Source organism: Mya arenaria, chromosome 4 (genome assembly GCF_026914265.1).
Source record: "Mya arenaria isolate MELC-2E11 chromosome 4, ASM2691426v1".
In the NCBI taxonomy this organism is placed as follows: domain Eukaryota; kingdom Metazoa; phylum Mollusca; class Bivalvia; order Myida; family Myidae; genus Mya; species Mya arenaria.
Window position 1 is genome coordinate 69,285,800 of NC_069125.1, and position 144,179 is coordinate 69,429,978.

The following is a 144,179-nucleotide window of genomic DNA, read 5'->3' on the forward strand; positions in this document are numbered from 1 at the left end:
ACCATGCAAGAAATTCTTATCTTGCCCACGGGCGAAGATAAAACGCCCGTATGGAACTCCTTTTTCATAGTCACCACATTGTAATTACCTCCCTTGATAAAGACTTACGCCTATAGCATCATGGAAACCTTGTCTTGTGGCAATATTTAGAACGCAAATTAATTATTTCTCGCTTCAAATGTCACCATAAATCAGTTTTCACGCACCTTTCAAGAAATAATGCTTCACTTTCTTTAGAACTATTTAAAGACAGATTTGCCTATTAACATAAATCTGAATCACTGCGCGCATATGCATGACAATCACGAATTATCGCATATCCATACGCAATTATTTCCACTAAACACAAAAGAGTTCCAGCAAAAATACATTTTTACTTAATATTGTTTAACTGAGGTGGGAGAAAAAGTATCTACCATAGCCGCTCGTGTAAGATAGGTTCATCCCGGCCCTCGCGCAGGGTGTTACGATCTTACACTCTCGCCCATGGAGTTGTCTTGAAACGAGCCAATTTTTCAAAAATCCATGGAAACCAGTTACATAAGACTGCTGACAAAAAATAAGATCGCAGAATTTTCTATTGAAAATAAAACAATTGATGTTTTATGCATTTTAGTAACGGTTTAAGCCATAAAACATGAATTTCCGAAAGGAGAAATAATAATCTGCGATCTGATTTTTTGTCAGTAATCTTTTATCATTGGTTTGCAGATATTTACGCAAAAATTTGCTCTTTCCAAGACAAAAAATAAAAAAGTTGTAAAAATGGTATATCTGTGAGAGTGTAGCTTTAAGGAGTTCTTATCAGTTTTGTTGTGTTCCGGCATAGATACTATACATAACAGTTATGTTTGCATGCGTGAGAATGTTCTTACGGGGTGTGTAAGCACCGAAATGTACTTGCTATGCAATCAGATCTCAAAATATGCACAAGTCCGATTCGGGAGAAAAGCTCCTGACACCACAGTTTGCAAAATATTGAAACGTAATAGTAACCAGCCTGCAGTAGAAGTGTTCTTACACGGTACAACATTCTCCGATTTTCGAAATATGTTTGTTAAATGAAATTATCAAATAAAATATAAATCATACTCACGTTTGTTCATGTAAACATAGGGCACAGCTCCACCACGGAAGTGTCGACAGCTCTTTTTCTTTGCACCACCTTAAAGTGGTGGAGCTGGCGTTTAGAGGCCGTGGTATAGTGATGAGACTAAATATGTAGCAAGCTCACTTACGGATCCACCTCTTTCCCTTTAATCTTATATTAGATGTGGGATTAACTCGCAGGTTTAGTAACTAAAATAAATTATTTTATATAATATTAAAAAACGATTTCCGTTCAAGAACTTTTGTAACAAGTGACCTTTTAGGGAAGGTACTCGAGTTCACTGTTACTTAAGTAGAACAATAGAACAATGGTTAAACCTTAGTTAGGAATTACGTCAGATGATGAAACTTGACATGTATCAAGCTTGTTTGAAGACGTAACTTGTGATAACATTTGTGGTTTGAAAAACTCTTGTTGAGATCTGGTTTCATCGGATTTCGGCATATCTAGTTTTGTATACTATAACATATCTGAATGATCACTTTCTTTAGTCAGAACAAAGTGATCGATGCATTGAATGTAATAAAATCTTGCTATTTATTTCCCCCACTTATCAAAAAGGACTTTCAATCGATTTTTCAAAAATATTTATTCGCTCTCTATAATAAACGAGACCCAGTATGACAAATTTCAGAATTATTCGTGATGTGTTTGTCCCCGAAACCTACAATATGTTACTAATAGGACAATATATAAATAAATACACATATAGGCTACCGTTATACTTGAATTACAACGACCGTTTTAAAAAGAAAGAGAACTTGATAACATACTTATTGCATGTGTACACAGGGCATGTATTTTCATCATAGTATAATTTGAGAACGGAAAAACATATGCAATATATAATGTTGTTATTGTTCAATGAGTGTTATGTTTAAAAACTTAAAATGCAACTGTAATGTTTAAATTCAAAATGTTTCTTTTACTCGAATGACGGAAATTTCGTTGTAAGAGTTTGGGAAATATAGAACTTGCATATCAGCGATAACGAACTGGTGGTTTGACATAGATCCGAATGATGTATGGAGCCCATGTTGTGAACTCTTCCGCAGAGAAAGACTCATGGAAAGGACAGCAAAATGTCATTGCAATCAATATCACAAAATCACACATCTATTGTTTCTTAGAGCGTCTTGAACTCGTAATGATGTAGGTTTATGTCCGTAGTCAATGTAATCGATTGTTTTCATAAGTTCCTTGAATAGCAAGATGACGTGCCAATTATATTTGGCTGAGCATTCAATATATCCACATTTCCAATGTTTCTTAACCAAGCTCGCGACTTCTCGACGCGAAATGCCCCTGTCTTCGGACAAATCATATTTATTGCCCACCACAAATAGAGGTATATCGTGCATATCCCTACTTTCAAGAATCTGGTCCCGAAGATTTTTGATATAATGGAAGCTCTCTTCGGCCGTTATGTCATAAACAAGTATGTATGCAGATGCATTTCGCAGGCCATAACCGCGATAGTCTGTCCACTCATACAGGGAGTTCACAGGGAAATACGGAATGTATGGACAGTCGATGATCTTCAGCTCATAAAGGTGGTCATTGATGATGACAGATGGATAATAGATCTGTTTTTCGTCTGTCGGGTGGTATTCCTCCTCAAATGCATTGGAAACAAACTGACGGACGATGGATGATTTTCCAACACCAGGAGCCCCTAAAACGACCAAATTCACTCTTTGATAGTCCGAGTCCACTGTTAGGTGACTTGTCGTCATTTTCATGTACGCATTCATCTTGACACTGCAAGATGAATCAACTGTTCGGTGCTTATATCATATATGGTCGAAATCCTGATGAACTAATTCAGTGCCACTGCGTGCTCGACACCAATCTGGGATACATTGCACAAATCACAAAGATCTTATTGCATATAAAACGTTTTATTGGATCCGATAGACACTTCTTTCAATTTTCCCATATAGCATCCCCATGATCTGTATTCCCGTGTATATCGACAGTTTTTATTCGATTTGCAATCATTTTGTCAATATGTCACTCTCCCCTCCATTTTAATAAAGTCACTAAGTCGTGCCCACAAGGACCAATATTATCGCTCCGCTATATCCGAAGATCTCTAGTGGCACTTGTGAAAGTATCGAGCAGTTCTACCGGGGCGCTCCTTTTAATTTTCATATCGAATTCCCATTGGAGTTCCTAGATGGTGCGCACTTATATGAACATCACAAATACATCGGCTGCACACGTTATAATTATATACAACTCGAGAGAACCTATTACGGTTGGAACATAAGAAACACTATCTGGACGCGATGCTATATGAAAACGCCTTTATTCCGCTAATTCACAATTTATTACCTTGTGAAATATGGGTCCATTTTGAAAATAACTGTTATTTATATGAATCTCCCTCTTTCATTCTTGTCTACCGATTTGTTTTTATCTCGATAAACAGCTATAATTCGACAAAAGGGATGACATCAGGGTTAATTAGCTTACATCACAGATAGTATTCGCATATATTTCTGACAGCTTGATTTATCTTTCCAATACAAGACCAGCAAGTCCTTCGCTTGCATTTTGCGATATGGAATAAATCACGCTAGTTTGCAATGTTTCCTAGAATAAGTTAGGGCAGAGAAGTACATTAGGAGATGCAACGTTCGTCTTAATGTATTTGTGCTCCGTGTCACGGTGATCCAGAAATGCATCTCTTGTAATTCTCATTGGAGAAATTGGTGCAGACTTCCCTGAAAAGTAGAACATCTATATTGTATCTTTTTTGCGCATATTCAACGTTATATTCATATTTAAAATTATTCTTTGTTCTTCATTTTTCTCTGTACTTATCGCATAATTTTGTTACCGTTTACTTCTGAAAATAAACCTTATTAAAACACATATAAAGTTAAAACATCCGCAATGATTTTAATCCTGCCCTGAAATCTGAATACTAATATTATTGGTCTTTTTTGTACATCTTAATATATTGTTCAGCTGCCAAAACTTTATATGGAAGCTTCTCACTAAAAACATCTAGTTTCAACTGTTTATAAACTCTTGAGAAAGCCATGCAATAATATATATTTATGTATATTCTGTGTTTATCGAGTTATGTGGCTCTTGTAAGTTGTTTGTTTCATGTTTTCGTTGGTTGTGTCACTGTTAATTAAATAGAGAAAAAATATCAATCACAGGAGCCAACAATTAAACAAACACCCTGCTTGATGGCACATGGCTAAGGCCTAACAACATCCTGTTTGTTGGCACATGGCTAAGGCCTTACAACACCCTGCTTGATGGCACATGGCTAAGGCCTAACAAACTCTGCTTGATGGCACATAGCTAAGGCTTACAACACCCTGTTTGATGGCACATGGCTAAGGCGTACAAAAACCTGCTTGATGGCACATGGCTAAGGCCTTACAAAACTCTACTTGATGGCACATGACTAAGGCGTACAACACCCTGCTTGATGGCATATGGCTAGGACATACAACACCCTGCTTAATGGCACATGTTTAAGGCCTTACAACACTCTGCTTGATGCCACATGGCTAAGGCCGAACGAACACCCTTTTTGATGACACATGGCTAAGGCATACAACACCCTGCTTGATGACACATGGCTAAGGCATACAACACCCTGCTTAATGGCACGTGGTTAAGGCCTTACAACACTCTGCTTGATGGCACATGGCTATGGCCTTACAATACCCTGTTTGATGACACATGGCTTAGGCCAAACGAACACCCTGTTTGATGACACATGGCTAATGCCTTCCAACACCCTGTTTGATTGCACATGGCTTAGGCCAAACGAACACCCTGTTTGATGACACATGGCTAAGGCCTTACTACACCCTGTTTGATGACACATGGCTAATGCCTTACAACACCCTGTTTGATGGCATATGGCTTAGGCCTAACGAACACCCTGTTTGATGACATATTGCTAAGGCCTAACAAGCACCCTGTTTGATGGCACATGGCTTAGGCCTAACGAACACCCTGTTTGATGACACATGGCTAAGGCCTAACGAACACCCTGTTTGAAGACACATGGCTAATGCCTAACGAACACCCTGTTTGATGGCGCAGGGCTAAGGCCTAACGAACACCCTGTTTGATGGCGCATGGCTAAGGCCTAACGAACACCCTGTTTGAAGACACATGGCTAAGGCCTAATAAACACCCTGTTTGATGGCGCATGGCTAAGGCCTAACAAACACCCTGTTTGAAGACACATGGCTAAGGCCTAACGAACACCCTGTTTGATGGCGCATGGCTAAGGCCTAACGAACACCCTGTTTGATGACACATGGCTAAGGCCTAATAAACACCCTGTTTGATGGCGCATGACTAAGGCCTAACGAACACCCTGTTTGAAGACACATGGCTAAGGCCTCACAAACACCCTGTTTGATGGCGCATGGCTAAGGCTTAACGAACACCCTGTTTGAAAACACGTGGCTAAGGCCTAACGAACACCCTGTTTGAAGACACATGGCTAAGGCCTAACGAACACCCTGTTTGATGGCGCATGGCTAAGGCCTAACGAACACCCTGTTTGATGGCGCATGGCTAAGGCCTAACGAACACCCTGTTTGAAGACACATGGCTAAGGCCTAACGAACACCCTGTATGAAGACACATGGCTAAGGCCTAGCGAACACCCTGTTTGATGGCACATGGCTTAGGCCAAACGCCCACCCTGTTAGATGATTCATGGCTAAAGCTTACACACACCCTGTTGGATGACACATGGCTTAGGCCAAACGAGCACCCTGTTGGATGACACATGGCTAAGGCCTAACGAGCACCCTGTTTGATGACACATGGCTAAGGCCTAACGAACACCCTGTTTGATGGCACATGGCTTAGGCCAAACGAACACCCTGTTAGATGATACATGGCTAAGGCCTACAAACACCCTGTTGGATGACACATGACAAAGGCTTAACAAGCATCCTGTTTGATGGCACATGGCTAAGGCCTAACAATCCCCTGTTTGCATAAGTTAAACGCCCTACTTGATTGCACATGCCTTAGGCCTAAGTTAAACGCCCTACTTGATTGCAGATGGCTAAGGCCTAGCAAATGCAAAAATGCAGCATGACACAACAGGGTCATAGAGGACGCAAATGCAGCACGACACAACGGGGTCATAGAGGACGCAAATGCAGCACGACACAACGGGGTCATAGAGGACGCAAATGCAGCACGACACAACTGGGTCATAGAGGACGCAAATGCAGCACGACACAACGGGGTCATAGAGGATGCAAATGCAGCACGACACAACGGGGTCATAGAGGATGCAAATGCAGCACGACACAACTGGGTCATAGAGGACGCAAATGCAGCACGACACAACGGGGTCATAGAGGATGCAAATGGTGCATAGAGGACGCAAATGCTACACGACAACGAAAATGCAACACGACATACGGGTCATAAAGGTCGCGCTTGCAGCACGACATAATGGGGTTATAGAGGACGCAGATACAGCACGAAGAAACGGGGTCATAGGAGAAAAATGCAGCAATTGATATTTTGCTACCTCCATTGCACGATCACACAACATATTTTGAGATGAGGATGCCGGTAACATCATCATCAGCCAATCTTCATTTAAACCCTTAGAGAACCAAATATTAGTTTTGGGATTATTATTCGATACAACATATAAAATGGCATCTAGGCATTCAGTACTTTATGTCTTCATATAACGGTAATCTTGTCCTTTCAATATCAGCGGTTTCCACATCATGGTGTGTTGATTTAGACAAACGATCATGCTAATGGAGATAAAGCGAAGTTCACGAGGAAATAGGAAGCCTATAATTGGCGAACAAAGTGGAGTCGTGGGATGATGTAGATGACATATATAAGTAGGTAATTAATTTAACGACCTTTTTGAGTTATATGCTGTTTTCCATTACTGCTAATATTCATTCCATATATGCCATACAATTTTAGCAAGTCACTTAATTACTTGAATTGTTATATAACTTTACAAAGATAATATAAGGAACATCCTGGACACTTGTGAATATATTAGTTCGAAATGGAATTCAAAATACCCATATGAGCTTAACAACAACATCAGACGGTTACTTTATTAAGAAATGTATAGAAATAACATAATGAACTCAGTATGTCAGTGCCATGTTTATCCTCACCCCGTTTTTAAGGTCTTCCTCAGACCATTGTCATGGTCTCTTTCATTCCTATTGCCATGGTAATATTCATCACAATGGTCATGGTCATAATCATCCCGTTGCCACGGTCGCCCTCATCCCATTGTCACGGTCGTCATCATCCCATTGTCATGATTGTCCTCATCCCCTAGTCACGGTCGTCCTCAACTCATTGTCACCGTCATCATGCTATTGCCACGGTCATCCTCCCATTGTCACGGTCGTCATCATTCCATTGTCACGATCGTCCTCATCCCATTGTCACGGTCGTAGTCATCCCATTGTCACCGTCAACATCCCATTTTCATGGTCGTCCTCATCCCATTGTCACGATCATCCTCATCCCATTGCCACAGTCATCATCCCATTGTCACCGTCATCATCCCATTATCACCGTCATCATCCCATTGTCACGATCGTCCTCATCCCATTGTCACGGTCGTCCTTAACCCATTGTCACGGTCGTCGTCATCACATTTTTACGGTCGTCATCCAATTGTCACCTTCATCATCATTTCATTGTGACCGTCATCATCCCACTGTCACCGTCGTCATCCAACTGTCACCGTCATCATCCCACTGTCACCGTCGTCATCCCATTGCCACCGTCATCATCCCATTGTCACCTTCATCATCCCATTGTCACGTTCGTCTTTATCCTATTGGCACGGTCGTCCTCACCCTATTGCCGCCGTCATCATCATCCCCACTGTCAAGGTCGTCCTTATCATATTGCCACCGACATCATCATCCCCATTGTCAAGGTCGTCCTCATCCTATTTTCACGGTTGTTCTCATCCCATTGTCATCGTCCTCATCCCATTGTCACTGTCGTCATCCCAGTGTCATCGTCGTTATTCCATTCTCACTGTCGTCATCCCAATGTCATCGTCGTTATTCCATTCTCACGATCGTTATCCCAGTGTCATCGTCGTAATTCAATTGTCACGGTCGTTATCCCATTGTCACCGTCGTCCTCATCCCATTGTCACGGTTGTCCTCATCCCTTTGTCACCGTCCTCATCCAATTGTCACCGTCGTAATTCCATTGTCACCGTTGTTAATCCATTGTCACGGTCGTCCTAATCCCATTGTCACCGTCGTAATTCCATTGTCACGGTCGTCCTCATCCCATTGTCACAGTCGTCGTCATCCCATTGTCACGGCCGTTATCCCTTTATCACGGTTGACCTCATCCCTTTGTCACCGTCCCCATCCCATTGTCACGGTCGTCCTCATCCCATTGTCACGGTTGTCCTCATCCCTTTGTCACCGTCCCCATCCAATTGTCACCGTCGTAATTCCATTGTCACGGTCGTTATCCCATTGTCACGGTTGTCCTCATCCCATTGTCACGGTCGTTATCCTTTTGTCACGGATGTCCTCATCCCTTTGTCACCGTCCCCATCCCATTGTCACGGTCGTTATCCCATTGTCACGGTCGTTATCCCATTGTCACGATCATCATCCCATTGTCACGATCATCATCCCATTGTCACGGTCATCATCATCATCATCCCATTGTCATGGTCGTCCTCATCCCCTAGTCACGGTCGTCCTCATCCCCTAGTCACGGTCGTCCTCATCCCCATTGTCATGGTCGTCCTCATCCCCTAGTCACGGTCATCCTCATCCCCTAGTCACGGTCGTCCTCATCCCCTAGTCACGGTCGTCCTTATCCTCATTGTCATGGTCGTCCTCATCCCAATTGTCACGGTCGTCCTCATCCCCTAGTCACGGTCGTCATCATCCCATTGTCATGGTCGTCCTCATCCCCTAGTCACGGTCGTCCTCATCCCATTGTCATGGTCGTCCTCATCCCCTAGTCATGGTCGTCCTCATCCCCTAGTCACGGTCGTCCTCATCCCCATTGCCACGGTCGTCCTCATCCCATTGTCACCGTCATCATCCCATTGTCACGGTCGTCCTCATCCCATTGTCACGGTCGTCCTCATCCCATTGTCTAGGTCATCCTCATCCCATTGTCACGGTCGTCCTCATCCCATTGTCATGGTCGTCCTCATCCCATTGTCACGATCGTCCTCATCCCATTGTCACGGTCATCATCATCCCATGGTCACGGTCGTCCTCATCCCCTAGTCACGGTCGTCCTCATCCCATTGTCTAGGTCATCCTCATCCCATTGCCACGGTCGTCCTCATCCCATTGTCACGGTCGTCCTCATCCCATTGTCATGGTCGTCCTCATCCCATTGTCACGGTCGTCCTCATCCCATTGTCACGGTCATCATCATCCCATTGTCACCGTCATCATCCCATTATCACCGTCATCATCCCATTATCACCGTCATCATCCCATTGTCACCGTCATCATCCCATTGTCACCGTCCTCATCCCCAAGTCACGGTCGTCCTCGTCCCCTAGTCACGGTCATCCTCATCCCATTGTCACGGTCGTCATCATCCCATTGTCACGGTCGTCCTCATTCCCTAGTCACGGTCGTTCTCATCCCCATTGTCACCGTCATCATCCCATTGTCACGGTCGTCCTCATCCCCATTGTCTAGGTCATCCTCATCCCATTGTCACGGTCGTCCTCATCCCATTGTCACGGTCGTCCTCATCCCATTGTCACGGTCATCCTCATCCCATTGTCACGGTCGTTCTGATCCTATTGTCACGGTCGTTCTGATCCTATTGTCACGGTTGTCATTCCATTGTCACGGTCGTCATTCCATTGTCACGGTCGTCATTCTATTGTCAAGGTCATCCTCATCCCATTGTCACGGTCGTCCTTATCCCATTGTCACGGTCATCCTCATCCCATTGTCACGGTCGTTCTGATCCCATTGGCACGGTCGTCCTGATCCTATTGTCACGGTCGTCATTCCATTGTCACGGTCGTCCTCATCCCATTGGCACGGTCGTCCTGATCATATTGTCACGGTCGTCATTCTATTGTCACGGTCGTCCTCATCCCATTGGCATGGTGGTCCTGATCCCATTGTCACGGTCGTCCTGATCATATTGTCACGGTCGTCATTCCATTGTCACGTTCGTCCTCATCCTATTGTCACGGTCGTCCTCATCCTATTGCCACCGTCATCAGCATCCCCATTGTCACGATCATCTGATTGTCATCGTCGTCCTCATGACATTGTCGTGTTCATTCTCATCCCATTGTAGCCTTTATCTTTATCCCCATCGCCATTTTTATCCTCATTCCAAACCAGTTTGTATCACACTGCGTATCCTCTTGGGAACGTTTCAGTGAAGATCGTAAGGCTTAAGTTAGTGAATTTCCAGACGTCACCTCGTGTTTGGCGTAATGTGCGTTTCAATGAAAATATCGTTAATACATTTATCATATAGATTCTGCCACTCTTAAGCAACGTTAGGTTTACGACTAAGATATCCCATTAAAACTCTGAATGCTAAGTCAATGTACACTTTTCTAACCCTGTGAACATATTCGGAGTTTTTTAAGCTGTTCATAAGCATTTTAAAAAAGTGTTGAAAAATAAAGTATTACCCTTTTCAACAATATTTGTCATTGAGATTTATCATCATTTGCGTTTAGCTGCCTGCTCAAACATAAAATTATGTCGTATATGAAACATTCCCCGTAACATAGCAACGCCCTATTTTAAGTTTATTCCTGTATACATTTTCAAGAAATTATTGTTCAAAACAAATTAGGTTTACAGCTGAAATATCGTATTTCAAAAACGATACAATAAATGTCTGCACTTAATGAGGCCTGTGTGAAATTTGATTTATTGCTCTCCGTCATGAATTTGCCAGATCACAGCCACTTCAGCACTACTTTAGATGAAGAGGACGTTGGTCCCTGTTTGAATGTACAACTATTTAGATTTTATCTCGATGTAAATGAAATGCTCATTTCGAAGAAATTCCTGTGTAAATGTTGCCCATAATAGAAGGTCACCCAGTTACCCAACTCGGATCATCTTATATAAAATCTAGACACTGGTCCCAGGAGACCGGGTCCATTTTATCGATGAACATACTAGTATATGGTATTCTTTTTCACACAACTATTCAAATATTGGAAATATGAGGTTAAACATGATCAAATATGCGCAGCTATAAGGCGTAATTATGATATGTGTATATTTTACATATATCCGTGGACAAATTCAGAAAAAATACCGCTATGACTATGCGGCAATTTGGCAATAGTTTCACACATACGAACATTTTCATATGTACAAAGGGGGGGGGGAGGGGGTTAACGAATGGAATTGCCATACAGCAGTAGTTTCACACCCACGAACATTTTCGCATATACCAACAGCGTGACCGAGTCGGCTTAGAGATATTTAATTAAATAAGCACAGCGAATGACTTATAAGGCTTTACCAGAATCAACACCAACATCGTCCACAGGCATAGTTGTACAGCGCGTTTCAGATACTCTGGTGATCAGGTAAAACATGGCATAAAATACTCTCACACCTGACCGATATAAGTTGTAATCAATAAACTGATAGTGTAACATCAGCGATGTACCCTTTATCCCATAAATATGGGTAAAGCAGTCATTGTTTTTAATCATTGGAAAACATGCATTTTTATTTGTTTGCAAATGAATAACAAATATAAATCGTTTATTCGCAATTCAGCGAGGACGATGTCAACCTCATGGCTCTTGATCTAGACAAACGATCAGTCTAACGAAGACGAATGTTGCAGACGTACTTAAGACATTACTGATATCAGTTTAGTGCGGCTGAAAGTACAGTAAATGGTCGTTTGCGATCTGAACTCTGTAGCCTTGTTTGGCCTTAAAACAAATAAAACAATGGGAACTATAGGGGCGGCCCTAGGAGTCGAACAATTAACTGTGACTTGTGTACAGGTCCAGGTCAAACTGACCAACAACAACACCAGATGACTTACTCAAATATCAATCATATTTAAATATCGCGATAAATACATGTTGAAGTTACTTGAAACGGCCAGTGGAAACATAAAGTTCACTTGGGGCTGAATGAAACCATCTTCAAACTTATTTCAACTTTATCAACTGTTTGAACACTTGTTACATATCAAGCCACAACAAGAGAACATGTCTTAAAATATTAAAGGATTTATGGATACAGGATGAAACCAGGCCCCAATATCACACAAATATTCAAGTCAAATCTCATAGTCAGACTCAACTGTAGTTACTCTTTTTGTATAAGGCAATATACCTAGTTTGTCTTGATAACATGCGTATTAATATCAGTGTCAACATACTAAGCATACTAAATGGCCTAGGTTAATTTACAAATCAAGCATTTCTGTTCAGAAATTCTAAAAACATAGCATCGTTTAGATTTTTCAAGCATTATGACATTTGTAAATAGCCTTCCACAACAGTTCATGTCTCTATTACTTATATGCTTATATTACAGTTTGATTTCGATATATATCTCTTTTGCTTTCGTTTTTTTGATATCTTCTTGTATGTTCTTTAATTTAACTTACTTAATCCTTTCCCTTTTCCTTGAATTCATGCAATGCATCGTTGTAACGATACTGAATATATTGATATATGCTTAAAATATTTTGTGAAGAAACACTTTTATAACATGTTAATGACAATAAACATTTCTGTCTGTCTGTCAACTCTTTATAATACACACGTTACGAAACAATGCCAGTAGCTACATGTAACGTTAATAGTAAAGTTTAAACGTTGTTGGCTCGCTGATACTCTCATAAATCACTTTCCTTGTAAATCTTAGCGTGTACAATGTAAACATAAGTACTTGGATGACGTTCTGTACAAAAAGTAGCCCTCACTTACATGTACCCGTACAAGGGGTGTTTCGCAACGTGTCGAATATCTCGATATTGGCGTGTGTATCTTTGTTTGTTGTTTGGCACTTTTTAATTATCAAAAGGATTACTGCATAACTAATTGTTGTCGCCGCATGCATATTATTCACCGTTCAGTGACAGGTCATGTTTAATTATGTGCGAACAATCCGATAAAGGTTTGAAGGTCAAACGGTTGACGTCCTGTAAAACCCTACGTCTAATCTGAAATTCTGCTGTACAAAAATGTGTGATGAACTTGTTAGTTGTGAATAGTTCATGTATAAATTGTACTGTTTTCGAAAATACGGTAATATTAAATTATGACATGGCCGTTGTTGTCAATATTTATATACACTGTAATTTACTGTGAACGAAACTATTCTCAACCATTGTGTTTACAGGAATAGAAGTATCTTAAATAGATTCAAACACAAACGTAGTTATCTAGTAAATGGACGGTGAAAAAGATTAATTGTTTCACACCTTTTTTTAAATAGTTTCCATAAGTGTTTATCAGTCAACTGTTGTCATTCTTCAAATAAAAAAAATCAAATTATTGTGCAGAAAAATAAACATCAATCATTCATCGACAACGTTTATATTGCAGGACCTTTGATGTCGTTTAGTATTACCCTTGGGATGGGCTTCATTCGTTCAACCTGCTTTATCAGGTAATGCAGTTGTGCTCGTATTATGAGGCAGGTTTTGATAGATTCGCTATCTGACCAAACATTATTTGCTATAATAGTACTCTGGGTGGCGTAGGGTTCTCCTTTAGGCGGTTTTATTCACCCATATATAATTTCTCGGTTTAAAACTACACAAAACATATATAATATCTTAATAACATTTTTTTTATATGGCATTTTCAATAAATGCTCTTTTATCATTCAATCTATGCTTTTGTACTTTTACCGTCATCCACACAAGTTCGCCTTGTTCAACCCTATAAAATAGCATATGGATAGATGCACATACTAACAAAAATAAACACCTATTCACATCGGGTTTACGATTTGTTGTAAACGAATGCATGCATTTATAGATCATAAATATACACGTTTTAAATATTATTATCTAACAATTAAGTCAATAACATCGACATAGGAGCTGAAATTCTTAACAACGGTAACTATGGAAATGCTAGTACTTCATTTTGATGTTGTCACTTAAATAATTACAAAATAAAACTATTATTCAGAACATCGCTGTTCGCATCAATAGAAGTTAACATAAGACATAAATTCGAACAACAACGTCGTTATCTGGTAAATGAAAGGTTGAGTGATGAATTGCTTGCCATGGTTTCACATTTCCGTTAATCGTTATGTGTTATCTCTTTAAAGCAATGGTACTTTGTAAACGTCTATGGTTGATATATTATTATGTTTGTATACAGATGCATTACGTATGGCCTTTGGTGTGTATATTTAAGAAATAAATTATGAAGCTATGAAACTATGTACAGAGTAGTTCCTTTTCCCTTTCAGATACAAACACATCGATTGTCAGGACATTCAACGTTATATCTACTTAGATAGAATAAGCCATCAAAGTTGATTAAAGTGAGCACCGGTTAATTATATTACCTATCACCTCTATTTATTCCACTCACTGTAGAGGATCAATGTTGGTGATATTATTAACAAATTAATCCAAATTCTTTATAACCAAGTTAAAAAACTTGCATAAACTAGCTACATGTATTAAGCATATGAGGACAGCTAACGGGTTCATTTTGGATAGTTTGAAAAATGAAATATTTAAGAAAGGACATTCGAAACATGAATTGTTCTCACATAATAAAACAATGAATTTTATGTTAAAAATGCTCACAACTGTAAGTGCACGAGTACTTATGAAAATAATATCCTTTCTATTAGCAAACCTAAACCTAAAATGTACAAGACATGGAGTTAGCATTAAAGTCACCTGAGGTATTCTAAGCACAAGTATGACACATTATTATTTTGGAATCATTGTAAAGAGCTTGATATGTAGAGAAAGAATATGCAAAACAATATAAATAAAACAAACGTAAATAAGTCTAATCCTTTTTCTCGAAGGAAAGCTTTAAAGGTCAATACACGTCATATCTTAGTTCAAATTAAGAGCAGAAACACAAAAAGCAGGTCAATGTTAGTACTTATGTACCAGTCAATTGTACCCACGGCCCCTAGGTCCGAGGAATAGCGGGCACTTTCATTTCGATCCAGCCAAGCCCGGGTAAAATCCCCGTCCTGCGTGGACGAACTGCTGGTAAAATCCCCGCCAAATATCCCCGCACCCCAGGGACCCTAAGTTAGGCCCATTCCACGCGATTTTTGGCGCGAAGACAAAACCACCGCGTTCACCCGGAAGGTAAAAAACGGCCTACCCCCGGACCCGAGGGGGGGGGCGTGGTTACAAATGACTGGTGCATTAATGCAGGTCATTTATTTTACACTTAAGTAGTCAACAAGCAATACCCTTTCAATTGTTACAAAAAGAAATTATTGGGAAATTATTAGGTATCAACATTTAACTTTAAAACATATTGAATACCTTAGAATATTCGTTCCTCAGAAAAACACACACGGAAGCAAAACCGTCGCATCTGTCGCAACTTTGTTGACATAGACCTGATCGAGTCAATTTAACCATATTGCAAAGTTTTCATGCAGTCAATGACGACAGCAAACACATAGCATTTACATTCAACAATGACTTTGTAACAAGCAGATTTTACATACGATATCGAGTTGCCGTACGCCAATTGAGTCTTTGCCAAATGCATTTCACAACAGCCTTAAGGTTTATAATCTTTAAGATCTACTTTGCATGAAGTCAATATGTTTGGCAATTGATAAATGTATCCAGAGTGTGTTCTCAACGTCCATGCAATATATTTAGCAAAGCTTAAATATTTTTTGAAATCGCTGGCAGTGCTAATGTGCAACACTTAAAGCCTTACAAAATATTATGATCATTTGAAAGAGATCATTACACATCTGCGTCATGACTAGCCAAAATGATTTCTGTCTTAAAATTTATGTGAACAGCAAACAACCTTAATAACCATTTAATGAAATAAAGAACGATGGTGTTTTTTTTTAATTTTTAAATAAATTCATCAACGAAGTTCAAACAAGAAGAAGTCTAAACCTTGACCTAGGTAGAGACCGGGAAACCAACAATCAACCTACATTTTGCTCCATTAAATCGGACGAGCTCGATGAGGAGTTTATTCATATGCAAATACAAGACCAGACCCATAACTTAAACGTATTAAGAACTTTGACACTGGTAGCATTTTGCGAAATTTAGGACAACCTTACTTTAAACACATATGCATCGATGAGTATAAAAGTGGATACGAAAATACGAAAAATACTTTTACCGCGGCCTTGGTTATCAATCTTTCTTGCAGACCTTTGTCAGTGCTCAAGTCATTAATTGACATTTTCAGTTGTAAGTAACATATTTTCTAAAACGAATGATCTTCAGTTATAAGATATTAGACTTGGTTCAACTCCGATGAAATAAAGTAATGAAATAACCACTAATTGCATCCAAAACATATTGGCATTGCCGATAGTCAAATTACCACAAAAAGGGTTCTTTTTTTGTCTTGCTAGACTCTCCGATATAACGATCGTTTTTACACAAAGGTCAGCTGCGCATGATTGATGGATGCGAAAAATGTCATTGTACATTGACCATTTTTGTAATGTAACTATAGCTTGATTCTTTCATCAGCATGTTTTGGGTGCTTAAAATTATCTACTAAGTTTAATATATTTTGATACTTTACAACTATTTTTCTCCTGAGAATTGATTTTGTATTATTTTAGCTATACAACTTTTATAAAGTGTCATGTTGTTAACTCGTAAACCGGCCTTTTACCTACCATACATTACCATTCGAAACATGTACATATTGCATTGCATCATCAATTTCTGCTTATTGTTTGTGTGGTTGTCCATTATCTGTAATAATATGTTTGTTTGGCTGTCCCTTTCCTGTAGCAATACGTTTTGTTTGGTTGTCTCTTTTCTGTAGCAATACGTTTTGTTTGGTTGTCTATTTTCTGTAGCAAAATGTTTTGTTTGGTTGTCTCTTTTCTGTAGCAATACGTTTTGTTTGGTTGTCTCTTTTCTGTAGCAAAATGTTTTGTTTGGTTGTCTCTTTTCTGTAGCAATACGTTTTGTTTGGTTGTCTATTTTCTGTAGCAAAATGTTTTGTTTGGTTGTCTCTTTTCTGTAGCAATACGTTTTGTTTGGTTGTCTCTTTTCTGTAGCAAAATGTTTTGTTTGGTTGTCTCTTTTCTGTAGCAATACGTTTTGTTTGGTTGTCTCTTTTCTGTAGCAATACGTTTTGTTTGGTTGTCTCTTTTCTGTAGCAAAATGTTTTGTTTGATTGGCCCTTTCCAGTAGCGATATGTTTTGTTTGGTTGTCCCTTTTCTGTAATAATGTGGTTGTTTGATTGACTCCCTTTTCTGTAATAATTTATTTTGAATTATTGTACCGTTCATTTAGCAACGTCAGCCTGGATAAATTATGTATTTGTATATGTATTTTTAAAAACAGCTATACGGTTGTACTAAATGATGCCCATAAAGTCATTCTTTTTTCATGTAGAACTTTTATCATAAAACAAGTCTTTTATCCACAGATATCAGAGTTCGACCCTACTTTAAATTATATAAAAACTTTCCTTGTTTCATCAACAAAACATGTTGGAAATGACTCGTGTAACAATCACGCATAATGCAGTTATTATTTCACGTATTATTGATTGTTATCTTTTTTGCTTTTCAGTGAAATATTAAGTTATTTCCACCGATATTATTTCACTACAGGGAAAATATTTGATATGCGGCTGATTATATAGTTGTATAGACTACTTGGCTCCCATATGTGGAGACGTACAAAGTAGGCCACACTTATATGTATCTGTACAAGTGGTATTTAGCAACCTGTCAAATTTCTTGAATATCTTGGTCCTTATTGATGCAATACCCCTTATTTGTATTGATAAAGTGTGTATTAATGTCAATGTCAACTCTATAATAAAACGTTACGAAACACTTTCTGTTGCTACCCGTATTTTGCAGCATGTCAATTTTCTCGCGTCAGGCACGTTATAATTGTCCAAGGATTATTGCATGTCTAAGTGTTGCCTCAGACAATGATTTAACGTACAGTGACAGGTCATGTTGGATAATGTGAGAATGGTTCGTTTAAGGTCACAGTGTTGACGTCCTGTAAAGGTGTACGCATAAACTGCATTTCTTCTGTAAAATGTTTATAATGAACACTAAGTAGCCAGTGACCGTTTATCATCAAATCTATCAACCAAACAAAACAGGGTTTTCAATTTGCAAATTGTGGAAATTACATTGTCAATGATTATTTACGGTGAACGAGCTCTTCTCAACCACTGTGTTAACATAAATAGAAGTACCAGAAGCAGATCCAAACAGAAAAGTAGTTATCCAGTAAATGGATCGGGAAAAAAACAACTGACTTTTACCTTTTTATAAGAGTTTCGATAATTGTTTATCTGTAAACCGTTGTCATTCTTCAAATAAAAAGTAATCAATTTATTGTGCAGAAAAGAACATCAATCATTCTTCGCCAACGTTTTATCTTAGAACCTTTGACCGCAAGAGCTTTTTTACTAATCACATCAATGTCATTCAGGATAACCACTGGGATATGCTTCATTCTTTCAGCCTGCCTTTTATCCGCAGATAATGCAGTTATGCTTGCATTATCTGACAGGTCTTGGTTAATGCGCGCCAATGATCTTACAAGGGTTACACGCAAGACAGACCCCAGTCACATAATTAACTTAGAATAAACCAAGTTTCCTACAAAAATTAACAACCCGTAATGTATTTAGTCAGTTTGAAAATCTGATATGGTTCCCCGTCAAACTCTATTTGGTAGAATAGCCAATGGACAGATGTACATACATACTTACAATGCAATAAGATCCTATTTTCCTCGGGTTTTCGATTGATTTGAAATGTGTACACATACTATAAATACATACAAACAATCATTAAATCAATAATATCGACATATGAACTGATAATGATAACAAAAAATCGGTAACTAGGGCATTGCTATTACTTTATTTCGATGCTGCCCGTCAATTATGACAACGTAATTGGCGTTTATTCATTAGAAATAAACTGTGAAGATATTAACCGAGGAGTTCCTTTGCTAAAAGGCCGCTTAATTCACAGACCCAATTCCTTTTCTAGGCCGCTAGGCCGCTTTCTTCAAAGACATAATTCCTTCTCTAGGCCTCTAGGCCGTTTACTTCATAGACTCAATTCCCTTTCTATGCCTCTAGGCCGCTTACTTCACAGACTCAATTCCATTTCTATGCCGCTAAGCCGCTTACTTCACAGACTCAATTCCCTTTCTATGCCGCTAGGCCGCTTACTTCACAGACTCAGTTCCCTTTCTATGCCTCTAGGCCGTTTACTTCACAGACTCAATTCCCTTTCTATGCCGCTAGGCCGCTTACTTCACAGACCCAATTCCTTTTCTATGCCTCTAGGCCATTAACTTCACAGACTCAATTCCCTTTCTATGCCGCTAGGCCACTTACTTCACAGACTCAATTCCCTTTCTATGCCGCTAGGCCGCTTAATTCACAGACTCAATTGCCTTTCTATGCCTCTAGGCCGCTTACTTCACAGACTCAATTTCCTTTCTATGCCTCTAAGCCGCTTACTTCACAGACTCAATTCCCTTTCTATACCGCTAGGCCGCTTACTTCACAGAGTCAATTCCCTTTCTATGCCTCTAGGCCGCTTACTTCACAGACTCAATTCCCTTTCTATGCCGCTAGGCCGCTTACTTCACAGACTCAGTTCCCTTTCTATGCCTCTAGGCCGTTTACTTCACAGACTCAATTCCCTTTCTATGCCTCTAGGCCGCTTACTTCACAGACTCAATTCCCTTTCTGTGCCTCTAGGCCGCTTACTTCACAGACCCAATTCCCTTTCTATGCCTCTAGGCCGCTTACTTCACAGACCCAACTCCCTTTCTATGCCTCTAGGCCGCTTACTTCACAGACTCAATTCCCTTTCTATGCCGCTAGGCCGCTTACTTCACAGACTCAGTTCCCTTTCTATGCCTCTAGGCCGTTTACTTCACAGACTCAATTCCCTTTCTATGCCGCTAGGCCGCTTACTTCACAGACTCAATTCCCTTTCTGTGCCTCTATGCCGCTAACTTCACAGACCCAATTCCCTTTCTATGCCTCTAGGACGCTTACTTCACAGACTGAATTCCCTTTCTATGCCGCTAGGCCGCTTACTTCACAGACTCATTTCCCTTTCTATGCCTCTAGGCCGTTTACTTCACAGACTCATTTCCCTTTCTTTGCCTCTAGGCCGCTTACTTCACAGACTCAATTCCCTTTCTATGCCTCTAGGCCGCTTACTTCACAGACTCAATTCCCTTTCTATGCCGCTAGGCCACTTACTTCACAGACCCAATTCCTTTATACACCGTTAAGCCGCTTACTTCACAGACCCAATTCCCTTTTATAGACCGTTACGCCGCTTACTTCACAGACCCGATTCCTTTTCTAGACCTTTAAGCCGCTTTCTTCACAGACCCTATTCCTTTTCTAGGCCGTAAGGCCGCTTACTTTACAGACCCAATTCCTTTTCTGGACCGTTATGCCGCTTACTTCACAGACCCAATTCCTTTTTCTAGACCATTAAGCCGCTTACTTCACAGACCCAATTTCTTTTCTAGGCCGCTTACTCCACAGACCCAATTCCTTTTCTTGGCCGCTAGGCCGCTTACTTCTCAGACCCAATTCTTTTTTATAGACCGTTAAGCCGCTTACTTCACAGACTCAATACCTTTTCTAGGCCGTTAAGCCGCTAACTTCACAGACCCAGTTCTTTTTCTACACCGTTAAGCCACTAACTTCACAGACCCAATTCCTTTTCTACACCGTTAAGCCGCTAACTTCACAGACCCAGTTCTTTTTCTACACCGTTAAGCCACTAACTTCACAGACCCAATTCCTTTTCAAGACCGTTAAGCCGCTTTCTTCACAGACCCAATTCCTTTTCCCGTTCAGATACAAACACATCGATTGATAAGACTTACAATGTGATATCTACTTAGATTGAAGTCATCAAAATCGATTAAAGCTAGCACCGATTAACTATAATACTTTTTGCTACTGAAATAGCTTATCTCATTTGACAAACCATGTTTAAAATGATAACATATGCTTTAAGTTCACGAATTATAATATCAATATTATTTATAAGATATAAATACCATATGTTTAGAATGCTCACATATGTTTCAAGTGCGCGTTTTAATAAAATACATCCTTTTAAAAACATAAAATGAGCATTGTCTTGAACCAGAGTTCAGCAATGGAAGCTGTTGAGGTATCCACTGTTGAATTTTGATGTCTGGTGACACCTTAATAGATTTGGTATTATTGAAAAGGGTTTGATGTGTTCAGAAAGAATATATAAAAATGTATATAAACCATTTGCTTTTAATTTAAATTTAAAAGAATGTTCAAACACAAGTACCTTATAAAAGAACAATATAATAGTCATATGCTTTTCACATTTGACAAACCATTGTGTCATATGTTTAAAATGCTCACATATGTTTAAGTGCTTGTAAAATAAATCTTCTTAATAACAAAAAATGAACAGTGTCTTGAGAACCAGAGTTCAGCAATAGAAGCTGTTGAGGTATCCACTGTTGAATTGGTGACACCTTCGTATATTCAGTATTATTGAAGTGTTTGATGTGTTTAGAAAGAAAATGTGATATATATAATTTATTATAGAAAAACATTTGATTTTTTTAAAAAGAAATTGTTTTACAAATTTGAAAGTATGTTCAAACACAAGAACATATAAACCTCCTTCCTCAAGGTAGAAGCCGCGAGGTACAACCATCAACTTAACCTTTGCTCCATTAAACCGGACAAACTAGATAAGGAGTGTATTCCTGTGCAAATTTACAAGAACAAGGCAAGAGCTCCAAAGTAACAATTACCACTAGGAGTATATTGCGAGATTGCGACGAAGTCGACAAATCGCAATATCCTTATTCTAATTTCTAGATTTCTCGGATTAAAACTACACATTAATTGTATAATAGTTTGAAAACACTTTCATGGCATTTTGAATAAATGCCCTTTTTCATTCAATCCATGTGTTTTCATTTTTCCCTTCGTCCTTGGGCTAATTTCTTCGTTCAGACCTATCTTTGGTCAATTGAAAATTGCAAATGGATAGATGGATAGATACTAACAATACCCCCCCCCCCACACACACACACCATTCACTAGGGGTTTAAGATTTGTTGGAAACGAATGCATTCATTTATAGATCATAAATATACACGTATTAAGTATTATTATCTAGCAATTAAGTCAATAACATCGACATAGGAGCAGAAATTCATAACAACGGTAACTATGGAAATGCTAGTACTTTATTTTGATGTTGTCACTTAAATAATTACAAAATAACACTATTCAGAACATCGCTGTTCGCATCAATAGAAGTAAACATGAGACATAAATTCGAACAACAACGTAGTTATCTGGTATATGAAAGGTTGAATGATGAATTGCTTGCCATGGTTTCACATTTCCGTTAATCGTTATGTGTTATCTCTTTAAAGCAATGGTATTTGTAAACGTCTATGGTTGATATATTATAATGTTAAACTTTGTATATAGATGTATTTTATATGGTGTACGACGTGTGCGCATAAAAATAAATCATGAAGCTATGAAACTATGTACAAATTAGTTCCTTTTCCTTTTGAGATAAAACGTATCGATTGTTATAACGTCCAACGCTATATCTACTAAGATAGAAAACGTCAGCAAAGTCAAATAAAGTTCGCACCGGCTTATTACAAATGTATATGTTATTTTTATGTAATTCACACTCTGCGGCGGATCAATGTGATATCATTAAACAATGATACAAATTCTATATATAAAAGTTAAATGCTTTAAATGGAATGACGTCTGTAAGCGATATAGAAGAAGAAGAAATGTTATTCAAAAGCAACATACAACACACTACATATTTGAAATAGGCCAATATACGTTTTAGCCAAATGCATTTCTCAACCGTTTTTAGGCTTATAATATTTAAGATCTACTTCGCATGAAGTCTATCTGTTTGGCAATTGATATATTTATGCAGAGCGTGTCCTCACCGCCCATGCAAAATAGTTAGCAAACCTTAAAAAAATTGAAATCACTTGGAGTGCTTATGTGCAACTCTTGATTCCATGCAACATTACCCAATTGGTTTGTATTTTGATCCTAGACTAAGTCATATATGATCATTTGAACGAGATCATTAAACATTCGTTTCATGACTAGCCAAAATGATTTCTGTCTTAAAAATTGCATGTGGTATTCATTTCATTTTACAAAAAGCAAACAACCTTAATAACCATTTAATGCAGTAAAGAACGATGTTTTTAACCATTTAAATAATTTCATAAACAAAGAGCAAACAAGAAGAAGTCTAAACCTTGACCTAGGTAGAGACCTTAAACCAACAATCAACCTATCTTTAGCTCCATTAAACCGGAAATACTCGATGAGGAGTTTAATCATACTAAACTTGAAACTTGAAACTTGTTTATTTGCTTAAACGCCTATTTCTACATATAAATACATATTCAATGGTATTGTCAATAATGAATTATAAGATAATAAAAGGAATACAGCAATACAGACACAAGATTAAATAACCAGTAATCCGGACAGTCTTACTTAGAACTACACATATGCGGCCTTACTCATCAAACTTTCTTGAAAACCTTGTTTCGTGTGCAACTCATTGACTGACATTTTTTTTAATCTGCAAGAAGTAACATATTTTCTAAAAAGTAAATGATTTTCCGTAACAACAGATTATACTTGATCTACTCCGATGAAATGAAGTAATGAAATAACCACCAATTGCATTCCCATCTTGTCATGTCAGATAGTCAAATTACCGCAAAAAGGCATCTTTTTTGTCTTTTCCAACTCTCCGATGTAACGAAGGTTTTTACACAGAGGCCAGCTGTGTCTGATTGATGGATTCGAACAATGTCGTTGTACATTAACAATTTTTTTATGTAACTATAGCTTGAAATTTTTCATCAGTATGTTTTGTTTGATTGCCTCGTTTCTGTACCAGTGTATTTTGTTTGAATGTATATTTACTATATGAATATACTATATTTTTGGGTTTCCCTTTTCAATAGCAACATGTTTTGGTAGGTTGACCCTTTACTGTAATAATTTGCTTTGTTTGATTGTACCTTTCCTGTAGCAATATGTGTTTTTGTTATGTAGCTACAGGTTTTGTTCGATTGTACCTTTCCTGTAGCAATATGTTTTGTTTGGTTCTCCCTTTTATGTAATAATATATTTTGTTTGGTTGTACCTTTAGTCGTTATATGTTTTGTTTGATTGTACATTTCCTGTGGCAATACATTTTGTTTGATTATACCTTTCCTGTAGCAATATGTTTTGTTGGATTGTACCCTTCCTGTAGTAATATGTTTTGTTTGTTTTTCCCTTTTCTGTAATAATATGTTTTGTTTGGTTGTACCTTTACTAGTAATATGTTCTGTTTGGTTGTCCCTTTTCTGTAATAAAATGTTTTGTTTGATTGTCTTTTTTATGTAACAATATTTGTTGAGTGATTGTCCCTTTCCTCTAGCAATATGCTTTTAGTAACGTCAGTCTGGATAAATTATGTCTTTGTACATGTATTTTTAACAACCAATACTGTAAAGATGTACTAAATGACAGCTAATTTCTCGAAAACAACGTGTGTATCTTTGTCCTAATTGATGCAATACCCCTTATTTGTATTGATAAAGTGTGTTTTAATGTCAACTCTATAATAAAGACGTTACGAAACACTATTTATTTCTACCCGTATTTCGCAGTCGTCATTTTCTCGTGAGGCACGTTTTAATTGTCAAAGGATTATTGCATGTTTAAGTGTTGTTGCCGCAGACAGGGCATGTTCAATAATGTGCGAACGATCCGTTTAAGGTCACAACTTTGATGTCCTGTAAACTTGTACGCCTTAACTGCATTTCTGCTGTAAAAAGTTGATAATGAACACTTAGTAGCCAATGACTATTTATAACCTACAAATATAAATCACTCAACAAATCCACCAAGCAAACAAAAAGGGTTTTCAATTTGCAAATTGTGAAAATAACATGTTCAAGTTGCACTGTTTTCGAAAATAGTATAATATATTCTGACATACCCTTGTCAATGATTATTTTCTGTGAACGAAACTCTTCTCAACCTCTGTGTTTATAAATAGAAGTACCAGAAACAGAACCCAACACAGTTATCTAGTGAATGGAAGGTGGAAATGATTAGCTGACTTTTACATTTTTATAAGAGTTTGTTTACCTGTAAATTGACCACACTCTCGCGCAACATCGTGCCAACAAGAGTGATTAATATAAGTTGCAATTGCTTGTTTCACAATCATTGTAAAATTAAATAAGTTTAAACTAAACTAAACTAAATTGTTGCCATTCTTCAAATAAAAAAGTAATTAATTTATTGTGCAGAAAAAAGACATCAATCATTCTTCGCCAACGTTTATTTTAGAACCTTTGACCGCAAAAGCTTTTCCACTAATCACATCAATGTCATTTAGGATAACCACTTGGATATGCTTCATTCTTTCAGCCTGCATTTTATCCGCAGCTAATGCAGTTATGCTTGCATTATGTGACAGGTATTGGTTAATGCGCGCCAATGATCTTACAAGGGTTACACGCAAGACAGACCCAAGTCACCTAATTAACTTTGAATAGGCCACGTTTCCAAGATATTTACAATTATATTTGGTAATACATACATACAATTATAAAGTATTATTAAATCAATAACATCGACATAGCAGCTGAAAATGATAAAAAAAAACGGTAACGATAACATCTGCTAGTACTTTATTTCGATGCTGCCCCTCAATTATGACAACGTAAGATAAAACGTAATATATATATATATATATATATATATATATATATATATATATATATATATATATATATATATATATATATATATATATATAATTATATATATATATATATATATATATATATATATATATATATATATATTGAAAAAAGAAAATCGGATTTTTTTTCTGCGCACATGAAATGATGTAAAACCTGTTGCATGTTCCTTTGCAACATAAGGATGCAGTTTTAAAAATTGTTTTCAAAACGGCAGCCTCAATTGAGCTGAGATCATACAAAAAATTAATTCTCAATTTAAACATACCATCTGCATTTAAACGATTTTGTTGGTAATAACTTACTACTCATCTGTAAGCGATGTAACTGCATCAGCATCAGGTGAAGCAAAATATCACACTATTTTTAACTTTAAAGAATGCATTACTGAATATAAAATAATTTTTATTATTTACATTTCCTAATATTCCGTTTAAAAATAATTAAGTCAGTAAAATTTGCTACAGTTTGCTTTTTCTGTTGAGAAGAAGTAGTTCCCAGCAATGAGGAGACACAGGCATATTCATTGTAAGACCATTATGTGGAAATAGTGTTGCAAATATGAAAACTCTTGCAGTCAGGATGTGCTTCAAAAAACATCAATAAAAAGTGACCCTAAAACTGAACGTTTGTAATAATATTGACATTGTTTTAAGGTGGAAGTGTATAAAATGCTTATATCATGATTACATTAATTTAAATTTGAAATTGGTAGGAGAGAACATTGGACTGTAAAGCCAAACATACTGGGTGTGTGTATGAAAAAGTGAGCATTTGAACATATCGTTATTTAGTATAATATTGAGGCATTGCAGACATTGTGTTGCATAGAAATCAAAACATACATAAGCATTTCAAATGTCATTCATATGTATCTATGTACATGTCTGTCCTGTTTGTTGATATTTTGGTTTTGGGTTTCGCCACAAATGTTATGAATAATACATGTATTGTAAAAAAATTAGTAACTTACAAGTCTGAAATCCTTTTTTTTTCGCACCACCCGTCCAACATTTTTTCAAAAAAATTCCGTTAACCAATTAATAAAAAATGGCCTAACTGACGTTTATGCATTAGAAATAAACTATGAAGCTATGTAGAGAGAAGTTCCTTTTCTAGGTTGCTTACCTCATAGACCCAATTCCTTTTCCCGTTCAGATACAAACACGTCGAGTATTAAGAAGTACAACATATCTACTTAAATAGAAAATGTCATCCAAGTCGATTTAAGCTAGCACCGGTTAATTAGATAACATTTTTATGTATTAATCAAACTGTAAAGGATCAATGTATGTGAAACAATTTAAATATAATTCCAAATTGTATAAGAAAAAAGCTCAAATGCACGAAATTTTACCTCGCTGTGTTTGCCAAACAGAGCTAGCAAAATTCCCATCCAACTCAAGTCCTTTTTTGAATTGTTTGAGAAATGAAATATTTAAAAAAGAACAATTCAATATCACGATGCTTTTCTCATTTGTCAAACCATTGTACCACATGTTTAGAATACTCAGATATGTTTTAAGTGCACGAATTAATAAAATAATCCTTTTAATAACAAAAAATGAGCATTTTCTTGAGAACCAGAGTTCAGCAATGGAAGCTGTTGAGGTATCAACTGTTGAATTATGTTGTCTGGTGACACGTCAATATATTTAGTATGATTGAAAAGGATTTGATGTGTTCAGAAAGAATGTTAAAATATATAAAAAAAAGCATTTGCTTTTTTTAAATATATTTACAAATTTGAAAGAATGTGCAAACACTAGAAAATATAATCCTCCTTCCTCATCCTTTTCAGATTTGAGTTCTCCTTTTCATTAGCAATATGTGTTGTTTGAGTGCCCCTTTTCAGTAACAAAATGTTTTAGTCGAGTGCCCCTTTTCAGTAACAAAATGTTTTGTTCGAGTGCCCCTTTTCAGAAGCAATATGTTTTGTTCGAGTGCCCCTTTTCAGTAACAAAATGTTTTGTCGCGAGTGCCCCTTTTCAGTAACAAAATGTTTTGTTCGAGTGCCCCTTCTCAGTAGCAATATGTTTTGCTTGAGTGCCCCTTTTAAGTAACAAAATGTTTTGTTCGAGTGCCCCTTTTCAGTAACAAAATGTTTTGTTCGAGTGCCCCTTCTCAGTAGCAATATGTTTTGCTTGAGTGCCCCTTTTAAGTAACAAAATGTTTTGTTCGAGTGCCCCTTTTCAGTAACAAAATGTTTTCTTTGAATGTTCCTTTGCAAAAGCAATTTGTTGGTTTAAGTGCCCCTTTTCAGTAACAAAAGGTTTTGTTCGAGTGCCCCTTTTCAGTAACAAAATGTTTTGTTCGAGTGCCCCTTTTCAGTAGCAGTATGTTTTGCTTGAGTGCCCCTTTTCAGTAGCAAAATGTTTTCTTTGAATGTCCCTTTGCAGAAGCAATATGTTTTGTTTGAGTGCCCCTTTTCAATAACAAAATGTTTTGTTCGAGTGCCCCTTTTCAGTAGCAATATGCTTTGCTTGAGTGTCCCTTTTCAGTAACAAAATGTTTTGTTTGACTGCCCCTTTTCAGTAGCAATACGTTTTGTTTGAGTGCCCCTTTTCAGTAACAAAATGTTTTGTTCGAGTGCCCCTTTTTAGTAGCAATGCGTTTTGTTTGAGTGCCCCTTTTCAGTAACAATATGTTTTGTTTTAGTGCCCCTTTTCTGTAACAATATGGGCTCTTTGATTGCCCCTTTTCAGTAGTAATATGTTATGTTTGAGTACCCCTTTTCAGTAACAATATGTTTTCTTTGATTGCCCTTTTCAGTAGTAATATGTTTTGTTCGAGTGCCCCTTTTCAGTAGCAATACGTTTGGTTTAAGTGCCCCTCTTCAGTAACAATATTTTTTGTTTGAGTGCCCCTTTTCAGTAAAAATATGTTTTATTTTGAGTGCCCCTTTTCAGTAGCAATATGTATTGTTTGAGTACCCTTTTCAGTAACAATATGTTTTCTTTGATTGCCCCTTTTCAGTAGTAATATGTTTTGTTTGAGTGCCCCTTTTCAGTAACAATATGCTATTATTGTCGTTAATCTGGACAATTTATGTCCTTATGTTTTTGATAACAGCAGTTTGAGTTGTTAGCACAACAGAGACTTGGTAAGAAAGCTTGTATCTTGCCGCAATGTTGAGGTAAGTAAGTGCCAATGTCACTGCAGTAATACGCCCAATGGTATAGAACATAGACAATTTGGTTCCCGTATGTCTTCATAAAATTGAGTTTTATAAGTGAAATAACAACAGTGAAAATATCAAATTGTTATTTCATTGCAAAATAATGAGTTAAAATATTGACTTTGAGAACTACTTTTATAATCAATTGGAGTTACATCCTCTTGATAAAAATAGAGCACTTCACTTTGTACCAGAAAATGATGGCAAAAAACATATTTAAAATGTAAAGAAATGTTAATAAGTTTAAATAAAGATATATTTGGAAATTAACAACTTACCGTTTATTAGAAAAAAGGTTATCTTGATATTGAAGCTGAATGTTCGAACATTTGCTTTCATTACAAACAAAAAACAGAGGTGAACAACTGCTTGAACATGAATAGAATGTTATATCATCGTTCAAATTTAATGTATTTTGAACTGTTTGTCGTTGTGATACGTTATACGAACTTCCCGCCGGAAAATTCACACAACAATTTACAGATTTACTGATTTTTTGACCCCAACTACGCCTGAAATTTTGCGTGAGGAGCTTCGCCACTCGTGAAAATATGTTTTTTCTATGACACTCGTGAAATAAAATACCATCTTACACAGAACTAAACGAATATCCTCGTTATTTCATTGAACATAATAGATGTTACTGCGTTAAAACATCAAAATATATGTCACCCGTGATGAAAGAAAAAGTCATTTCCATTTATATTTGTATAGTTGTGCAACTTGTGCACAGTTTGCTTTACGTGATCACTCGCTTAAATCCTTATCGATTTACATCGAAGTTCACCATCTTTCCCTTTTATTATGCTAAAATGATATCAATTATTAATTTTAATTAACAGGCGTTTTGTATAAATAGTAACCTGTTTACAACTGCGTTGCAGATATGATTTCGCTTGAAGGCAAGAGTATAATTATATTTTCTGATACCACATATGACACGGCACGTTATATGAAGCAAATTTGTATTTTCAATTATATTTGACAAAATGACAAGATTCTTCATTTCTCTTTAGAACTGTTGCCGTAAGTTTATAAAATTAGTTTATGTTATGAAAAATATTTTGTTTGCATTGATTTTGATACCATTTGATCTCGAAAAGTCTGAATAGTAGAGATTTCTACCAGAGTAAAGAGGTATTTGCTCGGTGATGAACATAACATTTTCTACCTTTCAACTTTGATGAGTATGAGTTTAATTGTTTGAGAGCCAATATCCAATGTGTTTACTCTTATATTTTTGATTGCATAAGAAATGTTACAAAGGAGTGTTTGGGTAAATGAACATCACCCACTTTAGTGTAACCAAGTAGTACCCAACCTCAAATTTCAAAGTGTTTCACTAACCGTTGACAAGCGGTAATCACAACAATTGTCGATGAAGATATCATAATATGTGTGATGTGTCTGTGTTGGTTTTGTTCGTTGTTGTCTATCGTTTAGTGTCTGTTCGGCTACAGCCTTATGCATTCCAAGGGATTCGTGAAATAAATGGCTACTGGGCTTTACTCTTGTGTCTTTAGACAAATTATTCGTGAACTAAAGTGCTACTGTGCTTCAGTCTTTAAACAGGGTATTCTTGGAATAATTGGCTACGGGACTTCAGTTCTGTGCCTTCTAAACAAGGTATTCGTAAAAAATAACTAACTCCTGGGCTTCTCCCTGTAATTTCCATTGTATTACTTAACAAGAGTAAAAAAATACAAAAAATAACAGAACAAGTAGAACTTAAAATGTTTAACAACAATTTAAATGTAGTTTGAACTCAATTCAAGCTTTAATAGTGATTATACAATGGAAACTATTCGGACAGCAGCCATACATTTGACTTTGATCTTGTTTCACGCACAAAACTCAAAGCTGTCTTTAAATACGTTAAATACTGTAAGAAAGAGTATAAGAGCACACTTACCAGCTAGTTTTAGATCTGTATTGGCCTCAGATCAATGTCACCTTCCCCATCACTGACATTAAACCGTCCGCTTGTTAACGAGTTCTCCGAACCGCACTTCCGGTCAGTATAGTTAAGTCTTCATTACTGGAGAGCTAAATGTCCATGTGTGCGTGCTTATTTAAATTCCATTCCGACGGTGGCTTTATTCTTAACATTGTATTGATTCACGATTGGTTCCTAGCCTCAAAAGCTCTGTCGGTTGAAAGGAATCCGTAAGGAAAACGAAGCATGACATAAAAGAAGGGGGAAAACGTTAAATCGTGGGAACCAGACAATTTAGAGATCAATACTATAGGAAAATTCAGCAATGTTGCCATCTAACGCGTTTACGGAGAGAGACTTGTGGAAGGGAGGCAGAAAGGACAGGCGAAGTAACATTATGCGGGCCAATATGAACAAATTAGTTCCTAACTTGTTTTTAGAGCCGTCACGATAATGTAATTAGGACTAACCGGAAAAGACAAACATTCCAGAAAAGTCTTTGACAATTGCAAGTTTCTATGGAAACCTCCTTCCCGCGAGACGTTTTTAATCAACAAGCAATCTTTAATTAAAAGATAAGTCCCCTCAAACACAAGCTTAGGAAATCCGACTAATATGGTGCGAATTGAATTGGCAAGATAAAACTCAGGAAGAGGATATTCGGTGATTATTGCTTCGGCTCATCCAATATTGAGGCAGGGTACGTGTGAGTTCACACCATTCGCTTGGTAATGAAATTATAGAGCTTTTTTGCAGTCTGACGAATGAGATATACGTGCAATTTAAGAAGACAGCATTTTTTCTTGCATACTGTAAGACAGTTTTGAAGGCATTGGCATTTGAAATTCAAATACAATATATTTGACTTTCGTATAATGTAAATATCATTTAATGAACAGCGAAGAACTTCAAAATTTTAGCAATTTAGATTAATAATTTGCCTCGGGCTGGAATGTCCTTTGCCATTAAACAGGCAAGTTAAGGAAGCTCCTTGATGTCCTTTCGGTGTTATCAGTCTACTGCAGTGTCATGTTACACCCTCATTAGGCCTCACAGTGCCGGAGTTCTGTCGTATTTATCATCCGCCTTAATGCTACAAATAACGGCAATGGTTTCCGATTTCTTCATACAACAAAAAGTCCGAGTTCGATGTGCCGACGTGTGGCTAATGAACACGAGTGTACTCTTTGTAATGCGTATTCCGAAACAAGCCGTGCCATATTCTCTTACGTAATATGTAGGTGTTTATGGAGGCAACTACCATTACTATCAGGAAGGAATTCCGCCGTACCTTTGAAGTTCCACCCAGCACCTAATAAGAGCGATAAGTAGTTTAGTTGTATCATTCTACATAAATGGTTTGTCTTTTAGTTGTCATTACCCTAAGTTGGTGTTAGAACTTAGAATGCGTATTGGTTAGCCACTATGTCGTTAACGTTTCAGCAGGACCTTGGTTAAAAGTTAATAAGTTGGGCTTCTAGACTTGTCCCGGTAGTTTTCATTATTCTATTCAAACATGTTGCGTCATGTTTTTATGTGTTTTTTTTCCATGTCAGCCCATTCTTTATAACTATGAAAAGCAAGCGATAAATGAGAAGCATACACATGGTTAGCCACTATGTCGTTAACGTTTCAGCAGGACCTTGGTTAAAAGTTAATAAGTTGGGCTTCTAGACTTGTCCCGGTAGTTTTCATTATTCTATTCAAACATGTTGCGTCATGTTTTTATGTGGTTTTTTTTCATGTCAGCCCATTCTTTATAACTATGAAAAGCAAGCGATAAATGAGAAGCATACACCTAACGAGAATTAGAATACCACTTACATTTTAAGCCAATGAAATTGCACTTTTAATCATTAAGAATTTACTTCATGTCATCTATCCATTACTTAAGCCAATGAAATTGCATATAGGCAATCATTAAGTACTAGGCTTAATCATTAATAATTTCACCTTTCGCGGTCCGCCTACTGTCGCTCATCCGATACACAATCCCTGTGTCAGATTTTGCGTTGTCAATGTATCAGCTAATGAGGTTGTATCCTAAGTAACTTAGATGACCTGAAGTAATTTCGTAATGATAAAGAAAGGGCTCGTTCGCTACGCTCACTCCGCCCATTCACATTTATTAAGAATTTACTTAAGGTCATCTAACTATTACATACATTGAATTAATCTTATTATATGGCGTAAGAATGAAAACCTAGTACAATATACATATAGATGATCCAACGATACCTTAACTTCAATCCAGATTTCTGGTTGAACTTTGCGAGGTGATTATTCCATTCACAACACTGATAAACAACATTTTTGTATTATATGGTTTGTGGTTGTGTGGGCATCTTTTTTGGCTCTTATGCCTTTGGTTCCCTGTGTGCCATTAAACAAGATCACAGTAAAATACGTTCTCGTCTGTGTGTGAAGTTCTCGTTACACAACACTGTCAACACACATATATAACACATTCACACTGTATTCTCTTATCAGTAAACACATGGATATTCAAGGTAATATAAAAGATATATATTTAGGATATATTAAGTAGAGTTGTGACTGTTTGGTACCATCGCCATGTATATAACAAACCTACTTAGTAGTTTACAGCGGATTAAGTAATCCGTCGCTTCTCAAAATAGTGATAATTTGATATGATATTGTTTTTACTGAGATCTTAAAAATAATGGCACAAAGGCGTCTGAATTCTAAACCCATGAAGTGTAAACTGACTCTTTTAATAGAGTTATATTCCAAATGTCGAAAATGTTTTGGAAATAAAGCGATGTGTAAAATCTCCGTAAATATCAAATCATTATCGTTGTACTACTTGGAATGGCCTTAAATAGTTTATTTGCGTTCGGGTTTGATCCCATTTAAACTGCTTTTCTTTGTAAACAAATTGTCTTCTAGCGGTTAAGAGGATGATTTAAAGCCATTTGCTAATGGATTCTTCCGATCTGTTATACACCAACGGTACTCAAAGAGTACGCGTAGCAGATTTATTTTTAAAGTCGTCGTTTAAACAACACACATTTGAGCCCAGTTTTAGATTTGTGTCGCAACTGCATAAACGTCATCTTTTGATTGCTTTGTTGGTTATAAAAGTCGTTTTTGTAAATTTATTCATTGAAATAACGAAGCATGAAGAAAAAGCTTTAAACGATTTCCATTTTAATAAAACATTATGTTTCTCTTTGCTGTGTATTTGGATTAAAATTTCAACGTATTCATCCATTTGCAATTCAAACTGCAAATTTGACATAATCATGCGTGCTTTCGCAGTGTAACTTTTAAAGGATACACCCCAAACACTTTCAAAAAAGATTTTCTTTTAATTCCCAATCCATAGCTGTTCCTTAATTAGCACGTATAGATGTTTGAAGAATAAACAATTTCACTTATATCATAGATTGGATGTTATTTTCAATCGTTTTATAGTGTCATGAATTGCTGTTTTATGCTTTGTACAGTGTTGTCGCAACAATTTCCCATTCACTTGTTATCTATCATACAATAATTTGCAACCTTTTGAATATTTGTTACTCCAATATTTAATAATGATCCTAAGAAGATATTCCTTAAGTCTGGAAGCTAACCTAGGAAAATGTCAAAACATAAATAAAATGTGCAACTCTGTGTTACGATGTTATCAAATATCTAATCTTTAAAACTAAAGACATACTCTTAACACTCTTACATAACTGCTACATCCAAGATGACGTCCAAAATGACCGCCATTTAAGGAAATCATCGATTGATATTAAAGCTATTTCTATTTTACTTCAAATCCACACAGGAAAATGTTCTAATTAATAATTGAAAGTTAAAAACGCATTTCAAAAGTAGTAATTTATGTTTACCAAATGTTAAAAGTATTGACTGTGTATTTAATGAAACGGTGCGTTACCAGAACTATAATTCCGATCAAAGATGTTACTATTACAACTCTTGTGTGGTGTGTTGACCTTAATAATATGTTGTTGTTTTCAATTAACTGAAGAAAACAGAACAGAATGTACATTTAACATAAGTATATATGGCTCATCGTTATAAACACAAAACAAATAGATTATATTCTGAAATAAAATACGAATAATTTTGCAATATATATTATTTACAAATATTTTACACAATATCATAAATGCTATAGATAGTTTTAACAATAACATACAGATATGTGAGACTGGGCAGACTTGTTAAAAACTTTGTTCAACACCATCGTGTTCAACATTGAAATATTATTTCTAGAATACACTTACACGCGGTATTTCAAACATTGTTTGCATTGTTTGAAACAACTGTTTCAGCAGTATTAAGGTATCAAAATGTATGAATCCATCAAAACGTAGTTCGCCTTTAAAAGTGAACAACGATGAAGCATTGTTGTTTACTTTAACAAAGTTATGAACAATATGAGAATGTTGTCTATAAGGACTTCTGCATTGACTCCATTTGACAAAATAAATGTGGAAAAAACGAGACAATCATCACCTTTTCTTCACTTGTTCTTTATTTATTCGGTGATGTACAGGCTCCACCAGAATGCAAGACTTAAATGTTTATATCACGTCAAAAATGAAGCAACGCCATTGCAGGTTCAGGACTGGTGACGCGGTGACCCATATTTTTCCATATTTGGTTACCGAATTTATATCGTACCAAAAACGTCTATTTTCCGATTCCGATGAATATTCCGATAAATAAATGAAACATTTAAACATGTTAACAGGTTGTCGACGTGATATTTACGTTACAGGTTAAGTAGGAGACCCACTATGGGATGTACGGAGCGCAGGAAACCATTTTCGGTATGGTTTCCTTTGCCCCGACTATATCCCATATCGGGTCACCTACTAACCCCGTAACTTATAATATCAAATACAAGACGCTTTTTACGTTAAATCCAGACCGACACCCTCTGTTTACTACGAGCTTCCACTCCCTTGCTTTCGCGCCCTCTCAGTCCCCCGCTCCCGCTCCAGCAAATTTGCAATTATCTCATAATTATCTTGTACATATTTATTACACTTTACGGGGAAAAAATCGACATTCATTTGACTTAAAGATCCAATCTATATTTGTGAGCAGCTTGGTTTTCACTAAAGTCGATTCAATGAGAACAGAAGAGAGACTCAGAATTCCCAATCGTTCTGGTTACTTCTCAATTATGTAGAATTTAACTATTGTTAGCATTTAACTTTATTGTATTTGAATTCCTATAGCTTATAAGAGTTTCTTTTGTTGTTTAAAAGTTTCAATGCTCATTATAAATGTATAAGTATCTGAAATGAATACTGGTCAAACCAAAATACAAGTCAGCAGTAATTTTGAAATGCCGTTATTTAAGGATTGCTGGTCATGATGATGATGATTTTTGTCTTAGAATGCCTCAGGCATAACAAATCCAATAGCGGATCCACCATCGTGTTTGTCCGACATTGCTATGACAGTCTGGTTTAAACATAGTTCATTCGACACATATATCGGACATCAGATTACGACAATATGTGTTATACAATCAAATACATGTACGTTTAAACGGATTAAAACGAAGGCTAAACTTATAACGTCTCTGTCCGTAGACAACAATACAATGACAACGGCAGGGACAAACTCTGTGGTAAAATCAACAACAATATAAACCTTTTTTAAGGGGCACAAGACAAGGGCCCAAACGACAATGAACTAGAGATACAGACGACAATGAACTAGAGATACAAACGACAATGAACTACAGATACAAACGACAATGAACTAGAGATAAAACGACAATGAACTAGAGATACAAACGACAATGAACTACAGATACAAACGACAATGAACTACAGATACAAACGACAATGAACTAGAGATACAAACGACAATGAACTAGAGATACAAACGACAATGAACTACAGATACAAACGACAATGAACTAGAGACACAAACGACAATGAACTAGAGACACAAACGACAATGAACTAGAGACACAAACGACAATGAACTAGAGATACAAACGACAATGAACTAGAGATACAAACGACAATGAACTAGAGACACAAACGACAATGGATTACAGATACAAACGACAATGAACTACAGATACAAACGACAATGAACTAGAGATACAAACGGCAATGAACTAGAGATACAAACGACAATGAACTAGAGATACAAACGACAATGAACTAGAGACACAAACGACAATGAACTTGAGATACAAACGACAAAAAAATAGAGATACAAACGACAATGAATTAGAGATACAAACGACAATGAACTAGAGGTACAAACATAAACACCGCATTCACGCACACACACACATAACAAACAGACCACACACTCATACCATAGCTTTACCGCTAAAAGATGGGATCACCGCCTTGGAACGTTCAGTGAAACTGAAACCTCTTATGTTTAATGATGAAGAGAGATTAAATGTTATGTTAAATAAATGGAAACGCGTGTCAATCAATAAGACACGCTGTATTGTTTCTCTTCGGAAATACGATGACATGCTTGCGCGTTCCGTCTGAAGCACTTACGTGGCGAATCTTTTTCTAGACAAAGAATACACACATGAACGTATGCACATATGCCGCGCAGACCTCATCCAGGACTCAAACGATCCATTAGTATATCGGCGCAAGAGGTCTATATCTGATTCGATATTTTTGGCAGCTGCTCCAAACACCTTAAATGAATCGGAAATCGGACTCTCTGTAGGCGCGTTCAAGGCGTTAATATTCTCCCCATCTAGTTCTTGTTGATTTTCATCCCAGCGTAACTGAATAACTTCCTAGCACTGGGTTCCACATCCCAGAGTTGCTCTACGCACTAATATCAAGTGCCTCACAACCCATCGAGTTGCCAAATGCAGCCCACACCAGTGCCCAACATTTGCATGAGTTCTTTTATGCATCTTCACCCGGGACCAACCAAACTCACGAGGTTATCCATAGAAACAGGATCAGCATGTACTTTGTTAAACCCAAAGTTGTTAAATACACCTTAATGCACTACCCAACAAATTTCATGTCTGTTCTAGTAGGACAATCGGGTACTCAATAAGGAAACATTGCACTGTTCAAAATAGCCGTAGCATTGACCTTGTATCCAATATACCACCAAATCCAGGCATACCCAACCAACAAAACCATAGCTGTCCTATCAGCCGAATACAGTGCGTAAAAAGGGGAGGAGGTGATGCGCATCAATAGTGAAATGAACCATAGATTTACTATAGTCATAAATTAGCCAATTCTATTCAAATAAACCAGAGAAGGATGCTTCGACCACCAAATATATCCTTAATAAACTATCTATAGAATTTACAAAGCCCTGTCTATTGAGAAACACAATGGTATCGTTAGTGCTCAACAAATCTCAACGAGTTACCTTTCAGGGACTTCTCTTTGCCAAGCGTGTGCCTAATTGCGATAGTGAAAGTCCTTTTTAGGGTGACAGCATGTCTTAGAACCTAAACACAGGTATTTTATACATGCCATTTCAAAATTCCATTAGTTTTGTTTACATATAATGCACTTAGTGTAGTTCAATATAGATTCATAAGCCAAATACGATGACCATGATTATTATAAATAAATGCTCTTCACCTTTCGAATCCAGTTTTAAACATTTGATGTTTGACATAACTGTTAGCTTTGAATAATCATTTTTATAATATTTAGTGTATTTCTGTAGTTCATAGAAGTGGTAATATCACAAGTATTAGCCTGTTCAAATAAAGATAGCTTTACATGCACTTTCAACTGAATGAGGATTGTAAAGTAAATATAATTACCATAATCAAATATGGTTGAGTGGTGTATCATAAATTTGAATAAGTTCTTGCTTCTAATAAAATACCAGTCTGAGTTTAATACAAGCGTGAGATGAGATAAGTATAGGTAACATTCATTTCGTGTTAAGTATAACATACAAAACAAACAAACCCGATGTTTATACCAGTGGGTGGGGTAAATTTATTCCAGCGTTTTAACTAGACTTTGTTTAAACCTACGTAAAAGGGTATGTGTGTCCTTACAATGAATAAGCTTAAATATAATAATATGTTATGTCTTAAAAATAGTTTTATTAATATTAAAATGTAAAGAAGAAGAATGTTACTCAAAAGAAATATACAACACACTACATGTTTGAAATTTGCCAATATGACCCTTGATCAAATTAATGTAATACAATGGTTTAAATATAAATTTATGGCGGAGCATATTTATAAATAGGTTTTTCTATATCACAATGTTAACAACTAGACCTGTATAATTCAATATACTATTCGAAGACTACAGAAGCCCTGAAACGACATAAGCATGCATAAATTTTCAGTGATAATAATTATTTCTTTTTCGTTAAGCAGTAATTCGTAAAAAACGGAAAATATCAAAAATGTAATTTTATCTCTAAATGACACTTAAAATAAGGTCATTTTCAACTGTTGACCTTGAATTTGACCTTCGAAAATTGAGTGGTTGATAAATGTTGGGGCAAGTGCGCGGTTGATAAATGTTGAGGCAAGTGCGCGGTTGATAAATGTTGGGGCAAGTGCGTGGTTGATAAATGTTGAGGCAAGTGTGCGGTTGATAAATGTTGGGGCAAGTGCGTGGTTGATAAATGTTGAGGCAATTGCGCGGTTGATAAATGTTGGGGCAAGTGCGTGGTTGATAAATGTTGAGGCAGGTGCGCGGTGAATAAATGTTGAGGCAAGTGCACGGTTGATAAATGTTGAGGCAGGTGCGCGGTGGATAAATGTTGAGGCAGGTGCGTGGTTGATAAATGATGGGGCAAGTGTGTGGTTGATAAATGTTGAGGCAATTGCGCGGTTGATAAATGTTGAGGCAGGTGCGCGGTTGATAAATGTTGAGGCAGGTGCGCGGTTGATAAATGTTGAGGCAGGTGCGCGGTTGATAAGTGATGGGGCAAGTGTGTGGTTGATAAGTGTTGAGGCAATTGCGCGGTTGATAAATGTTGAGGCAGGTGCGCGGTTGATAAATGTTGAGGCAAGTGTGCTATTGATAAATGTTGAGGCAAGTGTGCGGTTGATAAATGTTAGGGCAAGTGTGCGGTTGATAAATGTTGGGGCAAGTGCGCGGTTGATAAATGTTGAGGCAAGTGCGCGGTTGATAAATGTTGGGGCAAGTGCGTGCTTGATAAATGTTGAGGCAATTGCGCGGTTGATAATTGTTGAGGCAAGTGTGTGGTTGATAAAATGTTGAGGCAAGTGCGCGGTTGTTAAATGTTGAGGCAAGTGTGCGGTTAATAAATGCTGAGGCAAGTGCGCGGGGGATAAATGTTGAGGCTGATGCGCGGTGGATAAATGTTGAGGCAAGTGCACGGTGGATAAATAATGGGGCAAGTGCGCGGTTGAAAATGTTGAGGCAGATGCGCGGTGGATAAATGTTGAGGCAAGTGCGCGATTGATAAATGTTGGGGCAGGTGCGCGGTTGATAAATGTTGAAGCAAGTGTGCGGTTGATTAATATTGAGGCAAGTGCGCGGTGGATAAATGTTGAGGCAAGTGTGCGGTTGATAAATTTTGAGGCAAGTGTGCGGTTGATAAATGTTGAGGCAGGTGCGCGGTTGATAAATGTTGAGGCAAGTGTGCGGTTGATAAATGTTAAAGCAATTGCGCGGTGGATAAATATTGAGGCAAGTGTGCGATTGTTAAATGTTGAGGCAAGTGTGCGGTTGATAAATGTTGAGGCAATTGTGCGATTGATAAATGTTGAGGCAAGTGTGCGGTTGATAAATGTTGAGGCCAGTGCGCGGTTGATAAATGTTGAGGCAAGTTTGCGGTTGATAAATGTTGGGGCAAGAGCGCGGTTGATAAATGTTGAGGCAAGTGTGCGGTTGATAAATGTTGAGGCAAGTGCGCGGTTGATAAATGTTGAGGCAAGTGTGCGGTTGATAATTGTTGAGTGCGCGGTTGCCCGTTATCCGGCTAAAGTACGAAGTTAGTTCTTGCTAAGCGTCATGGACTGTCCCAAGGGGGTAGCCCCGACATTTACCAATTGCGATAATTTGATTGGTGCGTAATGTTCGTTGCCCTGCAGTTTGGTGTTTGTTCGATCTTGACCCATGTGCTTCTTGGCTTGTCCCTGTAGTTTCAATTGTTTCATTGGGATAACAAACACGTTCTCTTGTCAAAATATTTTATTTGGACAATTATGAAATTTCTTAACTAGAATAGAATGCAAAAATGAAGTGTTTTGCCCAAGGAACAAATGTATTAAAACAACGCAAGCGGTCAGGTGGTGAACTGCAGGTTTGACAAACTGATGCACGTACTCTGCTTCTCCAGAACTTCTGTAAGCTGAAACATAGTAATATATACATTTTATTTTTAATTAAACATCCACAACAACAACAATAACAACAACAACAACCAAGTACATTGTATTTCTTTTGACAGATAGTTTACCTGGAATGTATTATATACACTTTGTGTTATGACGTATTTATTGTTCTCCAGTTACCTTGACTAGCAGTATTCTGTCACTGGGCGTCTCCTCCGTAATGGCCATGAGGCCGTTTGACACACTCATGGCGAGCGGGCTCTTCAGCTTGTAACGTTGGTCAACAACAACGTTCTCCACCGCACCCCGGGTCGACAGGCGGTACACGGTGTTTTGGTCATAGTGGGCCAGAAATATGGCGCCCGTGCTGTCCACGCTGACCCCGCTAGGTCGGCCCTGCGTCTCCAGTTTGAATCTCACTTCGCCACCAAGTGATGCGCATATGAGTGCGCAACTCCCTGGGTCACTAATGAGGATTTTCTCAGAGGATAAGCAAGTCACTGATGCAGGGTTTTTAAAAAGCTTGGAATTTTCGTTCTTACTTTTTATAGACTTGATAATCGTCCCATTGCTGTCCAAGAAGTCAACACAGGGATCCGCTATATCACAACAACTCACAACATATTTATCATCAAGAGCAGATATACACTGGTATTTCTTTTCAGTTTTTAAACTAAATGTAATTGAAATAGCATCGTCTAGTGAGCATACCGTGATTTGAGTTATTTCAGGCTCAGTTATTGCAACGTCGTGGGAGTTTGGCAAGTTACAGATACCACATGGGTCGGTCAAGAACACTTCTTCCAAAAACTTTCCGTCTATGTGAAATCTTTTAATGGTCTTGTTTTCATTATCACAAACGATCAGGTTATCTCCAATGAAGCAGACTCCGGTCAGGAGACAGGGGCTCTCTTCTGGGAGGCTAGCTTTGATCCAGGAATGGGTCCCGTGGATCCACGTCTGCCGGCCCTCCCCGGGGGACACCTGCCGAGAGGTGCCGTGCTGGGGTCTGACAACCGGTGCAGGAAGATCTGCTTGCTGGGCCGTCACCTGTTTCCGGTATTCAGCAGCCATATTCGGAGAGTCTCTCACTGGATTGAATTTCTACTGGCATGCATATTTTGTCTGTGATAACAAATTAAAGACATCAAGAGTGTCATTAGAAATCCATTGAAATGCAAGTTTCCCTGCAAAATGGATAACATGCAATAAATGGATTCTTTGAATCTTATTTTAGAAGATTTTAACTTGTTTTTATTGGATTTGAATAACTCTCGTCAGACATTAAATAAAATGAAGCCATATAATCAATGTTTAGTATTCTTTAAATGTCTTAAATGCATGTCAGCCAGTCGATTCATTAAAGTTAAACATTATATATTCCATTTAAAAAACAAGTCACGATAAAATACAAACGACTTGCCTTGGCTAGGTCAGAAACACGTAAAATCCATAACCAAAATGCACACACTTGGCAATACCGTAAATATTTGCAATGGTTCGTATCCCTTCTAGATTATTTAATAATAGTATGGTTGGACGTATGTAAACAGAGATCGTAGGAAGACCGAATCTATATTCATACCATTGACTTACTATCTAAAAATCGATACATCGAAGATCACTAAATCGCGCCTAGTCAATCGATCAATTAGAGTCATTAAGCCCATTGATCCAGGTGCGTCGGTGTAATTAATAAGTGAGTGCCAAACTGAAGATAAAGGCAAATAATGGCTCTATATTGAGAGCGCTTTGAAGTTAAAATTTCAGACGTACACTTTTCATTATCTTTGTATATTTGTTATTTATTTCATCAAAGATTTTAATTATTATAATTTTATATGAGTAATAAATAATTAAGATCGACCTTAGCAAGGTGCTGCATACAATGCGATAATGTAATGCTGTAATATCGGAAGCCCATGCTCAGAGTCCAATTGTATAAAAACAGATGAATTTAAACCGATTAAATGAAACATTTTTCATTCAGTTCTGTCAAAATGTAACCAACGGTGCATATTTAGACTTGTTTATGTACTACACTCGTGACTAAAATTCACCCTCTAAATAACAAAATCTGAAAAAGCGTAAAGAGCCAAATGAGATATTTCATATTCCATGGGGTCAAACGTAAATTATTTTTGCTGATTTTTAAGTGAGGGATATGTTCGATGCGGAACAAAATGGCGGATTCTTTGAGTATTTTGGTATGTTCAAAGGATTTTTTGACCTGGTAAGTAAGTTTATATTCATTTTATCGCAATATAAATACGCCTACCCGGAGGCCGGATGTGTAAGCTCCTCTCGGGTTTTTAACCTATGTTTCTAGATGCCTTAACAAAAAGGTTACTGAATGTATAAGGTTAACGGTTGTTTGTCAACAAAGTGAAATAGAAAATTGCGTGAAAATGTTTTTTGTCATACCGTTTTTGGACCCATTTAAGCTAAATTTTATCGAGTTTTTGCATCTAGTTCTTTACGACGTCTTAATTGTACACTCAGTAACATGGGTACTGTATGGACAATTTTGTGATGTATAAACGCGTTTCATGTTTGCCGTTGAAGTGCTATGCAGTTGTAAGGAGTCATCCTTGCTTACGGAGGATATGATTTTAATCAAGTGGATGTTTAATACATGTATATAATTGTATGTGATGTAAAATAGAGTAGTGGTCAGACGTGAAAAACATTCCCTGATTTAAATTGATGATTGTATTGAGAATGGACTGTGAGTTGGTGCAATTTATATATCTGTGTTGATCTTATTGAGCACAACAAGACTGATATTGATTTTGACAAAATTAAGAAATTGCAGCAACTTTGTTTGCATTTTGGCTATGAATGTTATGTTATTTAATGCTGAATAGATGTTATGTTATGTTATTATATAAACTTTGTTTTCAGCAATCAAGTACATTTCTGGAGACGAAGAATGAGCAAGGTCTTGGTACAGGACAACATCGAGTAAAAGAGTATCGGAGTCTGATAAACAGTGTATTGACTGGGAAAAATATAAAAATGGCATGGGTGATTTTGATTGAAACTGTTGATATATATGTAGAAATATTATCATGATTAAAGTTGATGTAACATAAAGACTGAAAGAATGGGAAACTGTTTTTACATATTATAACATACATGTATTACAGCAAACTGCTCACACCATCTCTTGACATAAACTTTATGCCAAATCAGACAGGCTTCCGTAATAAAGAAAAGGATTTTCTTTCGCAAATATAAGGCAGATCTGAAAAATAAACCCCCCAATGATAACAATGGCGACTAGATAAGACGTATTGGGAAGACATTTGTCAAAATAGTTATTAAACGTAAGTAAATTCTTCTTCAAGAACAAGACACAGTTGTGTATAAATAGTAAATCCAGGATAAAAATTGTTGGCAATACAATGGTACTGTTTCTGCATTTATTGATTTAGGGTTTAGCTGGAGCCTAAAACTGAAGAACATATAAGACATTTTCTTCCATAGCTATGTTCAGTACTTACCTTGCATATTATCATTGGCATCATTTGAAACACACTTGATTGATGAGAAAAACCGATAAACCAGCTTTAGCCATTGCACAATTGCCCAGGTTGACAACGCACTTTCTTCCGATGACTTAGAATGTCAGGCGCGTAGCTAGTGCCAATTTGGGATAACGCTAATCGATGCCGGACAGCATATAAACCCCTTCACCCCCTACCAGTCCCTTAGGTTTTTATTTCAACTTTGGGGGTTTTGTATGACAAAAACTTCGACCTGTCAAAATTTCATTACGCAACTGCGTATTTGCGTACAGTCAGCTACGCGCCTGAATGTCATGGCTTTCAAATCAGTTTCATCAAAATCAAGTTCAGCAATTCAGTTATTACTTGTCACTAATAAAAGTGTGCCAATTACCATGGATGATACGCATGAAAAAAGTACAAGGGCATTGTTGGATGGAAGTTAGATTTAGTCATCCGACTGAACAGTCACTCGACGAAATCTAACGTGAAAATAAAATCAATCCTGCGATCAAGTTCCCAGTAAGACTGATCAAACAGGTGCTTACCGAATTGTTTTAACTACAACACAGGCCATATCGAGACGTCGACACACTATCCGCGGACATTCGAAAATAGAAAACACGTTTTAGGGAGACTTATTGTTAAAATAACCTGCAAGGTCATGCCATGGTTAGTGTAACATAGCATTGAATAAAGGTAATGGAATGTTGTTGAGTTGAGCTCATTTCATCAATGTGATAATTTACGCAAGGCTGCATTTGTGCTTACCATGTTACAATGTTATTTGTCTAAAGAATTGATAAACAGTGTCCGGTAAGTGAGCTATTGTTAAGCTCGTCAACGTTAGAAATTTTCAAATTTAACACCATACAGTTGTTTCTTTCACTACGACAAAGGGTGACGTTTAGTCAGAGCTCGACAAGAAACTGCACTCAACCTGAAAAACGATGTCCAATGTTCTGAATTCGAAAGGGTTTGGTTAGATAAAAATGATGATCATTTACATATACGAAATTGGCATGCATGTAGTGGCTGGTGTGTGGAAATGATTAATTATCTCTATTTGTACTAATTTACAAAAACACATGAACAAAATATGTTATTTTTCTGTTAAAATTCCGCGCTCAACCAAACGACACTCTTATCAACGTATTTCGTTCTTTGGCAATAAATGTCCAAGCTAGTGTTTGGAAGTTATTGTTGATATATGTGACAACCTTGGCTACTGTGCATCCTTCTTGAACCCACGTCATCGGACCAGATATGCCACATTAAGAATAATCAACAAAAATATGCAATATTTGAGACCAATAGGTACTGAAATTTCACACAGGTACATGTTGCGACGCTAAATATGGCTAAAAACAGCACTGATTTAGTTACATAGTACATTCGAGGCTGGCCACGGTACCAGCAGCAAAATAATAATATCGGGACCAATTCCAAGAACTCCACATGTTTTTGCAAATTCATCCTATACATGCACATCCATGTCTAGCTCCTTCCCAAAGTCAAGGACCACACCCGTTTTGAATAATGTGCTTGACCTATTCGCCCAGTCATAAAGTAAAACCAATGGCGGAGTAAGTGTCCAGTGCTCAGTCATGGTTGACAAGATTATCATGACTATGCTTTCTTTGTATATGCTGACTGGTCACTATTAATGGAAAGGAGTCTGAATTGCGAGACACTATAAGAAACTTGAATTACATGTACGTCAAACTTTTCTTCCTTTTTTCCTTTTAAAATGTCGATTTCATGACCGAGATCATGGCAGATCATGGGTCATATGACATTTCATAGTTTTTCTAGCTTTCTCTCCACCTTTTGTGTTCACGCGACGTGATATTTTTAATCAAATTTATGTAGTCATTTCATATTGAAAGTATAAGTGTGATCGTGTAAATGTTGGAAGAGCCAATCATTTAGTGTTGTTTAACCCAAATTGCGCACTTTTCACAAATTTACAATATTTTGGTAAATTACGGAAAAATAACAAAGTGTTTTTTTCTTTAATTGCTTTCCAATAGGTATGATTTATGGCCATTTTTAACTGGAACTTGTATTAACTTTTATGTATGAAAATTTTGACTGTAAGTTCAGTTGTATTTTTGTATCACATTAATCACAATCTCTATCCAGAAATTTACCTACCTTTCGGATTCTAAAATTTCGGATACTCAGGTTCTGAACCCGTTTTGTCGTTTGTCAAAATCAGCACTGTACCTAGTATTTACGGGTTCTGTTTATGTAGTTTATTAGTAATTAATGCAGCAAAGTTCTGAGCAATGTAACCCCATTGCCATGAATCTTCTCATGTATACATGTTCTGTATAATACTGGCGACTTTATGATGTCTTTGTTTAATTTCTTTCTTTAAGGGAAAACATGATCCTAAAACAATACTGATCACTACCGCTGCGTCACCAAATTTGCCCATAACCCTGATGACATCAGTTCCTCTTATGATATATACAGTGCACTCCTCGTAGAACTACCACTTTCCTCGGTCACTCCGAGGGATTTTAAATTTATCGCGGACATCCGCCAAGTACCTCACCTGTTTCCTCGCTGAAATTCGCCGAGTTTCTCTGAGTTGCTTGTTTTCCGCCGAAGGTTTTATTGCAGATATCGCCGGTGATCGTGTTGTTTTATTGCCCTCAAAGGGGAACTCCAAGTTGTATGCTTTGCTACTACCTTGCAACTATTGAAAATAAATTATTACATTTGATGGTATTTTGTTTTTAATAATCAATCATTTTTACATTTGTTTGTAAGTGTCAATATTGAAACAACTCAATAAAAGAACAGTATGCAGATATATTAAACAAAATTAGGTACATGTACAGTAGGAGATTCTTATCATTTTCCTCGGAGTTTTACGGTGTTTTCACTCGGAGTAACGCGGCGAGTGTAATTATACGATCCACTGATCAGCCTCGGAGGGTGAACAAGTGAAAACGCCCAGGAAAGTAGATTTCAGTATGTTTGATTTCGTGTCTGCGATGACGAAAATCCGCCGAGGAAAACGGAAAGTGGTATTTCCGCGAGAAGTGTACTGTATTTGTTATGATGTATTTTTAAAACTTTTTTGTTATTTTTGATGGTTTACCCGATTTATGTCAAATTGGTATTTTCAGCTTGTTAACTTTTAATATTTGTAAATTTTTGCATAACATTTATAATAGTTTATAGAATTGTGCTGATAGTCAAATCACTGCAAAAAATGAGGCAAAGGAAGCAATGTCTTTTGATGTCAAAGACCAACAAGACTCTTTGAAAATCAATACATTTCAAAAACTGTTGTGACTAATACATACTGGTCTGATGTCAAATGGTATTTTCAGCATTTGAGAGTTAACAGTTTAGCGTGTGTTTTTTTCAAATTGGAAACAATATAATTATATTAATACCTTTTAGAATTGTGGTCATAGTTGAATAGCGGCTAAAAACAGGGCAAACAACCCTGTCTTAAGAAATCAAAGACCATGAACACACTTCAAAAATCAGCCCTGTTTCAAAAAATGCTGTGACTGATTAAGTTTCACTATCAGGGCCTTTGTGTCAATTTCTGGATAAATGTAAACTAAGATGTTAAATACATAAATGAGTGGTGACTTAAAATGTCTAAGTCACATTTTAGAGAAAATTTTAAGGAAATACTATCAAATTGGTTTATTTTCAGACGCTACCCAATTAGATTGTGCCTTTACGAAACGTTTAAAAAAAATGGCCAGCAGGAAAAATGAAGGTACAAATTGAATTCTATGTATTATGTTTTTAATCAAAATATTTGTTAAGAAAATTGCCTTTCAAGCAAGTTAGGTACAAAGGTGTAAATATTTCAGCTTTTACATTTTGATGTGCTGTGTAAAGTATTAATTTACCAGTAATAAGTACACATGGATTTTATTTTAGTTTTCATTCAGGAGTTCTTCATGTTATTTTTTTTAAATCAATGTAGGTCGACGTTCAGTTTCACCAGCTCGAACTGGGAACATGAGACCCCAACCCAGCCTTCACCCAAGCCCTCCTTCCATGAATATCCTGTCGAGTATTCTGCGGGCTCCTCACCCAAACCTCCAGCATGCCCCACCCATGGGTGACACCTCCCAGCCTGGTCGGGGCATATCCCCCATCAGGGTTATCACAGCGATGCCTTACCGATCTACACCATCACCAAAGGGAGGCCTGTCCCCTTCTCGGGTCCCTACAACTTTGCCGCCCAAGAAGAGCCTGTCCCCATCAAGAACTATCTATGTGACATCTACGTCCCCAAAGCCACAGTTTTCAAAAGCACCAAGCCCACCCTCTGCCCATGGGAGTCAAGGTGTGCCTTCAAAAATTAATATCTTTAGTTGTTCAGCTTTATGTCAGATTTCAAAATGACTTATAAACTAATTTATCTCATTTTAGAATCTTTAAGTTAACAGTAAGTTCATCTGTTACTATTAAATATTTCAATTATTTGACGGATATAATTGTGTAAATGTACAAGTATTGGGTATTTTTTGAGTAGGTCAGACAAGACAGCTGAGCCAAGGTCAGTTGCTCTCCCACCTCCCGTACCTTGCACAGACCCTCCAGCAAGGAGGACTGCCTCATGAACGCATCTTCCATCAGTATAGGTCAACCCAAGAGGCAGTTTCTGGGTCAATGACCTTGCCATCAAATGCCAGAGGGAGTCCAGGTTCCCAAGGACAGACTGCGCCCTTACCAGCACACCAGCGGGTGGCTACACCACCCCTGGGTTCAGGTATACGCAGGACTCCATCTCCTGCCCACATGCCAGTAGTGGAGATTCCAGCCAAACACCTGGTGGAACATTCCCCGAAGGTGCAGGCTGTTAACCTGGTTAAACCTCACCAGGAAGTCAAGGTTTGTTTAAAGGCATACCCTGTAGTAACTTTTGTTGAGCCTGTCTGCGGTTATTGAAACATTGTTGTCACAATGGGGCTTCGGTGTATGTGCATGAGTGAGTGCATGTGGAATTATATCCTTTCATCCGGACTGAATCCAGGCTGTATCTTTACCATACATTTTAGGAATTTCAAAAAGACTTGCCATGAAGGTTCACCATGATGAGAATGACCCAGTTCTGTACCTCAAAGATCAAGGTTAAATGTAAAAATGAGTACTGTTGATAGGACTGGTCTGGACTGAGCTTTTTCTGGGCAGTATCTTTAACCATGCAACTTTCACTTATATACTTATTCTGTAACACCATGTAATAATTCTGTGTAGCAATTGTATGGAAGAGCATTATGTCTGTATCAAAGGCTCTTTCAATGGGCTTCACATATATGTCAACATGTTGCAGTCTTATATTTATATGTTGAGAGTAACATCCCCAAATTAACTATGAAAGGTAGGAATGGATTTTATTGGGGGGGGGGGGTGCAATTATAGTTTTATATTACTGATGACATGTCAGTTTTAATACTTCAGCACATTTTCAGTTACTCACTGTGTCTGATTTTGAGAGTGTGATTTGATTTGACAGAGATAACTCCACAGTCGATAAGAAATAAAATGATTTTTGCAGAAATGGAAAAAAATAAATATAAAAAACGTCAGGAGTGTTTAGTAGGTATGGTCGTGTAACCCGAAACATGCCAATCTGTGTCCTAATATTGCTTTTTCTCTCTGATACAACATCATGTAGATGAAATTTTGATGAGCTATAAACTAATATCTTGTCAGTTACATGAATACATGTCTGAGAGCAAATGTAGCCTTGAGATTCTTATTGTTTAAACATTTTTGTTAGTTTAGAAATTCACTATTTGCGACTGTAAAGATATAACTATATAAAATTATATTTTAGATGAAGATTCCAGAGCAAGATTTTAAGTTTGGTGATTTACTGCAGAGTATCAACAGGTCTCAAGAGCAACTACAAAGCCAGTTGATGCAGAGTGGCCTCTCACCAATCACCCCTGCCGATCAACTACCCAAACAGTGGGCTCTGCAGCCCCAACCACCACCAAACATAAGTCTTACATCAAATGCAGGACAGTTTACTAGCTCAAGTCAGGGATTGTTACGCCCCACTCAGTCTGCAAGTGACAGTCGGCTTTCAATGCATTACACGACAGACAGCAAGCCAGCCATTCTGCAGGAGGTGCTTGGTTCTGGAGGCCTCCTTGCAGCAGCCAGAAGCATTCATCAGTCGACCTCTACAGCTTCACATGTGGTGTCTCATCCACCAGCCTCTGGTTTTACACCGGTTGTTCTGCCCTCTCAAAGTCACAGTGTTAGAAGCTCTGTTCTCAACCCATCTATCCCGGTAATATCTTCATTTGTCAATGTCATGAAACCGACTTTAACAAATGTGCAGGCTACAGTGAGTCAAGAAATAAAAAAAGAACCACAGTTTGTTCCAAGTTCTCTTGCATCAGTCACACAACCAGGTCCTCCCAACATTACAATCTCAACAAGAACTAACATGCCATCTCAAGAGAAACTTGCTCAAAGATTGCCAAGAAATCCATTCACCTTCCCAGCAACCCCTCCTGCTTCATTGACCAATGAGAAGCCAGCCTTTGTAATGAGCCAGTCAAATCTTGTTGTGGCAGATGGGCTAACCAATGAAAAGCAGAGACATGCCAGTGATGAAATGCCTAAACTTTCTCCAGTTGGAAAACTAAAGAGAGAAAAGGATGAAGAAGAAGCACTGGTTCCTCTTGTAAGTATGACACAAAATTAGGTCAGTTGTCATGAATGTATTTTATGTTGGAACTACCGTAACACAGCTTCATATGTATGTGACATACACACAGTTTATCATGCAATATATACAGGTTTTATTTGTGAGAAAATGTGGATGGAAATTTTTTCTTATGAGGATATGAAAAACTGTGTAGACCATGAAGTACATTATTTGTTTTCAGCAAAACTGCCTAAATATGCGTATGGTAACACTCTCCAACTTTCCAAACAATCCTCACAACAGACCTTCATACAGAGCTACATCAGTGGCCATAGACAAGGCCAAGTATGGGTTTGATTTTTAATTAAACTGAGTAATATGATGTTTTGTACATTAATACTTGTCATGTTATACATTAACTTGAGTTGATTTCATGATGTACATTAACTGAATTAATATCATCAGCCTTTTTGAGGTCAGTTCATTCGGAATGCGCAAGAATTAATTTAGTACCTCATTCTTAAAAAAGCCTGTGTAAGGCATAACATACAACCATTCTGTCAATAAATTTTGACATTTTTTCTGATATAGCACATAACATTTAGTTGTTACTTGTATTTAGGGTTGGCTGTATCACCAATTCAGCAAAGTCAATGGACATATTGAGGCAGAATCTACAGAAAGCTATGAACAAAGAGATTGATGCTGTGATACAATCTTACATGGAAGTAAGTGGGCTTTGGTGCTGTAATAGAGTCTTACATGGAAGTAAGTGCTTTGATGCTTTGATACAGTCTTACATGGAAGTAAGTGGGCTTTGATGCTTTGATACAGTCTTACATGGAAGTAAGTGGGCTTTGATGCTTTGATACAGTCTTACATGGAAGTAAGTGGGCTTTGGTGCTGTAATAGAGTCTTACATGGAAGTAAGTGCTTTGATGCTTTGATACAGTCTTACATGGAAGTAAGTGGGCTTTGATGCTTTGATACAGTCTTACATGGAAGTAAGTGGGCTTTGATGCTTTGATACAGTCTTACATGGAAGTAAGTGGGATTTGATGCTGTGATACAGTCTTACATGGAAGTAAGTGGGCTTTGATGCTGTCATACAGTCTGACATGGAAGTAAGTGGGCTTTGATGCTTTGATACAGTCTGACATGGAAGTAAGTGGGCTTTGATGCTGTCATACAGTCAGATATGAAAATGTTTTTGTATGCTGTAGAAGATTTCAGCCAATGTTACTTGAGTTGCTTTGTACATTAAGCTTATACTCATCTAATTTAGCTTGGTACATTTTAGCTGAAAGTTAATATGAATCACTTCTTGAATCAGCCTGTTTCCTGGGTTGAAACCAGTACTGGTGCTCTAATTGAGAGACTGTTAAATAATAACCCAAGTGGAACCTAAACCCACAACTTCCTGGGTGAGAGCCGGACTCCTCACCCTCAATTAAATACCCAAAATCCATGATATGCTGCACTTTTGATACTTTAAAATGTGATATACAATCCGTCATCACTTTTGGATGCACAAGTCTGAATTTGTATGTTACAAATTGGCTTCAGAATTTGACCCAATGCCAAAACAGTTATTGCAACTTAACTTTATCATTTGGCATGAGTTTTCATTTAAGTAATTGGATAATGTTACCATGTTCTTCAATTATTTACTAAAGATAATTCTATTATTGTTTAATTAAGAACTGGCGCCTGGTCAGATGTAGCAATCTCTGTGTAGAAATTAATTCCATTTTGCTCATTTTGACCTCTGTGGAATTGAATGTTGTGTGCGTATATTTTCAGAAATACTTCAAGCTAGGAATACAGAACATCCGTATGAACAATGGGGAGACTGCGGTGACAGATGACCATATACAGGCTGTGTGCAGGCAGATACTCGAGGAGGTACATCATATGTCTTAGTACTTGTATGAATTGATGCAGTTAAGTCATTAAAGACACTCCTAAATATCATTACATGTTATATAGACTTATCACAACTTTAACTCCAAGATAAGAGTTATGAGGTGCAATATTCCCTATATAATGCAACGGAAGCCAGTGTGTTGTTAATATTTGAGGTCATGGCTTCTAATGTCTATATATTAGAGATTCAAATATCTATAACTGGTATATATTCAACTTGAAGAACAATCCACATTTGGCAATGTGAGGAATGATTATGGTCTCTTTATACCCACAAATTTATCTCTGCAAGAACATTGTAACATTAATAACAACAAATAGTAAAAATATCTTTGAATTTACTGATTCACAATTTCAGGCGAAGAAGATGTACATACCAGAAACAGGGAGACGTAGTGTGTCTCCGGCCAGGGAACTATCTGACAATGTTTCTGAGACAGGCAGCAGTGGAAGAAGGGTGAGTGATTGCCTAAACATTTCAATATTGGGTCTTAGTTACAGAATGAGCTGTGAGGTTTGACTTGATTTGTTGCAGATTGTACAGTATTGTTATCAATGTATGTAAACCATGTATACTACTGGTCAAGGGCTTGTTATTATCAGAAAGAATTCCTTACATATAGATCTTCAGTTTTGATCTATAATGTACATACACTTAATAACTAGTACGAGAGACATTCAACAAGCAATGAATTCTAACTGGCATAGTAATACAAACAAAAAAGCTGATATCAAAGAAGTTTGGGTAGAACTTTGATTTTTTCTTTTCTAGCAATTCAGCAACCATCTTTAACTTGTATGCAGGAGATTTCTTTTAAAATATTGATATTGCTGGATATAAGTAGCTGGGCGTTAAAATATTGATATTGCTGGATATAAGTAGCTGGGCGATGATTTTTATAGTATTTAATTAACAACATTTTTTAACATATGTATTTTGTACTATGAGCCTATAGCAGACCAACTTATTTTAAACGAAACATCCTCCACAACTCCTTGAAGGTTAAAATTTTTGCATACATGTCCTTTTTAGGGCTCGGTAGATGCTTTGCTTCGCATTATTGGTTGCTCATATTTTATTGTCAATTTTCGTATGGGGCTCATAATATTGTATTCACATCTCATCACGTGCAACTTTGTCCAAAAAATTCTTCTTTCATATTTCGGATACATTTTTAATAGTTTTTTAGCCTGAGTAACCGGTTTTTTGTTGTCATCTGTCAACAAATGCGGTATCCATCTGGCAAAAATTCTCCTTACACATAACACTTTCTTCAATATCCTATACAACAAGAAATGCCAGCAATATTTGCTATATTGTTCCCTGTAGATCACAGATCTTTGGCAATTGCTGTTTTTTTTCAGTGTTTTTTGCCCCACAGCACTTCTGAAAAAGGTTAAAGAGGGTCTTAGATTGTCTTACTTCCTGTTTCAAAGCATTTAACTGTCATATATGAAACTAGATTATTTCCATAAACATTACACATTTCATTAAATATAGTTTTTGAACATAAATCCAAATTTGAGCATTTTCTCCTGTCATTATGAATGCAGTGATAATGAATAAGACTAGTTACAGTGAAAAACATGTAAAATGAACAAACCTATACATGTGTGGTATTGATTTGTCAGGTAAGATATGATCCACATGTTTGTGTACAATGCAGGATAATCTTGTGCAGTATAATTAAACTTAATGGCTAATAACTATATATTGAATGTTCCTCCTATGTTGTCTGAAAACTACAAATGTTTCAATAATAGTGGTAAGGTTCTCATTTCCTCGCAAGGCTTATTTGTTATCCCATATTTACTGGTTCCAGTCAGCCCTGGGTAGAAGGCGCCATCCATCTGACACAGACTCGGAGGCCAGCCTTAGACCAGCCCCTGCTAAAAAGGTATGTTTGTGGATATGGGGTCTAAATGTTATCTACATAAATTATTATGGTTTGAATTTCTAAGTCAAATGTCCAAGTTTCATTCTATCTGGTATATTTCTCCTGTAAAAAATACTATAGCAAAATATTTTAATTATGTTTCAGTGAATATGACATAATCTATGTTATTTGCTCTTCTCTTTTCTTATAGATTTCAATTACTATTAAAGAAAGGTTATTTTATGTTTTACCCAGTTTCATTTCTTTCGTCTTTGTAGAAGAAAGGCCGCCCATATATAGTGAATTTGACTGGGTATGTATAATGTTATTATTGTAAAGTTATTTCATTCTTAGTAAAACCTTTTAAGCTCACCTGACCATGAAGTGGTAAAAAGTAAGCCTTCATGATCACCTTTTGAACAGAGACCACAATTAGTTTTTGACCTCTCAATCATCCACCACTCTGAACCAATTCAGATCTTGGCCAAGTTCGAGCCAAATCAGACCAGTAGGTCAAGTGTAATGTGCACTTGCTTTATAAAAAACACCAAGAAATCAACTCAAAAAAATATTGTTAAGTTGATGGAAGGTTTTATTTTTATTGTAGGATCAGAATGATTGTCTTAATCATTTGAGGCAAAGTTTGAATGTAGGTTTTATTGGGTTAAAAAGAAGGACTCTAAAACAATAAAAAAAATGCCATGACCAGTATAATAGGTGAGCATTCAAGAAGCATTCAAGTGCCCTATTGGCCATCTTGTTATTTATGTCATCTATTTTATCTGCACAACATTGCTTCATGACATTAGTATATATGCTTACAGGAGATCCACACCATCGAAACTAGCTATCCAGCAGGCAAAACGTGAGGGACCTAAGGTATGCATGCTATAAAATAACGAATGTGGCTGGTTATTTCCCCTGCATAAGGAATTACTCGTCAATGCAGAGTTTTGTTTTTCCTTTACAAGAATAAACAACTTATCAAATTAAGTGACAGAAACTAAAAGGATTTGTACGATAATGACAATTCTCTTTATTGCCTGTGTGTTTTTACAGTATGATCCAGAGAGATTAACAGAAGATACCCAGTTTGTCATGGGCTCAAAGGCCAACAAGTAAGCTTACTCCTTAACTTTGTTTTATTGATTAAAATGAACAGCTTTATGTCCTTGGAGTTTATCTTCTATAATTCAGTATTTGTTTCTAAGAATATTACTCTGTAAGTTTTCTCCAGTAAGATAGAAGAACATGTGTACAATATAATTTCACATCCTGAATTAATTTGCCCCCACTCTCTGCCGGTGTCAGCCCTGTCTTAAAAGCGAATGTTACTTGTGTGTTTCAGGGCCATGGGGTTTGGGGCAACAAGAGGGAGGTTGTATATGAAGCATCCAGATCTTTATAAGGTATTCTGTTTTATGTTTCTGAACCTACAACCTCTGCTTGGTGTGTTGTGATCTTGGCAGTATTCTATTTCTTACTCGAAACTACAAAAATAGATATAAGTTATGTAACCAAAAAGTTTGACAAGGTATATGAGATGAGCAGTGGCAAATAGTGATTTTGCAAAGAAGGATTTTTATGCATGCTTATCAAAAAAGAAACCAGTTCTAAATGTTTTATCTGCATAACATATAGGCATATACATGTATTTGAACATTTGTTTTATGTCCTGTTTTCAGTACAGTGGAGACCAGGATGACAAGACTTGGCTGTATGAGCACCACTTTATGCCAGCAACAGGGGGCAAGTCATACCTGGTTGTCCTTGATGATATTCGCGAGATCGCCATATCTGATGAATACAAGTAGGGGGTTTAATGCAGTTGGAGAGCTGAATTAACTTTACATATATACCATACTTTCAATGGTTGATAACATGCCCTTTAAAAAAAGTAAATATTTGTTCCATGCAGCTTAGATTTCTTTTCAGATGAGTGACCTATAAGTTTAGTAAATCAAATGACATGTAAATTTGAGTTTCATAGCAGGTGTAACCATATGAATTATGTCCATTCATTTAAGAGTAAGACACTTGTTCTATAATTATACTTCTTACACTTTCAAAATCTGTTTTAGGGAACAGAGTGGTATTGTTGTCGAGTCTTTAGTTGGCTTCAATGTACCCATGTGGATGATTGAGAAAATGCGACTTCAAATGAACGCCATGAGAACAGACCTGCCAAAAGCTACCAAATACCGCAGTAGATCTGCAACACCCAATGTTGTAGAGGAGGTGAGGCATTCACAGTTTAGTTTATTCATTTCAAAGTACCATTTCCCTCAAAATTTCAAATCTCATACCTGCCTGAGATAGTAATGCATTACTATACCTCCGATATCCCCACAGAAATGAACACCATAGTACTAGGACGTATCGCCCTTAAGACTGGGGTAACATTGGTGTCCCTACCTTCGAGGTCAAGGTTACAGCAACCATCTGAACTAAGTATGATTTGCTATAAAGCCTTACTGATGATAGCTTGTGTCCAATCTATATCTTTGTCATACTTTGTCTTAAATTATTCAGCAGAAGTGACCCCATAGTATGGGGACGTGTCGGGCATAAGACCCATGTTCCTCTTTGAGGTCAAGGTCCCAGCAACCTTCTGAACTGAGTATGTTTTGCTATATATGCCTCACTGATGATGGTTTGTGTCTGGTCCATATTTTTGTCACCTTGTGACTAAGGTCAGATTTTAAAATTATTCCGACATCGACACGTGGGGGTATTTATCACATTTTGTGATAGCTCTAGTTGTATTTATGTTTATAATTGTATATGTTAGAATTTGGAATTTAATATCTGTTTGTTTAGCCACTTCTTCCAGTGAAGTTTTCCATTTCCAAACAATTTAAACTGCAGTATTTTCCATGTAATCTTTCTGTTGTAGTTGGTTGATGATGTCACAGCACCAAAAGAAATAAAGGACCTGCCATTTGCGAACTTCAGCAGTCCCAAAAATATCAACGTTATTCACGTAATACATCTCATGTTTCCTTCATGTACAATTATGCATGTTAGTGCTAAATTTAAGAATAGTCCAGTTAAATATTTGCTGGAATAGTTTAATGAATTATTTTATCTCATCCTTGGTAAGAAAGTTTGGGAGACATCAAGCTAAATTTCTTAACTATGCATCAATGGAATACACTGTTTATGAAATTAATTCAGATACTTAAGTTTATGTTGCAATGTTTACACTGAAATTCTTATTAAACCCTAAATGATTGTACAAATATATGTGTCTTTGAGCCCCTGATACTCCACACTATTAGTCTGGTGTTCAGGTGTATAAATAGTTTTTAAAAAAAATGTTCACACTATAAATATATATATACTTAAACACTAGTATATAATTGTTATTATTAAATTGTATATTTTTTACGTAAGTTTTGACAAAAAGTTGTCATTTTAAGCATTTAATATAGAATGAAATGTTCACAGTTCTACACATAACTCTGAGCAGTCTACATGCTTTTTGTAGACCTGGAAGACATTGATAAAAAATACTAGGATCAAGTGTTAACCTAGAATCAATTCAAAACAGTGCTTTACTACCGTTCAAGTTCTTTGAGGTACAAAATCTCTTCAAGGATTCTTGATAATTATTTGTTGTTAATGTGGGGCTTGATGCCAGATGGTACCAAGCGACAGGAACATATAGAAGGCTATGGTAGCTTCTGATGTTAACCCCATGTACAATGTACTTCTAGGTTCCCCAGGAGGAGGATGAGATGGATTTCTTGGCGACGGGGAGCGACAACCGAGACACGCCCTCTCAGTTATCTCCCTTCAACATGACTGGCGGGTTCGATGACGCCACCTCACAGTCTGACCTTGACACTCTGGATGATGACCCCACATTCACCCTCAGTAAATGAGAACCTCCCACGGACAGGTGCACTAGTGATCGAACTCTGGGATTTCTCAAAATATTTAGCTATTTAAATATTACGTCATCTATAACCATTTTGAAAAGGACTGGATAACAGGCGAGATTTGTATTGATAATAATTACTATTCAGATAAGGCTACTACTTATATGTTTTGTGCAAATGCATCTGATACATTTATGTTTCAAACAGTTTGTAGAATGAGTGGCAATTAAGGGTAGAGAGTGATGTGTTTGCACCTTGCTAGGAATATCTTATGTTGTTGATCAAGACTTGTGGCTATTAATTGCTTAAGCTTTAAATGAAAATAAAATTTATCACAATGTTTATAACAAATTGTTCAGCATTACCTGTGCATACTCATTGTGTACTGAAGAAATAATTACTGTTCTAGTAGTGTTCACATGAAAACAGCAACGCAAGGTGTTTTTAATAGAGTGAAAAACTTCGTATTTATATCGGTTAAATGATTGAATTGCGTAATTTTAATTGTAATGAATGTGTCTTGTGTTGTGCCCTGAGTGGGAGTCGTATACTAGGTCACTGAACTAATACATTAATTACTTTTCTAGTTGTTTGTTCAGGTCTTTCATGGAATAAGAGACAATAGATATCTTGCAGGTTGTTTTGATGAACTTTCTAATATAACTCGAACATTACTGTTTAGAAAATTTACATATGATTTGTCTTGTTTGTTTATGGACTAAAGATGATTATTTCATAATCTGTTTTATAACCCAACTCGTTATGACAATCACTATGTGATCTGTCTCGTGTTTTAGCTGACTTTAGTTTTCCTCTGAAGTTTGAAACAGTCACTTCCCACCTAGCACTAAGGGGGCTGTCAGGTTATATATGGGCATGTATAAATTATCTACATGTTTTGAAGTTCTTGAATGATCCATGGTTATTGTATGTTGGTTAGAACAAAGCATGATGCTAAATTGATGTCAATTAGTAATGGTTATTTGGTAATAAAATTGGTGTGCTTCGATGGAAAAACAGTTAAATCAAGATGACCTGGTTTATTTAAGTTGATATTTTAGTTGCTTGTTTGACTGAATACCACAAGAGCCTTTGACAATAATATATAAACAGGGAGTTTGACTTATAATGTGATCAATGACCTTACTCTATGATGCATTTTTTTCTTGGCATTATTACGTATTTCTCACCTTGAACTTTTAGCCGGTTTTTGGCTTTACCTATGATTTATTCTAAATTAAGCGTTCTATTACGAAAACGCACTTCATTAGAAATCGTTATGAAGAAATGGAAAAGGACAAATCATTACGGAGTGGAAAAGTTTAAATTTGCACATTACTCATTCACCTTAAATTTTAACGGTTTATGCACCAACGCATTGTTAATGATTGAATAGTTCTGTAACTGTACCAAAAGGAATTCAACAATAAAGTAGTCGATCAGGCGTTTTTATTACGTTTAATTATAATTGATAGAAATAGGGCTCTCAGCCAAGGACAGGACTGTACAAAGACCTGAAAGAAGATGGAGGGAATGGAAATTAATCATTCATTTGTTTATTGCATATTTACCACATCTCATGAATAAATGATATTTATATATTTAATAAATATATTGAAAAACGGTGAGGTTCAAAGTTGACCTACAGTTGGTGAAGTATTGTGAGTCTTATTTGAGGTTTAACTCTATTCATTAGTTATGGATATTTAAATTGGGGGCAAGTAAACATACGTACTTTTCCTCACACACGAAGTATGTGGGCCTGTTGCATGGAAGGGGTTGCCACTGGAAACTCAACTGGCCGTCTATCGCCAGACATTCTGTTGTTCCACTCGCGGCCGGCGCCCGTCCGCCAGGCCACCTATAACGAAATAATCGGTCATGAACCGTATCTCGGCACTTTTTGTAAAGTGAAATTATTTGGTTATATGTGATCATTGAAATTGTGACCATGATCGTTTTACTGTTGGTACTTTAATGTACCTGGTAATAAGTGTGCTATGACCGGGTAGCCACTGTAGATCTCCTGTGCCCAACGTCTGACCGCCAATCCAAAACAGATCCTCATCATACGTTGCTGTAAAGATGTTGAAGATTGCACTTGTTATGTAGAAGAATGCTAATGCCAAATAGTTGGAGCTAAAGAGGTGTCAACGATCCACTTTCAATTTAATAGTTTTTCTGGCTTTGATTTTATGTTTGTCGAAAGTCATCTCTGTATGAAGTAAAACCTTATCACACCTTATTGACTCGTACCTTTCATTGATCCCAGGAATGTTTCTAGGAAGAACGCCTCCGACTGGTCCTCCGTCACAGCAAGGTGACCTTGACGAGCCTCACAAAACTCACGTGCACCCTGCCAAGTGTCTTTCGTGTGGAAAATCACGTAGCAACTTCCGGTACCGTTACTCATTGGTCGACAGCTGTTGTCGTACGACGAGAATAGATCTGAAATAAATGAATATTACAGAACAGTATGTTGATTGTGTATTATCCCGTACCAGGAACGCATTCGAACGAAGGTATTTTTGATAAGTAATGATTCAAGTTAATATTATTTTATATACTAGCAGAATTAAACGCAGGACGTATGATGTGTGCTGCTGTTTAACATTTGAAGCACCTCTTAATAAAAAGTTACATGTGACAATTTTCGAAATAAAATCGTTTTTAAGTTGCTTTTATTGGAATACTTTATAAACCGGTATGTTTATGCATGCTCAGTTTTTTTTAACTTGCTAGTACCGCAGATTGTGTTTCATTTATCGATACTACAAATATGAGAACGCCGTACCCACATTTATGGCAGTGCATTCCAGTGTACGTCATGTCGCAAGTACATGTGTATGTGTCTTTTAACTGGTTACACGTCCCTCCGTTTTGACAAGGTGTAAAACTGCAGTTTAAACCGTCTGAAAATAACGAAATCGATTCTATGATTAGGATGTTGTTACCATCGTCGTAGGTTTGGTTATATTCTGTGGTTTTACCGTTTAGTCTAGTTAAATCATACTCGTAAGCATTGACAAACCGTTTACGTTCAAAAAAAGTAGACATGTGTAATGTTGTTGCACAAATCACAAAGAATTATGCATGCAGAACACGCCATGTTATAGATAAATTCTAAAACTATACGAGAATACATCTTTATATCTAGTCTGTGCACATAGTATCAAAAACAACGAGACAATAAGTGCATACGACGAGGATCAAGCGTTGTTGTTCGGTCAGCTTGATATGTCGAGGCGGTATAAAGGTTCATGGTGCCGCTCATATGTCGAGGTGTCGTGGAACTTGTTGATGTGTCCATGCACTGGGCGTGGCCATAGTTTTTGTCGGCATAGCAAATGCGCCGTCTGATCCCGCCCACACACTCCTCCCAGGCAGACCATTGGAAGAATATCGACTGGCTGTCAGTGCACGCTGTTGGGCTTTCTGTCACTTGGTAACAGTGATTATGATAATATAAAATCCATTTAAAAAAAAAAAATACATACACCAACTTTCGAAGAGCTTTGTTTGCGCATTGTCATTGTTTGATTAAAGTGGAATATTTGAGATAAAATATTTTATTCAATAACGGATAAGTAGACTCAATTCATTCAGACTAGGGGCCTTATTTTCAAAGCATTGAGCGCAGTGTTAAACCATGCTACGAATAGAGAAATGCATAGAGTTCCTGTCCCAGCGACATCAAACTGTTCTTTGTCTCAGTACGTAGTGGATTAAAATGTCCATAAAGTAATGGAAGATATAAATCCCTTGTATCATATAAACCAGTGTACAATTTGATGCTAGCACCATATTTACTGGACCATGTAGCAAATAAAAAAAGTTTTATCTTTATGTCTGGAAGCAACGAATCTACTCTCCTTTGTGTCGGGAGATCTATTTTGCGTAACAGCGCAGTCAGGTCGGTCTGAGTCTAGGTATGATGACAACCAAGCGGTTACTAATGGTATAACAAAGCAATAGAAAACATTTGTGTAGACACCTCGTTTATGAGTGGTTGCCTCGGTGGTCGGTAAGGTGGTGGTAACGGTCGTAGTTGTTGGAGGTATAGTAGGCGTGGTAACACCGCATGAACTTGTCTCGGAGGAGTGGTCAGCGTAGCAGGAGCGCGAGCGCGTGTTGGCAACGCAATCGGACCACGTGCCCCATTGGAAGAATATCAATTGGCTGTCTGTGCATGCCGATCTTGCAATGGTACGCCCTACCATGTTATTGAGTTTGATATTATTTAATTACGTAGTATTTGATAGCAAATATATATGAACGATTTATTAGAGACCTCATTCCTAAATCATTTATAATAAGTTAAATTGAATTAAATTATGGGTGTTTTAATTTGAATAATTTTTTTGCTAAAAGCAATACTAATACAAATGAGATCGCAGTCATTGTGTAACGCTAATTACCTGCAGCCAATAATATAAGAGCAATTACCAATGTCTGGTACATTATTTATCTCCTTAGCCTATGTGTTAGGACTCACATTCAATATTTAGTCATTCCAATGTCTTCATACATAGACTGTAAGATAAGGTTGTACAGCGTTTCAGTTCGTGTAATGTATCTAAGTTATCTATACGTTGACATAAGTCGAACGAAGGCAACCCTGTGTGACTTCACGAACAATTTGGATTTGTTTTGTTTATTTTACACGTAAGCGATCAAGGCAGATGTCGACATCCATAATTCTACACTGACTAAGGACTCTTGGTTTCAATGGCCAATATCACTCTAAATTTCGGTAGTTGATTATAGTTCACATTCAACGAAAGACTGACCATAGCATTTATACCATTACTATATAGAGACAAATTCAATGATTTATTCAAACCTATATATCAAATAACTTTTGTAATTTATTATCAACATATCGTTCCCGCATGTCATCCAACGACACCGACAGTGTTGAACAGGACACTGAAATACAAAAAGTGTTCATATTGTTGGAACGAACGATTAAATTTCACCAGCCAAAATGTATAAGCCATGTAAAAGAAAGAGTTATATGAAAACTTATTGAAAGCTACGTACTCTTCCTCGCAGACGAAAAAAGTTGGGCGGTCGCAGGGGAAGGTCTGCCACTCGAAGTTGTAGCGGCCGTCCATGGCCATGCACTCCGTACCAATTACCGGAAGTGATCTCCCGTCTGGCCATCTGTGGGATTGAAGACAAATCTTTGAACAGTGTATTTGAAATGTTTTGTGTAAGACTTTAAAGCCTGTGTAGGTTGTTGCAAAATGATATCATATTAGTCTTTTATAGTCATTCAGCGAAATAATGTGAGACGCATACTGTTTGGCGTCGTACGGGCGTACCTGGAGACCGTGCTTGAGTAGCCTGGTAGCCACTGTACCGTGAGCGAAGTTTTCTGTCCACCAATCCAGAATAAGGCTTCTGCGTAACGAGCTGCATGAAATAACGAGCTGCATGAAATAACGAGTGATTCTGGTGGGATTCTGTTTGGATGGGTTTCAAATATATATCAGGCGCGACGTGTTGAACAAACCAGTAGATTGTCATAATGATCATATTATCGTGCAAGTACCTACATTTCATTTAAATCAAAGGTATATTTATACTTCTCATTGATTCTAAAAACGTCTCTATAAACAGCATTTCGGCTTCATTTTCCGGTACTGCCAGATGGCCATTTCGCGCCCTGCAGAAATCTCGAGACCCTTCCCATGTGTCTTTTACGCGGAATATGACGTAACAGCTGCCGTCTACACGACACGTGTTGTCATAATGAGAAAACAGATCTGGAAAAGTAATTTCGATTTACAAACTGAAAAATATATATTCTTTTTATTACATTGTAAAAGTTTTAAATATACTGTATGTTGTTTGTTTCCTGTAAAATTTGCAACACCACTTCCAAATACATTTGTCTACCGTACTGTTTTATTATTTTGGTTTTAAAGTAAACAATTTCGATATCATAAGCAGAGTCCGGAAACTTTACCACTGGCCCTCGTAAATTTAGCAAGCAAATGCATATAGTAAATAAACGTACATTTCTCACAGTTGACCCCCGTATACTCTTGGGTGCACGTGCAGTTGTACATGTTGATCATCTCATTACATGTGCCTCCGTTCATGCATGGATTGCTCGCGCACTCAGGGATGTCTGGAGATAACATTGCCATATGCAGAGCCGTGATTATGAATGTGTAAAAATAAATCGCCTTATTAGGAGATTCTTTAGTTTGACCTTAATAAACCTAATTTTCTACTACTAGAGTAACTGAATATATAAGAAGTTCTTACCTGTGCAATGAATACCCGTAGTTCCAGGCGGACATTGGCACGTGTAACCTCCAACGTAATCCACACACGTGCCACCATTTAAACAAGGATTGCTAAGGCACTCGGGGATATCTGAAATTGTGCAACTGCCCTACAATTTATCTAACAATGCAAATGTAAACTATATATAGAAAAAAGTCAAACTACTACTGACTGTGATATAGTTTAACGGTTCAAAGATTAATAGATGGGGGCAGTCAACAATAAGGGGCATACGAGGCGACATAAATCCAATAATTAAAAGTAAATAAATAAAGATACACTTTTTCGTTATAATACTTATGTAAGTGTCAGCCAAATGTTTGCAATGACGTTTTCTACATAACGTAAAAGAACACGCCATGAAATAGCGATATACGTATTATAAGTTTATAAATTAAGCAAGGACTCTGAAACAAACACAAACCAACGCAGTCGTGGCCCGTGGTTCCCAGCGGACAGTTGCACGTGTAGTAGTTCACATGCTCTTCGCACGTGCCGCCATTCTTGCACGGGTTACTCGCGCACTCCGGAATGTCTGTGCATAAAATGCATTCTTGATATAAAGAACTTTTTCAGGCAACAGGGTCATGAAAATGTGGCTGATGACATACCTTTCGAATAAAGATACTAGTAATCCATTTTGAAACTGATATAGAGTTTAGGAAGACAGACATTAATTTCTTATAAGCCATTCTATGGAAAAAGGTTTTCAATTTTAAAATCTAGTCACAATATTTGAAATTTCCGCCTGTGACTAACACATTAGTTTCAAAGATGTGACCATACCTATACAGTTGTCCCCGGTTGTCCCTGGCGGACATGTGCACGTGTAGATGTTGACCATCTCATTACACGTGCCCTCATTCTGACAGGGATTGCTAGCGCACTCCTTGATATCTGCAACAGATAGAGCGGTTGATGTAAACGGCCCCGTGTGTGTTTCGAAGAAAGTAATTTATATCTATTTTTTTGTATAAATTTATTTCTTAGCTTGGCTAAGCGTTTAAGTTGGAGACATCAGTTCGTACATTTATGATGAAATCAAACAATATACTAAAGCTTATCAAATATACAATGAAAACTGCAGGGACAAGCACACTTCCAATGTAAGCCCTGTTTAGAGGCACACCGCAAGGGCCAAAACCGCAACCACAATCGTGTATGTATGTATTGCATGAAGTATATTGTCCTATGTTGATCGAAATGGTGTGAAGGCTATACAACAAATAATATAGAAAATTCTCACCGACACAGCAGGGCGCCAATGTTCCATGGCGACAATGGCACTGTCCGCTGTAGAACTCTGCGCCATTGTAGCAAGTGGTTCCGCATCGCTCAGTCTCGTGAGTGCCGTCCCGGTAGCAGTGGCGCACCCTGAACCCGCCACCACACGATACCGAGCAGGCACCCCAGCCATTCCAGTCCCAGCTGTTCAGGCAGATGGAAGCTAAAGTATCCCCTGTGCACAGTCAGAACATATCATAGTTTGTAAATAGTGACACTTTACAATATGCGATTTTCATAATTATCCAATCTTTTTTTCCTGGTTACATGTTAATGAATAGTATTTATAAGTACTAACCTAGCAGAATTTGGAGGACCACAGCTTTCCACACAATTTTCAGCTGCTTCATCTTTGTGTCTACTTGCACAAAATGTGGTTCATCAATAATATAACCAGTCTACTTATAAAATATTTCTTTTTTTATCTTTAGCCAACTAACCTCATCCCTCGCTTGAAAGGAAGTTAAATCATAAAATACCAAGATCACTTGGAAGAGCTTCTGACGAATAAAACATTACGGTCTTGTCTTACGAGGGATTGTCCACAGTAATGTAGACTTTTGCAGCAAGGCCTTTTTTCTTGGCGTATTCTGCTAAAGGTGTTTGAGAAAATGAATATTACGGAATCTGCTTTCAAAAAATATGCAAACGAAAACAGAAAAACTGAATTGGTTACTCTTCAACTTTTGAGGTAAATGTGTTGACCGTGAGCCGCTATGGTGGTAAATTTTATTCAAAGTTTATTGAGTCAGTGCAAATAGTAATGACGTCACGTTCAACAGACGCGGTCTAGTATATCGGTGACACATGCATATATATATAATCGTTCAATGGTTACGCATTGTCTTTACGTTGTGTGCGTGGCTACTTATGATTGTACCATTAGTTGTCGATGTAAGATTTCGACGCATCGCACCCAACCCCCTTCTTCCCTACACCCATTCACCCATGCCCCCATCCCCTACCCGAATCCCCGACTTCAGAGTCTTCTATCCGGACCAAAATCACATGGTTGGGATTAATAATCAGGTGCAAAACAGCACATTATTATACTGACGCATAATTAGCGTGTCTACCGTTGAATGTAATTGTCGTGTCTAATGGTGAATGTGATTGTCGTGTCTACCGATCAATGTGGCTGTCGTGTCTACCGTTGAATGTGACTGTCGTGTCTAACGGTGAATGTGACTGTCGTGTCTACCGTTCAATGTGACTGTCGTGTCTACCGTTCAATGTGACTGTCGTGCCTAACGATCAATGTGACTGTCGTGTCAACCGTTCAATGTGACTGTCGTGTCTAACGGTGAATGTGACTGTCGTGTACACCTTTCAATGTGACTGTCGTGTCTAACGTTCAATGTGACTGACGTGTCTACCGTTCAATGTGACTGTCGTGTTACCGATCAATGTGACTATCGTGTCTACCGTTCAATGTGATTGGCGTGTCTACCGTTCAATATGACTGTCGTGCCTAACGGTGAATGTGACTGTCGTGTCAACCGTTCAATGTGACTGTCGTGTCTTACGGTGAATGTGACTGTCGTGTCTAACGGTGAATGAGACTGTCGTGTCTAACGGTGAATGTGACTGGCGTGTCTAACGTTCAATGTGACTGTCGTATCTAACGGTGAATGTGACTGTCGTGTCTAACGGTGAATGTGACTGTTGTGTCTACCGTTCAATGTGACTGCCCTGTCTAACGGTCAATGTGACTGGCGTGTCTACCGTTGAATGTAACTGGCGTGTCTAACGGTGAATGTGACTGTTGTGTCTACCGTTTAATGTGACTGGCGTGTCTAACGGTCAATGTGACTGGCGTGTCTACCGTTCAATGTGACTGGCGTGTCTAACGGTGAATGTGACTATCGTGTCTACCGGTCAATGTGACTGGCGTGTCTAACGGTCAATGTGACTGGCGTGTCTACCGTTGAATGTGACTGGCGTGTCTACCGGTCAATGCGACTGTCGTGTCTACCGTTCAATGTGACTGGCGTGTCTAACGGTCAATGTGACTGGCGTGTTTAACGTTGAATGTGACTGGCGTGTCTACCGGTCAATGCGACTGTTGTGTCTACCGTTCAATGTGATTGGCGTGTCTACCGTTGAATGTGACTGTCGTGTCTAACGGTGAATGTGACTGTTGTGTCTACCGTTCAATGTGACTGGCGTGTCTAACGGTCAATGTGACTGGCGTGTCTACCGTTGAATGTGACTGGCGTGTCTACCGGTCAATGCGACTGTCGTGTCTAACGGTGAATGTGACTGTTGTGTCTACCGTTGAATGTGACTGGCGTGTCTACCGTTGAATGTGACTTGCGTGTCTCGGTACCGGTCAATGCGACTGTCGTGTCTAACGGTCAATGTGACTGTCGTGTCTACTGTTCAATGTGACTGTCGTGTCTACCGGTCAATGTGACTGTCGTGTCTAACGGTCAATGTGACTGTCGTGTCTACCATTCAATGTGACTGGCGTGTCTAACGGTCAATGTGACTGTCGTGTCTAACGGTTAATGTGACTGTCGTGTCTACCGTTCAATGTGATTGGCGTGTCTACTGTTGAATGTGACTGTCGTGTCTAACGGTCAATGTGATTGGCGTTTCTACAATTCAATGTGACAGTCGTGTCTACCGTTCAATGTGGCTGTCGTGTCTACCGTTGAATGTGACTGTCGTGTCTTACGGTCAATGTGACTGTCGTGTCTACCGTTCAATGTGGCTGTCGTGTCTACCGTTCAATGTGGCAGTCGTGTCTATCATTCAATGTGGCTGTTGTGTCTAACGTTCAATGTGACTGGCGTGTCTAACGGTCAATGTGACTGTCGTGTCTACCGTACAATGTGACTGTCGTGTCTAACGGTGATTGTGACTGTCGTGTCTACCGTTCAATGTGACTGGCGTGTCTACCGTTGAATGTGACTGGCGTGTCTAACGGTGAATGTGACTGGCGTGTCTACCGTTGAATGTGACTGGCGTGTCTAACGGTGAATGTGATTGGCGTGTCTACCGTTCAATGTGACTGGCGTGTCTAACGGTCAATGTGATTGGCGTGTCTACTGTTCAATGTGACTGGCGTGTCTACCGTTCAATGTGACTGTCGTTCCTAACGGTCAATGTGACTGTCGTGTCTACCGTTCAATGTGACTGTCGTGTCTAACGGTGAATGTGACTGTCGTGTCTACCGTTCAATGTGACTTTCGTGTCTACCGGTCAATGTGACTGTCGTGTCTACCGTTCAATGTGACTGGAGTGTCTACCGTTCAATGTGACTGGCGTGTCTAACGGTCAATGTGATTGGCGTGTCTACCGTTCAATGTGACTGTCGTGTCTAACGGTCAATGTGATTGGCGTGTCTACAGTTCAATGTGACTGGCGTTTTACCGTTCAATGTGACTGTCGTGCCTAACGGTCAATGTGATTGGCGTGTCAACCGTTCAATGTGACTGTCGTGTCTAACGGTGAATGTGACTGTCTTGTCTACCGTTCAATGTGACTGGCGTGTCTACCGTTCAATGTGACTGTCGTGTCTAACGGTGAATGTGACTGTCGTGTCTACCGTTCAATGTGTCTGTCGTGTCTACCGTTCAATGTGACTGTCGTGTCTAACGGTTAATGTGACTGTCGTGTCTACCGTTCAATGTGATTGGCGTGTCAACCGTTGAATGTGACTGTCGTGTCTAACGGTCAATGTGATTGGCGTGTTTACCGATCAATATGGCTGTCGTGTCTACCGTTCAATGTGACTGTTGTGTCTAACGGTGAATGTGACTGTCATGTCTACCGCTCAATGTGGCTGTTGTGTCTAACGGTCAATGTGACTGGCGTGTCTAATGGTCAATGTGACTGTCGTGTCTACCGGTCAATGTGACTGTCGTGTCTAACGGTGAATGTGACTGTTGTGTCTACCGTTGAATGTGACTGGCGTGTCTACCGTTGAATGTGACTGTCGTGTCTAACGGTCAATGTGATTGGCGTGTCTACCGTTCAATGTGACTGGCGTGTCTAACGGTCAATGTGACTGTCGTGTTTAACGGTCAATGTGACTGTAGTGTCTACCGTTCAATGTGCCTGTCGTGTCTACCGTTCAATGAGGCTGTCGTGTCTACCGTTCAATGTGACTGGCGTGTCTACCGTTCAATGTGACTGTCGTGTCTAACGGTCAATGTGATTGGCGTGTCTACCGTTCAATGTGACTGGCGTGTCTAACGGTCAATGTGATTGGCGTGTCTAACGGTCAATGTGATTGGCGTGTCTACCGTTCAATGTGACTGGCGTGTCTAACGGTCAATGTGATTGGCGTGTCTACCGTTCAATGTGACTGGCGTGTCTACCGTTCAATGTGACTGTCGTGTCTGACGGTGAATATGACTGGCGTGTCTACAGTTCAATGTGACTGTCGTGTCTACCGTTCGATGTGACTGTCGTGTCTAACGGTCAATGTGACTGTCGTGTCTACCGTTCAATGTGACTGTCGTGTCTACCGTTCAATGTGATTGGCGTGTCTACCGTTCAATGTGACTGTCGTGTCTAACGGTGAATATGACTGGCGTGTCTACCGTTCAATGTGACTGTCGTGTCTACCGTTCGATGTGACTGTCATGTCTAACGGTCAATGTGACTGTCGTGTCTACCGTTCAATGTGACTGTCGTGTCTACCGTTGAATGTGATTGGCGTGTCTACCGTTGAATGTGACTGTCGTGTCTAACGGTCAATGTGATTGGCGTGTTTACCGATCAATGTGGCTGTCGTGTCTACCGTTCAATGTGGCTGTCGTGTCTACCGTTCAATTTGATTGTCGTGTCTACCGTTCAATGTGACTGTTGTGTTAACGGTGAATGTGACTGTCGTGTCTACCGTTCAATGTGACTGTCGTGTCTAACGGTCAATGTGACTGTCGTGTCTAACGGTTAATGTGACTCTCGTGTCTACCGTTCAATGTGATTGGCGTGTCTACCATTGAATGTGACTGTCGAGTCTAACGGTCAATGTGACTGTCGCGTCTACCGTTCAATGTGGCTGTCGTGTCTACCATTCAATGTGGCTGTCGTGTCTACCGTTCAATGTGACTGTCGTGTCTAACGGTGAATGTGATTGTCGTGTCTACCGTTCAATGTGACTGGCGTGTCTAACGGTGAGTGTGACTGTCGTGTCTAACGGTGAATGGGACTGACGTGTCTACCGTTCAATGTGACTGTCTTGTCTAACGGTGAATGTGACTGTCGTGTCTAACGGTCAATGTGACTGTCGTGTCTAACGGTCAATGTGATTGGCGTGTCTACCATTCAATGTGACTGTCGTGTCTACCGTTCAATGTGACTGTCGTGTCTAATGGTCAATGTGACTGTCGTGTTTAACGGTCAATGTGACTGTCGTGTCTACCGTTCAATGTGACTGTCGTGTCTACCGTTCAATGAGGCTGTCGTGTCTACCGTTCAATGTGACTGTCGTGTCTACCGTTCAATGTGACTGTCGTGTCTTATGGTCAATGTGACTGTCGTGTTTAACGGCCAATGTGACTGTCGTGTCTACCGTTCAATGTGACTGTCGTGTCTACCGTTCAATGTGGCTGTCGTGTCTACCGTTCAATGTGGCTGTCGTGTCTAACGGTCAATGTGACTGTCATGTCTAACGGTGAATGTGACTGTCGTGTCTAATGGTGAATGTGACTGTCGTGTCTACCTTTGAATGTGACTGTCGTGTCTACCTTTGAATGTGACTGTCTTGCCTACCGTTCAATGTGATTTGCTTGTCTAACGGTGTATGTGATTTGCGTGTCTATCGGTGAATGTGATTTGCGTGTCTACCGTTCAATGTGACTGTCGTATCTAACGTTCAATGTGATGTGCGTGTCTTACGGTGAATGTGACTGTCGTGTCTAATGGTGAATATGATTTGCGTGTCTAACGGTGGATGTGATTTGCGTGTCTAACGGTGGATGTGATTTGCGTGTCTAACGGTGAATGTGATTTGCGTGTCTAACGGTGGATGTGATTTGCGTGTCTAACGGTGGATGTGATTGGCGTGTCTACCGTTCAATGTGACTGTCGTGTCTACCGTTCAATGTGACTGTCGTGTCTACCGTTCAATGTGATTGGCGTGTCTACCGTTCAATGTGATTTGCGTGTCTAATGGTGAATGTGATTGGCGTGTCTCTCGGTGAATGTGATTTGCGTGTCTACCGTTCAATGTGACTGTCGTATCTAACGTTCAATGTGACGTGCGTGTCTAACGGTGAATGTGACTGTCGTGTCTAATGGTGAATGTGATTTGCGTGTCTAACGGTGAATGTGATTTGCGTGTCTAACTGTGGATGTGATTTGCGTGTCTAATGGTGAATGTGATTTGCGTGTCTAATGGTCAATGTGACTGGCGTGACTGTCGTGTCTAACGTTCAATGTGACTGGCGTGTTTAACGGTGAATGTGACTGTCGTGTCTAACGGTGAATGTGATTTGCGTGTCTACCGTTTAATGTGATTGGTGTGGCTACCGTTTAATTTGACAGACGTGTATTTCGTTGAATGTTTTCCACGTTTCTGTCGTTAAATGTAATGTGTCAACCGTTGAATGAAAGTGATATTTCTACCGTGTTATTTGTTTGACTAGTCTATCGTTGAATGTGATTAACGTGTCTCCTGTGTAAATGTGACTGGTGCATCTATCCTTGAATGTGGTTGACGTATAAATCGTATATTATTTGATATACAATGATTATATATCGCCAATCCTATCACGAATATGACATACATACGTTTGTTATATGTACGATAGGAGTAGCACAGCCTTATTAAAATGTTCAGAAAGCCGTCAAGTTAGCACTTGTAACCGACGATTTGGTTTTGTCGCTTTGATTGCGCTATTATGTTACGAATCGTTTAAAAGAATCTTTCATTTCCCGAATAAAAACGAAGGAATTTGTCGGCAGACTTTTAAGGCAAATAATGAGTTCAATTCTGTGGGATCGGGTATCATTTTCACCTTAAAAAGCCGGATCCGTCAAAAAGGTTTGGACAGATTCTGGCAGTTCTTTTATGAAACAGACTATAGATCTATTAATACTTGTACCCTTGCTTAACCACTGGACTTCACTTGTAGAATAAACTTAGTAGCAGACTCACGTCTTGTGTGTGTCTTTCGCTACTATAAATTGAATACTTGTCAACCAAAACATACAACACTGGCCCACTTCAGCAGGTGACTCAGATGTTCACTGGAGAAATTTCTAGTAATACAGCAAAGTATACTCAATGGGGAGCAGATATATCCCAATCGTGAAGAAATCGTATGTGGTAGTAATATCCTTATATTTTAGAATTAATGCAAGTTAGATCGGGCAAGGGAGGAAAAATAGTGAGGTGTAACCATTTTCAATGTTTCAATGTACTTCCGCTACATGACCATCGATGAATCACGTGGGAGTTATCTGTTCATGTACATAATTTAAGCAGGTACCTGTTCATTGTTAGCTCTTCAATTATAAATACAGTACGTGTAATAATTAATGAAATACGTGTATACTTTATTTAATTAGGTATTTATATATTTTGAATAAAAATTTTCATTTGAATATATAGAGATTAATACATGGATTTACGAGCTAATTTATTTCAGAATGGCATTACAAGGCTTCACCGAGAGTCTGGCTGGAAAATGGCTCCTAGTAAAAAACGAAGGCTTTGATGAATATCTTCAAGCAATGGGTACGTAAATACAGTATGAATAACTCACATTTTTTCAATACTTAACATTTCGTACAGCAGGATATTCATCATGTATATTGGTTGTAATAATCTGTATTGATTGGGACTTCTATTCACTATGATTACAGTTGGGCTGTGTAGAAATCGGCTATAGCCTTTTCAGTATATAAATATTGAATGAGTTCATGTCACAGTTCCGTGTTCTATTGATTACGAATGTCTCCGATATTTGCTAAAGAAATGTACATACTCGCATTCTACTTTTTGACCCCAGAATGCAGGATACTGCATGACTTCGGCTTAAGCTAAATCCGATGATTAAGTTACGTGAATATTCAAGACAATTTTATAGTTTAGGCAGTGGCAAAGTCCGATCCCCGAATGAAACCATGCTTTAACAAAGTAATTATGACCCAAACCCTTTTCAATATGTGCAGGTTATTGTCTCTCAGAATTATATGTCTTGCTTATAACCGAAAACGAGCCTCTTATTGTTATACGGCAATGTGACTTCCAGGTGTAGGCTACATCAAGAGGAAGCTGGCATTGTCTTTCAACACGACAATGGAGATGATCAAGGAGGGCGAGGACAGTATCCGCATCATCACGAAGAGCGCCAAGAACATGGACACAGTCATCAAGATCGACGAGGAGAAGGAGGAGGCGGACCCCTTCGACAATAAAATCAAGGTACTTATAAGCTTGTAAAGTGTATTTTATATCACTGGATAAAGATGCATGAAATAGCATTTTGTAATCTATGGAGATAGCGCCATGTTTTGTGTATCGTCGGTGACAACGCTTGTCTCGACTATCCCAAGTGTTATCGGTAGTCCTCTGATTAAACATTGAAGTCGTGTTCATGTGCGAGATACTTGATAGCTCCGGGACACTGGACAATTGTAGATATAGCGAGGTCGAAATATACATGTACAGTTAATCAAGGACATTTAATCTGAAATAGATGGTATGGTGTTGATGATACATTTCCGAGTACTGTTCGTGTATTGCAAAAACACCCATTACGAGGCTATAAACTGAAATATTCTTCATTAAAATCAAGAAAGTATTGCGCGTATATGATATATGAATGAAGCAGCCAATAGTGTTAAGATTTCCATCCTTTCCATTTTCCTCTCCCGCCACTTGGGTAACCAATATAATGTTAAACTCGCCACCAAACGTATGAGTTGATACGAAATGTTATCATGTTTCTCTGTATGTATCTCGGTTGTTGTTAATTTGAAGGTCTTTATCAAGATTTATCGTTCAAGGCCACCAGCGCGAACAGTCAATAGGTCTTCATCAAGATTTATCGTTCAAGGCCGCCAGCGCGAACAGTCAATTATCATATAGACCTCCAAGTAAATAGTACAACATTTACTTCGTTTTAAACAGTTCACACAATAAAAATACAATAAAATAGGTACTCAATAACCCTATTGTGTTTATCGATATATTAATCATTTGTCATGACATTGTGTATGCTTCAATTTCAAGGTGAAAGTCAGCTGGGATCCAGCTACAAAAGTACTGAAAACAGAATCATATCCACTGGAGGGTTCAAATGCAAAGACAGCCTTAGTTGAAAGAAAAATCCTTCCCGACGGACAAATGCTTATGGTGGGTTGGGTTTTAAGCGAATATTGATGTTGTAACAATTTTGGTTTAAAACAATGCGAACGGTCATAGATCGTATAATTATGTTAGAATATATAATGATACTTTGAGTTGCATGCGTTTTATCTTTCGTTTTCTTTTCTTTCAGGAAGTGACTCTACCAAACGACAATCTAGTCTGTAAACGATATTTCCAGAAACAGGATTCGTGATAGTCAGTGCAATCTTAAATAGTTGTGAGAAACGTTTTATTTAATGTCCAAGTGATTCAAACCAAACACGCAATCAACTTTTGTTGTGTGTTCTGTGATATTCCATATTCCAGTTGAAGTAAAACAATACGAGGTCCTTTATCAGGTGTATTCCTCTGGTCCGTTCACATTTTTCATATATATATATCAAATTGATTAAAGGTTTTATTGTTTTTAGTGTTATCATATACTCATGTTAAACTGGCTTTTAGTAATTTAATAAACTATTCAAAACATTGCAACTGTTTTCATTGTGTTGTATTAGCTAAAATATTAACCTGCAATACTTGCATGTTTCAAGGACAAAGCGGATGTCAGTGATTCATTTTCAAATCTAAATCACTCCATCCATCCGGTCTCACCTGAGTCCGAATCATAGCTTTCAGAACATATTAAGGAAAACGATGCAACCTGTTCGGATGTACATGGTCCTGCTCCAATGAACATGATCCTGCTCATACCCATGAATATCGAATGCATATGATCACCTCTCGAATGCAATGATCCTGCTCGAATGCAATGGTCCTACTGGAATACACATGATCCTGCCAGGATACACATGATCCTACTCGGATATACAGGGTCCTGCTCGGATACACATGATTCTGCTAGGATACACGTGAACCTGCTTGGGTACACATGATCCTACTTGGATACACATGAATCTGCTCTGATACACATGATCCTACTCGGATACACACACATGATCTTGCTCGGATACACTTGACCCTACTCGGATATACATGCTCCTGATCAGACGCAATGCTTCTGCTCGAATGCAATGATCCTGTTCGAATGCAATGCTCCTGCTCGAATGCACATGGTTCACGATCGAATGCAATGATCCTACTCGAGTGTTTTGATCCTGCTAGGGTACACATGATCCTGCTCGGATACACATGATCCTGTTCGGATAAACATGATCCTGCTCGGATACACATGATGCTACGCGAATACACATGTTCCTACTCGGAAACACATGCTCCCGCTCGAATGCAATGATCCTGCTCGAATGCAATGCTCCTGCTCGGATACACATAACTCTGCTCGGATACATATTAACCTGCCCGGATGCACAATTTTCCCGCTCGAATGCAATGATCCTGCTTGGATACATATGATTCTGCTAGGATACACATGCTCCTGCTTGGATACACATCATCCTGCCCGGTAACACTTGACCCTGCTCGGATATACATGCTCCTGATAGGAGGCACTGCTTCTGCTCGAATGCAATAATCCTGCTCGGATACACATGAAACTACTCGGATACACATGGATATGCTCGAATGAATATGATCCTGCTTGCATCACATGATCCTGCCCGGTTACAATTGACCCTGCTCGGATATACATGTTCTTGATCGGACGCAAAGCTTCTGATAAACATGCAACTGCTCGGATACTCATGAATATGTTCGAATGCACATGATCCTATTCAGATACACATGATCCTGCCCGAATGCACATGATCCTGCCCGAAAGCACATGATCCTGCTCGAATCCACATGATTCTGCTTGGTAAAAAATGATTCTGCTAGGATACACACCATTCTGCTAGGATACACATGATCCTACTCCGATACACATGATCCTGCCCGAATGTACATGATCCGGCTCGGATACACATGATCCTGCTCGGATACAAATGAATATGCTCGGATACACATGGTCTGCTCGAATGCACATGGTCCTAAGCAAATGCTCATGATCCTAATCGGATACACATGACTCTGCGCGGATACACATCGTCCTGCTCGAATGCACATGATCCTACTCGAATGCACATGATCCTGCTCGGATACACATGATCCTACTCGAATGCACATGATCCTACTCGAATGCACATGATCCTACTCGAATGCACATGATCCTGCTCGAATACACATGATCCCGATAGGACACACATGATCCTGATCGAATGTTCATGATCCTACTAGGATACACATGATCCTGATCGAATACACATGATCCTACTAGGATACACATGATCCTACTCGAATTCACATGCTCCTGCTCGGATAGACATGATCCTACTCGAATTCACATGCTCCTGCTCGGATAGACATGATCCTACTCGAATTCACATGCTCCTGCTCGGATACACATGCTCCTGCTCGAATGTTCATGATCCTACTCGGATACACATGATCCTACTCGGATACACATGATCCTGATAGGATACACATGTTCCTACTCGGATACAAATGATCCTGATAGAATACACATGATCCTACTAGGATACTCATGATCCTGATAGGATACACATGATCCTACTCGGATACACATGCTCCCGCTCGAGTGCAATGGTCCTGCTCGGACACACATGGTTCTGCTCGGATACACATGATCCTGCTCGGATACACATGGTTCTGCTAGGATACACATGATCCTGCTCGGACACACATGGTCCTGCTAGGATACACATGATCCTGCTAGGATACACAAGATTCTGCTTGGATACACATGACCCTGCCGGATTACACTTGACCCTGCTCGGATATACATGCTCCTGGTCAGACGCAATGCTTCTGCTCAAATGCAATCATCCTGCTCGGATACACATGAAACTGATCGGATTCGCATGGATATGCTCGAATGCACATGCTCCTGCTTGGACACGCATAGTCCTGCCCGAATGCACATGATCCTGCTCGAATACACACGATTATGCTTGGTAAAATTGATTCTGCTAGGATACGCATGATTCTGCAAGGATACACATGATCCTGCTCGAATGCACATGATCCTGATAGGATACACATGATCCTACTCAGATACACATGATCTTACTCGGATACACATGCTCCTGGTCGGATACGCATGATCCTGCTCGGATACACATGCTCCTGCTAGGATACACATGATCCTGTTCGAATGCACATGCTCCTGCTCGGATACACATGATCCTGCTCGGATACACATGCTCCTGCTCGGATACACATGCTCCTGCTCGGATACACATGCGCATACTAGGATACACATGATCCTGATAGGATATACATGATCCTGCTCGAATACACATGATCCTTCTCGAATACACATGCTCCTGCTCGGATACACATGCTACTGCTCGGATACACATGATCCTGTTCGAATGCACATGCTCATGCTCGTATACACATGATCCTGCTCGGATACGCATGAACTGCTCAAATACACATGCTCCTGCTCGGATACACATGATCCTGCTCGGATACACATGATCCTGTTCGAATGCACATGATCCTGATAGGATACACATGGTCCTACTCGGATATAAACATGATCTTGCTCGGATTCTTGCTCAAATGCCCATGATCCTACTTGAATGCACATGATCCTACTAGGATACACATGGTCCTACTCGGTTATAAACATGATCCTGCTTGGATTCTTGATCGAATGCACATGATCCTACTTAAATGCACATGATTCTACTCGAATGCACATGATCCTACTCATATACCCATGATCCTACTCGAATGCCCATGATCCTACTCGGATACCCATGATCCTACTCGAATGCCCATGATTCTTCTCGGATACACATGATCCTACTCGAATGGATCCTGCTCGGATGTTCAAGATCCTTCTCGAATGCAATGCATTTTCTGTGCACATTACAGAACTCTGTAGCCCACTACTCCTTAATGTCTTCCTCGTAATAAAATGTTTTTAACACAATTTTACTTTTCATTAGAACTTGAACAAATTTGGATGGACTTGAATTGAAATTTAAAATAAGATTAAATGTGATAGTGTATGTTAAAAAGTGATCATAACTCTGGGATCCATTTTTACCTATTCGCCTTCATTGATATGACAAAATGCATTAATGAAATCAGTTCAAGAAGTCAATGGATATTTAAAAGATTGGTTAAATGAATTTTATTACACACTACTGATGTTGGTGATGTTGATCATAATGATGACGAAAACGTTGAGAACTATTGTGGTGGTGGTGGAGGTGGTGGTGGTGATGGCAAATAAAAAATAAATACTTCTTTCGCTAGATGTATATGTTAGAAGGTGCATTCTTGCTGGAAGGTTTTAACCCAGTACTTTGCCCATGATTCTACTGAAATACCAATCCGCTAATCATCACCCATTTGTGAATCTAGATAAAGTCGTTTGAAATCAGCAGGGAAAAGATCCTCATACAAAGGAGCTTAATACTCCGAAACAAGGACGATAACAAGATTTAAGGTGCAGTCGCGGCTGACACAATACAAGCTAATGCAAATTGTTTGTTAAACACATTACAATGGTTTGTTTTGTTGGAATCATTTTAAAAAGAGAACGAAAATGGGAAAATGTTACTTTTCATTTTTTATTTACTCCGGATTTGAAAAAAGTTTACAAATATTAAAAGGGATTTATTATAAAACAACAACAACAACAACAAAGTTATATGATTCGTGTGCGCTTTGAACATTCATTCTTAATAAGATATATCTGTAAAAAAAAGTTTTGAAGTACATACCTCAAAGACGTTTGGAGCTATGCTCCGAAGAAAAGTAAGGTGAATAAAAGTGAAAAAATATAACGGGTAGCATGAAAAGTACTGAATGGATGAAAACGTAACTTGGAAAATAGATAGATAGCAGTGAGTGGAAGTAGAGTACGCAGGCGCTTTAATCATACCTTCCGTTTTAACTGAATTATCTCCACTTTACAATAAAATGTATATTGACTCCAAAATTCTCTGACTATTGACCTTAAACTTAATATACATTTAAATCGGAGTGCTCTGTCTTTGGTAATTTAAGAGTTATCGCCAATCGTTCATCTTTTATATTTATTTAAAATCCTTCGGAGCATAACTTAGTTTTTTTATCTCAAATTTCATAAACATATATATCGTATTAAGGAAGAGTGCAATACATAGGAAAACCTGACATTGTATAGGGAGTGTTATGCTCCTCTTAAGAAGGAGCTAGGGTATATTACTTTGGCAATATCGGCATTAATTAGCAGAATGCCCTAGGCCTATGGTCCTCAATTTCGTAGGGAGATAGGTTATGAACCTATTGATTTTAAGGTCAGTAGGTCAACGTCTTGGTCGCGGTGACGTTGAACACAATGAGCTTGTCCGATTGAGAAATGAGTGTGCTTAGGCCGAAGGTCCTAAGATTTGGTAGGGAGGTTGGTGGTCATGATCTAAAGATGAGCCCTATTGAGGTCAGTATGTCAAAGGTCAATATCACAGTGACCTTGAACAAATAAACCTTGACCGAACAATATAAAGAGAAGAGCCCATACTTACGAGCTGGGGAGGTTGGTCATGACCTGTAGATAAGTACTGTCTCCCCTTAGAGAGGCTATATCAATTAACTACTATCCCCAAACTTGGAAGGGATGTTGACTATAACCTTTACTTACCCGACATACATTTAATGCGGAATTGCTAATTGGCTGCTATAAGGGAGTAGGAATACATATTTTCCAATCACATTTTTACGCATATTTAATAGAAGTCTTCCTGCTCTTTGTAGACGTCATGGATGCCACGCGACTGGTGGAAGAAATTTGTTTCCGAAAGTTTCCGAAAGTATCTCAAAATTTATTTGAATGGAATGTACTTCCGGTCAGGAGTACATGCAGTCTCTTTTAACTGTACATAATTATGTGGACCGGGTTAATGTGTTGAGATTTTTTTCTTTCGTAAACTTTAAGAAAACTTCTTCAACTAGACGCATGTTCAGGTAAGAATTATTGTTGCCATTGTAAGATTGTATTTGTAACCGCATGTAGGCGGAAGGTTTTGCTGCATCAGCTCGTGTAAGTATTTTTGGCATGTGTTTCGTACCCATCAATATTCACCCGAATCGGGAGCTGTTTAACTTTAGGCTATTTAGGCCTTTCGAGATGTACTGACATTTTTAAAATGCAGTAATGAATAGTTGTTTTATGCTAGATCGTTGGTAGGACTGACTCCTTTGATTACTCTGCTGATTAAAACAAAATTATGTTTGGCTTATTGTCACTAAATGTTCTACAGGTCATATGGCAACAAAGCACGAGTTAATTCCTATCAAATAACTGTGTGTACCATTGTGACAAATCCTCAAAGTGGCAAATAGAATAGACGAAAAAAATATTTTTTATTGGAAGTTTGTATTAAATTGACATGTATGAAACCGGCGAAGAAGGCAATGCTTTCGACATCCGTTAACACTTGTGTGTAAACTGATTATGTATTTATTTATGGTTAGTTAATAAGTATGCACATGACATATGCCTGTAATTTCCAAACATATAAACATTGATATATCGATAAAACAGATAGTTTGCAAGGTTGATTCCCAATGGATGTGACCCTGAATGGTTTACGGGACGACGTCGTATCCCCCTCGCCGGGAGGACTTCCATGATACCAGGATCAGCACGGTTGCAACAAGACACGTGATGTCGGACAATACTGCAAGGTAATACCCGGAACTGAAGTGGCCACCACTGTTGGGAAACTTCATCTCTCCTCCATATATTGCCACTGCTATAACGAAAAAGAGCCCTGCAAAGGAAACAATATGTTACATTTGTTTGGTACTCTCAATACAGTGCTAGTATTTAGTTCGGAAAGTTTCCAAATTAGTCATGAAGATCTACGCATTTGTTAAGGGAATATCCATTTGATTGCAAAATGTGTGTAGCTGTTGTTTACGTGTTTATTTTAAGCATTAATTCTATAAGTATAAATATTAAAGAGGTATTTTTATCACGAAACATGCAAACATTCGCATGGTTGCGTTTATGTTTTATATCTTTTTCTAAAAATGTTCTGACAATGCCATCAGCAGTGGAAGTAAGCATAGTACATCGATTCAAATGTACGGACGAGACCATTTCGATATTCTAAATGAAATACGCGGTGCTTTTGATCCAAGAATGAGATAAAATACAACTGAAATTTTGAAATGTTCTTTTCTACCACTTTAAACCTCTCAGGTAGATTCACACCTGGTAAAATGCCAGAACCGCATGCGATGAATATTTCGCTGGCATCGGTAAAGTTTCCAAAAATATTTTGATTTACAAGATGAGAAAAAAACAACACATTTTTATATATGCAATTTAGTAAGTATGTATTTTGAAATTTTGTTTAAAAGAATGGGCTACAAGTCAGTCGGATTCAGTTGATTTAAACAAAATATATTATTTAAATACGTGGTTATTTTGTTCGAACAAAAATAGCTACATCTAATTGGTTTGGATGTTGATCTAGTCAGACCTACTCTGTTCACAGGAGTTGTATTGTTATTGTTGATATACATTTTGTTTTGAAACTTTAAAACGTTACTAAATGTTTTTTAAGAAATACTTTTGAGTATTTTTTATAGCATTTGTTCGTGACATTCCAAAATTTATTAATATACCACATTTTGCAATAATGTATTTTATTCTTTTGTTTTTTTTTGTCTTTTTTTCCATGTTATCTAACCACATGTCAGTCAATATTGAAACAGATGCAATATGTGCTTGTTTCTTGCGAAACAGGGTGTATCTACTTGATTGTCCGTTAGCTATTTACCTTATACCTCGAAACAGGTTCAAGTTATTTATTTGGTCTCTGGGCTTTTTTGGCAAGGGCAGCTTTGGACGTGGGATTTGATATTTTCCCGGTTTCGCATTTATTTATTCATAAGAAATATTTTTCGAGCTTATATAAGTCAAAATATGATTCAAGCAAAGTTTCATCATATATTTACGAGCTGAGTATCACTTTAACACTAAACTGTTCTAAATCAGTATCATTAACTGATTCACATTGCAAAAGAACAAACAATAGCCAAAACACAACATGTAGCGTTACAATATTAAACTTCCATGTGCATTTGGCTAAATAATATATAAGTATAAGGGAATTTTTATACCAAAAAGACGATAAATACATAATTAAACTTAATTGCATATTCAGAAAGAAATGAAGCTAATACATCATCGCATTTCCAAAAACACGTTTGTACTGCACATACGAATGGATTTCTTATCGTGTATTTATTTCAATTTTGTATAATGAAAACAATTTTTAATTCTTAACAACAGAGACAATTGCACTTTCTCCAATATGCTTCCCTCTTCAAGAAATGAACCCAAGCCTAAATCAGTACTTTATTCTAGTCAATTTAGTAGTTAAGTATCTCTTAACAAGAACAACGGATGTGTGCCGTTGAAACAAAGACTGTCACATGCATTTGACACTTATTTACATTTTCGTTCATGTGATGTTGACTTTTATAGTCGCGATTTTACCACAATACATGTACATACTTTAAAATACTGTGTGAAAATCTCCAGTTTTGATGATTAAAATATCGTTTTATTATATACGGTTCAATAATGAAACTTTTAGATTATTATCTACGTTGTCAGCCAATGTTATACCCTAGATTATAGCCTTCAGTTCCAACTAATGAAATCGCATATCAGCCTTCAATTAAAACCACGCATAATCGTTAAGACTTTGAGAGACATGACGGCCTTATTTGGTTCCCAACCTGCTGACAACAGGTAACAATGTAAGCTATTTAGAACATACATGTACTAGTTAAAATCTTAATGACTAAGAAAGGCTAAGTTAGGTAAGGGTGAGAGTGGTTTAGTGGTATAGGTGTCTCCTCTCACCGAAGAGGTTTTGGGTTCGATCCTCACCAGGGGTACTTTCTCATGCCCTTTCGGCCACAGCACGGGTTTCTGCCCAGGTAACGGACTGAAGAGTGATCTTATAAGCTATCGGCTTTCGTCACAATCGAGCATAAATACATTAGTATAAACCAAGAAGGGCTCGCCCATTTCTATCGTACCATCCTTCTGAATCATTGAATATTTGACTGATATAATTATTACATAACAAATGAATTGTCATAAGAGTTATGATTACACAATATGGTATTTGTCTAGAAAATTGTAATGATAATGAATCTATTTAATTTCATATTCAGTGTTTGGAAGAGACTGTTCCCGTCACATCAATCAATGACGTATTTAATACCACCGCATGCGGGTCATAATCATACGTTATTCATCTCATGGTTTACTTCAAAGTTATGAAAGTCTCATTTTCTTTCAATGTTTGACCTTTTTATAGGTCGAATTGAAATACGTTTGTATACGGTATACCCGAAGTTCAAAAATGGTTTGAAGAACATTTAGACGTGAACGCTGTTACGGTGTGGGTTACAAGGTGAAAGCCAACATGTACGGCCAAATCCAGTTAGTCACTAAGAACATTGAGACGTGTACGCTATCACGGTGTGGGTTACACGGTGAAAGCCAACATGTACGGCCAAATCCAGTAAGTCACTAAGAACATTGAGACGTGAACGCTATCACGGTGTGGGTTACATGGTGAAAGCCAACATGTACGGCCAAATCCAGTTAGTCACTAAGAACATTGAGACGTGTACGCTATCACGGTGTGGGTTACATGGTGAAAGCCAACATGTATGGCCAAATCCAGTTAGTCACTAAGAACATTGAGACGTGTACGCTATCACGGTGTGGGTTACACGGTGAAAGCCAACATGTACGGCCAAATCCAGTTAGTCACTAAGAACATTGAGACGTGTACGCTATCACGGTGTGGGTTACATGGTGAAAGCCAACATGTACGGCCAAATCCAGTAAGTCACTAAGATTATTGAGACGTGTACGCTATCACGGTGTGGGTTACATGGTGAAAGCCAACATGTACGGCCAAATCCAGTAAGTCACTAAGAACATTGAGACGTGTACGCTATCACGTTGTGGGTTACATGGTGAAAGCCAACATGTACGGCCAAATCCAGTTAGTCACTAAGAACATTGAGACGTGTACGCTATCACGGTGTGGGTTACACGGTGAAAGCCAACATATACGGCCAAATCCAGTGAGTCACTAAGAACATTGAGACGTGTACGCTATCACGGTGTGGGTTACACGGTAACAGCCAACATGTACGGCCAAATCCAGTAAGTCACTAAGAACATTGAGACGTGTACGCTATCACGGTGTGGGTTACATGGTGAAAGCCAACATGTACGGCCAAATCCAGTTAGTCACTAAGAACATTGAGACGAGTACGCTATCACGGTGTGGGTTACATGGTGAAAGCCAACATGTACGGCCAAATCCAGTTAGTCGCTAAGAACATTGAGACGTGTACGCTATCACGGTGTGGGTTACACGGTAAAAGCCAACATGTACGGCCAAATTTAGTTAGTCACCAAGATTATTGAGACGTGTACGCTATCACGGTGTGGGTTACACGGTAAAAGCCAACGTGTACTGCCAAATCCAGTTAGTCACCAAGATTATTGAGACGTGTACGCTATCACGGTGTGGGTTACACGGTAAAAGCCAACATGTACGGCCAAATCCAGTTAGTCACTAAAAACATTGAGACGTGTACGCTATCACGGTGTGGGTTACACGGTAAAAGCCAACATGTACGGCCAAATCCAGTTAGTCACCAAGATTATTGAGACGTGTACGCTATCAAGGTGTGGGTTACACGGTAAAAGCCAACGTGTACGGCCAAATCCAGTTAGTCACCAAGATTATTGAGACGTGTACGCTATCACGGTGTGGGTTACACGGTAAAAGCCAACGTGTACGGCCAAATCCAGTTAGTCACCAAGATTATTGAGACGTGTACGCTATCACGGTGTGGGTTACACGGTAAAAGCCAACGTGTACGGCCAAATCAAGTTAGTCACCAAGATTATTGAGACGTGTACGCTATCACGGTGTGGGTTACATGGTAAAGGCGAACATGTACGGCCAAATCCAGTTAGTCACCAAGATTATTGAGACGTGTACGCTATCACGGTGTTGGTTACATGGTAAAAGCCAACATGTACGGCCAAATCCAGTTAGTCACCAAGATTATTGAGACGTGTACGCTATCACGGTGTGGGTTACATGGTAAAAGCCAACATGTACGGCCAAATCCAGTTAGTCACCAAGATTATTGAGACGTGTACGCTATCACGGTGTGGGTTACATGGTAAAAGCCAACATGTACGGCCAAATCCAGTTAATCTTGTAATTGGGTTTGTTGATATATGTGGCTTTCATGCCGCACACTATGCGTTGATACATTTTCCTTTGATGTAATGCATCAGTATATGTTGATGTTAATGATCGAAACAGAAAGAGCATACGATTTGTGCACGGATATACAAATATTAACCTTTTTTATTAACCGCTACGAGGCCACATATTCCCCAGTTAAAAAGCGCCAAAATATCGCTCATATGATTCTGCTTGTTTTGATCATTACATTCAAATGAGTTTTAAACGATAATGCATTAAGATCATTTTGGCAACAACCTATATTATGCGCCTCTAAAAAGGCGTGCATATGCTTATAAAGAAAGTGGAAATAATACAAAAAGGAAAACACGTACACGCGGCAGCAGACGAAGCCGCTCCGACGGCTGGATAGAGCACCTGTTCAGCTCGTAGGTGTAGCGTTGTCATGACGAGGGACACCATGGTGGCCACAATACCCAGCACTACAAACGCTCGTACAGCTTTCAACCAGCCTGAGGTCGCTGCAAGGTTGATAACACATAGGATTTAGGTAAATTATAACTGGTAAATGTATGGTTTGTAACGGTATCGATTACTGTTACATACATGCTAATGAATTTCAATTACAAAACCATTAAAAGAAATAATTATTAAATATTCTTTCTACCGATTTGAGTGCAATCTAGCTTTCCCGATTGTTTAAAGCAGATTTTCCACAGGCCCATCCAGACTTTAGAGGATCCAACTTGTTTGGTAGTCACCCAGTAGGGTATGGAGCAGCTAACAATGCTTATCACCAGCGCCACGCTCAGCATGCCCAGAGCGATTATCACCAAGGTCTTCCATGCCATAACTGACTACGTACAGATATCTACAAACATTTAAAATGACTACAAAAATATGTTTTATTAATAATATCGTGACAACTACACGGACGAGCACAGCAAGGCTCACGGATCAGAGCGCAACAAGGCTCACGGATCAGAGCGCAACAAGGCTCACGGATCAGAGCGCAACAATGCTCACGGATCAGAGCGCAGCAAGGCTCACGGATCAGAGCGCAGCAAGGCTCACGGATCAGAGCGCAACAAGGCTCACGGATCAGAGCGCAACAAGGCTCACAGATCAGAGCGCAACAAGACTCACGGATCAGAGCGCAGCAAGGCTCACGGATCAGAGCGCAACAAGGCTCACGGATCAGAGCGCAACAAGGCTCACGGATCAGAGCGCAACAAGGCTCACGGATCAGAGCGCAACATATGCCCAAGATTCAATATCTTGTAACAAATGGTATCGTTAGTAATGTGTTTATATCAACTGTAAAACGAATCGTTTGATCATCATTCTTGGCGAAGAAACTCAAGACATATAACTTAAAATTACGTTCGTTTTAAGATACAACTAGAAGTTTCAATCAAAAACAATTACATGTATGCAGTAAACATATCTTCGTTAAGTCATCGTTAAATATATTTTCACGAAATATATGTACATACTTATTTTCTTACTCACAATAGAAAATGTTAAATTCCAAAGATGGTTGAGTTTTATAATAAAACAGCAAACACTGAATACTCCTTACTTTATATTGTCAAAGTGTTTGCGGACATTATAAGATGTATTATGCTGACTCAATGACCACTTCAGTATGAATCGTGTGTACGTGTTAGTTCGTTTCATGTGATTCACTGACCTTGTGCTTTAATTGGACTATTTTTTTAAACTATTTTGAGCATTTGCTAAGACAATAGAGGTTATTTATCATTAACGAGTGGCTCATGGAGCTCTTTTCTCTTTGTGTGTATCACGTCTTCATCATGATGTGCATTGAAGTCGCCTCTCCTGTCATGAAACGTTGGGACAAAAACGGGTGAACTCCTCGACCGGTTTTGATCCTCTTCTACTCCTCGTAGCACCTGGATGGTCAGGTTTTTTCCCAAGATAACTCTGCACTAGCGGTCCCAGCGCATCCGGCGCCGCCCCCCTAAAATCGTTTACTTTTTATTTCACTATAGGAGAAAAAAAGAATTTAAACACGCCCCAAAATGCACCATTTTCGACTAGCAATTGATAAAGTGTTCGTGTGGGACGACCCCCAAACACCCATGCCGACACTTTAAACCAAATAAATTTCGGTTTTGAGGGAGGGTCGCAAGCCAAAAGGTTGCGCCCCTAAGTTACGCCCCTCTTACATCGAATCCTAGACTCTTGTCCCTGCTCTGCACTGGTTCCATCAGGTAGACTCAGGAGCCCTCGGACCATTCTGCATTACTCCACCAAGGGATATGTACACTGCTTGTTCATACTTTGTCGGCAGTTGGCTTGCCATGCTAGTAAATTACATTGGCGATCTCTGGTTGACCGAGGATTTTAGCGATTGGTCGTAACGCTCCGTTTCTGAAATCTGGGTAGGCATTGCCATTGCTCATGTGTACCAATCTAATAAATCAGGCTCTCACTGTCTTAATAGGCGCTTTCAAAAGGTATCCAGTTCATTGGGACAGCAACATAATTATACAGCCAACTGCAAAGTTTCCTGGTCTTTCTTATTTCTCATGAAGCTTTGTTCCAATATTACCCACGTTTTAGTGGGCTTACACAAATGTGATTAACTTTTGCTCTAGTGCACGTGCTGCGGGTTAGAAATAGTTTGAAAAACTACGGGGCATTTTCCAAACAGCCATGTTGTCGCAGAAAAAAGGTCTCTGATTCTATACCATGGCCCTCCTCTTTCTTTACCGCTCAAATGTAGACAATGAAAGCAGTGGTGTTCTTGACGTTTGATCCAGTTGTGCTTAGCCTTACTGTTTCACCTGAAACGGTTTCAAGCAGTCTCGAGACTGATTTCAGACTAAAATGATATTCTAAAATGGCACAACTGAAAATATTCATTTCATCTCATCTTGCCTTCAAGCTGAGGTTTGATAATGATCTTGCTAACTTTATGAACTTTTTACATTTATTTTTGAAAAAACTAAGGCGACTATAAAGTAATGGCTAGATTTTCATCTCCGCCCATCCCCTCTTTTTCCCCAACCCCATTTTATTGACTCAAATAAAAATGTAGAACTAGGTTCTGTATTTGCGTATCGGTCCGGTACTCTTCTGGAACGGAGTTTATTCATACCTACTAGTCGATGTCATACATTCATACGTAAAGAAAAAGAATAAGAGCGAACATAAAGACAAATAAAAGCGAACATGAAGATAAACAAGAGAGAACATGAAGAAGAATAAGAGCGAACATGAAGATAAATAAGAGAGAACATGACGATAAATAAGAGCGAACATGAAGATGAATAAGAGCGAACATGAAGATAAATAAAAGAAAACATGAAGATAAATGGAGCGAATATGAAAATAAATAAGAGAGAACATGACGAAGAATAAGAGCGAACATGAAGATGAATAAGAGCGAACATGAAGATGAATAAGATCGAACATGAAGAAGAATAAGAGCGAACAAGAAGATGAATAAGAGCGAACATGAAGATGAATAAGAGCGAACATGAAGATGAATAAGAGCGAACATGAAGATGAATAAGAGCGAACAAGAAGATGAATAAGAGCGAACATGAAGAAAATAATGAGCGAACATGAAGATGAATAAGAGCGAACATGAAAATGAATAAGAGCGAACATAAAGAAAAAAACGAGCGAATATTAATATGAATAAGAGCGAACATGAATATGAATAAGAGCGAACATAAAGAAGAAAAAGTGCGAACATATAGAAGAATAAGAGCGAACATGAAGATGAATAAGAGCGAACATGAAGATGAATAAGAGCGAACATGAAGATGAATAAGAGCGAACATGAAGATGAATAAGAGCGAACATGAAGAAGAATAAGAGCGAACATGAAGATGAATAAGAGCGAACATGAAGAAGAATAAGAGCGAACATGAAGAAGAATAAGAGCGAACATGAAGATGAATAAGAGAGAACATGACGAAGAATAAGAGCGAACATGAAGATGAATAAGAGAGAACATGAAGAAGAATAAGAGCGAACATGAAGAAGAATAAGAGCGGACATGAAGATGAATAAGAGAGAACATGAAGAAGAATAAGAGCGAACATGAAGATGAATAAGAGAGAACAGGACGAAGAATAAGAGCGAACATGAAGATAAATAAGAGAGAACATGAAGAAGAATAAGAGCGAACATGAAGATGAATAAGAGCGAACATGAAGAAGATTAAGAGCGAACATGAAGATGAATAAGAGCGAACATGAAGATGAATAAGAGAGAACAGGACAAAGAATAAGAGCGAACATGAAGATGAATAAAAGCGAACATGAAGATGAATAAGAGTGAACATAAAGATAAATAAAAGAGAACATGAAGATAAATAAAAGCGAACATGAAGATGAAAAAGAGCGAACAGGACGAAGAATAAGAGCGAACATAAAGATGAATAAGAGCGAACATGAAGATGAATAAGAGTGAACATGAAGATAAATAAAAGAGAACATGAAGATAAATAAGAGCGAACATGAAGATTAATAAGAGCGAACATGAAGATGAAAAAGAGTGAACATGAAGATAAATATGAAGATAAATAAGAGAGAACATGAAGATAAATAAGAGCGAACATGAACATAAATAAGAGTGAACATAAAGATAAATAAGAGAGAACATGAAGATAAATAAGAGCGAATATGAAGATAAATAAGAGAGAACATGACGAAGAATAAGAGCGAACATGAAGATAAATAAGAGCGAACATGAACATAAATAAAAGGGAACATGAAGATGAATAAAAGCGAACATGAAGATGAATAAGAGAGAACATGACGAAGAATAAGAGCGAACATGAAGATGAATAAGAGCGAACATGAAGATGAATAAGAGAGAACAGGACGAAGAATAAGAGCGAACATGAAGATAAATAAGAGCGAACATGAAGATGAATAAGAGTGAACATGAAGATAAATATGAAGATAAATAAGAGAGAACATGAAGATAAATAAGAGCGAATATGAAGATCAATAAGAGAGAACAAGACGAAGAATAAGAGAGAACATGAAGATGAATAAGAGAGAACATGACGAAGAATAAGAGCGAACATGAAGATGAATAAGAGATAACATGAAGATAAATAAAAGAGAATATGAAGATAAATAAGAGAGAACATGACGAAGAATAAGAGCGAACATGAAGATGAATAAGAGCGAACATGAACATAAATAAGAGCGAACATGAAGATAAATAAGAGAGAACATAAAGATGAATAAGAGTGAACATGAAGATAAATATGAAGATAAATAAGAGAGAACATGAAGATAAATAAGAGCGAATATGAAGATGAATAAGAGAGAACATGACGAAGAAAAAGAGCGAACATGAAGATGAATCAGAGCGAACATGAAGATAAATAAGAGCGAACATGAACATAAATAAGAGAGAACATGAAGATGAATAAGAGAGAACATGACGGAGAATAAGAGCGAACATGAAGATGAATAAGAGCGAACATGAAGATGAATAAAAGCGAACATGAATATAAATAAGAGCAAACATGAAGATAAATAAGAGCAATAATGAAGATGAATAAAAGCGAACATGAAGATGAATAAGAGAGAACAGGACGATGAATAAGAGCGAATATGAAGATGAATAAGAGCGAACATGAAGATAAATAAAAGAGAACATAAAGATAAATAAGAGCAATAATGAAGATGAATAAGAGAGAACATGAAGAAGAATAAGAGAGAACATGACGAAGAATAAGAGCGAACAAGAAGATGAATAAGAGCGAACATGAAGATGAATAAAAGCGAACATGAAGATAAATAAGAACAATAATGAAGATGAATAAAAGAGAACATGAAGATAAATAAGAGAGAACATGACGAAGAATAAGAGCGAACATGAAGATGAATAAGAGCGAACATGAACATAAATAAGAGCGAACATGAAAATAAATAAGAGAGAACATGAAGATGAATAAGAGAGAACATGACGAAGAATAAGAGCGAACATGAAGATAAATAAGAGCGAACATGACGAAGAATAAGAGCGAACATGAAGATGAATAAGAGCGAACATGAAGATAAATAAGAGCGAACATGAAGATTAATAAGAGAGAACAGGACGAAGAATAAGAGCGAACATGAAGATGAATAAGAGCGAACAAGAAGATGAATAAGAGAGAACACGACGAACAATAAGAGCGAACATGAAGATGAATTAGAGAGAACAGGACGAAGAATAAGAGCAAACATGAAGATGAATAAGAGCGAACATGAAGATGAATAAGAGCGAACAGGACGAAGAATAAGAGCGAACATAAAGATGAATAAGAGCGAACATGAAGATGAATAAGAGTGAACATGAAGATAAATAAAAGAGAACATGAAGATAAATAAGAGCGAACATGAAGATGAATAAGAGTGAACATGAAGATAAATAAAAGAGAACATGAAGATAAATAAGAGCGAACATGAAGATTAATAAGAGCGAACATGAAGATGAATAAGAGTGAACATGAAGATAAATATGAAGATAAATAAGAGAGAACATGAAGATAAATAAGAGCGAATATGAAGATAAATAAGAGAGAACATGACGAAGAATAAGAGCGAACATGAAGATAAATAAGAGCGAACATGAAAATAAATAAAAGGGAACATGAAGATGAATAAAAGCGAACATGAAGATGAATAAGAGAGAACATGACGAAGAATAAGAGCGAACATGAAGATGAATAAGAGCGAACATGAAGATGAATAAGAGAGAACAGGACGAAGAATAAGAGCGAACATGAAGATAAATAAGAGCGAACATGAAGATGAATAAGAGTGAACATGAAGATAAATATGAAGATAAATAAGAGAGAACATGAAGATAAATAAGAGCGAATATGAAGATCAATAAGAGAGAACAAGACGAAGAATAAGAGAGAACATGAAGATGAATAAGAGAGAACATGACGAAGAATAAGAGCGAACATGAAGATGAATAAGAGCGAACATAAACATAAATAAGAGCGAACATGAACATAAATAAGAGAGAACATGAAGATGAATAAGAGAGAACATGACGAAGAATAAGAGCGAACATGAAGATGAATAAGAGCGAACATGAAGATGAATAAGAGCGAACATGAAGATAAATAAAAGAGAAAATGAATATAAATAAGAGCGAACATGAAGATAAATAAGAGCAATAATGAAGATGAATAAAAGCGAACATGAAGATGAATAAGAGAGAACAGGACGATGAATAAGAGCGAACATGAAGATGAATAAGAGCGAACATGAAGATAAATAAAAGAGAACATAAAGATAAATAAGAGCAACAATGAAGATGAATAAGAGAGAACATGAAGAAGAATAAGAGAGAACATGACGAAGAATAAGAGCGAACATGAAGATGAATCAGAGCGAACATGAAGATGAATAAAAGCGAACATGAAGATAAATAAGAACAATAATGAAGATGAATAAAAGCGAACATGAAGATGAATAAGAGAGAACAGGACGATGAATAAGAGCGAACATGAAGATGAATAAGAGCGAACATGAAGATAATTAAAAGAGAACATGAAGATAAATAAGAGAGAACATGACGAAGAATAAGAGCGAACATGAAGATGAATAAGAGCGAACATGAACATAAATAAGAGCGAACATGAAAATAAATAAGAGAGAACATGAAGATGAATAAGAGAGAACATGACGAAGAATAAGAGCGAACATGAAGATAAATAAGAGCGAAAATGACGAAGAATAAGAGCGAACATGAAGATGAATAAGAGCGAATATGAAGATAAATAAGAGCGAACATGAAGATTAATAAGAGAGAACAGGACGAAGAATAAGAGCGAACATGAAGATGAATAAGAGCGAACAAGAAGATGAATAAGAGAGAATTGGACGAACAATAAGAGCGAACATGAAGATGAATTAGAGAGAACAGGACGAAGAATAAGAGCGAACATGAAGTTGAATAAGAGCGAACATGAAGATAAATAAGAGCAAACATGAAGATTAACACGAGAGAACATGACGAAGAATAAGAGCGAACATGAAGATGAATTAGAGCGAACATGCAGATAAATAAGAGCGAACATGAAGATGAATAAGAGAGAACATGACGAAGAATAAGAGCGAACATGAAGATGAATAATAAGAGAGAACATGAAGATAAATAAGAGCGAACATGAAGATGAATAAGAGCGAACATGAAGATGAATAAGAGCGAACATGAAGATGAATAAAAGCGAACATGAAGAAGAATAAGAGCGAACATGAAGATGAATAAAAGCGAACATGAAGAAGAATAAGAGCGAACATGAAGATGAATAAAAGCGAACATGAAGATGAATAAGAGCGAACAAGAAGATGAATAAGAGCGAACATGAAGAAAAAATGAGCGAACATGAATATGAATCAGAGCGAACATGAAGAAAAAACGAGCGAACATTAATATGAATAAGAGCGAACATGAATATGAATAAGAGCGAACATAAAGAAGAATAAGTGCTAACAGATAGGAGAATAAGAGCGAACATGAAGAAGAATAAGAGCGAATATAAAGAAGAAAAAGAGCAGACATGAAAATGAATAAGAGCGAACATGAAGATGAATAAGAGCGAACATGAAAAAGAATAAGAGAAAACATGAAACTGAATAAGAGCGAACATGAAGATGAATAAAAGCATACATGAAGAAGAATAAGAGCGAACATGAAGAAGAATAAGACCAAACATGAAAGTGAATAAGAGCGAACATGAAGATGAATAAAAGCAAACATGAAAATGAATAAGAGCGAACATGAAGATGAAATAAGAGCAAACATGAAGAAGAATAAGAACGGACATGAAGAAGAATAAGAGCAAACATGAAAATGAATAAGAGCAAACATGAAGATGAATAAGAGCAAGCATGAAGTAGAATAAGAGCGAACATGAAGATGAAATAAGAGCAAACATGAAGAAGAATAAGAACGAACATGAAGAAAAATAAGAGCAAACATGAAGATGAATAAGAGCAAGCATGAAGTAGAATAAGTGCGAACATGAATATGAAATAAGAGCAAACATGAAGAAGAATAAGAACGAACATGAAGAAGAATAAGAGCAAACATGAAAATGAATAATAGCGAACATGAAGAAGAATAAGAGCAAACATGAAAATGAATAAGAGCGAACATGAAGATGAATAAGAGCAAGCATGAAGTAGAATAAGAGCGAACATGAAGATGAAATAAGAGCAAACATGAAGAAGAATAAGAACGAACATGAAGAAGAATAAGTGCAAACATGAAAATGAATAAGAGCGAACATGGAGAAAAATAAGAGCGAACATGAAGATGAATAAGAGCGAACATGAAGAAGAATAAGAGCGAACATAAAGAAGAATAAGAGCGAACATGGAGACAAATAAGAGCGATAATGGAGAAGAATACGGGCGAACAAGAAGATAAATAAGAGCGAACATGAAGATGAATAAGAGAGAACATGACGAAGAATAAGAGCGAACATGAAGATGAATAATAAGAGAGAACATGAAGATAAATAAGAGCGAACATGAAGATGAATAAGAGCGAACATGAAGATAAATAAAAGGAAACATGACGAAGAATAAGAGCGAACATGAAGATGAATAACAGCGAACATGAAGATGAATAAAAGCGAACATGAAGAAGAATAAGAGCGAACATGAAGATGAATAAAAGCGAACATGAAGAAGAATAAGAGCGAACATGAAGATGAATAAGAGCGAACAAGAAGATGAATAAGAGCGAACATGAAGAAGAATAAGAGCGAACATGAAGATGAATAAAAGCGAACATGAAGAAGAATAAGAGCGAACATGAAGATGAATAAAAGCGAACATGAAGATGAATAAGAGCGAACAAGAAGATGAATAAGAGCGAACATGAAGAAAAAATGAGCGAACATGATTATGAATCAGAGCGAACATGAAGAAAAGACGAGCGAACATTAATATGAATAAGAGCGAACATGAATATGAATAAGAGCGAACATAAAGAAGAATAAGTGCTAACATAAAGAAGAAAAAGAGCAGACATGAAAATGAATAAGAGCGAACATGAAGATGAATAAGAGCGAACATGAAAAAGAATAAGAGAAAACATGAAACTGAATAAGAACGAACATGAAGATGAATAAAAGCACACATAAAGAAGAATAAGAGCGAACATGAAGAAGAATAAGACCAAACATGAAAATGAATAAGAGCAATAATGAAAAGGTATAAAAGCAAACATGAAGAAGAATAAGAACGGACATGAAGAAGAATAAGAGCAAACATGAAAATGAATAAGAGCAAACATGAAGATGAATTAGAGCAAGCATGAAGTAGAATAAGAGCGAACATGAAGATGAAATAAGAGCAAACATGAAGAAGAATAAGAACGAACATGAAGAAAAATAAGAGCAAACATGAAGATGAATAAGAGCAAGCATGAAGTAGAATAAAAGCAAACATGAAGATGAAATAAGAGCAAACATGAAGAAGAATTAGAACGAACATGAAGAAGAATAAGAGCAAACATGAAAATGAATAATAGCGAACATGAAGAAGAATAAGAGCAAACATGAAAATGAATAAGAGCGAACATGAAGATGAATAAGAGCAAGCATGAAGTAGAATAAGAGCGAACATGAAGATGAAATAAGAGCAAACATGAAGAATAATAAGAACGAACATGAAGAAGAATAAGAGCAAACATGAAAATGAATAAGAGCGAACATGAAGAAGAATAAGAGAACATAAAAAAGAATACGAGCGAACATGAAGAAAAATAAGAGCAAACATGAAAATGAATAATAGCGAACAAGGAGATGAATAAGACCGAACATGAAGAAAAAAACGAGCGAACATGAAAAATAATAAGAGCGAACATGGAAAAAATAAGAGCGAACATGAAGATGAATAATAGCGAACAAGAAGATGAATAAGAGCGAACATGAAGAAAAAAACGAGCGAACATGAAAAATGATAAGAGCGAACATGGAGAAAAATAAGAGCGAACATGAAGATGAATAAGAGCGAACATGAAGAAGAATAAGAGCGAACATGAAGATGAATAAGAGCGAACATGAAGATGAATAAGAGCGAACATGGAGACAAATAAGAGCGATAATGGAGAAGAATACGGGCGAACAAGAAGATAAATATGGGCGAACATGAAGAAGAATTAGAGCAACACATGAAGAAGAATAAGAGCGAACATGAAGAACAATACGAGCGAACATGAAGAGGAATAAGAGCAAACATAAAAATGAATAATAGCGAACAAGAAGATGAATAAGAGCGAACATGAAGAAAAAAACGAGCGAACATGAAAAAGAATAAGAGCGAAAATGGAGAAAAATAAGAGCGAACATGAAGATGAATAAGAGCGAACATGAAGAAGAATAAGAGCGAACAAGAAGATAAATAAGAGCGAACATGATGAAGAATAAGAGAAAAACATGAAGATGAATAAGAGCGAACATGAAGATGAATAAGAGCGAACATGAAGATGAATAAGAGCAAACATGAAGATGAATAAAAGCGAACATGAAGATGAATAAGAGCAATAATGAAAAGGTATAAAAGCAAACATGAAGATGAATGAGAGCGAACATGAAGATGAATAAGAGCAATAATGAAGAGAAATAAGAGCGAACATGAGGATGAATATGAGCGAACATGAAGATGAATAAGAGCAATACTGAAGAGGAATAAGAGCAAACATTAAGAAGAATAAACTTAAGAGGAATAAGAGCAAACATTAAGAAGAATAAGAGCGAACATGAAGATGAATAAGAGCAATAATGAAGAGGAATAAGAGCAAACATTAAGAAGAATAAAAGCGAATATGAACATGACCCGATAAATAGCCAATTGGTCAGCTGGAACAATTTGGCGTCTTCCATGGCGACCTGCCCACAACAAGCAAATCAACAATTGCAGCAAACACTTAAAGCTCAGCAATTGAGTATCAACACATGTAACTATGCAATTGAGTATCAGCAGATGTAACTATGCAATTGAGTATCAGCACATTCAACTATGCAATTGAGTATCAGCAGATGTAACTATGCAATTGAGTATCAGCACATTCAACTATGCAATTGAGTATCAGCACATTCAACTATGCAATTGAGTATCAGCACATTCAACTATGCAATTGAGTATCAACACATGTAACTATGCAATTGAGTATCAGCACATTCAACTATGCAATTGAGTATCAACACATGTAACTATGCAATTGAGTATCAGCACATTCAACTATGCAATTGAGTATCAGCACATTCAACTATGCAATTGAGTATCAACACATGTAACTATGCAATTGAGTATCAGCACATTCAACTATGCAATTGAGTATCAGCAGATTCAACTATGCAATTGAGTATCAACACATGTAACTATGCAAGAGTATCAGCAGATGTAACTATGCAATTGAGTATCAGCACATTCAACTATGCAATTGAGTATCAACACATGTAACTATGCAATTGAGTATCAGCACATTCAACTATGCAATTGAGTATCAGCACATTCAACTATGCAATTGAGTATCAGCAGATGTAATTATGCAATTGAGTATCAGCACATTCAACTATGCAATTGAGTATCAACACATGTAACTATGCAATTGAGTATCAGCACATTCAACTATGCAATTGAGTATCAACACATGTAACTATGCAATTCAGAATGAACACGTACAACTATGCAATTCAATATCAACACAGGTAACTATGCAATTCAGAAACTGCAAACTCAAGAATATTCAATGATTACTTTATTATTATTACTGTTCTTAGTTGTTGTTAAATGTATTTATGTGAAACGAACAGAAGAGAAGCTCAATTTGCCAAAACAAATTCCATAAAAAGGTCGGACGGTGCGATACTAGGAAAAAAGTCTTAAGAATTAGTTCTTGAAAGTCTAAAAAAAAGTGCAATTTGTCGCAAATGCAAAACGTACAACAATTCATAAAAAGGAAATATTTATAAAAGCGGCTTACAAATGCAGTCGCTCAACAATTATCGCCATATTCTAATTAGATAACTTATTCCCATCATCAGATCAATGCACGTTTTTTAAAAATCGTGTGACAGTTCAAATATTCTGTGTGATACTGTTTTTAACCTTTCATAGCTTAGCGGTATTTACCACTGTCTTGTAGTGGGAATGTAAAAGGTAATTTACTTTCTTGAAAAGCAACTGCCTTATTCCGATGCTGTTAGAGTTCTTATTTGGACTCCGCTTAACAACATAACTGAGTAAAATCGTTTGCTTAAAAAAAATCAGAATATAGAAATAAGCATCTCATCGTATCAAATAATAAAACAATGCGAGTATACGGCTTTGTTTTTGTTTTTTGTAATAGAGCAAGCAGAACATTCATTTATACGGTAAACACGTAATGTGTCGAGTGAAAACTTTAAAGTCAAATTCTTTTTTACATCTTTTTAATTCTTGTTAGTATATGTGAATAAGCAACTTGACAAAATGATGCATTTCAATTACTTTTAAGATGCATTTCAATTATTATACAAATTTATATTAAAGAAATTTAATTCCATCGTATTTGTAAAAAAAATACTTTTTTAAACTGCTTTTTGCGTTATGTATCGTTATGTAAAATGTGTTTTCCTTACAGAAACCAAACTCTTTTTTCCCGGTGGTTGACCACTTGAAACCTGACCAAAAGTGAATACAATTGAATTGAATAGTAATTTGCGGTGAGTCTAATATGATGTATCTTGCTTCTGGTTACGTGCGGTGGACCGCTATATGCAAGAGCTGTGTTGGCCATGTACCGTCGAAAACGGTTCGTTTAATGGTTTCCCGAGATTCCTTGCTTGAATAAATAAATAAATGAATTAAAAAATAAAAATAAATAAATAAATACAACGAATTATTTTTTGATAATGACTAAACTGAGAGCTGCAAATTCATAACTCTTCTGTTACTCTTATGTACATTATATTCCAAATTAACAGTTTGTTTTGAGAAATTTCAAAAACCAGAAAGCTGTCAGATAAACTAGGGTCTCAACTGGCAGCAATCTGAATAAAAGTAGATTCTTTAGTTTTTAGCAATGGAAAGATTATGGGAATATCAAAATATGTAACTCAAAGATGTGTTTTTTCAAAGAAATATATCAATGTGTTATGAATTAGGTGTTTTCATATTGGCCCAGTTATTTGTCCAATGACCGATGACAAATAACTCGCTAATTTGAAATCAACTAATTAATTAATATTTTATTAATTAACTATTACGTTTGATACGACTTTTTGGTTAAAACATTCGAATAACTTACCTAAATGCTTTATTGAAGCTTATATATCCCCTTTTCATTCAAAGTTTCTGTTTTTCTAGACTGGACTTTGCTGATTTTGACATGCATCCTTTTAGCGACATTGTACATACTTATGAATAAAGCATTGTACTGTCTAAGGAAGCATATTCTTTCGTCTTTATTTCGTTTAATCGTTTGCCAAAAAAACAAAATTCTCACCTTTCCTTGTCCATTTTGTCTGTTTCCAAAAATTATCGTAAAATCCACCAACAGGTTAAATACAACTGTAATATCAAACCGTACAAAGTGGTCAAGTATATTTAGGCTATTAATTCTAAACATGTTTTAAGCGAGGCACACAATTTTCAAAACAGTCGGTAACTCGGAAAACAAAATGAATGGATTTTTAAATAGTTTCCAGCATATTAGGGAGAGTTTCGACAGCCATTGAAAATGGTCTATTTCTCTAATCCTGTATTTGGCGAGTTTTGTAGCCAATCAACACGGAAAACTCATATTGGCCGACTTTGGTCGATATTGTGCGAGTAGTTTTGGAATAAATTGTCGTCAATGGTCTGTTATCAGTACTACGATTATCCTCGCATCAAATACGTAATAGTTGATAAATAAATGTGGCATATAAATTGAAATGAGTAGCCATTGATATGGATTGTATTTTTTGTATGGAATAATGGTGAAGATCAGGACAGAAGTAAAATGAACTCTGGACTGGATTTAGTTACTCAATATACTTCAATTTAAAGAAAAGCCGAAAGCGGAGGGCAATATTTTCTCCAATGCAATGAAGGCAACCTACCATTGAAATTTCTTAAAAAATAAACCTGATAAGATTAAGAGAATTGTACTGTCCAATTATGTTTCTTACGCAACGAAGTGTAATAAGGTGTATGTAATACTCTAATGTTCAATTCCAATGGGACCAAGTAGTAATACCTCTATTCTGATAAGCCCAAAACACTTAGAATATTTTATAACGGGAAACGTCGGCTTCAGGAACCTGCACACTCGCCTACGCAACGACTGTTGTTCCCTGAATCACCATCTCTATGTTAAAAACATTGTTCCCTCACCATTTTGTAGGTGTGGAAGACAGGAGACTACATACCACTATCTCTTTATTTGTCCAATCTTTACTGAACAAAGGCAACACATGTTTAATACTGTTCAATCTCTAACTGAAGTTACCCTCCGTTGCTTACTATATGGTGATGACACACTGACTGAAGAGCAAAATAGTACTCTGTTTGATGCAGTTCATCGTTTCATTTATTTGTCAAAAAGATTTGAAAGCCAGTGATCGACTCAAACCACCAACACTTAATATTACACATTTTTTACTTTGCCTCTCTTTCTTTTTCTTCTTCGTTCTTTCTCATACTATATTATTTTTTTCTACTTCAATGCAGTTGATTAATTTAGAATAAAGTTTGTTTTTTCTTAAGTAAAGGTTGTTGCATTTAAAGTATCTCATTCAATTATCTAAATTTTAACATTATTTAATATGAGCTTGTGTATTAATATAATTATAACTTCATCACTAGTATCCGCCTCAAATGCTAATTGTAATTTATCATAACAGGGAAAGGAACTCTATTAGTTTATTTCTACCGTTCCAATCCTGAAATTTGATTATGTATTTGTATTGAAATGTTGATAAATTTTGCTCAATAAAATATGTTTAAACCAAGTTGTTAGTATTTATAAACAATCCATGATTTATGAATCATAGCAAAATAATGTTCCTGTAAGGTGTCCTGTAAGGTGTCATTACAAATGAACCATTATTTTCAGAGGAGCAGTCAAGACAAAGTATGTGACACAGGACAGACAGACAGACAGACAGACAGCACAAACTTACAAAAAAAGCCCATCTGTATATTACTTTTTATACTCAAACGTCAGTCTACTTATGTTAGTTTTGGAAAAATGTTTTCAATTTGATACACATTATTTAAAAACTATACCTGATACTGCCATGTATTCCCTCACTGTTGTATTAAAGCTGCTGCCAGGAACCGCGTAATAAATACTTTATATTTCATTTCTATTAAAAATTTTAGATAATACATGCAAAATGGAGTTCTGAGGGCTTATGCTAGCTGGTAAACAACACTTTTGTTTTTCGTGTTATATATGCCGCTTATATCAAAGAAGGTATCAATTTTAAAAGAAGAACTGATTTGGAATTAAATGATATTGGGAGTCTTTGGTTGGAAATGAAGATCTGCACCACTAAACGTGTTGTACTTGGTGTCTTCTATCGCCCTCCTACTTCTGGTAACAACTGCTATAACCTCACTGAAGACTCAATAGGCTCAACGAGAGAAAGTGGTATTGATGATATATATGTTACAGATGATTTCTTAACATTCTAGTGGATAAGTCAGGGCGTAAACACAACACATTTTACTGAGCATTCATCCCCTATTATAGATCTCTTATTTGGTTCTAAATCAAACTTTCTCGTCCACAGTTGTGTTGGTGAGCCCTTTTCTCGAGCAAATCTTTTGCTTCCATTGTCCTGTATTTGGAATCTTCAGATTTCAAAAACAAGTACAGAAGGTCTCTCGTCGTAATATATGAAAATATGAAAATGAAAAATGAAAACTATAATCAATTACGACAGAAGCTTTCTGATGAAGCTTTCTGATAAACTTGATAACTATTAGGAATGCTAATATAGACTTGTTCACCTCCAAACTTACACTTACTATATCTGATATTTTCAGCAGTTGTATCCAAAGCAAGGCAGTAAATATTTATCCTCATGAACTTCCTTGGATGAACGCTAACATTGAAATAAAAATCCGACAGCGGAAACAGTCTTTTAGAAAGGCTAAACACTCAAATAATCCGACACCTTGGATTAGGTTCCGCGGCATGAAATGAAGTAGTTGCTCTCGTTCGTAGTTCTAACTCGCTTTACTATGATAGACTTGATTCGAAACTAAAGGACTGATGGAAAACTCATTTATCACTCTGGCAACATCAAGGGGCATTCCACTACTAGTCAATCCAGTTGATGGTGAAATTGTTACGGACGAACAAGAAAAGGCTGATATTCTCAGTCTTTTTTGTCCGTCAAACATACTTTGACGACTCAAGTCAAGTTGTTCTCTAACACGAAATTAGAGCTGAGCAAGGGAAACTAGATTCCATACGCATTCTACCATCTGAGACTGAGGATGCAATAAAATGTCCCTCGACAGGGACTTTACATGTATATGTTCTTATTTTGATGCTATTAGAAAGCAAAATGTAAACAAATACTATTTGGTTAAACCATCAGTGTTAAAGTATATCCAGTAAGTAAAATAATTATGTACATGTATCTTTTTTAAATACTCTTTTAAGATAAGAGCAAGCTTACTAGATGTCAATTCCTAATTACATTTATAAGCCATGTTCACCTTCACATTAATTAATTTTTTTCTACATATTCGTATGTTGTTATGTGTATTAATTGTTTGTTTTTATCATTGTTCATTCACTTTGACAAATTGTATTACAAGATGTATGTGTTGTGACAAAACCGGAATGAATACATGTGTGAATGGAGAAATACATATTAAATATGCGGACATGATTAACTTGTCACCACTGTCTCTGAAAAGTGTATTTTTATTAATTAAATTTTTACTTTTGGTCGGAGGACTTGTTCTACAATAAGTAGTATGTTATGTTATTTAATGTAATTATTTCAATTCAAGCATTAAAAAAGTACAGTTGGTGTATACTCATTCGTGTTACCAGATAAAGTTTTGTTAATGTTATCAGGCATCAATATCACGAAAATACTAAAAGTTATTTTTCAACTTGTTTTTCCACATTACTTCTTGGCTAGATTATCTTGTGCATTTTATTGTTAATTTGACATAAAACCCTCTGAAACAGTGTTACCGACCCAGGATAAAACCCTTTGCAACTAAATGACCATGTAGCAAACCCAAGATAAAACTTTAGGACATGTTGATTTAAAAAATGCAATAAAATATGGCAACACTGCCAAATGTTAATGATTGATGAACCACTGGAAGGTAATTAAAACACACTATGTCTTCTTTATAAATAAATGTGAATCCTGATTTGCATCTTATTAGGAAATTTGTACACGATTTCGTTTGGATGGAAAAAGTGGGAACAATTGTCTGATTGATCGAAATCACCAATAATGGTTACCGATCACTACGTTTTACTGATGTATGCATTAGATGACTTGCTATTTGAATTAAAACGTATAAAAGGCAGAGGCTTGATGTAGCCAGCAGTCAAGGAGTATCTTACCACCAGACACATCACCATGAAATATCTCTTGCTGCTCGTTGTCGCTGTCTTCGCAGTCAGCTCAGGTAGGACTAGTTTAGATACTTGGGCATGTTGCTGTAACTAAATATATTAAATGTTGCATTTTACAGTTGTTTAACTTTGGATTATACAGGTAACATATAACATATTATATGCACGTAATTCATATAATACCGTGATGTTTCATAGAACTACATTTTATAAACTATCAATAGTTACAGCTATGTTTTATGTCGTTATCATATAACAATGCACAATTTCGCCCGCCAGTAGATGCTTGCGGCATAATTCTTATTTTCCGTAATATTTTACTTACATAGATATCATATTTGTAAAAAGAAAGCAAACCTTATATTTAAACATTTTAAGCCTATTTATTTTAAACATCGATTGGTATAGATATTATATATTTCTATGTTTTATTAAACTTGCAGTGTCTGCGAGGGGCAAATGGCAACGACCGTGCAAAGGTAAGTGGTGCCATGGAGGCGGATACGGAGGTGGATCCGGCTATGGTGGATACGGCGGTGGTGGATACGGAGGTGGAGGATATGGCATGTCCGGTGGTTATGGCGGCGGATTCGGCGGTTAGTGTACACATTTATTAATTAATAAAATATATCACCTTGATTGATCTCTTGATTGTTAAACACTTGGAAAATTTGAAAATATTATTATTATTATCACCATAAAGTTTCTTTGTATAAGCATTACATGATAATAAAAAAACAGTAAGTAAAAACAATGTACACATTTTAGATCTGATTAAATCATTTAAGGCTATGGAGGTGGCGGCGGATACGGTTATGGTGGCGGCATGGCCGGTGGTTATGGTGGTGGTTTTGGCGGTGGAATGAGCGGTATGTGCACATTTTTATTGATTGGTAGAACATATCTTTTCGAATTATCTTTTGAAAGTTACTAACTTAGGCAATTCTTAATCATATTATGTAATTTAAATCACTCATCACCATGAAGTCACTATGTATACTCATAACTTTATAATAAAAATAGCAAGCAAGTGAAACTACACATGTGACATTTGGCTAAATCATATAAGGTGGATACATGGGAGGATACGGTGGATTTACTGGTGGAAAGAAATTCGGCGGCTATGGCGGCTATGGAGGTGGTGGATATGGTGGTATGTCCGGTGGTTATGGTGGTGGATTCGGCGGATACGGTGGCATGTCCGGTGGATTCGGCGGATACGGTGGCATGTCCGGTGGTTATGGTGGCGGATATGGCGGATTCGGAGGTGGCATGGGTGGCGGTTATGGAGGTGGATACGGCGGATTCGGCGGAAGTACGTATACAGTCTCAACCACAATTTATAATTTAGGATTCATAGCCAAGAGGAGAATGATTTGAATGGCCAACTTTAGCTTTATAAATAAGGATTGTTTGTTTTTATAATACTACCGACCGTTATAAATATACAAATACTGATTAAAATATTAGCAATAAAAAAATATGTTTCAAAAATATTTTTTCTTGACCGTGTGCAATTTTTGCAAACCCAATTATTTCGAAATATCAGTATACTTATAGTGTTATTGTCATAATTAAATATTTTGAAATGTTGTGAAATGATCCAGAACAACGTCAACTAAACACGCAAGCGCTTTCTCTATATTCCCAGGAGGCCGATACTGCAAATGCGCTCCACGATGCAACAAATGGCAGAAGTTTGTCGGCCGATGCCCATGGTGCAAGAAGGGCTGCAAGCTGGTGTTCTGTTGCAACCGCGGTAAAATGTAAACTCTATGAGGTAGGCTTTCACCATGATATTTGCGTGTTTCGCATACAATATGAATGCTTTGAATTGAGCTCGCAAATTTTTTACGCAAGAGCATCGCTTCTTGCGAAATGCATGGACAGACAGATGAAAGATTTGTTCACTCATGGATTATGCTGCATGATCGATCAAATACTCTTTTGCATAGTGTAAAAAGGAAACGTGGCTATTGTTTAGATGTTGACACCTAAAACATGAATGTTTGTTCACTTCAGATACTGACACCTTACGACGGATTTCTCCTGATGACTCCATTGTACATTGTTCATTTAGTATATGTATTTCAAATAAAGCATCTTTAAATTACAATTGGTGTATACATTTATTTTACCCAAATGGTTCCTAATGATTCATTATCTTATTTTTGAGGGAGTCATTCATATGCTTATTATTTATTATATCCTGGAATTCAAAAAAGCTTTCAAGTGATCAAAATTGATCAAATTTGCCGCACTTACTCTCAATTTCAATCTGAACTCATTTTATCACAAAACATCAAAACATCTCTATCGTATAAGTTTAAAAAATAAATAAAATGGCCTTGTGTCATAGAACATGTTGATTGAAACGTTGGCAAGATTTACGCGAAAAAATATTCCACAGAAAAAAATGAAACTCAGTAAAAATTTTGTTTTTTGTTTTATCAATTGCTGAAGTATATTTTGTAAACAATAAAGGAAGTTCTCATCGCCCACTAACCAATCGTATGATGAGTTTCTCCTACTTTTTTTAAACTTTTCTGCGGATGAAACAGTATATTATAACTAACCCTACAGCCGACACGCAACACAAATAAACAATGTGTTAGTTTGTTCTATTTTGGAAGATAAACTGCGTAATTATCTTGATTCATTTAACTGCAATTAAACTTTCCTTATTTTTAAAGAGTCAGGTAAAAGAAGGGAAGCATTAAGTCATTAGACTTTGAAGATATTGTATTTGATATGATCGTACTGTAGAGGTTCATTCATGGCGAAGCGTGACAATTGACCCGAGTGTCTCATAACTGTCCGACGCGTATGCATGTATTACTTTAAACCTTGCGGTCAAGGATAACCCGTGAAAGTTCGAGCACTTATTTCCAACGGGGTCCTTTATTTTTTACAGAATGGACAGCACTCGAAAGAGACATTGGTGGGAAACAAGGAAGTCCGGATGCGATACCCAAACTTTTTTTCGAAGAGACCCCTTGATTCTTTTACGTACTCTGTGTAAGCACCGATATACGGGGTACAACTTTCCAGGGTGAAACCAGTACTGAGTACAACACTTTTCCAAGCACTACCCTTTAAATGCCGAGCGACAGGCAAGGGAGCTACTTGTACCAACTTTTAACATCTTTAAGTATGACGCGACCAGGGATCGTACCCACGACTTTTTAGCTCCGTAGGCGGATGCCTTTACCACATGGCCACGGACACGTAGAGGAGTGACGTTATGAGCACGCGGACCAGTTATCACGAAACGGCGCGCCTCCGCAATGTAATAACCTTTAAAGAATACGTTCTTTTTAAAAAACAATATCTGTACAAGATTAAGCTGACGCCTTCGCTCAACGAGACCGATGCTCTCTTTACTTTTAAGGATTACCCTGGTACTATATAAACTTACCTCAACCCCAGCTGCTTTGCTATCACTGTCCGATGACGAAGATGGGTAAACCTTATATCGAAATAAATGTTGTGGGTAACTCAGGTCGGAAACAGCAAACAACATTTTGTTCACATTTGTTTCATGAATAATTTGTAAAAATCTACACTTTTTCCGTATTAATGAAAAGTCCACAAGTTTTATCCGAAATTGTTGTTTACGAATCATTGATACCTTTTCTCCTTTATTTCTTGCATTTCACTATTTGAATTTATCAAAACGAACTCATAGCAAGCAAAATATTGTTTTGATGTAAAATTAGCAAAAACCTCGTATTTGTGATATTGACATATACGTACAGTGTACAAACTTTGATAAAATACCCATTTATAACCGAAAAATGATTCTGTATTATCCTAAAGCTTGATGAACGTGCTTTTTATTGAAAAATATTGACTACATATTCTAAAACGACGTCCGACACATACTATGTGAGTATGTAATATATCACATACTTACCCTTGTTTTCTGTGTAATATACCCATTACGAATATTTTTATCTTACACATGTGCAAGATAACCTATCAGACATTTCTATTGGCTAGACTAATCACACGCGACCTAGATATCCCTCCGCATTGTGTGTAAACAAAATGGTTTAAACGCCAACAAATACTTACCTCAACAATGAAGCTGTAGGACTTCCGGGAGACAAATGGCTAACGAATCATAGTGTCAGAAAGCATCTTGTTCAAAAACTTTCTGATAACAATGTTCCGCCAACCAGATAATGCAGCCCATTAGTCACAGAAATATCCAGTCAGTCAACAAATACAGCCACATTAGTGACAAACAACACGAGAACATTTCAAACATTTCCATCTCGACCAACACAAGCAATATGCAATCAATGCCATTTGCTTGCCAGTTTAATCAGCTGTCAGTTACAGAAAACACAAATACGAATTCCGCAGCACATACATCTCCTTACATATCCCATGGCGGCTAGAACATTATGTTCTCCGGAAACATTCTTGGTGTAACTTGGTGCAACATCAACATCCATGCAGTACAGAGTAAGGCTTCGCCGTAATCATCTGCATATTGTGAAACTCCATGTACACTAAGAAAACGCCTCAAAATCATCGTAGAAAGTTACAGCAAATTACTTTTAAATCCGTGCACACAGTAAAACTTGACAGACTGATGTAGGTCACATAAACCGCGTAAATGCATGAACTCTGAGTGTGACGTCATCAAATTGTGTACTTATTGTGTTTTTTTTGTTAAAATCGTTCGTTATTCATATTGTTGGATATTTTACAACACATTTTATATTCATGATTTGTTAAGCGCTTTATCAGAATAAAAACTTGATAACTGCTAGCTATTTTTGTCATTTTAATTTGGAACTATTTATATGGCGCATCGTTGACATTCTACTCTGAGTACTTCGGCTGTCAAACAATCGGTTCAGAAAGTGGAAATAAATTGATAATAAAAACATCGTTTTAAGCATGTGATAAAAAAGATCTGACACTCGTTGTCATTTAATACAAGAATTTTATTAAACTCGACCATGGAAGTTGTTAGTAAGCTCGCCAGAGGCTCGCTTACTAACAAATTTCATGAACTCGTTTAATAAAATCTTGTATTGAATGACAACTCGTGTCAGATCCTATATATATATGCAATAATATTTTGTTGAGGTCGTATTGATATACTTCAAACATATAAGATATCAATTATATTTATAAATGCTCTTAGAACTCCTTTAAAGTATACCTTTGAATAAAAGTAATAGCATGCCAGTTCATAAAATTATATCCGTTTTTTCAGTATATATTCCTAACTTTAGTTTTTATTTTAATTTATATAAATGTTTTGTATTTCGTTTGAGAAAGTTCAGTTTTAACATTTTATAAAATAAAACAAAGCATGAAATGTAACGATTCTACGATATAACCTACTGTAACTGATCATCAGTTTGATTTTATATTATTGTATTGCAATCTGTAATAATTATGTATTTTAAATCATGATCAATCTTGATTATTTTTAAAATGTAAAACTGTTTATTAATATTTATATATGCTTTACTAGTATTTGATTGGTCTTGTATGTTTTTTGCAGTTAGTATTTAATAAATTGTTTTGGCCATTGCTCATATCGACCTCAATAAAACAAATAATTTGTATATATAATTTCGATGAATAAATGATTTTTTTATAGCACCTCGATATAATTTTGCAAATATGCATGCAATCATGTTATACTTCATGCGCTTTATGATAAGGCAATACTATTCTTATTATATAATAACAGTGAAAGTGAAGCATAGTTATTAAGTGTTATAGGAAAACTGTTCACCAAAATTATTAATACTCGCTTAACAAGATGGGCTGAGAATTATTATGTGTACGTCGAAGCTCAAGCAGGTTTTAGAGCAAAGATGGGCACTGTTGACAATGTTTTTGTTCTAAACGCATTAATTAATCATTGTTTAAATAATAATGACAAGCTATATTGTTTATTTGTCGATTATTCCAAGGCATTCGATTATATTGTTAGGCCAAATATTTGGCAAAAGATATATAGACTAGGTATAAGAGGTAAATTATTTAATATTATAAAGTCAATGTATAATACTGTTAGCTCACGTGTTAAATTACTAGGTAAACAGGTGATGCCTTTGAATGTTTACTCGGTGTCAGGCAAGGTGAAAGTTTGAGTCCATTTTTATTTGTAATGTATCTAAACAATTTAGAGGAAGAGCTTATGACAAAAGGTGCAAATGGCATTGATGTAAATACACTAAAAATATTCCTGTTGATGTACGCAGACGATATTGTTATTTTTGCAACTACACCAGCAGATATGCAATCAAATTTAGATATTCTGGAGCAATACTGTAAACGCTGGAAATTAATTGTTAATAGAGATCAAACAAAGATAGTTGTGTTTAGAAAAGGCTGTAGACTGCCTAATGATTTGAACTTCCGTTATGAGGGTGGGAATATTGAGATTGTTAACAAATATTGTTATCTGGGTATTGTTTTCACGCCTGGTGGTTCGTTTCAAAATACATGCAAGACATAAGCTGGCCAAGCGCTAAAAGCTATTTTCAAGTTGAAGAGATACTTATTTCATTTCACTTATATTTCCGTAGAACATATCTTAGATCTTTTTGATAAGCTGGTTAAGCCTATCTTATTTTATGGATGTGAGGTTTGGGGATTTACAGATGCATTGTGTGTAGAACGCATACACACTTTATTTTGCAAAACAATACTGAAAGTTAAGACATCAACGCAAAACGATTTTGTATATAACGAGCTGGGACGCTTAGTCTTTAATCATCTACGTTATGTATCTATTCTTAAATACTGGTTTAAAGTGATAGAGTGCTCGGATAGAAAATTTATTAACAATGTGTATAAAATGATGTTAAGAGACATTGATATTAGACCAAGAAAAAAGAACTGGGCCGCTAGTGTTAGAGACATGCTGTGTAATTTTGGGTTCAATGAGGTATGGTTAACACAAGGTGTTGGTGATATAAATGTATTTATCAGCTTGTTTAAGCAAAGAGTCAAAGATAACTTTATTCAAAATCTTAATAGTCGGATAAATGATTCATCTAGAGCAACGTTTTATATCTATCTCGGTAATTTTGAATACCAAGCATACTTGAATATTGTTAATGTAGAAAAATATAGAATTGCTATGTCACGGTTAAGACTTAGTTCTCATCGTTTACTAATAGAAACTGGACGATGGTCAAATGTACCAAGAGAAGATAGGATCTGTAATTTATGCCAAGTACTTGAAGATGAATACCATTTTTTGATGGAATGTAATCTTTATAATACTATTAGAGATAAATATATAAAACGATATTATAAACTTAGGCCTAGTATGTATAAGACTGTACAACTTTTGCAGTCCGAAAACGTTAATACTGTAAGAAACTTATCAGCATACATATATCATGCTTTTGAATTAAGAAAATTAAGAATGAGTGTAAACACGACTTAGTGTAAGGTTACATTGTATTTGAATAACGGTACTCTTTATGGTAGACGTAGAGTGTATATATGAAATACAACAGATTAATAAATTATTCGGAATAAGTTGACACACATTAACCGGTATCGATGACAACCATACATATTTGTACGTACAAGCCTGATTTTGGTATTTTGTTATCTTTCTGTTAAAAACTTAGTCCAAACTAGCAAAACATTATTGAAGTTATTTGTAGATAATGAGTACAGTAGTAACGAGAATTGCTTATCAAAATTCATGGTATCATTGTAGTGTTGTGCATAAGTCATACGGTTGATAGATATGTATTTAAGTTATAACTCATAACCGATAAAGACAATTATATTAAATTATATGAATATAGTTGTTAAATCTGTGAATATATAAATAGAGTCAATCAATCTGTTCCGCCATACATGTATATATAAGTCATTGTATTACATTGATTTGATCACGGGTCATGTTGGCCTATTTCAAATATGTATTGTGTGGTATATTTCTTTGAATAAAATTTCTTCTTTCATATTATCTGGCTTGGCCATGTAGTTCCCAATACATTATTTAGAAAGACCCTTAACCATCCGTATTTATCTTAACAATCTTTGGTTGTTCGAGTTTACTTGGTTTTAACACCAAGCTCAGACTTTAATGATTTTAAGCACGGATTGATTGCTATTAAACAATATCGAGGCAAATTTAATTATGAAACACATACAAACCAATGGAACTTTGTCAAACAGATTTTTTGGTGTTTTACTTTCTAGCACCTCTTCCTGGATCAAGTATATTCGACTTGCAGCGCATATATTTAATGCGGTCTTTCAAAGATGACATTGACCACATATCTCTAGAAATTTTTTATACTGCATTCATAAGGCCCTGACTTGAATATTCTGAAATTACCTTTAAAAGCAGACAAGGATGACCCTAAAAAGTTCAACATGAAACTGCCAAAATTTGTGGTGCAACACTACTTGTGTCCATTAACAACCTTTATATCGAACTTGCTATTAAGTATCTTGATGATAAGAGACATAAACACGTGCTCATCGTAAATTTCATGTTTCACTCACTCCCTCCATCACACATGGGTCGTCTTTGATTCTGTCACGTGTTGCAAATATCAGTTAGGTTTCGCTTATAGCGCGTGTTTTCATCCTGACTGACTGTTGCAGAATGACAGCTTCATGAACATGACATGATCTCGTGTTTCTCTGATCACGGCGGTAATCCCATCATTTAACTGTCAACCTATTTTGAAAAGTGTGTCGTCTGTCTGAGGTGTTTGAATTTGTGTGTGTTGTTTCTAAACACGATTTATATTTGATTGTTCGACTACTGGGCTTGTCACTATAGTTTCATTGTATGACTGGCTGCTAAAAATGACAGCTTGGCAGTGTCGAAGCATTGACGTGACAGCATAATGTCATGGTAGGTTGACATACTCTTGAACAAATTTCGTTCTTATCTGGGCGATTTGTGGCGTTAATTGCAAATGCTAAGTACAGCCTACACTGTATCACGGAACATAAATTTAACTTTTTGTTTTATGTTCGACCAAATTTAATTAACATTTAATTGTAACAACATTAAATATACATACATTTTAAAGATTTTGGAACACCAGCGCTTACCAGTTGTGCGGCTTGTTCATGCTGTTGAATACGCAACAGTCTTCATTTGGTTTATTTTCTGCGGGAATCGTAATACCATAAATACCATACACACTGTCCACGTACATTTGTATGGTTAAAATACGGCAAGCAGGGTAAATAAATCCATAAGGACAATGGAAATGAAGTGATAAATATGTGTTAAGTATCAAGTGAGTGTTGATACCGCTGAAGTAGTTAAGGTGTAGAAACGAATCCCTTCTCTTTTTTCAATTTAATTCAGTTGTTCATAAAACCTAAATGATCCAAAAGTTTTGTATATAATGATGTTTCATACGTTATTTGGAATGAATGATTTGATTATTAAAGGCTCTATTCCACACATCTACGTTAGAAATAAAATACATCACAAAACGAAACACAAACATGAAGAAATGATAAAAAGTTACAAATTTACAAACTGTCTACATTGATAGGTATTTAATTTGATAAATTTGATTAATGCAATACAGGGCGCAAATGAAAATAGTTTACAATAAAAAGGCGCATACATGATTATATTGTCATGTGGACATATTGATTTCAACAATTTTATTTGGTGCAATATTTATGCGAAAATCGACAAGAAAAGCTCTGCAAAATAGTATGTGTGTTCCTATTTATAGAATTGATGGCAAAACCCTATTGACATGAATGGATGAGTCCCGCATTTTCCACATATTTTAAACGTTCTTGTAAGAGATATCATGATGAGTTAAATACTGTTTCATGTAAATAAAGAAGCACAATGCACACTCTCAAAGTATATTGACATTTTTGGATGAAGCGTTTTCAATTTCATGAAGGGCTCTTTGCAACAATCCCAGGATAAAACCCTTAGATAGAAGGTAATAAGCCCAGGGTAAAACCCTAACAAACTATTAACAAACACAAGGGGAAACCGTTAATATCATTGGAAAACACCCATGGTAAAGCCCTTACAAACTTAGTAAAATACCTTAAGAAATATGTTATATAGATACTTTAAAGAGAGTAAAGGTTAAAACAATAATAAATATTGTAACCCAGAGTAAAATCCTAAGATAATAGGTAAAAAGCACAGAATAAACCCTTACAAAGTATGTAACAAGCGCAAGGCAAAACCGTTTATATCGATTGTAAATACCGATGGTAAAAGTCTTACGAACTATGTCAAACCCTAAGGAAATATGAAACAAAGATACGACCGAGAAACTATAAAGAAATACTCTACAGTAAAACATTTAGAAAATATTTAACACGCTCATGGTAAAACCGTTAGAAACTATGCAACAAACTAAAGGTAAAAATATCTTAGAAACAATGTAACAATCGCATAGTAGAACCCTTAAAATCTATATAACAAGTACAGGGTAAACCCTTCAAAAACTACGCAAAACGCCCGCGCAAACTATTAAACAACCTCAGGATAAAGCCCATAAAACATGTTACATGGCAAGGGTAATACCCTAAGACGCTATGTAACAAGCACAATGTAAAATCCTAAAGAAAATGTTACATGGCGAGGGTAACACCCTTAGACACTATGTAACAAACCCAATGTAAAATGCTTTTAACATTGTTAAATGGCAATGGTAACAGCCTTAATAAGATGTAACAACGCTTATATAAAAGCCTAAAAACAATGGAACATGACAATGGTAACACCCTTAGACACTTTATAAGAATTTCAATATAAATGCCTTTAGCATTGTTACATGGCAATGGTAACACCCTAAGACGATATGTAACGAGCCCAATGTAAAATCCTTAAACTTTGTTACATGGCAAGGGTAACAACCTTTGACACTGTGAAACAAGCCCACGGAAAGTCGCTTTAAACAATGTTACATGGAAAGGGTAACAACCTTATACACTATGTAGATAGTCCATTGTTAATCCCTAATATATGTTACATGGCAATGGTAACACTCTTAGACACTAAGTGACAAGCACAACGTGAAATCCTTAAAACGATGTCACATGGCAATTGTATCACCCTTAGACACTAAGTGACACGCACAATGTGAAATCCTTAAAGCAATGTCACATGGCAATTGTATCACCCTTAGACACTAAGTGATAAGCACAATGTGGTATCCTTAAAGCATTGTTACATGACAATGGTAACACCCTTAGACTCTATGTATCAAGCCCAATGTAAAATCCTTTAAACATTGTCACATGACAAAAGTAACAACCTTAGACACTATGTGACAAGCCCAATGTAAAATCCTTTAAACATTGTCACATGGCAAAAGTAACAACCTAAGACACTATGTGACAAGCCCAATGTAAAATCCTTTAAACATTGTCACATGACAAAAGTAACAACCTTAGACACTATGTATCAAGCCCAATGTAAAATCCTTTAAACATTGTCACATGGCAAAAGTAACACCGTTAGACACTATGTATCAAGCCCAATGTAAAATCCTTTAAACATTGTCACATGGCAAAAGTAACACCCTTAGACACTATGTGACAAGCCCAATGTAAAATCCTTTAAACATTGTAACATGACAAAAGTAACAACCTTAGACACTATGTGACAAGCCCAATGTAAAATCCTTTAAACATTGTCACATGGCAAAAGTAACACCCTTAGACACTATGTATCAAGCCCAATGTAAAATCCTTTAAACATTGTCACATGGCAAAAGTAACACCCTTAGACACTATGTATCAAGCCCAATGTAAAATCCTTTAATCATTGTCACATGGCAAAAGTAACACCCTTAGACACTATGTGACAAGCCCAATGTAAAATCCTTTAAACATTGTCACATGGCAAAAGCAACACCCTTAGACACGATGTGACAAGCCCAATGTAAAATCCGTAAACTTTATTACATGGCAAGGGTAGCAGCCTTTGACACTATGAAACAAGCCCACGGTAAATCGCTTAAAACAATGTTACATGGCAATAGTAATACCCTTGGAGACTATATAACAATCCCAATGTAAATCCCTTTAACAATGCTAAAGGCAAGGGTAGCAACTTTTGACACTATGAAACAAGTCCACGGTAAATCGCTTAAAACAATGTTACATGGCAATAGTAATACCCTTGGAGACTATATAACAATCCCAATGTAAATCCCTTTAACAATGCTAAAGGCAAGGGTAGCAACCTTTGACACTATGAAACAAGCCCACGGTAAATCGCTTAAAACAATGTTACATGGCAATAGTAATACCTTTGGAGACTATATAACAATCCCAATGTAAATCCCTTTAACAATGCTAAAGGCAAAGGGTAGCAACCTTTGACACTATGAAACAAGCCCACGGTAAATCGCTTAAAACAATGTTACATGGCAATAGTAATACCTTTGGAGACTATATAACAATCCCAATGTAAATCCCTTTAACAATGCTAAAGGCAAGGGTAGCAACCTTTGACACTATGAAACAAGTCCAGGGTAAATCGCTTAAAACAATGTTACATGGCAATAGTAATACCCTTGGAGACTATATAACAATCCCAATGTAAATCCCTTTACCAATGCTAAAGGCAAGGGTAGCAACCTTTGACACTATGAAACAAGTCCAGGGTAAATCGCTTAAAACAATGTTACATGGCAATAGTAATAACCTTTGGAGACTATATAACAATCCCAATGTAAATCCCTTTAACAATGCTAAAGGCAAGGGTAGCAACCTTTGACACTATGAAAAAAGTCCAGGGTAAATCGCTTAAAACAATGTTACATGGCAATAGTAATACCCTTGGAGGCTATATAACAATCCCAATGTAAATCCCTTTAACAATGCTAAAGGCAAGGGTAGCAACCTTTGACACTATGAAACAAGTCCAGGGTAAATCGCTTAAAACAATGTTACATGGCAATAGTAATAACCTTTGGAGACTATATAACAATCCCAATGTAAATCCCTTTAACAATGCTAAAGGCAAGGGTAGCAACCTTTGACACTATGAAACAAGTCCAGGGTAAATCGCTTAAAACAATGTTACATGGCAATAGTAATAACCTTTGGAGACTATATAACAATCCCAATGTAAATCCCTTTAACAATGCTAAAGGCAAGGGTAGCAACCTTTGACACTATGAAACAAGTCCAGGGTAAATCGCTTAAAACAATGTTACATGGCAATAGTAATACCCTTGGAGACTATATAACAATCCCAATGTAAATCCCTTTAACAATGCTAAAGGCAAGGGTAGCAACCTTTGACACTATGAAACAAGCCCACGGTAAATCGCTTAAAACAATGTTACATGGCAATAGTAATACCTTTGGAGACTATATAACAATCCCAATGTAAATCCCTTTAACAATGCTAAAGGCAAGGGTAGCAACCTTTGACACTATGAAACAAGCCCACGGTAAATCGCTTAAAACAATGTTACATGGCAATAGTAATAACCTTTGGAGACTATATAACAATCCCAATGTAAATCCCTTTAACAATGCTAAAGGCAAGGGTAGCAACCTTTGACACTATGAAACAAGTCCAGGGTAAATCGCTTAAAACAATGTTACATGGCAATAGTAATACCCTTGGAGACTATATAACAATCCCAATGTAAATCCCTTTAACAATGCTAAAGGCAAGGGTAGCAACCTTTGACACTATGAAACAAGCCCACGGTAAATCGCTTAAAACAATGTTACATGGCAATAGTAATACCTTTGGAGACTATATAACAATCCCAATGTAAATCCCTTTAACAATGCTAAAGGCAAGGGTAGCAACCTTTGACACTATGAAACAAGCCCACGGTAAATCGCTTAAAACAATGTTACATGGCAATAGTAATACCTTTGGAGACTATATAACAATCCCAATGTAAATCCCTTTAACAATGCTAAAGGCAAGGGTAGCAACCTTTGACACTATGAAACAAGTCCAGGGTAAATCGCTTAAAACAATGTTACATGGCAATAGTAATACCCTTGGAGACTATATAACAATCCCAATGTAAATCCCTTTACCAATGCTAAAGGCAAGGGTAGCAACCTTTGACACTATGAAACAAGTCCAGGGTAAATCGCTTAAAACAATGTTACATGGCAATAGTAATAACCTTTGGAGACTATATAACAATCCCAATGTAAATCCCTTTAACAATGCTAAAGGCAAGGGTAGCAACCTTTGACACTATGAAACAAGTCCACGGTAAATCGCTTAAAACAATGTTACATGGCAATAGTAATAACCTTTGGAGACTATATAACAATCCCAATGTAAATCCCTTTAACAATGCTAAAGGCAAGGGTAGCAACCTTTGACACTATGAAACAAGTCCAGGGTAAATCGCTTAAAACAATGTTACATGGCAATAGTAATAACCTTTGGAGACTATATAACAATCCCAATGTAAATCCCTTTAACAATGCTAAAGGCAAGGGTAGCAACCTTTGACACTATGAAACAAGTCCAGGGTAAATCGCTTAAAACAATGTTACATGGCAATAGTAATACCCTTGGAGACTATATAACAATCCCAATGTAAATCCCTTTAACAATGCTAAAGGCAAGGGTAGCAACCTTTGACACTATGAAACAAGCCCACGGTAAATCGCTTAAAACAATGTTACATGGCAATAGTAATAACCTTGGAGACTATATAACAATCCCAATGTAAATCCCTTTAACAATGCTAAAGGCAAGGGTAGCAACCTTTGACACTATGAAACAAGTCCAGGGTAAATCGCTTAAAACAATGTTACATGGCAATAGTAATAACCTTTGGAGACTATATAACAATCCCAATGTAAATCCCTTTAACAATGCTAAAGGCAAGGGTAGCAACCTTTGACACTATGAAACAAGTCCAGGGTAAATCGCTTAAAACAATGTTACATGGCAATAGTAATAACCTTTGGAGACTATATAACAATCCCAATGTAAATCCCTTTAACAATGCTAAAGGCAAGGGTAGCAATCTTTGACACTATGAAACAAGTCCAGGGTAAATCGCTTAAAACAATGTTACATGGCAATAGTAATACCCTTGGAGACTATATAACAATCCCAATGTAAATCCCTTTAACAATGCTAAAGGCAAGGGTAGCAACCTTTGACACTATGAAACAAGTCCAGGGTAAATCGCTTAAAACAATGTTACATGGCAATAGTAATAACCTTTGGAGACTATATAACAATCCCAATGTAAATCCCTTTAACAATGCTAAAGGCAAGGGTAGCAACCTTTGACACTATGAAACAAGTCCAGGATAAATCGCTTAAAACAATGTTACATGGCAATAGTAATAACCTTTGGAGACTATATAACAATCCCAATGTAAATCCCTTTAACAATGCTAAAGGCAAGGGTAGCAACCTTTGACACTATGAAACAAGTCCAGGGTAAATCGCTTAAAACAATGTTACATGGCAATAGTAATACCCTTGGAGACTATATAACAATCCCAATGTAAATCCCTTTAACAATGCTAAAGGCAAGGGTAGCAACCTTTGACACTATGAAACAAGTCCAGGGTAAATCGCTTAAAACAATGTTACATGGCAATAGTAATACCCTTGGAGACTATATAACAATCCCAATGTAAATCCCTTTAACAATGCTAAAGGCAAGGGTAGCAACCTTTGACACTATGAAAACAAGTCCAGGGTAAATCGCTTAAAACAATGTTACATGGCAATAGTAATAACCTTTGGAGGACTATATAACAATCCCAATGTAAATCCCTTTAACAATGCTAAAGGCAAGGGTAGCAACCTTTGACACTATGAATGAAGTCCACGGGTAAATCGCTTAAAACAATGTTACATGGCAATAGTAATAACCTTTGGAGACTATATAACAATCCCAATGTAAATCCCTTTAACAATGCTAAAGGCAAGGGTAGCAACCTTTGACACTATGAAACAAGTCCAGGGTAATCGCTTAAAACAATGTTACATGGCAATAGTAATAACCTTTGGAGACTATATAACAATCCCAATGTAAATCCCTTTAGCATTGTTAAAGGCAAGGGTAGCAACCTTTGACACTATGAAACAAGTCCAGGGTAAATCGCTTAAAACAATGTTACATGGCAATAGTAATACCCTTGGAGACTATATAACAATCCCAATGTAAATCCCTTTAACAATGCTAAAGGCAAGGGTAGCAACCTTTGACACTATGAAACAAGCCCACGGTAAATCGCTTAAAACAATGTTACATGGCAATAGTAATAACCTTGGAGACTATATAACAATCCCAATGTAAATCCCTTTAACAATGCTAAAGGCAAGGGTAGCAACCTTTGACACTATGAAACAAGTCCAGGGTAAATCGCTTAAAACAATGTTACATGGCAATAGTAATAACCTTTGGAGACTATATAACAATCCCAATGTAAATCCCTTTAACAATGCTAAAGGCAAGGGTAGCAACCTTTGACACTATGAAACAAGTCCAGGGTAAATCGCTTAAAACAATGTTACATGGCAATAGTAATAACCTTTGGAGGACTATATAACAATCCCAATGTAAATCCCTTTAACAATGCTAAAGGCAAGGGTAGCAACCTTTGACACTATGAAACAAGTCCAGGGTAAATCGCTTAAAACAATGTTACATGGCAATAGTAATACCCTTGGAGACTATATAACAATCCCAATGTAAATCCCTTTAACAAATTAAAGGCAAGGGTAGCAACCTTTGACACTATGAAACAAGTCCAGGGTAAATCGCTTAAAACAATGTTACATGGCAATAGTAATAACCTTTGGAGACTATATAACAATCCCAATGTAAATCCCTTTAACAATGCTAAAGGCAAGGGTAGCAACCTTTGACACTATGAAACAAGTCCAGGATAAATCGCTTAAAACAATGTTACATGGCAATAGTAATAACCTTTGGAGACTATATAACAATCCCAATGTAAATCCCTTTAACAATGCTAAAGGCAAGGTAGCAACCTTTGACACTATGAAACAAAGTCCAGGGTAAATCGCTTAAACAATGTTACATGGCAATAGTAATACCCTTGGAGACTATATAACAATCCCAATGTAAATCCCTTTAACAATGCTAAAGGCAAGGGTAGCAACCTTTGACACTATGAAACAAGTCCAGGGTAAATCGCTTAAAACAATGTTACATGGCAATAGTAATACCCTTGGAGACTATATAACAATCCCAATGTAAATCCCTTTAACAATGCTAAAGGCAAGGGTAGCAACCTTTGACACTATGAAACAAGTCCAGGGTAAATCGCTTAAAACAATGTTACATGGCAATAGTAATAACCTTTGGAGACTATATAACAATCCCAATGTAAATCCCTTTAACAATGCTAAAGGCAAGGGTAGCAACCTTTGACACTATGAAACAAGTCCAGGGTAAATCGCTTAAAACAATGTTACATGGCAATAGTAATACCCTTGGAGACTATATAACAATCCCAATGTAAATCCCTTTAACAATGCTAAAGGCAAGGGTAGCAACCTTTGACACTATGAAACAAGTCCACGGTAAATCGCTTAAAACAATGTTACATGGCAATAGTAATAACCTTTGGAGACTATATAACAATCCCAATGTAAATCCCTTTAACAATGCTAAAGGCAAGGGTAGCAACCTTTGACACTATGAAACAAGTCCAGGGTAGATTCCTTAAAACAATGTTACATGGAAAGGGTAACATCCTTAGGGACTATATAACACGCCCATATTAAACCCTTAAAAACAAGCCCACTGTAAACCCCATAAGAAACTAATAACCAATGTTTTAGGGTCTGAATTAGGTAAGTGACATTGAAGGTATTGAAACAATACCAAATACTTATGATTGATTGCAATACCCAATCATCACGTAAATGGTAATTACAAAGCACTATGTCTTTTTATGAATTAATTTGCATCCCGATTTGCATCTAATTAAGAATTGTGTAAACGAGTTTGATTGGATGACGAAAGTGAAGACTAAGGCAAAAACAGAACACAACACAATTGACTGATTGATCGAAGTCACCAATTATGGTTAACGTATTAATTAAGTATTCATAAGATGACTTAGTGTTAAAATAAAAACGTATAAAAGGCAGAGGCTTGATGTAGCCGGCAGTCAGGGAACATTCACCGACCAGACACATCACCATGAAGTATCTTTTACTGCTCGCCGTCGCTCTCTTCGCAGTCAGTTCAGGTAGGACTAGTTTAGATACTTTGACATGTTGCTATACTTGATGTAGTCTTATTATTTTATATAAGCCTAACGTAAAACAAAATATCTTATATAAACATATCTTATATAATACCCTGACGTTTTCGAGAACTACATCATGACTATTCTGTTATCGTCTGCTATGACAAACGTTATTTTTAATTTATTATTGTAAAGAAAGCAATGAATTGAAGCTTTTTTCTGTTGTAGCCAGTTTACAATTGTGCCGGTTTTACAGATGATTACGACATTAAATTAGTATTCTGTTACATTTTTGATTACTTACAAATATATCATGTAAAAAGAAAGCAAACAATGGACTCATTTTAAATATATTCGTTAAAATAACGATTGGAATATATACTATATTATTCTTTTTATGATTTATTAAACTTGCAGTGTCTGCACGAGGCAAATGGTCACGACCATGCAAAGGTAAGTGGTGCGGAGGCTATGGAGGCGGATACGGCGGTGGTGGATACGGAGGTGGAGGATATGGAATGTCCGGTGGTTATGGCGGCGGATTTGGCGGTTATGGCGGCGGAATGAGCGGTAAGTGTACTCATTTATTATATTAATAAAATATATCACCTCGGTTGATCTCTTGAAAGTTAAAACATATCTTATGAAGTCACTATGTATACGCTTAACTTTATAATAAGAAACAGTAAGCAAATGAAACTACATATGTGACATCTGGCTAAATCATATCAGGTGGATACATGGGAGGATACGGTGGATTTACCGGTGGTAAGAAATTCGGCGGCTATGGCGGCTATGGAGGTGGAGGATATGGTGGCATGTCCGGTGGATATGGTGGTGGATTCGGCGGATACGGTGGCATGTCCGGCGGATTCGGCGGATACGGTGGTATGTCAGGTGGATTCGGTGGCATGTCCGGCGGTTATGGTGGCGGATATGGCGGATTCGGAGGTGGCATGGGTGGCGGTTATGGAGGTGGATACGGCGGATTCGGCGGAAGTACGTATACAGTCTCAAACACAATTTATAACGTATATATGATTCATAGTCAGGAGGAGAATGATTTGAATGGCAAACTTTCGCCTTATAAATTAGTATTCTTTGCTTTTATAATACTAAAAACCGTTATATATTAAAGTATAAGCAATACAAAAGTATGTACTAAAATATTATTTCTTGACCGAGTGCACTTGTTGCCAAACCAATATTTCAGAAAAAAAACAGTATACTTATAGTGTTACTGACATAATTAGGCATTTTGAAATGTTGCTATATGATTCAGAACAACGCAAAAAAAACGCGAAAACGCTTTCTCTATATTCCCAGGAGGCCGATACTGCAAATGCGCTCCACGATGCAACAAATGGCAAAAGTTCGTCGGCCGATGCCCATGGTGCAAGAAGGGCTGCAAGCTGGTGTTCTGTTGCAACCGCGGTAAAATGTAAACTCTATGAGGTAGGCTTTCACCATGATATTCTCGTGTTTCGCATACAATATGAATGCTTTGAATTGAGCTCGCAAATTTTTGACGCAAGTTATCGCTTCTTTTGAAATGCATGAATATATAGATGAAATATTTGTTCACTCATGACCGATCGAATACTTTAGTGTATAGTGCTTAAAAGAAACTTGACTAATAAACACATGTGGACGGCTTTAAACATGAATGTTTGTTCTCTTCAGATACTGACACCTTACGACGGATTTCTCCTGATGAATCCATTGTTCATTGCTCATTTTGTGTATATATTTTGAATAAAGCATCTTTAAATTACAATTCTTCTATATTCTTTCATTTTACCCAAATGGTTTATAATGATTTATAATTGTTGTCTGGTCGACACTTTTTCATAAGCTTACTATCTTTAAATTGCGGTGGTTTAATAAAACATTCTCGTAGGACTGATCAAGTTTGCCGTACTGCAGATCAGTCTTAGTCTCACCTCATATTACCTCATGGCCTCAAAATATATTACGATTGTAGATGTTTATACACCTTTTTAAAAGCGCATTCTCTCATAGAATAATTATGTTGATTGAAAACGTTTGTCAAGTTTCCAGAAAAAAAATGTTCTACAGTTATGAAATAATTCAGTATAATTCATGTTTTTATATTTATATTTGATATAAGCACTTTTGTGCTATTATGTCAAGCCCAAATAACACTTTATAGTGATAAGGTCAGCTAGGTATCGTAGCAATATGCCAATTGTAAAGTAGTTCTCTCCCTGCATTTCCCCAAGTGTTAGCTTAAACACATTTGTTGAAGCCCTTATCATTTCGAATGGATTTAGCCGAGGCTCAAACATGTATGTCAGACACTTAAACATACTTGTACACAAATGTTGGCAATGCGTATCAATACATTACTTCTGAAACTGTAAAGAGAGTTCGCAACATCGACCGACCAAGCTTGTGATGTGTTTTACATACCCCTTTTCAACTTTTATGCGGAAGTATAAATATACCATAACTATTCCTACCACAGTCATTCAACAACAAATACACAATGAGTTTGATTATTCTGTTATGGAAGGTAAACCCCGTTTATCAAAGGCAATTTTACTGTTTTTTATTTAAAGAGTCAGGTAGGGATAGAGAAATATCAATTAGCGTTAAACACAATTAAAGTTCTTGATGAAAAATGTGCTACCTCTGAAAAGAATAAACCAGTTTATGTTTTTTTAATGTTTTTATGGCACTTCATTTAAATTTAAATGGTCATATAGGAAAAGGGAAACATCAATTAACGTAAGATATGACAAAATACTGTGATAAAGAAATCATAACGACATCGTCTTTATCACTCAGAATACAACTTATAGCACACATTTAAATCCATAAGACAATCCAAACACACATTGATCCAGTCATGTGACACATAACCAGAAATCCATTTAGAACATTTAACTGATTGTTCCTTTGTACTGAATTTTGTTCGCCGTTTTATCTAATGAAGTGGTTGTCATTCAACGGTGGCGTCAGGCTAACCTTGTGCAGATTATGTATTAAATAAGATAGCATTTTAGAGGTTAATACATTGTGGACCCGGGCCGTTGCGTGATAATTGACTCGAGTTTCTTATAAGTGTTTACCCTGGAACTATATAAGTTAACCTTTTCTCCACTCCAGTTGTATTGCTATCACAATCAGGTTTGACGACGACGACGAGCAGGTTTAATCTGAAAATAGATACAATTTTAAGTAATCCAAGTCGGAAAAGTAAACAACATTGTGTTGTTAATTCATTTTTTTATGAATGCGTTAAGATCATTTACACTATAACCGTAAGAAACTGCCAAATGGTATGTGGTGCATTACTTCTTTTGCCCTCTAACAACCTTTGCATCGATACTTCACTTGATTTTCTTAATGATAGAATAATTTTATCTCACCCTATTCTACGAAATGTTTCACACACTCACTCAATAATATATGTCATCTTTGATTCCCTCACGTGTTTGTAAAACTTCGAAAATCGTAAAAGCCCAATGAATTTTAGACTTCTTGGTTTGTCTCTGTATTTTCCATTGTATTACTGACTGCTGATGACCGCTTGGCAGCGTAGCATTTACGTGACATAACATTACACATACTATGGTAGGTTTGCTCACTCTTGAACAAACTTCGCTCTTAGCTGGACGATTTGTAGCCTTTTGTAATGAATACTACGGACAACATTAATTTAGTTTCTATATTTTGTTCGATCAAAACTGAATGAATTAACCAACAATAAAACAGTTGTTTTTAAATAGTATGGAGCACCAGCCTTGATCAGTTCGATGGCTGTTCCGCGCTGTTGAATTCAGTCTCCATTTGGTGTAGTTTTTATGAGGATCGTAATTCCATCCGCAAACCTGACCCAGATGCTTTTGTGTTAAAAAAGTAGTTGACAGTGCGATTCAAACGTTACCTAAATGCAAGGCAGGTGGAAGTGACGTGATTTTATATGAACACCTTATCTATGGAAGGTCAATCATAGCTCCAGTTTTGGCTGATATGTTTACTTGTATGTTAAGGTTGTCCCATATCCCGGTGTTTATGAAGATAGGTACGATTAGTTATCGCATATCCTATGCATAAGGGAGGTAATAAGAGAAAAGACGACCCAAATAACTATCGAGCCATCACTCTGTCGTCGGTCATTTTAAAAGTTTTTGACATAGTTATTTTGCAACGATGCAAGGATCAACGACTTACAAACATTGACAACCAACAGGGTGGTTTTCAGGAACAGTTAGGGTGTTTGATGTCATCTTTTGCTCTACGTGAAAGCTTATTATTTGCCCGGGTACATTCCTCAGCTGTATATCTTTGTTTTCTGGATGGGAGACAAGGTTTTTACCGCGTCTTGCACGAAGGGCTTTTCTACAAACTTCTGCAAACCACTATGGATCAAACAACACTTCTTTCAGTAAAAGAGATGTATACAGCAGTACAAAGCCATGTAAGATATAAGGGTTTATCGTCGGAAAACTTCGACGTCCTACAAGGAAATCCTCAAGGCCCAAAGACGTCACCTATAATGTACCTTGACTTTATTGACGGACTTATAATGGAGTTGCGTGACAGTGGTTGTGGGCTGTGTATTTATAATATTTCCATAGGATCACCAACGGTAGCCGATGATATGGTGTTGCTTTCTTTATCTTAACACGGAATGGAAACTATGATGAGCATTTGTTGTAATTACTCCCGAAAATGGAGATTTTTATACAATGCAAATAAATGTGCTGTCTTAACATTCAACAATCGTTTACATCAATGTCACATTTTCTATCTGGGCAATGAACTTATCAGTGAATATGATGCGTATACACATTTGGGAATAATTTGCAACGCCACTTTGTCATCGACAAGCTCCATAAAGGCTGCGTGTATCAAGCTTCGTGGCACGTACCTTAACATCTGCAACAGTGGTATTCATCCGAAGTCGATGTCTCCATTAATTTTGAAGACTGTTTATGAGAGTGTCGTATTGCTTAAATCTCTGTATGGTTGCGAGACTTGGTACTTTTACTCGAAATCAGACATGCAAAAGCTCGAAACAGCTCATAGGTATTGCATTAAACATATGCAGAAAATAAAGCTGAACACCAATAACCAATTTGCATTTAGTGCGCTAATGATTCACGCTATCGAAGTGTTTATAGACTATAGAAAACTTACATTTTTGGGCCAATTATGTCGACTGCCGACTAAATATTTGGCTAAGGAAATATTTAACCACAGACTTGTCAAGTATCTCCATGGTGACAAACAGACTGTCGGCTTCGTTCCGGACGTATTTCGTTTATTGATGAAATATTCATTATACAAATACATAGTGTCTTACGTGGACTACGGTACGTTCCCCTCTTCCTACGTTTGGAAAAGTATTCTCCAAAATAAGGTGCTGAAAATGGAAAGGCAAAAAGTGTTCGACTTTGTGCTCAAACTTAATTCAAGGTGGCTCACCCCAAACATAATCACACCGGGGAAATATTCAAATTTAATTTATTGATAGCTTCAAAGGACTCTCCAAAACTATTGTCGAAGTGCTCATTTCTAATGAACTTAAGTGCCTCATTTATGACGAGACAATACTCTCGCAACTGTGAAATGTGTCATCTTATGTGTGAAAGCCTGCCAGAACATATCATGTGCTACTGTTATAAGATCGATCATGTGAGGCAAACACTGTGGGAACATGTCATTGACCTTAAAGGTGTGGTTTATTTTAGAAAGTTTATGACTCTAAGTGGGAGAGAACAGTGCCTCAATATATTGAACATTTCTGCAGAAATGTCAGATTGGAAATTGTTAAGTTGGAATTTAGCATAAAAACATGTTTGAATTTGCATAATATAACCTGGACTTACACATAAAGACAGTGCATATATCGCCTCTAATGAAGGCTCGTTTGCTAAGAATGAAATATTCATCCTTATATTGCATTTCGTGTTGCTGTTGTTGTTATTACTTCTTTAAATGCTCAATGACTGTAATAAATGCTATTTTGTATTGACTACTCATCTGAACATTTAGTCTTAGTCTGCCACACTATTGATTCAACATACTGAAATCATAATGAAATATACGAGCAGTAATAACTCGAAGCATGTTGGTAACACAAAGAACTTCAAATGTTTTTACTCTTATAAACAAAAAAAGCTTTTCACATTTGTATTTCCATATAAATTAAATCGTTTACATTTGATTCTCCTTATGCAGTATGGAATTTAGAATTTCGCTTTCGTCTCTAGGTTTCAAAAACCTGCAATTATAAACAAATCAACCAAACACCTCGGGCAATTACTCAGTTATATCTTAGTTGTGATAATTGAGTAGTTATCTTCACTGACCTTGCACATATAGGTGGAATCATCCTTCAAATTTAAAAACACCAGTTCATTTATTTTGTATGTTTTTATCTTGTCCAATGTTGTGTATATAAAACCATGCATTATTTGACATTTGTATTGTACTTTGGTACCAACTAAACCTGCTGTATATATGTTATGCTCTCCATGTATGGAGGAAATAAAAGATCTATCTATCTATCGAACGTACATTTCTATTTCGTGGCAACTAAAAAATTCTTGGGCTTTCGATATTTTTGTCGTTTCATGGATCAGCGCACTGTTTTATTTTAATTAATAATTGCGAACCAATGATAATAATTGAAACCTACGACCAATACAAAATGTGTCGTGAAGAAATATTCCTTTCTAAATAAAGTTATACGGTATTGAATAACGAACACTTATAAGATGTGTGTGTGTGTATATATATATATTACACTCAGGTCCAACAACTCGTTTCACTACAAAAACTTAGTGTTAACATAATGGGGTAAAAAGAATCGCAGGTAAAGCAGGGCAAATAAATAAATGGACAATGAACAATAGCGAGTGCTGATGTTATGATTAAGGATGTTTGAAGCTTAAAGGTTCAGTTTGAATCACTCCTATTTCAATTTGTTTCCTTTTCTCTTTTTCAATTGAAACAATTTGTTCATAAAACCTAAATAATATGACATGAAAATAATAATTTTTACACCTTATTCGGTAATGAATGATTTGATTATCATTGGATTTATACCATAGATGTATTTTAGAAATAAAAAATATATATCACAAAACAAAATATAATCATGAAGAAATGATACAAACTTACAAATCAAATCCTTTCATGAAAAGTATTCAAAATAACATTGTTATTCTTGTTCTCATGGGTCATAACAAGTTATTGCTTATATTCAGTTTCATACTTGAAGGGAAATCTCATTGTGTTGGGTAGCGGCTTTAACTTTAAATGGTGCAGTACACATACATATTGTTTTATTCCACTCTAAAATATGCTTCGTATTCTAAAGTGCTAGTAGTCATAGTGTTAATTTTTTATGCAGGATGACGTGTTATATTGTTATATGATTGATGTTAACCAAACGACCACCATACATTTTATTTTAGGTGTTTTACGGTTTTGAGGTTTGTATGTTTGTAGATCAGCTAAAAACGAGCTTAAAACGAGCATAAACGATCTTTTGTTAAATTTCATTATTTGTTAAATTAACTGTTTTGAAATGACATCGAACATCACACGGTCACCTATTTAGAGTTTCAGTGCTTTAGCTTATATATGTATAAGGTCCAATGGTTTATTTCTTTTTCACATAAGGTTTGTCAAGTTATACTACACTTGACAAATCTAAATAATTTATCCTCTTTATTAAAAGATACTAAGTACCAAGCCAAGGGTAAAAACTTTAAAAACGATGTAACAGGCCCAAGTTAAAATCGTTAGAAACTTTGTAACAAGACATGGTAAAACCCTTCGAAACAATGCAACAACTGCCGGTTAAAACCCTTGGAAAAGATTAACAAGCGGCCAAAGTGGACGACTGAGTTTACCAAACGATTGAGATCTGTTTTATTGTGAGTTATCTTATATGACTGAATTGAAGGCACTGATGCCAAAATGAGCTGATTCTGAGGCAATACAATTAGAAAAGGTAAAAGGTCTCAATTTGTGAGAATGCAGCTTTAAATCTACAAAAATCGATTGCTATAGATGTTATATACATGCACTTCATTTCTGTGTTGTTTTATTTTAAAAGTGTCTGCGGCTGACAAACGGATACCACCATGCAAAGGTAAGCTGTGCGGTGGCTATTGAAGCGAATACGGCGGTGGCGCCGGAGGATACGGAGGTAGATCAGGCTTTGGCGGATTCGGAGGTGGTGCCGGAGGAATCGGCCTTGGAGGATACGGTGGCGGCATGTCGAAGGTTTTGGTGGCGGAATGAGCTATAAGTGTACATTTTTTTGTAAAACATATTTCTTTCAATGATCTCTTTATAGTTACTCACTTGTGAATTTTGAAAACACTCGAAAATTCGATAAGCCTCTTATTCTGATGAAGTCACTATATATACATAAAATATGGTTGGATTATTGAAAGGATTCATTGGAAATACTGGTGGAAAGAAATGCGGCGGAAATTAAACTCAGAAGATTTAGTAAAATGAGAAGAGTATCGTATGACTTGCGTCAAGTTGAATGGTTGACATACAGAATCGATCTTTTGCTGAATGTTTATTTATATCTAGGTTGAAGTCCTCTGTGATAAGAATGTCTTTATTAACAGTATCAGCAGCCAATGAAATTGAGTTGTTAATACATTCAATTACTACAATTGGAGTAAGGAGGTCTATACAAGGCGTCTTTTTTTAATGCGCTGTTTTATCAAAATAATTCAATGTCGTTAATCTCAAGGCCATGTCTTTCAATGACAAACACATTTAATGTAGACAATAAAACCTGCATGTTGATTGGAAGGTCTACCTTCTATAAGGAACATGGACTAACGGAAATATCAAATCAGATGATGCTGAGTTATGAGTGAGCCATGTTTCCGTGAAAGCTAAAATGTCAAACTTGCCTTAATCAGTGAACAAAATGGCTTTTTTCACTACTGAATAAAACAATCTTTGAAAAACAACCTAAAAGAGTTATACCCCGATTTACATCATGAGGTCATTTTCTGAAAAGGAGTTGCTGCAATAAAATATTCTTCATTAATCAATAAATCACCAGCGAAGGCTTTTTTATTTTTTTAAAGGTTTCACAACTACCGTTTAGTGATTGGAAAAAATATCTTATTCTTGAGAAAATACAATAATCGCCATCAAAGCTTTGATAATTACAAAAATCTTCAATATTATCATTATCAATGCTGGGCTTGCTTTTATTTAAAAAGTCATAAACATTTGCAGCAGAAAAAAAATATTATTAACATACTTGTTTTTCGTAATATGTTTCCAGACATTTAAGGCTTAACTTTTATTTGCTTAGGCAGACTGTGTGTGATGTTCATAGTTTCAAACAATAACTGCATCATATCTTTGAAAAGTTTTAGCATTAGGTGCTATGAATTGTATTCCTTCGTCTGCTGATAGAGTCAGGATCTTTAAACATAGAAGTACTTGGGGTTTACCTATTAGTTAATTATTATTTGTTGTATTACTAAGTTTCCTCAAGTAAATGCATACTTTGATAAATTAACCATTTACGTTTTTACTTTATTCGGGATTGTTGGGATAAAATTGTGGTTGTGCACACAAACTGGTTTAAACCCCCAGTAAATTTACATTTTACTGACCGTTCCAAGGCGGTACCTAACAATCCTTATCCCTAACATACCTAGTTTTTTTATATAGCATATATGTACTGTGTTGTTTGTGGAGTTTTGTGCTTTTGTTCCATGCTTCAGGTTTGTGATTGTTTGTTTTTGTGTTATTTGTCTTTAGCGTTTACCCTGTGCCATTTAACCGGGTTCATGTTTAAACTTTCGGCTACTGAGCTTGTTTCTGTAGTTTTTCACATAAATCATGATGCCGAAGACGTTCTATAGTTCTCAATTTATTTGCGACGCCATGAGATTTTAGTCTGTTTTTAAGAATCATCTCCATTGCTATCATTGTTACTCATATTAATTGTTTCTTATGGTTTTCTTATAAATGCATTTGCAGCTAAGCAACTGAATATGATTCAAAGACTAAGCATTCTTTTTGACAATCATTACTAAGCTTATTGTCTTTAAATCTTTTATCAGATCAAATTCCAACTATTGTCCTGTTATTTGGCATTTTTGTAGCAAGATCAACATGGAATAATTAGGAAAAATTAACTACAGTGCTTTAAATATTGCTTTTAATGATTGCACCTCAACTTATGAAAATATCCCTAATTGAGTTTAATTGGCAAAACAACATTTGAGCATCGCTATTGAAACTTACAAATGTCTATACGGTTTCTCACCAGAACATGTTCAAAACCTTGTAGTATTTAAGACACGTACATTTAGTCTCAGATATGAAAACTGTGTAGATGTGACGTAAAAACAACTAAATATTAGAATAGCTTTTTCATCTTGGTGTGGCAGACCCTTCTTAAGGTGGTCACAAATCTACCTAGAATTTGAAAGGCTGATCCGCTCTTTGACAGGTCCCTTTTGTAAATGCTCAATATGCAAATAATGAATTATAACTATAAAAAGAGAAACATAAGGTGTCTCATTGAATATTCTTTGGAAAATGAGTTTTGTTTTCAATTGAATGGTTTACACCCACTAGACAAGATATGGTATTCACAAACAAGAAAAGATTTCAGCGAGCATTTTGAATATACTATTATTTTAATTAACACATTTCGAGGGCTATTGTTTATATTTTACGTTTCTATATCATGAACATATTTCGAACACATACAACTACTTGTTTTGTTTTTCGGCAAGTTTTAATAAGGTGATACGATTTGGTAGATTTAATTAACATTTTTACACAGTGGTAATTCCTTATAACCTCCGGACAGCGGCCTGGCTGAGATTTGGATGGTTGAAGGTAATCATAGGAGCAACCATCAGAACTGTTCTGTCTCATAATGTCAGCAAAATATATTAGTACTTTAACGTACATGATAAATTAAGTTCTTCCTCTTAGCAATACTTGCAAAAACATTCTAGCAAGCTTTAGTAAAAACATAAATAAAATATACATATTTTACCAACTACACGTTAATATACCTCGCTGTAATACCCATGTACATGATGCTACTTACAACGTTGCTGTTTAAAATGAATACTCTTATCATCCTGAATTTATATTCTTGAAATAACTAACCATTGTACAGTGGTATATCAACTTGTGGAACCATGTGTGTATAAATTGGCCGTACAGCCGGAAAAACTTGTTGATGTTATTATTGTATACAATGCTCTAATACATCCTACTTTTTGTAATTGTCTGCATGAATATAAACGGGCCTTTGTAACAACTTTTTCCCATGTGCAATGTATTTTAAACTATATGCTTTTATTTCCAGGTCATCAATTCATTGTTATGTATTGGTATGTTATGTATGTTTGTTATTTATGACGGAAAAGGGCTAACTGAGCTAATGTGTTTTTTTATTGTTCTTATATACCCGACTTTAAGTAAAGAATATTGTATCTTGTATCTTGTATTTTCTTTACGCATCATCAAACCATTCAACCTTTTTTATTTAAAGTATGATCAAGCAAGTATAATCCCCGATACCAAAGTAATTACCCAATCTCTCTTTTGCAATACCTTATGATGGGAAATTATAAAGGTCAAATAATTTTTTACCGAAATTGTTGCAATCCCATGATCACTTGAATAACAAAAAGAGGTTAATCCGCACAATATTCATCACAGACTAGTCAGTCAACAAATCTACCCCATTCGATAAAATAACCATATCGTATTTATCATGCCCATTCATTTGAAAGTAAAGCACACCATTCTAAGCAATATTATATGAATCTTTATTTATCAGATTACAGGCTTTTTGGAGTTTAACCCAAATACACCCCCTACCAGATCAATGCTATTTTCTAAGCCATAAAAGAATTTGTTTAATTTCAGTTATATACTTGTATCATGATTATTTCTAACAAAACTAACCCCTTTATGAAAGTTATTTCGAATATACACAACAGCTTGCCTAATAGACTTTTTACCCGACTGTTCTAAAACTTAAGGTACAATTTATAGCATTTATATCCATTTATTTCTAATTTTGAGTTCTGTTTCCCCAAGTCTCATATCATATATTAATATATTTTTGGCAAATTAGAGTTACAAAATCTGAAACACATAATTTGTTGCAAGACCAATAACGTTCCATGAGATAACAAAAAGCCCAGCCTCGGTAAACCGTAACGCCGATCCGTCCTTAACATTGGCTACCCTCAATCCGTCTGTCATTGCGATGGTCCTCATGCACTCTGGTCTGCCACGCTGCTTATCAGGATAACAGGCTCGAAATCCAGGCACGTGTACCCTTGCCTTTAGCCTCCTTCCGTGCTGGCTTGAGCGGATGACGTCAGAAATCTGATGGGGAAATTGCACTGCAGGAATAATCAATATAATCAAAATGCTTACGATCGGCAATGTCCTATGCAACATTCAGCTTGCATATGGTGTTTAAAAACGGGATAATTACTAGAGTGGTTGATTATAACAATTTAGTTCACATTGGGATGACATACGTACATGTAAATACTGTTACAGTTGTTGTGAGTGAAAAAGCATAGCAATTCTTTGTTTAAAAGTCATACAATATCCAAGTTTTGAAAAAAAGGTTTTTAATAATAAAACTATTATTTCAAACAATCGCACAGCTTTAAGATTTAAACGCTGTCAGCATTACAAAATTACATTAGTAAGCAATTTTGCAAATCTATTTACACGTGTACTTGATACGGGGATAACGAAATGGTTTGAACAAAAAAGTTGTTTTTTGCTAATGCACATTTTGTTCCACAATCGATGCAGGTTTAATTATCCACTCAATTGTTAAAAAGCAAGTTACTTGAACAAACGTTTGCATTTCTGGTTTATTGATAACGTTGTTTTCAATCCCTGATCGTACGTGGGAAGTAGTCCTTGTAAATGCTGACTCCAGTTAGGATCTGGAACAGTGCAAAGATGGTTCTGCTGTCGACATGTCGCAGTACCTCTGTCGTTACTTGAACGATGTCATTCCGTACCTTAAAGAGCATGGCTGGTCTTTTAGGAATCTGACTTATTGTTATTACTATTAAACAAACTTATATAGCGCCCTTTTCATATACACGTTCAAAGGCGCTTTACAACGATATAATCTGATAGCTAACTACAAGCAATATCATTAAAATACTAGACAGCTTTTGAACAATAAATGTACAACATACTAAAAAATATGAAACACAATAAAATGAAATGTGGTATTTAACTGGTCGTCTGAATTAAAAACAATAAATATCAATATCATACGATAAAAAAATAGTCTAGCGAAACTTTGATTTTTAAAAAAAATAAAATGATATTAACATAATTTACGCCTGACATCTAAATTGCATTTATATATTGTTTCAATAGTCTAAAACAGTTTACATAGGATATGTTACTGTACTAAAAGATCATGGTAGAATTAAAACAGGTTGTAAAATTATGTTTAAAATCACATAATGGTCACACAGTCTTCGTGAATCACTGTCACAGATCATTCCTGGTAAAAATGCTACTCATACGCCTGTTTGAAATAGTGTGTTTTAGTGCACGTTTGAAAGAACACAATGAACTTGAGTCTCTCACTCCGGATGGTAGGTCGTTCCACAGTTTCGGAGCTGCATATTCAAAACGTCGGTGGCCGTAGGTTACAGTTTTACTTTTTGGTATCACTAAAGTAAGTGCTTTGTTTTGAGATCGCAGATTTCTTCGTGGTTTGTAAACACATAGCATTTCTTCCAAATACTCTGGTGATTTTCCGTTTAAAGCTTTGTAGGTATGCGTTAAAATTTTAAACTGAATTCTGTATTGCACTGGAAGCCAATGTAGGTCTTTAAGTACAGGTGTGATATGATCGTACCGCAAGATTCTGTTGATGATGCGGGCAGCTGTATTTTGAACGATCTGCAGTTTGTTGACTTATGTTTGAGAAACTCCATACAGTAATCTAGGCGCGAGATAACCAATGAAGTCACAAGTTGTTTGGATGCATCAATTGTCAGATATTTCTGTATTCTGCCTATTTGTCTAAGATGTAAATAACATAATCTGCATACTGAATTAACGTGATCTTCCATGTTCATGTTTGAATCAAAGATGACACCTAATTTTTTTACATTAACAGACTGTTTAACTTTCGAGTCACCGACGGTTACCGATAGATCTTCAATGTGTTTGGCGTTATGAGGAGATGAGAACATGATGACTTCTGTTTTATCAGTGTTAAGTTTGAGCATGTTTAGATTCATCTATGATATTATGTCTCGAAGGCACGATTGAATGCGTTGTAATGTTTCTTCCTTAAAAATGCTATCTAATGGTTTGAAAGATAAATACAGCTGTGAGTCATCGGCGTAGAGATGGTATTGCAGCCCATGCTCTTTGCAAATGGCACCAAGGGGTTTAGTGTACATTGTATAAAATTTCGGTCCAAATACGGACCCCTGTGGAACACTAAAATTCAGTGTGACCGGGTTTGACAGCACCCCATCAATGTATACTGTCTGTTTTCTATCTTGAAGGTATGATGTTATCCATTCCAGTGGTTTTCAGCGATTCGGAACACATTTTCAAGTCTTTGTAACAAAATTTTGTGATCGATTGTGTCAAAAGCTGCCAATAGATGGTTGCATTACCATGGTCAAGGGATTTAAGAACATCATTTTGGACTTTGATAAGCGCAGTTTCTGTCGAATGGAATTCACGATAGGCTGACTGATGTTTTTCTTGAAGTTGATTTTCTGTCAAGTGTTCATCAATGCGAGAACTCACTACTTATTGGAAAGAGTTCCCGCCTAAATCCTGCACAATCTTGTTCACAAGTATTCGAATATGATTATTTTATTGAAATTGCTATGTAAACATAAAATAGAGGTATATGATTGTTAACAATGAAATCGATGTCTAAGCACATGATTGGTTAGTTTCTTTATACATGTAAGGATACATTTATTAAGTCCTCCTAATATGAATAATTACTGACCGTGGAATAACTGAAAATGAAAAATCATTAGCAGTCGAATTTGTTCAGAGTTTTATTTACGAAAGCTAAAGTAATTTTTAAGGAATATTTTGATATATAACACCAAACAAATAGTTCTACAGTTAAAAAATTAAAAAATGGATGTATTTATTTGGATGTAACACGTAAATGCATGATAGGCCTATTACTGAGCGCAACATGTATGAAAACCTGTTTGTTTATTAATGAATAATTACGCAATATTCAATACAACACATATTCAAATGGCTTATATAGTCATTGCTAACGAAGCTAACGATATTTATTAACTTTTTCAATATTTTAACTTTGAAACAATCTTTTTTACAAAATCTTAGAAATACGAAACGACGACTATTGTCCGTCATAATGTCACTGATCGACATTGCTATCTGATGTTAATACTGGAAGATTCGTCTGGCGACCGACATGTATAGTATGGCCATAAACCACTTTCACCAATGTTCATAATGCTGTGTGCTAAATACGAAAGTAATTGTCTACACAATCTGTCAATCCCAATTAGATAGTTTACTCCAGTATAACATACCTGTTTTGTGAAATATGATTTTTTGGGCAAAATATTTGAAAAATTAAATGAAAATGAAAAGGCTAAAACACAGCCATATTTGCGTTTCACATAGCAAGACATTCTCTTAATGGATGCATTTTAACTTTACGCAAATGTGTGCCTCGCTCAACCTTTTCAATGCCAACATAATCCACCATGCTATTATTTATTATTGACGCAGTGTAATTCCGTTATTCCTCAACTATATAGTTTAATGACAACCAGCGATTTGTAATAGCATGAACATATGTGATAATCACAAATAATTTCTAAAACAATATCCGTTTGGGTTCTAGACTAATTTGATCGCATGTATTTGTGATGATATATACCAGGAAATAATAAATAACACGCCTATATAAACGTCCATGATTACATGCATAAATCATAAGGAACGATTGGGTAAAACAAATGAATATACACAAATTGTAATTTCAAAGTACTTTAATATATGTCAAATCACAAAATGTACAATGGGGTCATCAGAAATCCGTTAGTTGTCTGTACCTGCAGTGAACAATAAATAACATTTTAGGGTGTCTTTTTACAAAAGTGTAATCACCTTATATACTATTTTTGATAAATTATTCAATTGATCATACAGTATTATCTACGTAAGAACAAAGATTTCTTTAGATATTATCTATCTCTCCATACATTTCACAAGACGGACTCTCTACAGATCACTTACATTGTATGCAAAACACGAGAATATCATAGTGAAAGCCTACCTCATAGTAAGAGTTTACATTTTACCGCGATTGCAGCAGAACACCAGCTTGCAGCCTTTCTTGCACCATGGGCATCGGCCGACAAACTTCTGCCATTTGTTGCATCGTGGAGCGCATTTGCAGTATCGGCCTCCTACGGATATAGAGGGATAAAGATATAGCGGGCCCGTTTTATATACGATGTTATGAATTAAAACCGCTGTATAGCATATCATACTATGAACATAGCAATATTACTATATTTCTGTTTCTTTATAATTGTTTGACAATAATTGCCCTTGGTCAAAATATTATTTTTCTAGTACAAAATGAAATCATTACTTAGTATATTCGATTTAAATACTGCAATAAAGACTTGTTGTATTCTTATAGAAGCAATCGATGCTAATTTTCAAATTGAAAGTTTGACTTTGAACTCGTTCTTTCCTGAGATCTAAAATCTAGAAGTAACGAATTGTGTTCAAGACTATACGTACTTCCACCATAACTTCCATAACCGCCACCACCGATTCCGCCGTATCCACCACCATATCCACCACCGTATCCCCCAGCTCCACTACCATAACCGCCACCGTATCCTCCAAGACCACCACCATAACCGCCACCGAATCCTCCAGCACCACCTCCATAGCCGCCAACGCCGCCGAATTTCTTTCCAACGGAAAATCCACCGTATCCTCCCATATATCCACCTTAAATGGTTCAATCAGATGTAACATTTGCTAGCTATTATGTTTAAAATCATTGAATGCGCACACACAGTGACCTCATCAGGACAAGTGACTTATCATATACTAGATTGTATCCAAAATGCTACAGTGTGTAACTATCACAAGATTATCAGTAGAGCTTTATTTTTCAATTCAATAAGGTTGTAGACTTACCGTTCATTCCACCGCTGAAACCACCAAATCCGCTACCGTAACCACCATAACCACTGGACATGCCAACACTATATCCTTCATATTTCTTTCCACCACCGTGTCCGTATCCTCCGCCTCCGTATCCTCCGCTGCCACCTCCGTATCGTCCGGCGCCACCTCCGTATCCTCCGGCACCACCTCCGTATCCGCCTCCATATCCCCCTCCGTAGCCTCCGTCGCCACCTCCATATCCACCTCCGTAGCCCCCATCACCGTAGCCGCCTCTATAGCCACCGCACCACTTACCTTTGCATGGTCGTGGCCATTTGCCGCGAGCAGACACTGCAAGTTAAATACAATATTGAAATATAGATTATATACCTATCGATGTTTTTAGCAACTAGTTTAACAGAAATACGATATTTTCTTTCGTTTTACAAACATGCTATGTCTGTAAATTAAGAAAAATATTTTAGCATTCCACATAAATGACGTAGCCATCAGTAGCGGTCCGAACAATTGTATACATCCCGTGCTTTAAAGCATTGTTGGGGTATCGGCTTATGTAAGATCCGATTGAAGCTGTAATTCATTGGTATTAAACAAGAACTAACAATTACGCCTGCCATGAACAGACATAATGTAGTTCCTTGAAACACCATACATAATTATATCATGCTACCTGTAGAGTATTCAAAGTGAAACCACAATATAAGGTGTAATATACTAAGGTACAGAAACATGTCACTGTTTTTTAATTTTTCCTACCTGAACTGACTGCGAAGACAGCAACGACGAGCAGCAAGAGATACTTCATGGTGATATGTCTGGTGGATGGATCCTCCTGAAATGCAGGCTACATGAAATCCCAACCTTTTTATACTTTTAAAAAAATAAATAACGAGTCATCTTATACACACGTTATATGTAAGATCAAAATCGTGTAAAAGTTTCATAATAAGATGCAAATCAGTATGCGCATAAATATATAAAAAGTCATAGTATGTTTAATTACCATTCAGGTGGCGACTTGTTATTCGCATCAATCATACACATGTGGTATTGATGTAGTACTTTAATGCCTTTATTTAGGACAATAAGGCATTGCAACCTTGGGCTTCATACATAGTTTCCAATTCTTCTACCTTGGGCTTCATAAATAGTTTCTATGGGTTTTACCTTGGGATCCAACATTATTTTCAAGGTGTAACCCCGAGCTTGATATGCGGTTTTAATTCTGGACGTGTTACATTATTTTTTAAGTGTAACCCCGAGCTGTGTTACACCGTGTACATGTATAAGTAGTACACACTTGTACATAATTTAACAGTAGCTTGTTTATGCTCTTAGTTGGTATACAAAAACAAAATTACAAACCTTAGAATAACTACAGTGAATTGTAGTCAAACAGATAACAATAGAACATGTCAATCTGCATCACACATTACCACTATGACTAATGTGACTATATAACCCGTAGCATATACTAGGATGAAATAAAGCAGTATGTAGTTGTTCTTCACCATGTAAAGCAGCAATAACACAATAAAGTCAAGTAGAAACGTCGTATATCTTCTTTTTATTTTTGCTTCATTAGCACTGCATATATCATGTGCAATAACGAATGTGATAATGTCAAAAGTTCAGGAACAACAATGAAAACGTCAATTGGAAGTTTTTCATTAATGAAAAACATTTTTACCAACAATATCATTATACTGAACTCTACTGGATGTGGATGGGAAAACACATATACATACTGAATTGCTGAGTTTATCTTATTATGTTGCAAAACAAAAAATTATGAAACAAATATGTCGTTAATGCATGATGGTCAAGTTTGCGATTTCCCATAATGAGAAATCCCCAGGTTCGAATCTCGCAATTGTATTGTTTTGTGACTTATTTTTTAAAAAACAAAACACGTATGATTATTATAAACTATGTTGTTGTTTTTTTATTAAATCCTAAAAACCGTATTTCAAATTTTAAGACCAGGAACTAAGAAAATACTATGCATTATTCAAACCTTTACAGTTTCTTTATTCATTAATATGTTTGCACGCCATTTTATGTATTGGCTTTTTAGAATTAATTCTCGGTTCAACTTTTCAATTAACATAAAACGGCGCGTTGAACCATGAACAAAAGAAACATCTAAATCCACGAGAAAATAGTAAACAGGTGAGAAATAATTGTGTGTTATAAACAAACTTTTTAATTTCAGTTCTAACAAAATATAACATTAAGGACTGCTCCTCAAATGTGCGTAGAACGCAAAGTTAAAAAATGCTATACTATGTACATTTTGCAGTGTAAAGTACGAGTGATGAAATAAGGATAAGCCTTTTGTGATAAACACTTATTGTTGCACAACATAAATAAAAAGGTAAAATCAATTTAGTTTAAATACAAACCTATTGCGTTAAACCCATGGGAAGGTTTGGTGTAATTTTGGAAAACAATACCTCAAAGCAAATGAAATGTTTTATCCTGTACACGTTGGTACTTTCAATGCCACATGAGTAAATCGCAAGATTAAATGAGTTCAATTTAAACTTAATTAATTAGAA

At 36.8% G+C, this 144,179-nt stretch overlaps 10 protein-coding genes across 16 annotated transcripts; 4 read left to right on the forward strand and 6 right to left on the reverse strand.

Moving 5' to 3' along the window:
* Positions 1-1,860: 1,860 nt before the first annotated feature.
* On the reverse strand, positions 1,861-31,941 carry LOC128233019 (ras-like protein family member 10B). The gene is made up of 2 exons (XM_052946871.1): positions 31,253-31,941; positions 1,861-3,840 (listed from the first exon to the last, which is right to left on the reverse strand). Exon 2 carries the CDS (start codon positions 2,863-2,865, stop codon positions 2,212-2,214), a length of 654 nt encoding a protein of 217 aa, XP_052802831.1. The 5' UTR covers positions 2,866-3,840; positions 31,253-31,941; the 3' UTR covers positions 1,861-2,211.
* A 9,468-nt stretch (positions 31,942-41,409) lies between these two features.
* Positions 41,410-43,166, reverse strand: LOC128232656 (uncharacterized). Its single transcript, XM_052946344.1, has 3 exons — positions 42,994-43,166; positions 41,751-42,695; positions 41,410-41,587 (listed from the first exon to the last, which is right to left on the reverse strand). Exons 2-3 carry the CDS (start codon positions 42,642-42,644, stop codon positions 41,522-41,524), a joined length of 960 nt encoding a protein of 319 aa, XP_052802304.1. The 5' UTR covers positions 42,645-42,695; positions 42,994-43,166; the 3' UTR covers positions 41,410-41,521.
* Positions 43,167-47,039: 3,873 nt separating this feature from the next.
* LOC128232326 (uncharacterized) lies at positions 47,040-59,935 on the forward strand. Of its 2 annotated transcripts, none has more exons than XM_052945822.1 (18): positions 47,040-47,112; positions 48,768-48,833; positions 49,047-49,412; positions 49,602-49,960; positions 50,910-51,770; positions 51,976-52,079; positions 52,357-52,462; positions 53,538-53,639; positions 54,019-54,117; positions 55,484-55,558; positions 55,816-55,850; positions 56,362-56,416; positions 56,597-56,655; positions 56,886-56,946; positions 57,223-57,347; positions 57,619-57,775; positions 58,434-58,520; positions 59,257-59,935. In XM_052945822.1, exons 2-18 carry the CDS (start codon positions 48,812-48,814, stop codon positions 59,422-59,424), a joined length of 2,841 nt encoding a protein of 946 aa, XP_052801782.1. In that variant the 5' UTR covers positions 47,040-47,112; positions 48,768-48,811; the 3' UTR covers positions 59,425-59,935. The 2 variants fall into 2 exon arrangements, with proteins under 2 accessions (XP_052801782.1, XP_052801781.1); XM_052945821.1 differs by having other exon boundaries at positions 47,086-47,175.
* Positions 59,936-60,855: 920 nt separating this feature from the next.
* Positions 60,856-63,907, reverse strand: LOC128232328 (neurocan core protein-like). The gene is made up of 8 exons (XM_052945823.1): positions 63,840-63,907; positions 63,416-63,634; positions 62,623-62,862; positions 62,220-62,333; positions 61,678-61,869; positions 61,405-61,498; positions 61,157-61,282; positions 60,856-60,935 (listed from the first exon to the last, which is right to left on the reverse strand). The coding sequence occupies exons 1-8, from the start codon at positions 63,880-63,882 to the stop codon at positions 60,908-60,910; spliced, it is 1,056 nt and encodes a 351-aa protein (XP_052801783.1). The 5' UTR covers positions 63,883-63,907; the 3' UTR covers positions 60,856-60,907.
* A 326-nt stretch (positions 63,908-64,233) lies between these two features.
* Positions 64,234-67,441, reverse strand: LOC128232998 (fibropellin-3-like). The gene is made up of 10 exons (XM_052946842.1): positions 67,304-67,441; positions 66,968-67,180; positions 66,508-66,618; positions 66,146-66,256; positions 65,701-65,811; positions 65,447-65,560; positions 65,013-65,192; positions 64,749-64,839; positions 64,465-64,587; positions 64,234-64,350 (listed from the first exon to the last, which is right to left on the reverse strand). The coding sequence occupies exons 1-10, from the start codon at positions 67,353-67,355 to the stop codon at positions 64,317-64,319; spliced, it is 1,140 nt and encodes a 379-aa protein (XP_052802802.1). The 5' UTR covers positions 67,356-67,441; the 3' UTR covers positions 64,234-64,316.
* Positions 67,442-74,386: 6,945 nt separating this feature from the next.
* On the forward strand, positions 74,387-76,813 carry LOC128232377 (fatty acid-binding protein 5-like). Of its 2 annotated transcripts, none has more exons than XM_052945895.1 (5): positions 74,387-74,449; positions 74,613-74,701; positions 75,219-75,391; positions 76,202-76,324; positions 76,470-76,813. In XM_052945895.1, the coding sequence occupies exons 2-5, from the start codon at positions 74,614-74,616 to the stop codon at positions 76,530-76,532; spliced, it is 447 nt and encodes a 148-aa protein (XP_052801855.1). In that variant the 5' UTR covers positions 74,387-74,449; position 74,613; the 3' UTR covers positions 76,533-76,813. The 2 variants fall into 2 exon arrangements, with proteins under 2 accessions (XP_052801855.1, XP_052801854.1); XM_052945894.1 differs by having other exon boundaries at positions 74,415-74,486.
* Positions 76,814-82,640: 5,827 nt separating this feature from the next.
* Positions 82,641-89,263, reverse strand: LOC128232563 (uncharacterized). 4 transcript variants are annotated; one of them, XM_052946203.1, is made up of 4 exons: positions 89,153-89,263; positions 88,238-88,441; positions 87,945-88,091; positions 82,641-83,067 (listed from the first exon to the last, which is right to left on the reverse strand). In XM_052946203.1, exons 2-4 carry the CDS (start codon positions 88,419-88,421, stop codon positions 82,883-82,885), a joined length of 516 nt encoding a protein of 171 aa, XP_052802163.1. In that variant the 5' UTR covers positions 88,422-88,441; positions 89,153-89,263; the 3' UTR covers positions 82,641-82,882. The 4 variants fall into 4 exon arrangements, with proteins under 4 accessions (XP_052802163.1, XP_052802161.1, XP_052802162.1 ...); XM_052946201.1 differs by having other exon boundaries at positions 89,083-89,235; XM_052946202.1 differs by having other exon boundaries at positions 89,067-89,212.
* A 16,810-nt stretch (positions 89,264-106,073) lies between these two features.
* On the forward strand, positions 106,074-108,289 carry LOC128232475 (acanthoscurrin-1-like). Its single transcript, XM_052946046.1, has 6 exons — positions 106,074-106,226; positions 106,617-106,769; positions 106,962-107,042; positions 107,243-107,488; positions 107,825-107,953; positions 108,196-108,289. The coding sequence occupies exons 1-5, from the start codon at positions 106,178-106,180 to the stop codon at positions 107,941-107,943; spliced, it is 648 nt and encodes a 215-aa protein (XP_052802006.1). The 5' UTR covers positions 106,074-106,177; the 3' UTR covers positions 107,944-107,953; positions 108,196-108,289.
* A 15,954-nt stretch (positions 108,290-124,243) lies between these two features.
* Positions 124,244-126,160, forward strand: LOC128232476 (ctenidin-1-like). Its single transcript, XM_052946047.1, has 5 exons — positions 124,244-124,383; positions 124,801-124,953; positions 125,116-125,382; positions 125,710-125,838; positions 126,067-126,160. Exons 1-4 carry the CDS (start codon positions 124,335-124,337, stop codon positions 125,826-125,828), a joined length of 588 nt encoding a protein of 195 aa, XP_052802007.1. The 5' UTR covers positions 124,244-124,334; the 3' UTR covers positions 125,829-125,838; positions 126,067-126,160.
* Positions 126,161-140,437: 14,277 nt separating this feature from the next.
* Positions 140,438-142,539, reverse strand: LOC128230290 (ctenidin-3-like). Of its 2 annotated transcripts, none has more exons than XM_052942439.1 (5): positions 142,375-142,539; positions 141,628-141,948; positions 141,220-141,435; positions 140,744-140,876; positions 140,438-140,519 (listed from the first exon to the last, which is right to left on the reverse strand). In XM_052942439.1, the coding sequence occupies exons 1-4, from the start codon at positions 142,421-142,423 to the stop codon at positions 140,758-140,760; spliced, it is 705 nt and encodes a 234-aa protein (XP_052798399.1). In that variant the 5' UTR covers positions 142,424-142,539; the 3' UTR covers positions 140,438-140,519; positions 140,744-140,757. The 2 variants fall into 2 exon arrangements, with proteins under 2 accessions (XP_052798399.1, XP_052798398.1); XM_052942438.1 differs by having other exon boundaries at positions 140,458-140,519; positions 140,769-140,876.
* Positions 142,540-144,179: the final 1,640 nt, after the last annotated feature.

Excerpts from the sequence above, each read along its gene's own strand:
- LOC128233019 (XM_052946871.1), bottom strand. The coding sequence starts at position 2,865 with ATGAATGCGTACATGAAAATGACGACAAGTCACCTAACAGTGGACTCG.
- LOC128232656 (XM_052946344.1), bottom strand. The coding sequence starts at position 42,644 with ATGGCTGCTGAATACCGGAAACAGGTGACGGCCCAGCAAGCAGATCTT. Across the intron at positions 41,588-41,750 it reads ACAGAATACTGCTAGTCAAG|CTTACAGAAGTTCTGGAGAA; the intron begins GTAACTGGAGAA and ends ACTATGTTTCAG.
- LOC128232326 (XM_052945821.1), top strand. Across the intron at positions 56,417-56,596 it reads CAAAACGTGAGGGACCTAAG|TATGATCCAGAGAGATTAAC; the intron begins GTATGCATGCTA and ends GTGTTTTTACAG. Across the intron at positions 57,348-57,618 it reads GCCATATCTGATGAATACAA|GGAACAGAGTGGTATTGTTG; the intron begins GTAGGGGGTTTA and ends AATCTGTTTTAG.
- LOC128232328 (XM_052945823.1), bottom strand. The coding sequence starts at position 63,882 with ATGTACCAGACATTGGTAATTGCTCTTATATTATTGGCTGCAG. Across the intron at positions 63,635-63,839 it reads TCTTATATTATTGGCTGCAG|GGCGTACCATTGCAAGATCG; the intron begins GTAATTAGCGTT and ends ATAACATGGTAG. Across the intron at positions 62,863-63,415 it reads GGCAACCACTCATAAACGAG|TGACAGAAAGCCCAACAGCG; the intron begins GTGTCTACACAA and ends ACTGTTACCAAG.
- LOC128232998 (XM_052946842.1), bottom strand. The coding sequence starts at position 67,355 with ATGAAGCAGCTGAAAATTGTGTGGAAAGCTGTGGTCCTCCAAATTCTG. Across the intron at positions 65,812-66,145 it reads CACGGGCCACGACTGCGTTG|ATATCCCCGAGTGCCTTAGC; the intron begins GTTTGTGTTTGT and ends GCACAATTTCAG. Across the intron at positions 64,351-64,464 it reads TTTTTCGTCTGCGAGGAAGA|TGTCCTGTTCAACACTGTCG; the intron begins GTACGTAGCTTT and ends TTTGTATTTCAG.
- LOC128232377 (XM_052945895.1), top strand. The coding sequence starts at position 74,614 with ATGGCATTACAAGGCTTCACCGAGAGTCTGGCTGGAAAATGGCTCCTA. Across the intron at positions 74,702-75,218 it reads TGAATATCTTCAAGCAATGG|GTGTAGGCTACATCAAGAGG; the intron begins GTACGTAAATAC and ends TGTGACTTCCAG. Across the intron at positions 75,392-76,201 it reads CCTTCGACAATAAAATCAAG|GTGAAAGTCAGCTGGGATCC; the intron begins GTACTTATAAGC and ends TTCAATTTCAAG.
- LOC128232563 (XM_052946203.1), bottom strand. The coding sequence starts at position 88,421 with ATGGCATGGAAGACCTTGGTGATAATCGCTCTGGGCATGCTGAGCGTG. Across the intron at positions 88,092-88,237 it reads GCTAGATTGCACTCAAATCG|CGACCTCAGGCTGGTTGAAA; the intron begins GTAGAAAGAATA and ends TCAACCTTGCAG. Across the intron at positions 83,068-87,944 it reads GGCTTCGTCTGCTGCCGCGT|GGCTCTTTTTCGTTATAGCA; the intron begins GTACGTGTTTTC and ends TTTCCTTTGCAG.
- LOC128232475 (XM_052946046.1), top strand. The coding sequence starts at position 106,178 with ATGAAATATCTCTTGCTGCTCGTTGTCGCTGTCTTCGCAGTCAGCTCA. Across the intron at positions 106,770-106,961 it reads TTATGGCGGCGGATTCGGCG|GCTATGGAGGTGGCGGCGGA; the intron begins GTTAGTGTACAC and ends AAATCATTTAAG. Across the intron at positions 107,043-107,242 it reads TTTTGGCGGTGGAATGAGCG|GTGGATACATGGGAGGATAC; the intron begins GTATGTGCACAT and ends AAATCATATAAG.
- LOC128232476 (XM_052946047.1), top strand. The coding sequence starts at position 124,335 with ATGAAGTATCTTTTACTGCTCGCCGTCGCTCTCTTCGCAGTCAGTTCA. Across the intron at positions 124,954-125,115 it reads TTATGGCGGCGGAATGAGCG|GTGGATACATGGGAGGATAC; the intron begins GTAAGTGTACTC and ends AAATCATATCAG. Across the intron at positions 125,383-125,709 it reads ATACGGCGGATTCGGCGGAA|GAGGCCGATACTGCAAATGC; the intron begins GTACGTATACAG and ends CTATATTCCCAG.
- LOC128230290 (XM_052942438.1), bottom strand. The coding sequence starts at position 142,423 with ATGAAGTATCTCTTGCTGCTCGTCGTTGCTGTCTTCGCAGTCAGTTCA. Across the intron at positions 141,436-141,627 it reads TTTCAGCGGTGGAATGAACG|GTGGATATATGGGAGGATAC; the intron begins GTAAGTCTACAA and ends GAACCATTTAAG. Across the intron at positions 140,877-141,219 it reads TTATGGAAGTTATGGTGGAA|GAGGCCGATACTGCAAATGC; the intron begins GTACGTATAGTC and ends CTATATCCGTAG.